At 41.5% G+C, this 144,179-nt stretch overlaps 3 protein-coding genes and 1 pseudogene across 4 annotated transcripts in view; 2 read left to right on the forward strand and 2 right to left on the reverse strand.

Annotated features, from left to right (window-relative positions):
• The first annotated feature begins 17,596 nt into the window (after positions 1 to 17,596).
• FAM120A (family with sequence similarity 120 member A) lies at positions 17,597 to 120,811 on the forward strand. The gene is made up of 18 exons (XM_039879817.1): positions 17,597 to 18,295; positions 35,695 to 35,941; positions 38,973 to 39,055; positions 55,690 to 55,818; positions 56,532 to 56,628; positions 69,566 to 69,663; positions 69,904 to 70,184; positions 80,155 to 80,242; positions 81,407 to 81,634; positions 84,235 to 84,409; positions 94,619 to 94,868; positions 101,569 to 101,683; positions 106,811 to 107,020; positions 108,751 to 108,934; positions 109,520 to 109,657; positions 111,694 to 111,835; positions 112,310 to 112,406; positions 118,905 to 120,811. Exons 1-18 carry the CDS (start codon positions 17,822 to 17,824, stop codon positions 119,214 to 119,216), a joined length of 3,348 nt encoding a protein of 1,115 aa, XP_039735751.1. The 5' UTR covers positions 17,597 to 17,821; the 3' UTR covers positions 119,217 to 120,811.
• LOC120616457 (uncharacterized) lies at positions 28,746 to 28,864 on the reverse strand (annotated as a pseudogene).
• A 7,247-nt stretch (positions 120,812 to 128,058) lies between the features above and the next one.
• On the reverse strand, positions 128,059 to 132,352 carry LOC120616451 (collagen alpha-1(I) chain-like). Of its 2 annotated transcripts, none has more exons than XM_039879818.1 (2): positions 131,751 to 132,352; positions 128,059 to 129,004 (listed from the first exon to the last, which is right to left on the reverse strand). In XM_039879818.1, exons 1-2 carry the CDS (start codon positions 132,237 to 132,239, stop codon positions 128,981 to 128,983), a joined length of 513 nt encoding a protein of 170 aa, XP_039735752.1. In that variant the 5' UTR covers positions 132,240 to 132,352; the 3' UTR covers positions 128,059 to 128,980. The 2 variants fall into 2 exon arrangements, with proteins under 2 accessions (XP_039735752.1, XP_039735754.1); XM_039879820.1 differs by having other exon boundaries at positions 131,781 to 132,344.
• The window catches only part of PHF2 (PHD finger protein 2), a 90,205-nt gene continuing 78,199 nt past the window's right edge, over positions 132,174 to 144,179 (forward strand). Inside the window, 1 exon segment of the mRNA XM_039879816.1 lies at positions 132,174 to 132,335. Coding sequence (XP_039735750.1) covers positions 132,238 to 132,335 — 98 coding nt within the window. The 5' untranslated portion in view covers positions 132,174 to 132,237.

Below are 144,179 nucleotides of genomic sequence, written 5' to 3' on the forward strand. Positions count from 1 at the left end.
TTCTCTCCTTTAACTTTCATCCAACATACATTATATTTGAATGAGTTTCTCTTAAGTAGCAGATAGTTGGGTCATTTTTTAAACTACCCTGCCAATCTTTTCATCGGTATATTTAGACCCTCATATATAATGTAATTATTGATATGTTAAGGTTTAAGTCGTCCATTTATTTTTTGTTTTGTTTGTACAGATTTTTTCTATTTTATTCTCCCTGCCTTCCTATGTGTTATCTGACAATTTTTAGAATTTTATTTTGATTTATCTAAGGTGTTTTTAGTTTATCTCTGTATATTTTCTTTACTGGTTGCTGTAAATATTATATTACATATATGTAAGTTATCACTATCTACTGGTGTCAACATTTTACTTATTAAAGTAAAATGTAGAGGCCTTACTTACTTTTATGTCCCTTTACTCTCCACTATTTATAATATTATTGTCTTAAATATTTCCTCTACATATACTGAAAACTACCATCATCCATGTTATCATTTTTATTTCACCATTATACATACTTTAGAAAACACAAGAGGAGAAGGAATACATATTGTATTTACTCCCAACCCCCATTTTTTATTTTTACTTTTCTTACTTCATTCTTAATGTTCTGTGACTTTCTCTTTTATTATTTCCCTTCTGTTTAGAGAAATTCCTTTAGCTATTCTTTTATGGTAGATCTGCTGCCAACAAATCTTCTTCGTTTTCCTTTGTATGAGAATGCCTTGATTTTCCTTTATTCCTGAAGTACATTGAATTCTGGGTTGACCGTTATTTTGTTTTGCATTTGAAAAATATTTTGTCACTTCCTCTTGGCTTCCATGATTTCTAATGAGAAGTACACTATCATTTTAATTGTTTTTCCCCTATAGGTAAAATGTCATTTCTCTCTCACTGCTTTCAAGATTTTTTTTCTTTTTCCTTTGCTTTTAGAAGTTTGACTACGCTATGTCTTGTCATAGATTTTTTTGGGTTTATCATATTTGAGGTTTGTTCAGCTTCTTCAGTCTGTAGGTTTATGTCATTTGCCAAATTTGTAAAGTTTTCATCTACTATTTATTCTTGTCCTGCTCCTGTCCTACTCAGTTTCTCTTTTCTGGGACTCCAATGATATAAATATTAGATATTTTGTGATGGCCCTACTGGCCCCTGGGGCCCTGTTCTTTTTTGTTATGTAGTCTATTTTCTCTTTATTGGTCATTTTGGGTAATTTCTGTTGTTCTGACCTCAAATTCACTATTCTTTTCTCTCTCTCCTCCATTTTGATATTGTGTCCATCCGGAGGTTCTTTATATATTTCTCTGTTCTAAATTTTTCATTTGGTTCTTCATATTTTCTATTTCTTTGCTGAGATTTCTATTTTTTATTTGTTTTTTAAAATGCTCAAATTATTGAAGCATTTTCATGATGGCTGCTTGATATTCACATCAAATAATTATAATATTTCCGTCATTTTGGTGTTGGCATCTCTTGATTAACTTTTTTCCTGAAAGTTGAGATTTTCCTATGTCTTAGTATAACAAGTAGTATTTGATTGAAACCTGGACATTTTTGAAATTGCATTACAAGATGCTGGGTCTCATTTAAGTCTTCTCTTAGTTGACTTCTTTTGACACTTCTTTGGCAGAGGTGGGGTGGAGCTCTGCCTTTACTTCCACATGGGGTAAAAGTCCAAGTTCCTCTCTCAGCTTCTTTGCTATTAATAGGAATGTATGAGAATCTCAGCTCCACACTAGGTCTCCTCTGATACAACCTTGGCCAGTAGGGGCAGGACTACTTCCTTACTGCTCCTTGCATGGCCTCTACTGACACAGAAGAACAGTGGACTCACTTTCCACATTCTCCACTAGGCCTCTTCTGACTCCATCCCAGCACATGGAGGGTGAGGGTTTCCTCATTATTATTGGGTTGAGGCCAAGTCCAGGCTCCCCATGTAGTCTCATGTGATACCATAGGACAGACCTCAGTACTTCCTGGCAGGGATGAAAATCCTGGCTCTACTTGGGCTGCTCTGAAACCATTTCATAGGGAACTTGGGGATCCTCCTTAATGCCTGACAATGGTGGAAGACTAAGTTCCACTCTCAGCCTTTGCTGGTAGGGTTGGAGTTCAGGCTATCATTTTCACTGTGCCATTTGGCTTGAGTAGAGCAGTTATTGTTTAAAAGTTTTTGATTTTTCTAGGCCTCCCCCTTTCTGGTACTTTGGTTACCAAGAATGTTGCCCTCCACTGAGGATTTTAAAATTTTTTGGTCTATGCCTCTTGGTGTTTCCCTGTTGCCAGATTCCCTAACAAGTCTTGGATTTATGAACAAAAAACTCATGGATCTCACTCCATGTTGTTCTTAGGGTGGGAGGTCCCTAGCCAGTCTGTCTTTTTCTCCAATTTTTTCAGAGGTTTCTTATGCTTTTTCTATTTGTAATATTTGGAAGTTTTAGTTCTACTTAGCAGGAGAAATAAGGAAAAGTACTTTTACTTCATTTTTCTTGAAGTAAATGTCCTAAACCATTTACAGTCAAGGTGATTATGGACATGGTTTGATTTAAGTCTACAATCTTGCTATTTGTTTTCTATCCCATATAGTCTTTCTTTTTATCTCTTTTTTTCTACCTTTGTTTGGATCAAATGAATATTTGTAGGATTCTGTTTAATCTCCTTTGTTGTTTTAGTAGCCATTATTCTTTGTTGTATATTTTAGTGGATGCATTAGGGTTATAATGTGCATCTTTAATTTATCTCAATCTACCTTCAAGTAATATAGTACTACTTCACAAATAGTAGAAGAACCTTACAACAATGTACTTTATTTTTTTTCATTTTCTTTTTTTTTTAATTTTTATTTTTCAATTACAGTTGACATTCATTATTATACTACTTTCAGGTGTGGTTAGGCATTTGTGTAACTTACAAAGAGGTCCTCCCCAAATAGTCTAGTACCCACCTGGTACTATACAGTTACATTACAATATTATTGACTGCATTCCCTACAGTATATCTGGTACTATACATAGTTATATTACTATATTATTGACTACATCCCCTATGCTGCACTTCACACCCCACTGACTACTTTGTAATTACCCATTATACTTCTTAATCTCTTCACTTTTTTTCACCCAGCCCCCCAAATCCCCTTCCATCTGGTAACCATCAGTTTGTTCTTTGTATCTATGAGTCCGTTTCTGTTTTGTTTGTTTATTTTGTTCTTTAGATTCCACATATAAGTCAGATTAAATGGTATTTGTCTTTCTCCATCAGACTTATTTCACTTAGCATGGTACCCTCTAGGTCCATCCATTTATTGCAAATGGTAAGATTTCATTTTTTATGGCTGAGTAATAGTCCATTGTATATATGTACATCTTCTTTATTCAGTCATTATTAATATGCACTTAGGTTGCTTCCATTTCTTGGCTATTATAAATAGTGCTGCAGTGAACTTAGGGATATGTATATCTTTTCAAATTAGTGTTTTGAATTTCTTCAGATACACACCCAGAATTGGAATTGCTGGGTCATAGGTAGTTCTATTTTTAATTTTTTGAGGACCGTCTGAACTGTTTTCCACAGTGGCTATAAGAAATTGCAGTCCCACCAACAGTGCACAAGGGTTCCCTTTTCCCCACATCCTCACCAACATTTATTGTTTTTTGATTTATCGATGATAGCCTTTCTGACAGGTGTGAAGTGATATCTTATTACGGTTTTAATTTGCATTTTTTCTGATGATTAGTGACCTTGAGCATATTTTCATATGTCTATTGGCCATCTGTATGTCCTCTTTGGAGAAATGTCTATTCGGGTCCTTTGTCCATTTTTTAACCGATTGTTTGGAGGTTTTATTTTTTTCAGTGTTGAGTTATATGAATTTTTTATAAATTTTGGGTAATAATCCGCTACCAGATGTATTATTGGCAAATATCTTCTCCTATTCAGTAGGTTGTCTTTTCATTTAGTTGATGGCTACCTTTGCTGTGCCAAAATTTTTTAGTTTGATGTAGTCTCATTTGTTTATTTTTTCATTTCCCTTGCCCAAGGAGATATATCAGAAAAAAAATCTTAACATAACCTGTGGATATGTTTCTTTACATAGCAAAAATAATTCTGAAGATTCAGTTAAGGATCTTGAGATGGGAAGATTATCCTGTGCTATCTGAGTGGACCATATGTAATCACGAGGGTTTTTATAAGAGGGAGACAGGAGGGTCAGAGTCAGAGAGAGGTTATGATGGAAAGAGGAGTAAGAATAATGTGGAGCCATAAGCCAAGAAATGTGGGCAGCTTCTAGAACCTGGAAAAGACAAGGAAACATATTCTCCCCTAGAGCCTCCAGAGGAATGCAGCCCTGATGACCCAGTGTGTAGACTTCTGATCTCAAGAATTATAAAATAATAACTATTGTTTTAAGCAACTAGCTTGTGGGAATTTGCTACAAAAGTGATGTGAAACTAACACATTCCTTATTAAGAATGTGTTTTCAAGCTTCTTCACATGCTTGGTAATTTTTGATTGGATGATAGACATTGAGTATTTTATGTTGGGTGTCACATGTTTTTGTATTCTTATAAATATTCTTGTTTGTTATTAGGCTTAGTTAGGCAGGTCCAGAGCCATGTCTTGCCTAGGGATGATTTTGTTTTATTGTTAAAATACACATAACATAAAACTTGCCATTTTAACCATTTTTAAGTGTACAGTTCAGTAATATTAAATACATTTACATTGTTGTGCAACCATCACCACTATGTATCCCCATAACTCTTCATCTTGCAAAACTGAAATCTTTATCATCTATTAAACAATAACTCTCCATTCTCTCCTCCCCCCCATATACTAGCAACCACCATTATACTTTGTCTCTATGATTTTGACTATTCTAAGTACCTCATATAAGTGAAATCATATAGTATGTCTTTTGTGACTAGCTTATTTCACTTAGCATGATGTTCTCAAGGTTCATCCATGTTGTAGCATATTGCAGAAGTTCCTATCTTGCTAAGGCTAAATAATATTCTATTGTATGTATATGCCACATTTTAGCTATTGTGAATAACACTGCTATGAACATAGGTGTACAAATATCTATTCAAGACCCTGCTTTCAATTCTCTGGGAATATACTCAAAACTGAAATTTTTGGGTCATATGATAATGCTATTTTTAACTTTTTGAGGGAAGTCCATGCTATTATCCATAGTAGCTGCACCATTTTACATTCCCACTAACAGTACACAAGGGTTCCAATTTCTCCATGTCTGCACCAATACTTGCTGATTTCTGTTGTTCTGATAGTAGACATCCTCATGGGTATGAAGTGGTACCTCACTGTAGTGTTTTGAAAACAGGAAGTGAAAGTCCTCCAGTTTTGTTCTTGTTCAGAATTGTTTTTGGTTATTCAGGGTCCCTTGAGATGCCATATGAATTTTAGGATGGGTTTTTTTATTTCTGTAAAAAAAAAAAATCTTTTGAGATTTTGATAGAGGTTGCATTGAAACTGTAGATCACTTTGGGTAATATCGACATTTTAGCAATATTAAGTCTTCCAGTCATGAACATGGGGTGTGTTTCCATTTAGTAATGTCTAATTTATTTTGGCAATGTTTTGTAGCTTTTATTGTACAACTCTTTTATCTCCTTGTTTAAGTTCTAAGTATTTTATTTTTTTATGCTATTGTAAATGGAAATTTTTTTGTAATTTCCACTTCAGACTGTTCATTGTTTTTGTACAGAAATACACCTGAGTTTTGTGTGTTGACTTTGTATACTGCTACTTTGCTGAATTCATTTATTAGCTCTAACAGCTTTTTTGTGTGTGTGGAGTCTTCAGGATTTTCTTTATATAAGATTATACTTGCAAATAGAGATAACTTTATTTGTTCCTTTCTCATTTGAATGCCTTTTCTTTCTTTCTCCTACCTATATCGCTCTGGCTAGAACTTCTAGGAATATGGTGAATATATGTGGTGAAAAGGGGCATCCTTGCCTTCTTCTTCTTAGAGAAAGAGCTTTCAGTTTTTTACCATTGAGTGCTATGTTTATTGTAGATTTTTTAATATATGGCTTTTATTATGTAGAGATAGTTTCTTTCTATTATTTCGTTGTTTTTTTTTTATCATGAAAGGATGTTGGATTATGTCAAATGATTTTTCTGCATCAATTGAGATGATCATGTTTTTTTCCCCCTTCTTTTTGTTGGTTTGGTATATTACATTGATCCACTTTCATATGAACGTTGAACAAATTCTTTGCATTCCAGAAATAAATCCTATTTTATCATGGTGTATAACCCTGCTTTATTCTGTTTGCTATATTTTATTGACAAATTTTCCATCAATATTCATAAGGGATATTGGTCTTAAGTTTTCTTGTAGTGTCTTTATCTGAGTTATGCTGGCCTCAGAGAATGAATTAGAAAGTGTCCTTTCCTCTTCAGTTTTTGGAAAAAGTTTGATAAGTATTGGTATTAGTTCTTTAAATGTTCGGTAGAATTAACCAGTAAAGCCATCACATTAAGTGCTTTTCTTTAGGGGAGATTTTTGATAACTGATTCAGCCTCTTTTCTAGTTATAGGTCTATTTATATTTTCTATCAGTTTATGATTTAGTCTTGGTAAGTTTGGTGTTTCTAGGAATCTGTCCATCTCATCTAAGTTATCCTTTCTTTCTTTTTTTTTTTTTTGGTGTACAGTTATTCATAGTAATCTATAATGCTTTTTATTTCTGCAGAATCAGTATAAAGTCCTTTCATTTCTGATTTTAGTAATTTGAGTCTTCTCTTTTTTATTCTTAATCCAACTAGCTAAATATTTGTCAATTATGATAATCTTTTCAAAGCATCAACTTTTGGTTTCACTGATTTTTCTCTATTGGTTTTCTAATTTCTATTTTTCTCTGCTCTAATCTTTATTACTTTTTTTTTCCTTTTGCAAGTTTTGGGTTTAGTTTGTTCTTCTTTTTGTAGTTCCTTAAATTAAATTAGGTTGTTGACTTGAGATCTTTCTTATTTTTTAATGTCAGCATTTATAGCTATAAAGTTCCCCCTTAGTACCACTTTTGCTGTGTCTCATAAGTTTTAGTGTATTGTGTTTCCATTTTCATTCGTTTGTAAGTATTTTCTAATTTCCCTTGTGACTTCTTCTTTGATCCATTGGTTGCTTAAAAATATGTTGTTTTATTTCAACAATTTTGTGAATTTTCCAGTTTTTCTTATGTTATTGATTTCTAATTTCATCCAGTTGTGGTCAGAGAAGATACCTTGCATATCTATCTTTTAAAATTTATTGAGAATTTATTAACTAACATATGGTCTGTCCTGGAAAATGTCCCATGTTCAACTGAGAAGAATGTGTATGCTATTGTTCTTGGGTGGAGTGTTCTGCACATGTCTGTTAGATATAGTTGGTTCACTGTGTTAAAGCCATTATTTCCTCACTTATCTTCTGTCTGGTTGTCTGTCCATTACTGTGAGTGGCGTATTGAAGACTCCAACTAGTATTGTAGAACTCTGTATTTATTCCTTCAATTCTGTACATTTTTGTTCCACGTATTTTGATGTTCTGTCATTAGTTATGAAAATATTTATAATTGTTATATTTTCTTGCTATGTTGAACCTTTTATTAGTATATAATGCCCTCCTTTATCTCTTTTAAACTTTTGACTCAAAGTCTATTTTGTCTGATATCAGTATAGCCAGTCCTGCTCTCTTTTGGTTACTATTGCAAAGAATGTCTTGTTCCATCCTCTCACTTTTAACTTGTTTGTGTCTTTGGATCTCAAGTGAGTCTTTGTAGACAGACATGCTATATTTGGGTCATGAGTTTTTATCCATCTTGCCAATCTTCATTTTCTGACTGAAGTGTTTAATCCATTTACATTTTAAGTAATCATTGATAAGAAGAGACTTACACCTGTCATCGTGTTGTTTCTAGATGCTCTATAGTTTTTTTCTGTTATTTTCTGCATGCCTGCCTTCTTTTGTTTTTAGTTTGTCTTTGTAGTAAAATGTTTAAATTTATTACTAATTTCTTTTTGTGTATATTCTACAGCTATTTTTTCTTGTGGTTACCATTAAGATTACATTGAACACCCTAAAGTTATAACATTCTAATTTGAATTCATAGCAGTTTAATTTTAGTAACATACAAAAACTCTGCTCCTTTATGGCTCCATTCCTCCCCTTTCAGTTGTCATGTCACAAAGTTACATCTTTATACACTGCATACCCCAAAACAAACTAATACTTCTTTTAAATGCATTAGTCTCCTAAATTATGTAGAAAATAAGATTTGGAGCTACAAGACTATGTTGTAGTAATGTTAGCTTTCACATTAAAAAAATTTTTTTAAATGTGTTAGTCTCTTAAATCACGTGGAAAATAAAATGTACAGTTAAATAATACTAGCTTTAAAATTGCCCATGTGTTTACCTTTATTGAGATCTCTTTTATTGTGTACAGCTTCAAGTTACTCTTGAGTGTCCTTTCATTTCACTTTGCAGAACTCCTTTGAGCAGTTCTTGCAAGGAAGTTTCCAGTGGTAAAAAACTCTTTCAGCTTTTGTTTAGTTGAGAATTTCTTGATTTCTTCTTCACTTTTGAAGGACAGTTTTGCTGGATTTAGGATTCTTGGTTGACAGTTGTTTTCTTTCAGCACTTTGAATATATTTGCTCACTTTCTTCTGGCCTCTAAAATTTTTGATGAGAGATTTTCAGATACTCTTATTGAAGACCTATTTTTGTGATAATGTGCTTCTCTTTTGCTGCTTTCAAGATTCACTCATTGTCTGTCTTTTTTGAAAGTTTGATTATAATGTGTCTCAGTGTGCATCTGAGTTCCTCTTAGGTGGAGTTTGTTGAGCTTCTTGATGTTTATGCCATTCATCAAATTTGGGAAGTTTTCAGCCACTATTTCTTCAAATGTTCTCAGTGTCCCCTTCTCTTTCTCTTCTCCTTCTGGGACTCCCATGATAAGTACGCTGGTATGTTTTATGGTGTCCCACATTTCCCTCAGCTTCCATTCCTTTTCTCCAGTCTTTTTTCTTCTGTCCTCAGCTTGGATAATTTCCATTGTCCTATCTTCAGGTTCATTGATTATTTCATTTTTCTGCTCATATCTGCCTTTGAATTCCTATAGTGGACTTCTCATTTCAATTATTGTACTTTTCTGCTCCAGATTTTGTTGTTGTTGTTGTTGTTGTCATCTATTTCTTTATTGATATTTCCATTTTGTTCACATCTCATTTTCTTGACTTTCTCCACATCTTCCTATATAGTTCTTTGAGCACCTTAAGACAGCTGTTTTAAGGACTTTGATAATGTATCTTCCATTAAGCCTATTTCAGGTACAGATTGTTTTCTTCGACTGAGCTATTCTTTCTTTACTCTTTGTATGTTTTGTGTGATTTTGTTGTTGTTGTTGTTTTTGAACACTGGACATTTGAATCTAATAATATGGTAACTCTGGAAATCAGATTCTCCCCATTCCCCAGGGTTTGCTGTTTTTTCATTATTGGTTTTTATTGTTTTTTTGATTGTTGTAGGCTGTCTCTGTGTCAAGGATCAGCATGAAATGTAAATGTAATATCTTCTTAGGCCTTTTTTGAGCCTGTCCTTGGGCATGTGCAGTCACTTTCTAATTTTCCCCAGATATGCAGTTGTTTTTAAATGTCCTAGTCTTTAATGTCTTACTTTTGAAAGGGGAAAAGAGAATACATGAAGGAAGGCGAAAATAGCACTGGCCCTTTAAGTCTCTTGGAAGTCAGTTCAGCCAGAAGGGGCGGGGCTTCCAACAATAGGGTGGAGGGAAGGGGGAGGTGCATCAACAATGGCTACCTGCCTATCTGTCTGTACCTCTGTAATCAGAAGAGGCAATCAGTGAATGCAGATCTCCAATATTTAGAAGAAAGTGCCCTTTTTGCCCACCCTGAATCCTGCAAGCTGTGTGCAAGCTGCTCCAGGAACACATGTGCAGCTGCCTGCCATATGCCTAGAGGTAGGGATGGGTTGCTGCTACTGCACTAAGAGCTGAAATTGACTAAAATTAACCAGATTTACCACTCAAGCCTTCCCCTGGAACTTGCAAACCTTACACAGACTCCAGAGTTGTAAAATAATTACATCAGACAGATTCTGCCAGTGCCATTGTTGTCTAGGTAGGAAACAGATTCCTGGTGCTTCCAATTCCATCATCTTTCCAGAATCCTTGTCTAGGGTTAATTTTATCTCACTATTGAGGGGAAAAAAACCTTTGTAGTACTCTAGCTGATGACTTTTAAATTATGTGATTTTCCAGTATGTTGAGAACAGTCACTACTTCTGGCCTCGTTGAGTTTCAGGCACTGTGTACTCTCTCATCTTTCTCAATGTTTTTCCCTCTGCCTTGGGTAGCTTGATCACATGCATGCACTAATCAATTCTCAGCTCAATATTTGAGGAGAATTTGCAAACCTCTGGAGTCTTATTTCTGTACAGCATCCCTCTCTCTAGTACTCCGACCTGTGAATCCAAGCCACCTTGCTCTACCTAGATTCCCAGTTTTATCCCCTCAACTTGCAGTTGTAGGGCTCACCTCCTTTGTTTCCCATCTCTTAGGGATTTCACTGTCATTGACTGAGGTACAATGTCTTAAGAACTATTGTTTCACATATCTTGTCTGGATTTGTTGTCGTTGTTGCAAGTGGGAGGTTAATCAGTCCCTGTTACTACATCTTGACTGAAAGTGAAAGGTGCTGAAGCTCCATTTTAAAATTAACTTTTTTCTCATATGATCATTTAGAATATATTCTCTAATCTCCTCATTTATATTAATCAATATCTCTCTTAGTAACACAAATTATATATGTACATATTTTATCTTTTCTTGGTAGACTGTGAGCTTCTGGAAAGTAAGATTTAAATCTGAGTCAGTATATATTTTATGAATATGAAAAACATGAATGCTTAATCAGCACCTACTTAATGTATTAAACTATTAAAAGTTAACCTTATTTTGCATAGGATGTCTAAAGTTGTATGTCATTGGAAATTTCATAGTGTATGTTGATAGCTGTAAAGAGTTCCATGATGTTTCTTATGAGAACCTGTGTGGTAAGATACAGATTTTGGTTTCTTATAGTAGTGAAGTGAATATGTGGTGAGTTAGATAAATGCAAAAAAAAAAAAAAAAAAAAAAAAGACCAATAGATCAAATTAAAATAGGACAGTTCTTTAGATATGTGGCTCAGCTGTGATTCAGTATATGATTAACAGCTTAAGATTTAGAAGGCATGTCTTGATAGTGTCTATATTGTTTAAGGGCAGGGTATAAGAAGGGTCTAACGTATATACTATAAACATATGTCTGTATGGACACTTGACATTCCTTTTCTCTTCCTAAAGGTATTCAGATATCTTTCTCAGAAGTCATATATAGTTTGGTGAGATGGTCAACCTAGGTACTCATTTTCTCATATAAAAACCAAAGCAGCCATATTTTTCTCATGGTGCAGTTGGAGACATCTTACCTAAGTTTGTTCTATTCAACTCCTTTTGCCACGACTCTGAATCTTGAGCAAGTGACCACAGAATAAGGAAAGACTGGAGTTCATTCATGTCCCAAGTCATGCTTTTTTATCTACTAGTGCCTGTCATTCCTTGTTCCCACCCATTTCTAATTTGTTCTCCATCTTTCATAAACTGACTTATGAGTTCCTAATATCCTTGTAATAAATGCCTTTGTGCTTATTTTAGAGAGAGTTGTTTCAGTTGCTTGTGACATAAAAGCCCAAACTGATACAGTATACTATGCTATCTTCCCTGTCCAGGCGTGAAGTTTTACATGGTCTTTTCAATTGACCTATTTAGTTGACTACAAGTCAATGTGAGCAATCTGTGAGAGAGATCTGCTACAATGGTTAACATAGGCTTGAGTTGCACTCAGACCTACCCAGATCTCAGGAAGTCAGTCTTAATGTACACATTGCTGATCAGGCAACAACTTTCATATGGTATCTTGTGTGAGCAAAATATTCTTAAGACTACTGACAAACTGGAGAAGCCTCTGGTAGTATATGTCCTAAGTAATGAGACCTCTACACACTATATGATAGAAATAGTATAGGCTGGAAAATTAAAAATGTAGGGAAGTAGCCTTATTTTATAATTTCTACAAGTAGCTAGCCATCCCTCAGAGAGCTTAATAGATTTTTTGAAGAAAAGGCAATTTACAAACTATAAACTGTACAAATGTGATGTTATATTGTGTTGCTAAGTAACTTATTGGATAAATTACATTAAATGTAATTTAACATGAGGCTAGGCTGATGCAATTGCTCAGCTTTTTCGGAATTAAGATCCTTCAATACAGTAGCCACTAGCCACATGTAGCTATTTAAATTACAATTAAATGAAATAATTTTTTTGACATTCAATATTATTTTATTTATTTATTTATTTATTTTTATGGTGACATTGGTTAACGAAATCCAATAAATTTCAGCTGTACACTTTAATAGTAAGGCATATATATGTTTACACTGTGTTCACCTCCCACAGTTAGATTTCTGTCACCATATATTTGACCCCTTTTACCCCGTCTGTCTTCCCCCTCCCCCATCTCCTACCCTCTGGTAACCTCTAGTCTATAGTCCATGTCCATGAAATTCTGTTAAATGAAATAAAAAATTTAATTCCTCAGTTGTATACATCAAGTACTCAAGAGCCACATTTGCCTAGTGACTACCATATTTGACAGTACAGCTAATTTCCCTCATCAAGAAGTTCTAGGAGACAGTGAGGCTCCTAGACAGTGAGAAAAGTAAATGTTAGGATGAGACTGAGTCTATAATCTTTTCCTTTTAAATGGCATGGAAATTTTTATTTTAAAATATAATGCTTCCCAGTTTATCAAAACTGGAGGTATCTGTCATAAGACGGACTACAGGTAATGTTTCATGATTGTGCTGAAACCCTTTCTCCTGACTGCATTGATGTGGTAGATGGACACTCCATCCCCCAACCTGAGACTGCAGGGAGAGAAGGGTGGGGAGGAGGAAGTGGTGAGCAGGGGGAGGAAAGAGTATTCTAACTTTCAGTTCTTTCCCTGGCTCAGGCTACTGGTCCACCCTGAGGGCATCTGCATTTAAGGCAGAACTTTCTTCCTGCCTTTCAGAGGCACTTGCTTTCTCCTTGTTCTGCAGGCACCCCTGACCTGTTTCCTTTGGCAGCAGAGTCTATGCAGGGAGCCTCAGTTCAGTTTCCAGAGGATGTCTGTGTGCTCCCACTTGTGTCTGAGGACCCAGATCCCCTGGAGGAAGTCAGATTCATGTGTTTCAGCCTGGTCAGGCCTGGGTTCTTTTCATTTTTTGGTGTGGAAGAATTGCTTCTTCCAGAAATATTTTTATGGTTTGCTCAAATGTAATAGACCATTTAATAATATGTCTAATGATTAAATCTTAGAATGGTTTTGTACTTGTAAATGGGAATTCCTGGCTTTAAAAAATAAATTTCTCATTTGATTTGCATCATATTTAAAAATAAAAGTTTACTAAAAAAATAATTTTGAAGATTTCATCAGGCACTATTTAAAGAATAACTATAAAGTTTTTCTACCCAAATACGATAGAATATATGCCCAACTGAATAAGTATTGTCTTTCAAAGCATCCCTGTGAGTGTCCCCTGGCTCCTCAGCAGCTCCCAGTGGTAAAGGTACAAGTCAAGACAGTCTGATGCCTGCGTGTCTTTTGTCAGTAAGGACAGATATGGGGAGGAAGAGGTCTTGGATGCCCAGGAAATGCTGGGAGGGCCTCTGGGCATTCCCACAAGTGGTGGAGAGGGAACACAGACAGTTCTTTACAGACTTCGGAAAGAATAGGCGTGAAAGAGCCCCTAACTGTTTTAAGTAGGGAAGGGAAAAGTACAGTGATCAAGGAGTGCAGCAACCCTTCAGCTGAGATGGTAACCAATTGATTATAGAGAATATTTGCAGCCACTCATTTGGGAGCTTCCTTTATTCTTGAAGAGTCCCAGATATGTGAATTTATAGAAATTTGCTTATACTTTCCCATTGATTTACAGTTTAAAACTATAACTGTATAACTTTTTGAAAAAGAAAATGAATTCACACCCGTGAAGAGAACAGGACTTCTAATCAACATAACTAAAGAAAAGAAGCACTTTCTAATTCCAGAATACCAGTGTGCTCTTCTTGGTAATTTAAGTTGACAGTCAATTAACAGATTAGAGCCTACCTCTAGATAAACAACAAAGTTTCAAATCCCAAGTAGGGATTAATTTGCTCACTTCCAAGGTCACAGATTTCAAGTTTGGCCCCAGCTTGCTGTTCTCCCCAACATATGCTAAGGATAATATGGGTCAGAGCAGTGTCTCTATCACCTTACTTGAAACAATGAAAACTTACCTGAATTGCGGGCGGAGAGAAGCCTCAACTAAGTAAAATATTAATTAAAGGTATCATTCTACTACGAAACATTTTATTTAGTTGAAGAGAATCACATAAATAAGAGTATTTTCCTATTTTGGGCTGTATATAAATTGATCAAATACAAATTGGCTAAAATGAGAGAGCTGAAAATAAGTATTTCTGTTCTTGATTTTCCACACATTGGTAATTTCTGCATACCATGGGCTGGCTTTCTTTGTCTATTAATCATAACTTGTTTCCTGAGATACTTTTTTATAACTTTTGTGAAGCATGAGGCCATGTTCTTTTTAGCATTTTTGTTTATTTTTCACACTTTTTTTCTTGCTTCTATGGCAATCTCTTGATGAAATTTTCTCACATGCTCTAAGTGAACTGTCCAAAGATAAAGTGGTTGGAAATGAAAGTCCTCAACCATTAATTATCAGATGTTGAGAACTCAAGAAAATATTGTAAGTTTTAATTAAATTTTAAATACAAATATTTACATTTACCTTGAAATTTAAAAAATTTAACTTCAACCAATCCTTGAATTTGAACTAAAGATGCAAATTATATAAAGTATTTCTCAGCCAAACATTTTGCCAGCCATTAATAATATTGCTCAAAAAATAAAAGAATTAGTTTTTTAAGGTGAACACAGTTAAGTAAGTAGGCATAAATATTGTTTTACACTTACAAAAATGAATTTTAAAGTTTCAAAAAGTAAAATAACAGGTCCATAATCTCAAGCCTATACAACTATAGTACGTGAAAGTAATAATTACAAAAGCTAATATTTACTGAGCATTTGCTATGTGGTAAGCACACAAATTATCTCATTTAATCCTTAAAACAATCTGGAAGGTAAATACTATTACTGTCCTCATTGTACTGATGATAAAAACCAAGGTTTAAAAAGGTTAATTTTTGCAAGGGAACAGAGGTAGATTGAGACAAATTTATCATCTGACACCAGGACCTTAGTACTCTATACTGCTTTAAGGTAAAAATAAATTATTTCTAGAATTCCAGATACTGGCATTAAAGCATTTAAAACATTAAAACCAAACATGTTTAAAAGAAATAAAAACAGTACATAGCAAAGGTAAATGTATGCAACAAATGCTATAAATTAAACTAAAATGAATGATTAAAACTACTGCTCTTAATCTTGTGAACCCACAGTGGGTTAGAGAAAGAAGATTGGATATTTCTGGGGTGGCTTTAAATGGCTAGTTGTATTTCTATATAACATAACCCTGGCTTCATCACTAATTTTGTGCATGAGTAAGTGGCTTAATTTGCCAGTTTGTTTTTTAAAAATTAAACATATTGAAATACCAAGAGCATTTTATCTATGTATATATCACACTGGCCTGGATTTGAGGTGATATTATAAAAAATTAAAAAATTCAACTTGCGTTTTCACAGAGAAAGAGTATGGGGGCCTCTTGTAGCCTACACCAGCATAGGCTCCACCTGCTCTGCATCTGCTGAGCCCACTCCTCTATAAAGGTTTCTCCAGAAAAAGAACAAATGGGAGGCCTGGAGGTAAGTGAAAAAAAAAAGAAAAAAAAGCCAATTCCAAACTCTTAAGAGTTTTGCGTTTCCAAATGCTTCACTCTGCAAGACATTAATCTGTTCTTATAAACATTTATTGAAGTGTACTACATTCACAGTATTAACCTCACCTTAAAAGCAATTACCGCAGTGCTCTGGGACAGAAGTCATGAAAGAGTTTCCTCCCAGAATGTGTGACCAGAGCAACAAGATTTAAATCTCCTTAGGAGGCGCTGAACAGCCTCAAGAAAGGGAGTTAAGGAAGGTGGGCTTTCACTGTGGAAACGAAATAGAAAGGAAGCACTTCACATGCTGTAACAGACCTGTTTTTAAAGTCTCTTTGGTGATTATCTGACACAGGTTACGTGTATACTCAGACATTATAGTACGTCTGTCACTGCAGGGTCTGGGCCAGGAAATCTGTCGCAGATGCGAAAACAATGATAAAGGGAAGCCTCGGGCTCCTTCAGGCAGTAAAACTACTTTGAGCGGCTTCGGAGTCAGTACAACCTGTAAGGGAACCTTGCTCCCTTAATAGGACGCTCTAATGCTACCCCCCCACCCCGCCCCCGCCCCAGGCCCCTATTTCTCCCAAGAGAGCCATAAATTCAGTGTGTTTGGGCCAATCTGACACCTTTTCAATTTCCCCAGAATTAGGACTTTACTCCTTGTGAATGACTGCAAGTCTGGAGAATATTTCCTAAATTAACCAGATACCATCTCGATTGAGAGAGCAGGTGATCGCTTTCTAAAACTCGGTACCTACACCCAGGGACACAGCGCAGCGACACGATTTCTTTCTCCACCTGAGACAGTGGCGTCTGCTCGCTCCTCCCTTTCAAGTGTACCCCGATTTCCAAGCTCTTGACCAGCCTGCCCGCCCGTTCTTCTGCAGCCATCACGGCCAGAGTAACTAGTCCCGCCTCGGGGTGACCGGCTTCCTCGGGATGATCAGATCACGGGGACAATACTGAGTCTTCTCAGGTTGACCAGAAAACGGACGTGGCCTCCTCCCGGTGACCGAACCTAGGGAGGGACGGGGCCCCCGGGAAGGGACACGGTCTCCTTGGGATGACCGAACCCTGAGGACAGGACAGGCCTTTTGGGGTGGCCAGACCCTGGGGACAGGAAAGAGGTTCCTCGGGGTGACCAGCTCCCGGAGACGGGCCTCTTCAGGATGACCGGATCCGGGAGCTGGACGCAGCTTCCTCAGGGTGAATGGATCCGGGGACAGGAGGGCCTATTTGGGCTGACCGGATCCCTGGGACAGGATGGGGCCTCCTTAGGAGACCGGACCCCGGGGACGGGACGTGGTCCCCTGAAGTGACCGGACCCGAGGAAGGGTTCCTTCAGGTGGCCGGCTCCCGGGTGGGGATGGGACAGGGAGGCCTGACGACCTCCGAAGCCTGGGGACGGGGACACAGCCGCCGCCCCGAGGCGTGTCCGGCATCCTCTTCCCGGAGCCCGGCGGAGCAGCCTCTCCTCCCGGTACTGTCCTTTTCCGCCGGGCCAGCGGATCCCAGTGCCAGGTCTGGGGTCCAGTCCCGCAGGCCGCGGTACCGCCTCTTCCGCCAGCCGCGTACGTCATCTCGCGCCGCCCCGCCCCGCCGCTGCCGCCGCCCGCCCGCGCGAGGCCGCCTCTGCCTGGCCTGGGCCTGGAGCGGCGCACGGCGCAGGTCCCTCCCCGCCATGGCCCTGGGAGGCGGCAGCACATGGCGGCCGCAGCGGCCATGAGCGCGCCCGCGGCCCGCCCCGGCCCCCCCTAGAGCCCGCCGCCGCCCGGCCGCGCCACGGCCCCGCCACCCCCGGCCCCGCCGCCCCCGGCCCCGCCGCCCCGCCGCCCCGCGCCCGCCGCCGCCGCCGCCGCCATGGGCGTGCAGGGCTTCCAGGACTACATCGAGAAGCACTGCCCGAGCGCCGTGGTGCCGGTGGAGCTGCAGAAGCTGGCCCGGGGCAGCCTGGTGGGCGGCGGGCGGCAGCGGCCCCCGCACACGCCGCTGCGCCTGCTGGTGGACGCCGACAACTGCCTGCACCGCCTCTACGGCGGCTTCTACACCGACTGGGTGAGCGGCGGCCAGTGGAACCACATGCTCGGCTACCTGGCAGCGCTGGCCAAGGCCTGCTTCGGCGGCAACATCGAGCTCTTCGTCTTCTTCAACGGCGCGCTCGAGAAGGCGCGGCTGCACGAGTGGGTCAAGCGGCAGGGCAACGAGCGCCAGACGGCGCAGCAGATCGTCAGCCATGTCCAGAACAAGGGCACTCCGCCGCCCAAGGTCTGGTTCCTACCGCCCGTCTGCATGGCGCACTGCATCCGCCTGGCGCTCATCCGCTTCCACGTCAAGGTGCGGTCGGCCAGCGGGCGCGCAGCGGGGGCTGGGGTCAGGAGTCGAGGTCGGGGTCGGGGGTCAGGCTGGGCCAGGCTGTGATCAGGAGGGTTGGGACTGGAGTCTCTTGGACTGGGGTCTGGGAATCCGGGACGGAGCGGACAGAGTCTGGGGATCCGGGAGTAGGGTCGGGACGGGGGTCAGGGGTCGGCAAAGGGTTCAGAGTCAGGGGAAAACAGGGTCAGAGTGTGCTGGGGCCAGGGTCGAAGTGGGCCAGAGTTGCTTGGACCCGGGGTCTGGGCCGCAGTCGCCGCTCTCCCTTCCCCGTTCGCGGGCCGCAAGATGGACGCGCGGCCTGGAGCACGGCCGCCGGCTGCGAGTGCACAGGGGCCCAGGAGTGCCACTGCCCAGGCTGTTCGAGACCCTGATGACCGGCGGGTAGGTGCAGACTAGGCTTGCAGGGTGCAGCGCACCCCACTCTGAGACCCTTGAGTGCTCCCCCACTCTTCGAGGCGGGCTGATAACTAACCTGAACTTGGACGAGGTACCCGTTTTCTAATAGCAGTGCTGGGACTGCAACAGGTTTCCGTGGGAACAGGTGGGCTACGTGGCGACAGGAAGAGGTCCCCAGCCAGTGGGGGTAGGTGGGAAGTGCCTGCTGCTGTCACCACGTCTCAGCTGGGCAATGACCCCTCTAGAATGCAGTGCTGTATCCAGGTTCCCTGCAAGAATGACAGTTTTAGAGAAATCGTCTGATTTTTGTGTGTTAGATTTCAAAGAATCGTATCATTTGACACGATGGAATTTTGTCAGTTCTGTGACATAGAGTCTCTGTGAACAAAGTCTTGGTTTGTATGTGTCTCTCGTGAAAGGAGTAGTTCAGAGTCGGAGAAGAGCTTGTGAATCGTTTCCAGGATTTACTTCTCTCTGTCCAGTGGAGACTCCTCCGCTTTGGGCTGTGCACCCAGGTAATCAGAGCTTCCTTGTGGCTGCTGTCCTGTCCCTTTGGCTGAGGGCGCCTCGCTGAACCTGGGCCATGTAGAGCTTCAGGATCAGCAGTGAGGTCAGAGATAACGTGCAAATCACTGACCCTTGACTTGAAGTTTGATTGCTTATTTTTTCACTGTTTTTGTTTAAAATTTGGAAGGGGGGCTGTGTTGGTTTTCTGGCTCTTGCCACTCTGTCATCCAATTTGTCCTTCCTTTATTTCTGCTTGAAACTGCTTGAAGCCCAAAGTTTGTGAAATTAAAACTCTTCCTGACTGCCCCTACTGTCTGCTCTGAGATGGTGGTGGTTAAGCCTAAAGTGATAGCGGAAGTCCCACCCCGATCCTGTTGCAATTGGTGACAGGATTTCTGAGTCTGCGGGTCGAGGCTGCTGGCAGAGCAGTGATTGGTCTGTGAGCATGGCACAGATGCGGGCGTGCATCCCCTGGGGAAGTTCAGGTGAGAGCCAGCCAGGGGCTGCTGCTGGCATTTTGTGCCTTGGAGCCTGGGAACTCTGACAGGTAAAGCAGTGTGGATTCCCAGAGGTGATCCACCTTCAGAAGATGTCATAAAGAGTGAACAGTTTTATCCTGTTCAGAGATGGAAGCTACTACTGGAAAAACAAGATGAGCTTTCTAGTCAAGTTACTTTCAAAGGAACACTAAATATTAGAATTAGAATCAGTGTATACAGTCAGTATCTTTTGAAAGAACTGAATTCTTTTTCCGTTGTAAATTTTTTTTATATTTATCTTCATGCCACTGTGAATATCTAACTTACCTCCTTCCTATGCGCTCAGAATTTTGACCAATATAAGTGTTTGGAAACTAGATTTAAAATAGATTTAAGATAATTTCTTCTACTTAAATTTCTGGACACAAAATAACTTTGTCTATTATTATTTCACTTTAGATAAACTTCTGAGATAGAATCATAGTATAGTGCTAATTGCACAGTTTAATGTAGTAATGGTTCTATTACCTAGTGGCCACTTCTCTGACAGCCTCACCTTTTTGGAAAATGCCTAAGAAGTTTAGCTACTACAAATTTCTCAGTAGCCAATGGAGATGTCAGGAAGTTTTGGTACAGTGACCTAAAAAGGAAAAAAAAAAAAGCTTTCTCTTTCCTCATTGAAGAATCAAGTTCTATCCCTCATAGATTTCCCTGTCCTTTTCAGATCGAATTCTGATAAACTTAGTTATCTATCTCTAAACTCAGCTTGGAAAAAGTGTGCAAAGGAAAGTCTCCCAGAGGCAGGAGAACCATTAATAGCAAGAAGTGACACTTAGCGAAGGAGAAGATTAAAAAAATAAAAGCTATAAAAAGCAGATGTAATTCTGGGGCTACTTTAGAAAAAGGAAACAACCCTCCCCTAGGGTGGTACAATGTTTATTCTATAAGGATGATTCGAGTCAGAAGAATTTATGTTCAGCCTTCTCTAAGGGAGTAAAGCAGTACATACTGTTTTTAAAAGATGCCCATTAAAATGATTAAGTAAATTAAACCCATGATGACATATCATTACATACCTGTTAGAATGGCTAAAATAAACAACACTGACAAACCAAGTGCTAACAAGAACACCGAGCAGCTAGAATCATCCCATGTGGCTGGTAGGAATGCAAGAGAGTACCACCAGCTTGGAGAACAGCTCAGTGGTTTCTTATTGAGTTGAACATGTATTTACCATATGATCCAGCAGCCGTACCTCTGGATGTTTACCTAATGAAACTTTTGTTCACACAAAAAACATATATGAATGTTAATAGTAGTTTTATTTATAATAGCCCAAATTTGAAACAAGCATAATATCCTTTAATAGGTGAATAGTTAAACTGTGGTATATCTGAACCATGCAATTACACTGAGCAATAAAAAGGAAAGAACTGTTGATACATGCAGCAACTTGGGTGAATCTTTAAGGTTCTTTGTTGAGTGAAAGAAGTGAGGCTCAAAAGGTATTCTATTTATATGACATTCTGGTGAAGATACGACTATAGTGATGGGGACAGATTAGTGTTTGCCTAAGGAGGACAAAGGAGGGTGTGAATATAAAGGGTAGTAGCAGGGGAGCTTTTTGGGGTGATGGAACTGTTCTGTATCCTGATGGTGGCAACATTTTAAGATCATAGAACTATATATTAAAAGTAAAAAAAAATTACTATATGATAATTTTTACTTTTTTGGGGGGAAGAAAGTTAAATCAAAATTGACAAAGGAATTGACATGAACACCTCACTGTAATGTTAGGCATCTAAGTGAGGCGTTTCTTTGATAAAACTCCATTGTCTTATTGGCTGTTAAGCTTCTCTAAACTGGCAGAAAGTTTTAATTTCCTGTAAACTTTGCTTAGAGAAATCTTTTTTGACTTAGAAGAGTATGTCTTCAATAGAATAATAATTGTAATTTTTGGGTATAGTAATAATTCTATTTCTTTAACCATTAGAAATTGGCGTGCACATCACCTAATTTCATTCAGGTCACCAAACTGCTTGGCCTGAACTTGGCTTTTTTCTTCTAGTTACTAGGAGCATTTCCTTTTGTGAGCCTTGAGTCATCATAACCTTTGACACTTAGTGAGATACTGATGTTTATTTTACAATCTTAGTAACATTAAATCCCTGGAGCTTTTCTAAATGTTCCTGTCACAAAACTTGTGGTGACAGTGTGCAAGTTTATAATGAATTTCTTCAGATCTCATTCCGAATCAGTGCTCTGGTGTTTTTACTTAGATCTTACATAAAGCAGTGCTCATGTTTTAAGTCAGTGGAAGAATGTGACGTTTGAATGTGGCCTGAGGTTTTGGGATGATGATCTCCTTCCCTTTGTTCTTCATGGGGGATGGAGACTGACTTGTAGGGTTCCAGGCCTTTGCTAGGTCCTCTCTCAGCTCTGTCTCATTTAGCCCTCAGCATTTTATTACCCCATTTTATATGGGGAAAAACAGGCTTGCCGATTAAGTGACACCCAGGGACAGGTAACCAGTAACCTCTTCTAGAGGGAGGTGCCCTGCCAAAGTCCAAAGTTCAGTTTCATTGTGTAAGAATGCTTTGCGGATGTGCCTACCTACAGTTCACTTTCAGGTCAGATCTGATAACAAAATGCCTCTACTGCTTTTTCCAGTTAGAATAGGAGTGACATAGTTTCTATCCAGGAGACAATGAAAACTAGAAATATACTTTATTCTTAAAGACCTCGAATTGACCAAGGAAAAATTGACCACATTATAATTCAAGCCATTCATCTATTTAAATACTTTTAAAAAATATTTATTTTCTTCCAGCGTACCAGTTTTGTGACTGGCTTATTTCAGTTAGTTTAATGTTTTCAAGGTCCACCCACGTTGTAACGTGTCAGAATTTCCTTCCTTTTTAAGGCTTAATACTTCAGTGTATGGACAGACTACATTTGGTTTACCCATCCATCCCTCTGTGGTGCTTGGGTTGTTTCCCCTTTTGGCTTTTGTGAATAATGAATAATGCTGCTGTGAATATGGGTGTACAAAAATCTTTTTGAGTGCATATGTTCAGTTCTTTTGGGTATAGACCTAGAAGTGTAATTGCTGGGTTATTTGGTAATTCTGTGTTTAATTTTTCAAGGAATCACCATACTGTTCTCCATAGCAGCTACCTGCATATACTTTACATTATACTTTACACGATATATTATTACTATAGAGTTTTAATTTTTAAGGTTAATGTGATCACACAATACATTATTCAGCAACTTGCCCTTTTTAGTATGTAAAAAAAAATATTTCCATGTCTGTACTTACAGTTCTAATTCATTTTAATGTCTGCATAGTGTTCCATAATTTATCAAACCCCTACAGATGTTACACGCACATACTTGGTAGACTCAAGAATGTGCACATTTTAGAAGCCTTACAGGACTATAGAGCTGACATTGCCAGGTCTTCATATTTTTAAGAAAGCTAGAAATCCAGATTTTTATTTGAAATTCTCCCATTTAAAAAATACTGTTTAGGCCAAGCAAAATAGACTCCAGGCTAGATCCAACTCTTGAACCATCAGTTTCTGATTTTAGCAGTGATGGCTAAATCTCTCTCCCCGCACCCCCCCCCCTCTTTTTTTAAGTTTAAAGTTAGACTTATCAAAGCCCACTCGTCTCTTCCCATCTGCCTTGTTGAATTCTTTTTGATTATCAAAGTGCTTCCATTTCATGAGGTTACTGAAAATAGGACTTTACATAAATGTCATAGTTCTCTGGACCTTCTCCAGTATACACTCTTCCTTCTCATAATCCCCAGTATTCTCTCTTTTGAGGTTAATGCTATCCACACATTCATTCAACATCTGGTGATTTCCAGGGCACACATTTACTGTCCTCAAAGACTTGAGCAGCTGGTTTTCGGTACTTAGAGTTCATTCCTACCATATTCTGTCCAACACACATTCTCATCCCTAATTTGGTTTCAGATTCCTCAGCTCAGGTGACTACTATATTTTAATTTTATCTACCCCAGAGTTCGGACCCTATAATCAGTAGAAAAAGTAATACCTACTTTAAGACTTTAAACTCCATGTCCCCTCTGTAGCCTGGCCCTTGACCCTAGTCTTTATTTTCCCTTTTCTTTTCACCATCCTTTCTCCCAGTCTGTTCTAGTTTTAACTGGTTTGAGTCTTGCGGTCAACTACATCAACATTACACTCGCTACCAGCCTAGAGTTGTCCTCGTCATTTCATTATCCCATTTTGCCAGTCCCTACAATGTGTCATGTCAGTTCTAGCCCAGCAGTCTCTGTTATACTCCTCCTCATTTCCAGTACCCCCAACGTATGAACTCACCAAGTTTACCTAAAAGGTCTAACAAGTGCTTTGCAAAACATTGGTGGGTTACCAAATCATTGGATGTTTACTAGCATTTAGAAAAAATGATAAAGAATAAATTGGAACAAAAAGTTGAATGTAAGACATGTATACTAAGGGTAAACACCATTTTGTTAAACTGTCTTTCTGTGGGGAATAATCAGAATTGCCTCTGGATCTTACGGGGCTCCCACACCCAGTGTCTAACCAGTGGACCTTATCCCAAATGGGTTACTCTCTTGCCAATGACTTAAACAAAACCATGAATCCAAACTCCTTATTCAGGCTTTTAGACACCAACCCCTGACCACCAATCTGAACCCATTCCACCCTCCTTCATGTTTCACAATCCCTTTATGTTTTAAATGCTCCCAGCCACACTCCTCACGGGTTCTTCAAGAAATGTCCAACTTTCCAACTTCTGCTTATGTTGCTCCCTTCCCTACTAACTGTAAGCTACTCGAGGCCAGGAACTAATTTTATTCCTTTTGTATCTCTTATATGTTTACTGTAAGCACTCAACTTTTTAATCATATTTTGCTTCGTTCTATTTATATAGCCAGATAAATTTCTTTCAACACTTAAGTCAGTGGCCATTTAGTTTCTTATCATCGATTTTTTATACTCTCTTTTCTGACTGGTTCCCAGGGATGATTCATTCTCCCTTTAGCAAACATTGAAGGCCTTTCATTGGCCAGGCATGAGGAATGACTATAACAGGACAGAACGGACTCTTTCAAGGAGCTTAGTCTAGAAGGGAGAGGGACTCGTTTATGTCATTTTTCCATGTCAACATTTGGAACTTTTATGCCACAGGACATTTTAATCATCGAAGACCAGTGAGTGGTTCTCACTGGGTACTGGTTGCAGCAATATCTAGATACATTTTTAGTGTTCACAGCTAAGTGCGTGCTGACTGCAGGCATGTGCTGGGCAGAGGCCCAGGATGCTGCTGAACGTCCTACAATACATCAGACAGCCCCACAGCAAAGAATTGTCTTTCCCTGGATACCAGTAGTGCCAAAGCTAGGAAATCATTGTGTGAATAAATCAAAGAATTCTAAGCCTTGGGCCTTGAGCCATATAAATGTTTGCAATAGAAATTTGTAAGTATACCAGGAAGAGAAGTAATAAAAAATACAACTTAGTTTTCTAAATTACAATACACACATGTACATATCCCATTGCTAACATGTTTCTAGACCCATACTGCTCTTTGTTTTGTTTTGTACAGTGGGAGTTTATATAATGGAAAGAAACTAATTAGCACGTATTACACATTCCAGCCTTAGTTAGCAATTAACTATAGGAATAAATGCCAAATACCATGTAATATGAAGATGAGGTACTTTATTTAAAAATTTTTTTAATTAAGATATAATTGGCATATAACATTATATTATTTTCAGGTATACAACATAACGATTCGATATTTCTATATATTGTGAAATGATTACCACAATAAGTTAACATCTTTCACCTCACATAGTTGCAAAGTTTTCTTGTGTTGAGAACTTTTAAGATCTCTCTTAATAACTTCGAAATACATAGTACACTATTGTTAACAGTCGCCATGCTATACAGTACATCCCGGATTTATTTATTTTATAACTGGAAATTTGTATCTTTTGAACACTTTCACCCATTTTGCCCACCCCCTACCCTGAAAAGGAGATAACTTTAAAATTTGAAAAGTTAGATTTGTTTTCCAATGGATTTATAGACAATTTTCTAAATAGAACAATTAGATATAAATGAATCATTTCAGATAAATATTCTAAAATTCTCCACAGGTCTCTATATAGCTGGCATCATATTTTATTTTTAATTATGTTTATGTTTTCTGTAGAAAGTAAGCCCTGTGATGACCTTGCCTGTTATCTAGTTTTTAGTACATTACCTGGTGTGTAGCAGGTCTTTAAAATATATGTGATAAATGGATACATAAATCAATTCCAGGCTAACCAGCTACTCAGTCCCCTTGCACAAGGCAGTATTATGGCAGAAAGATGGTAGAAAGTTTAAGTGTTCAAACCCACTCAAGCCAGTTACACACATAAGTAGTTCAACCTGGCCACCTGGCACAGAGGCTTTATCTTTGAATAAGCCCTTTATGCTTCTTAACTTAGGAGCTGTGTTGAAGACATAAAAGGGGTAACTGCTTAGAGAAGTTGGCTGAATTTAGCCATCTCTTCTCCCTTGTTGTACCTAGTTCTATCAAACAGTGTTTCTAGGCATCTTAGTGCCAATAGAGAGTTTAACTTGACACACTGAGTTATCTGCAAAGATGACGGTAAATCTGCAGTAGTTCAGGATCTGTGATCTAGAAATCCTTTTGTGCTCCTGTTACTTGGCATTTCCCACTGTCTTTGGAATAAATTGACTTCTTTGGAAAGACTAAACCTAGAACACTGCTGTTGGTTATTTTGCCGGTTAATGAAGGAAAGTGTATGGAGGGTGTGTTGCTGGAGTGTTGACTTTTTGTAGGCATGCAGTTCATCTCAGGAGCAGGAATGTGATCAGTCCATACTGGAGAGGCCTCACTGCACTTTTTGGATGAGCACAGGCACTGTGGTTTTTCAATCACCTGCACCTATATGAGCCAGAAAATAATTTAAAGAGTTTGCAAGTGTCACAATCTTGAAATAAATTGTATCAATCTGAAATTCATGTTCCTAAATTCTGAAACTTAAATTTTAATGTATTTTAGAATTAGATTTTTAACAAGAATGATATTAAGGTGGCTCCATAGTGTAGTGGTTAGCACGTCTGCTTTACACGCAGAAGGTCCTGGGTTCGCGCCCCAGGTGGAGCCATGAACCATACCCTGGGTGCACCAGGCCCCCTAGGTGTGCCTGGCCCCGGGTGTGCCAGGCCCCTGGTGCACACTGCAAGCGGGAGGGAGGAGATGCCCTGCTTTCAGAGATCCAGTTCTTAAGGGGAAACGGCAACATCCATAGGTCAGGGATGGAAGAGGGGGGTGCAATTAAAAGGGGAAGAATGATATTGCCAGGAGTTAGCTGAGTTACTAGGAAATTAATATAGTAGGCTAAGTAGACATTGAATACAAATAATGTTGGTGTTTCCTTCTACTTTTATCATTTTATATGTTCTTTTAAAGTTTATAAAATTTAGTTTTCATTTCTTTTATGACATCTACTGTCTTATTTATTTTTTTAGCAGAGAGGATAAAAATTTTATTATTGAATAAGTATTGAACCAGACTACAATCACATTACAGGCAATCTGCTAAAGACATTGCAAAGAAAAATATCTCACCCTTTTATATAGCTTGGCAGATACAATCCATTACATGCATACCAATGTCATTATCCAAAGGGAAAATAAAACTTCTGTCTTTGAGAAGTTACATGTTACATCAGGGAGCCAAGTGCCTAGGATTCCTGAGAAGATGGGGAGACTGGGTGCCATGCTTTTCATTATTATAAATTTTTATTTTTTTAATTTATACATAACAAAAATTTTACTATTTTAACCATTATTAGGTATACAGTTAAGTGGAAATGAAGTAAATGCACAGTGTTGTGCAACCATTACCACCATCCATCTCCAGAACTTAAGCATCTTACCAAACTGAAACTCTGTGCTCATTAAAAACTAACTCTCCATTCCTCCTCCCCTAGACCCTGGCACCCATCATTCTACCTTCTGTTTCTAGGAATTCGACAATTCTAGGTCCTTCATATAAGTGGAATCACACAGTGTTTGTCTTTTGTGACTGGCTTGTTTCACTTAGTATAATGTCTTCAAGGTGCATGCATTGGTAGCATGTGTCAGATTTTCCTACCTTTTCAAGGCGAGATAACATTCTGTTGAATGTATAGACTACATTTTTTTTAATCCATTCATCTGTCAATGTATACTTGTGTTACTTCCACCTTTTGGCTATTGTGAATAATATTCCTATGAAAATGGTGTTGCAAAATGGTGTTGTTTGAGCTCCTTCTTTCATTTCTTTTGGGTATATATCCAGAAATGGAATTGCTGGGTCATATAATTCTGTTTAGTTTTTTGAAGAAGCACCACACTATTTTCCATGGCAGCTGCACCATTTTACAGCAATGTGTGAGGGTCTCACTTCTCCACATCCTCAGTACTTGCTTATTTTGTTGTTGTTGTTTTACAGCAGCTATCCTAATAGGTGTGAAAGGGTATCACATTGTGGTTTTGATTTACATTTCTTTTATGATTAATGAAGCTGAGGATCTTGTATCACTCTCTTATTTTAAAAGAAGTTATTTTTCCTTGCTTTTAAGAGCACTGCAACCATTTCTTATAACTTAGCTATGATTTCAGATTTCCTGAGGGGAAGAGATTTTCTTTTACAGACATAGCTAATATAGGTCATAACATTTAAATTGCCCTTTTAAAGTAAGCAACCACAATAAACATTGTATACCAAGTTAGAGATGACTTTTCTTATTTCATGCTTCTGTTGGACTTGACTAGGGAGTGAATAGTCTAAGTTGTACCCACTTAATATCCAGTGAGTACAGTTCAGCTGGATAAAGGTAAAAGCCTGATTTTTTTTCTTAAAAACCAAAGAATTTAGGTCAACTCATATCCTCTTGTGTTCAGGTTGACATATCTTTTATTTTTTATTTTATTTTATTATTTTATTATTTTTTTTAATGCCAACAGCACCTAGTATTCCTAGGTGGTCTCCCATCCAAGTACTAACCAGGCCTGACCCTGCTTAGCTTCTGAGATCTGACGAGGTCAGGCACATGCAGAGTGGCATGACCGTAGACTTGACTTACATCTTTTAAATTTGGTAGCTGGCTGATGTGTCATATTATTCCCTTAGCTCGTATAAAATTATCCTAAAGAAAAACCACATATAGTATTTTTTTTCTTTGTGTCGTAAAATCTATTTATGACAACGGATAGTGTTTCAGGTCCTGCATGAAGAGTATGAAGCAGATCTTTTTTCACATAGCTTACTTAAAAATAAATAGTAGCTGACATTTATTGAGCGCTTTGTATTTATGAATGATTCTGAGCTGTTTACATGTAGTAACTTATTTAATCATCACAGCTACCCTATGAGGCAGGGGAATACTATTATTTTTGCAGATGAAGACATGGAAGTACAGAAAGTATTAAAATAGGCAGTGGAGTTCACCAACCTGGTGCCAGAGACAAAAACCTCATTGTACAAGTGCCTCTTCACTGGAGATTAGGAGTAAGTAACCATCTTACCTTTTTATTCTTATGGGACTGTCCCCATAGCTGCTTAATAAATAATTATTACACTTGCAAAGTAAGCTTGAGGATTTTTAAGTCATTATTCCTTGTAAAAATAAAAGTTTTGATGTATCTGCCTTTTTAATGATGAAACTTAAAACTATTAAGATAAAAAGATTTACCTAGGATTCTGTGGCAAATATATAGTAGCATAAAATTATCTCCAGCTAATGCAAAATACTTCATTGGGACCCAAAATGGGGCATTTTGCCAGCTACTTAAGCTCTTCATTGCTGACTGCTTCCACCATATTTCTTGTGAAAGGATGGGTGGAGATGGGAGGCAAGGTGTTTGGTGGTTCCCGGTCTGGTCGTAATTCTTGCAGCATGTGGCAAGAGCAGTGTTCCATGCTCTGCATGCAGGAGCTATAGGATTTCACCTCCTTGATCTGAAGCTGCATTTTGATACGTTGTGATGGCAGCCACAGCAAAAATAAATTATGGCCTCGTGCCTTTAAATTGATGAGTGGTCTCTGGTTACTAGCCTGAGGTTTTCTGTAAGGAGGCCACACATGATTTTGAGTCTGGCTCCCTCTGTGGGTGGGAGGCTTTACCCACTTCGATTAACACCTGTAAGTAGATAAGCCTCGGGGTTTAATTTTTTAGCTTGCTTTATATTTTTTGAGAGTTCAAATTGAAATAATATTTCCAACATTGTATTTAATAGTTTTACTCACTTCTAAAATTAGAATTAAAAATTAGACAAACCAATTTCACTATGTCGTGCCCAGTTCAAGCTCTAAGAACTGGAAAGCCAAAGAATTGGAGAAACAGAACACAGATCATAGATTAGACATGAGATGGGAAATGGGAGTGAAAGGCATTCAGACCAGAAGAAAAGACACAATGGAAGGAAAAAGAACAGCTGATGCCCTGTCAGACCCTGCTTACCGAAATTTAACCTCTACTTTCCATTTGTATTTTTAATTAAATAATTAAAAATTATTTTTTAATTTTTAAAATTTTGATGCAATCCAGACATTTTTAATTTTGATGCAATCCAGACATTTTTTCTATCTCCACCCAAACTGTGCATCAAGTCTTTTCACCCTAACCAGTCTTTTGCACCCAACTCTTTATCAAGCTCTTTGACTCTTGGTTGTTGGACTTTATTCATTCATTCACAGGTGTATGGTTAACCTAGTCCTATCTGTGGGAGGCCTACCTTTCTCAGTCGGATTGTCCAGGGAGAATTGTGTTTTCTGTAAAAGGCTATCGGAGACATTGCCCATTCATCTAGTGGCCAAAGCTGTCTTTCAGGTGGTGTCTTATAAACTACTGACTTTTTTCTTTTGAAAATAAAGTTCTTTGGAATAATTTTAGGTTTATAGAAAAGTTTGCAAAGATGGTTCAGAGAGTTCTCGAATATTCTTCACTCAGCTTCTATGGATGTTAGCATACCGGGAGCAGGTGTAATTATCAAAATAGAGAAATTAGTGTTGGTGCAGTACCATTAACTACATTATGTAATTCATTCAGATTTCATCCGTTTTCCATCCATATCCTTTTTGGCTTCAGGACCCAATCCCAGGTGCCCTGTTGCCTAAAGATGTCTTGTCTCATAGGTCTCCCCTGTTATGGAATAGTCAGTCTCTGCTTCTCTCCGATGACTTCGACACTTTGGAGGATTTGACACTTTAGAGGTATTTTGTAGGCTGGCCTCCAATTCAGGATAGTCTATGTTTTCTTATGATTTGGGAAGAATGCTACAGAGGTCTTATCACACTGTAGTATGGGGTGCATGATGTCAACAGGACTTGGTTGACTGTGACCCCGGTGACTTGGTGAAGGTGGTATCTTGCCAGGCACTGTTCTATGATGTGACCGTTGTCTCCTTTGCTGGTTTGGTTCTTGGAAGCCATCATTCAGTCCAACCCACATTCAGGGGTTGAGAAGAGGTTTTACATTATTAATTTGAATTCTTTAGGGAAGATTTATATCGTCTTCTCCCTTTATTTCATCATTTGTTTATATCGGTATAGGTTCGTGTATTCATTTTGTACTTTGGTTTATAACTCAATACGTGTAATTTATTTTGTTGCACAAATTGTTCCACCTTTGGCCATTGGGTGTCTTTTAGGTGGGCTCATATATCCCTTTGACACACCCAGCACTGCCTTCCTTTCTGGCACCACAAAGTAAATGCTCTGGGCTCACCTTGAATTTCCCTGTCCCGGCATTGCCGATTTTCCTCAAGGGCCTTGGTCCCTTTTAGTAGAGAAAGTTATTTAGAAACCAGATGTGATTTTGGGTGTTCTCACTTCTGGGGTATTGCTGCTTCTAGGCTCTTGGCTGACAGCTGAGAGACGTACATGTGTAAACTAACCAATGCGTACACACTTACCTCTGATGATTTTTGTGCCTGCCTGTCTGTGTTGTCACTGACATGCCAGTTCTTATGGACTTCTCCATGGCTAATGCAGCACCACAGGGTCATGCTGGACTCTTCCTTTTGCACATTTGTAACCCCGTTCTCTGACAAGGTGACACCAGCTCATCTACCATTCATTTATTCCAATCTTACACACGTGAGTGATCTCAGCATTGCTCACCTGCACTCCTGAGAGAAAGATGACCAGGGAGAGTTCAGTGTCTGTGTGCTGGCTCTGTTCTCAGGCTTCCACTTAAAACATTGTTTTCCAAAGTCACCTCAGGGAGCTCCTTCACCCTGCTTAGTGGGGTTATTTCAGACAGTTTGATATATTTATCAGTCTGTACTCTGTCCTGGCACTCCTGACATCCTGGTGGATTTTTAAGAAATTTGTTTACATTAAAGTTCATTCCCCGAGATGTACAATTGTCTGAGTTTGGACAAAGACAGTCATGATGTGTTCACTACCTAGACTGTTAGCTCTTAACTCTTTCATTCAGGATTTTTGTGGTTTTCTTTTTTTCTCCTGAGTACTGCTGCACCCCACTTCCATTGTTCGTTTGCCTGTTGGGAAGGATTGTATCTCTGTTACTTGTGGTTTTTAATGCCATGTTGCCTTTTCTCATATAAAAACATGAATAATGGATTCTAACGGTAGGGAAGAATATTAGAATTAGAATATTAGAATTACAATTTTACATTCTTAGCTGGGCAAGTTAGGCATCAAGCCAGAACCATAACCTAGACATTTTGGTTCTCCCCATCACTGTCACTCCGTTGCCTGAGATAAGAAAGATAAGCAAGACCAGGGCACAGAGTGCCTTACTTTGCTTTAATTTAGGTTTGAAGTCTGTGCTTATGGATGTGGTTCCTTTATTTTTTGTTTTAGGTAATTAATTCTAGCAGGCAACTATTTAATGTGGGGTGAGCTTTTGGGGAGGATTTAAGGTATTGTTAATCATTGGCAAATTAATGTTGTAGTGAATATTAGTAGTTCATTCACTTTACTTTTTAATGCCAGTCTGAAACCAAATGTTCTGAATGAACAAGGAATTATGTGTCAGGCTACGGAAGGAGATGATTGTGGAGTGCTGCATATTCCACTCTCCAGAGGCAAATGAAGACTCTCTGGAAGTGTCAACTGGATGGTGGCTTCTACTGGACAGAGTATATTTATTCATTTTTATAGGTAGTTTAAAGATTCTTTGAGGGCTCTTGAAATAGGACCCCTATTTCATTTTTTCTTTGCTTACCATGAGCCAAGCACCAGGCTAAACCCTTGATACACAGAAGAGTGAGCTTTGCACCTTGGCATCTGGCAAGAAAAGAGCGTGTGAAAGGCAGGCCATTTATCCCCAGTGTGGTGGCACAGAGTTGGCCAATATAGGCATGGTATATACTAGTGCTGCTTCAATTTTTCATTCAGTTCTTTTCTTTTAAAAAAGTCTTTTATAAGCATAATTGCACCAACCTGATGCAACTATGGTGTTTTTTGCCTTTTCTCTTCCGGTCTTGTTCCACAGACAGTTTTACGTGGCTATATGTATTGGATATTGTATTCTGAAATGGTTTTGTTTAGTATTTTGTTGTAAGCTTTTCTCAAGTTTCTCCACAACAGCATGTAGCTGCTGTATTTACCCTGATCTTTAATGTTAGCTCATTTGTTCCCCACAGGAGCCTACCCTGAAACTTTTTTATGTTCCCAACATTTTTTATTGGGTGTGTTGGTTTCTTAGGCTCTATTTCCTGGAGTAAGATTACTGGGTCAGAGAGCATGACCGTTTTACAACTCTAGAAATATATTGCCTATTGTTTTACAACACAACAGCCCTCCTTAAAACTCTGCCAGGTCAGACTAATCCCTACCTACTCTGCCTCCTTCACCTACAGCTCTCCTCTGGGTCAGCAGGGTGGGGCTCCACACATACCACACTCACCTCTGGGCCTTGCACCTGGCTCTGCCCCATGGAACTGCTTTCTGAGTGATCTCAGCAGGGCTGGCCCCTTCTCTTGCCTCCGGGTGGTTGTGAGGATAATGTGGTAATAATTCCATGAGGCACACTGCTCAGTGGGTGTTCGGGGAAGACGAGCCATGTCATCTCTGAACTGCTCTCAGCCTCAGTTTCCTAGAAGAATGGGTTAGTAAACTGTCTTGTAAAATGTAAATATTGAGTATACAGTACTCATCTCTTGCATTTAATTCTACCTCATCTCTTCCACAGGATGTCTGGTGTATGGAGCAAGTGGCCATGCTGTCTTTTCTAGAACTCCTTGGAGGGGTGGGAGTGAGAGGGTGGTAGCTCACACCCTTTCATTTCAGGGCCTCTTAGGAGACTGTGCAGACTTACTATTAAAGATGTTGGTAAAACAGCCAGGAATTGCTAGTGATTTGAAAATGCTTTAAGATAGTGCTGTAAATATAAAGTTCTACGTAGTGATTTGAGGTGGAGAGCTTGGACTTGGAGGTTATCCTTTCTAGAATGTGAGATGATGGAACCAGCCTATTTTTAACTGTACTTTTGTATTTTAGTGAACGTACAATTTTTTGATTAAGGGATAAAACAACATTTTTCTATTCTAAGAAATAGAACATTAGTTCCCTAATTGCATGTTGTTTTATTTTTTCTTACAAACTAAAATATTTTTGTCAAATATTTATCTAGAGGATACAGAAAATTATTTTTCTTTTAAATATGCATCTTCAGGGTCTGCTTTGCCTGTAAATAAGATTTCATTATAACTAACTTTCCACCAAAATTTGGTGACCACTTCAATTATGAGAGTCAGTGAGAAATGAGAGTAACTCCATAGTGATATCCAGTGACCACTGAACACTCGAACTTAATTTTTAATGTAATTTAATTTTAATTCAGTATAACCACACATTGGACATGTAGTTCTAGAAATTTACATTTAAGGGCACTTAATTTTCACCTTTAGGATTCTATGGAGGGTTAATTTTCCATGGTTAGCTGAATCACTTGATTTAGTTTAAAATTATGTTTTCTGAAATACCTTATTCATTATAGAAACAAAAAAAACCCTGCAGATTTTAGTTGGATGAATGAATTTGATAAACATCAGGAGAGGAATTGATTTTCTTTGACTTTATATATTTTTGGAAAATATTTTCAATGCCTTTTGGTATGTGTTTAGGAACAGAGAGGGTTCGAGGGGCCTTTTACTTTTCCTTAGGCTTTACTTCTTAGTATGTCATGGACACTGCAAGTAGGTGGGGTGACCTTTCGCAGTGAAAGAGCCAGTAGAAGTAAAGAGATTTTGGCTGTAGTTTTCATCACTAAAAAGGCAGTAAATTTAGACCTACTCTCCATGGTGGTCCTGAACCTGGTGCTGTACCACCAGATCTGGTCCTTTGCATAGAATAAACATGTGACAGTTATGTGGGGGTAAATATATTCAGCCTTATTATTATTCCCAAATGCTGAATGCTTCAGGCTATATAGTAAGTAGTGGATGGATACACTTGGCTTTTAATTTTTTAAAAATCCTTCTGATTATTTCACCTATCTGACATAATAGATCTACTTCGAAGACATTATTTTTGTTTCACTGAGTGGCTGGCTTTTCTCTTTCTCCTTCACATTTCTTTATTTTCCTGTTCTGTCTCTTTCTGCTCCCTCTTTTCCTTCAAAATACTGTTTTTTGTTGTTTTGGGGTTTTTTTGTTTTTTGTTTTCTTGGCATTGTATATTTTTAAGCAGGGTGATCTTTGAACTTGATAAGAAATCAAAAATTAATTTGCCATCTGGATAAGATCATATGTTACTGACCAGGAATGATTTCCAATTGGAGCAATGTGCTGCACATTTTATTATGGCACTTTTGACTGGCTCGGGTATTTTCCATATCTGAAGTTTGCAGATTCTGTACAGACAGGTCTGCACATTGAGCTCATGCTGCCATGGTACCTAGCCTCTGACCAAGTGTCCTTTTCACTTGCACAGGTTGCACAGAGCATCGAGGACCATCATCAAGAAGTGATTGGTTTCTGCAGAGAAAACGGCTTCCACGGCTTGGTTGCGTATGACTCTGATTACGCACTGTGTAACATCCCCTACTATTTCAGTGCCCATGCCCTAAAACTGAGCCGGAATGGGAAAAGTCTCACCACAAGCCAATACCTGATGCACGAGGTGGCCAAGCAGCTGGACCTGAACCCAAACCGCTTCCCTATCTTTGCTGCTCTATTAGGTAGGTGGGTGTTGTGAGTACTGCCTCATGTATAAAGAAGTTCTGTACCAGGAACATACTGATATTTTAAGTTTCAGGCCTGGAATGTTTTGGATTATATCTTAAATTTAAAGAACCAGAGAAAGGGTTACTCAGAAGCATTTCTTACTCAGTATTATTTTTGGTGTTGCTGGTAACGTGCTTCTTTTGTTCTGACGTGTTTGTTTATGTATTGTGCTATCCGGGCTGAAAAACTAATTTTATGAATAAATTCACTTAGAGTTTGGGGAAAATAACATTTTTAAACATCATAGATGTTAACACAGCCCCACTATGAAAATTAGACTTTTAAATCTTTAGCATAAATTATGTTTGTTATAGAAGAAAATATGCTGTGAAGTTAACACTGTCATATTTTTCCCCTCATTTTTGGGACACTACTTTAAAAAAAAAGCAACAAAAATAAACTATCTTACCTTATTTACAATGCTTACGCTTTAAGTAAATATATAAACATCTTTAAAAACTCGGAGGAATTCCTTATGTTGAATACCTAGAGAGGATGAAATCTTGTTTTATATTTTATATATATATATATATATATATACACACACATATATACACACACACACACACATATACATATATATACACATATACATATATATATACATATATGTATATGTGTATACATATAAAATATAAAGTATATATATACTTTTTTGCTTAAAAATAACTTTACAATAGTTAATGCATTCATCCATCACTTTATGTCTACATTTTATACTTATTATCTTTCTTTTGTCTTCTGTTAGTACCCCTGTCTTATGCTTGCAGTATGTATGTTTCTATCTACTTTAATGTCTAGCTCTAGTTTGCTGAGAGTTTGTAAGAATTGTGTTCACAACACAAGTGAACATGTTCTAAGGGAGGCCTTCCCATGATTAAAATCTGTGAACTGCAGTGATGGGATGGAGGGCTGTTGGGGACACAGGCTCTTTTTAAAAGGTATGTAGTCTCCAGATAAGTCAGATCACATTGTACCCTCTTAGTTTGTATCCCATGGAGGGTAGCAGCCCGATCTGGTTGTGTTAAGAGGGGAATTATATTATGCGTTATTTTTAGAAATTCCTAGTTATTAGATTTTTATGAACAGTCCAAAAAAGTTGTACACAATTAGAAATTATTGTGAAGAAGACACAGTTTTTCATATCTTATTTGGTGATAGCATTTCAAATTGTATAACTGCCAGTCAATCAACAAAATTCTGATTTCATAAATTGTCTTTGTTTATTTGGATCTAATCTCAAATGTGTGTCTTTAAGTTAGTACTTGGTTGTTTTCTGTCTGTCTTCTTAGGCAACTCTTATAACTTGGGATTTGGAGGATTAAAACTAGTTTTCTAAATATACTTTAATATTTTCAGATATTGAAATATAAAAGTGTATTTCCACTGATGTTAAAAGTGATTGTGTGGATGGTTACATAAAAAGTTTCGCATTTACTTAACTTATACAAAATGACTTGGGTATATTAATTGACTTTTAATGAACTGGAAATTGTATGCTTTTAGACTATGAGTGCCTTAGCTGATTTGAGATGTGGAAGGATTTTTTTTATTTAAGAAACATTGAACACATTTTTTGGGAGATAATGCCAACTTATAACTCTTACAGCTAAATTATTTTATGAAATTTTAAAATAAATGAAAAGCAATCGGTAGTGACATTTTGGATAATTTAGTAATTAAGTTAGGGCTTGGAATTTCTTCAAAAAATTTAGGCAGGGTATAGGTAAACTCTTAATTGGGTGAGCATTCTTATTTTAGATTTCGTTTAAAAGTTTCAGTGTCCTCAAATGAGAAAGGTTATTTTCCTTTTCCTTTTCCTTTTTGTAATAGAAATTTTAGCTATATATGTTGTTTTGTTTTGGAAAAGTTGGGCGGAATATTCATTTAAAGTGTTTTTGACCTGCGTTTTAACGGACTACTACTGATGTTGGAATTGGCTTAATATTTTTTCATAAAGAAGCTTAAAAAGAATCTCGGACACTTCATACTTCACAGTAAGGTTCTGTGCAACCCATGAACAGAGGAAAACAGTGCAGAGCTCGGTGACTAGACAGCTAGGGTGTAGCTCTGCTCTTCTGGACATCACGGCAATTCAGTACTTCTATATCATGTGTTCGTGTGTTTAGAATATTATGATTAGGAATGTTGCAAATGATCTCACCTTGTTTTGCTTTCTGTTAATGACCAATTAATGAATTAGCTGTCTCCGTATGGTTGTGATTAAATTATGATATAAAAATTACAGAATTACTTAGAAAATTACCACCTTTAAATTGCATCGCGATAACTAACATGCTGAAGATTTTAGTATAGCAGGCAGCAAACACCGTGAAAGGAAAGTGTTTCCTCAAAATGTAGCTTCTCAACTCAATACTGTCTCATTTGTTGCACAGCCTGATGAAAGGGGACACAGCTGCATGGCACTACTTGCTTGTGTTGTGGTCTGTTCTTTGTCACAGACCACAGGGTGGTGGTGGAAATTATGGGAGAAGAGTGTTGATCCGTGTCACAAGCAACAGTCATTGTCACATAACCTTACATAGAGAGATTTTATAACTGCAGATTCCACCTTTGCTGTTAAACTAGTTCACAGAGTCCAGTCGTCTGGTGAACCAATAAGAACTTGTATCCAGTTGGCATTATCAAGCTGAGCTTATTCTTGCACTGGGAAGTTGCTTAGGTTGTTACGCAATATACTCAGTGTGAATGCTGTTGGAAGTGTACTGTGAATTCGAGTTGTAGTTGAAGCAGCTGCAAGAAATCTGCCTGCTGCATGCTGCTTCATATTAGAAGATGAAGAAATATTGTTTCTGTGTGGAAGTTTTATGTGGTTTATCAAATGAAGTGGTCCTAAAAAGTGACATTGCAAAATCTAAAAGAAACAAAGGTAATATATGGATTATAACATGCAGTTATAACATTTTAAGTTTCCCTGTGTCACTCATGGTGATGGCTTTTACAGTATGCGTGTTTGCATTCTAGGAAATCACATTCTCCCTGATGAAGACCTGGCTTCCTTTCATTGGAGTTTACTTGGTCCAGAACACCCACTAGCCTCACTTAAGGTACAAATTCATTTTATTTCCAAAATCGTAGTCATTACCTATTGATTTTGCTACTACTTTAATGAATATAAATAATGTTCCTGTATTGTAGAAGGAACTGTGCCACAAAGTTAGCAATGTCTTGCTTTTCCCTAATTTCAGGATCTGTACTGCCTTAAAAAGCAACCTGCCTTATCTTGTTTCCCACACCTATATTTTATGAAAATTATAAACGTCCTTAAAAATTCCCTTAGCGAAATTTTTCATGCTGGTTACCCAGATAGATGGAAATTTTTACAGCTAAAGTTTTTATATATTAGTCTTCTTACTTATAAATATTAATCTCTTAACAGGTAATATAGTCATCTGTTACTTAGATCAATGTTTTAGCATATTTTGATAAATTTTATAACTGTCTTAAGAATTTTCTAAAATTATAAAAGTCTGAGGCTTTAATGCTTTTCAAATGATGGAGTTCATTAGAGTAATGGTCCACTTGTACTGTCTTATTAACACTTAATGTTTATTTTCTTATCTTTCTTCCCTTTCTGTTTGTGAAAGTAATGAAACCTGAGAAGACACACTTCAATTGATCTTCTAAAGTGGGAAGGTTTATGCTTTGACGTGAGCACAATTGTAGAATTGATATGAGCAACTAGGAAGCTTGGAGTTGTACATGTGGGTGGTTTCTTGTGATTTTTCCCAGTTCTCTTTGTTGGGTAAATTGGCTGTGGCCTTCTCTCTACTATTAGTGTTAGGATCACAGTTGCAGTTTGTTAGGCGGGGAATTGGGAAGTTGGGATGTAGACTGGCTTGGCAGCCTGGCCCTTAATTCCTTGTAGTGAAGGAGAGGTTGCACGGAATGGTTTCCAAAGGCACTTTTTCCTGTAAAAGTCTGAGTTCTCTCAGAATTACCTTCCATCTCTAAACTGTTTTAATTGGTGGTTAATTTCATACTGGAGTTTTTGCTTTTTAAATGAGAGCTGAAAGTGCAAGTGGAATGTCTTTCCTGACTCTCATCTTGTTCTTTACCACCCGAGAACCCCCTTTCTGTCCCACCTCTTACTACTATGTCATAATATTTTCATTTTTATTCTAATATTTCTTGGTATGGGGGTTTTCACTGCTGTTCAAAAGTCAGTCTTTCTCTTTTTATTAGAAATGACTTGTTTTCTTTTGCTTTTTTGTCCTTTAAGGAGAAAAGCTTTTTGTTTGCTGTTTTCATTTATGAAGTGCTACACATTTGTAATCTTACTTCTACATTCTTGGTGATCCATTAGCATTTAACAGATTGGGAAAAGTACAGTCTGAAATCAGGTGGCCTTAAAGGTATTTTGCTCATTAGGTTTGTTAAGCTGTATGCTTTTCTAAGTTGAGACAAAACAAAGACTTGTTTCTTACAAGGTTTTTGTAGTTTTGTATAGTGGGGTGAGAGGCTCCCAGGATCCCAGACCATATGCATAATCTAAACTGAGCTGGCTTTGCTTCATGTGTCAGAAATTAGAAGTGAAGAGCTGTTTGAAGAATTTTTGGAAAACTAAATCTGTTGACAGGTCATCAACATCATTGTCCTGTGTTTTCCCTAATTTTTTTGGCAAGAAAAATATTTAACATGTAAAAGGTTAAAATAGAAAATGTCTATCAATATATCCAGTACATTTTGCTGTGAAGGGTTTGTTTTTTAATTCAACTATTTGGAGGTGTTATTCAGATACTTCACCTATGAAAACTTTTTATATCACCACCACCTAAAAATAAGAATAATTTCTTATTCCTATTACTATTATCACATCAACCTAATTAACAATAATTCCCTAATGTCATTTAATTTTTTAAGTTCATATTTGAATTATTCCAGTTATTCCCTAAAAGTCATTTATAGCATTATTTGTTTTTTAAAAAATAAGGATCCAATCAAGTTTTATGCATTACCATCATGTGTATGTTAAATGTTAGCTGGGTGTTTTTATGGTGTAATAGAGAAGCAATCCAAAATAATTTTTCAGTGACTTGATAAGTTGTAGGGTTTTTAGTCATATTATAAAATGCAAGCATATCTGGCTTTGAATTTAAAAATTATAAAACTTTTATGTTTTGACCTTTTATATACATCTTCTGTGAGGAACATCATTTTAGTCATCTTAACATAGATGATGAGAAATTTAATGTGATGATTTTTTTCTCCATGAACATTACTGCTGTATTGTCTGCATCCGATGTGCTCTTTAGTCTCTCCTTTTTCCTGGTTATGAAACTACATCTTTTGAAAATTTGGTTAGTTGTTGCTTATGGAACTTTCTCATGCTTTTTATTAGTCCTTTTTAACACAGTATGTTGTATATATAGCTTTTAAGGATATCTGTTTTTGCATCCCCAAGTTCAAATCTTCTTTAATCTGTTCTTTTTATCCTACTATATTTGTAGCATTTTGCCAAAGTCATATTTACTAGATTATTTTTTCACAAAGGGTTGGTGTTGTACGAACTCATCTAATCAGTTCGGAGCATCCTACCATGGAGTCCTCTCTGCCATCTCCTTTGTATTGGACAAACTACCTTGCAAGTTTTATGTAGGCTTTTCTCCTCCCCAGACCTCCTGCCAGTGTCATTCTCCTGTACACTTATTCTGTCTCTGTATTGCTCTCCTGACACCACTGCCCAATTGTGATGAGTAGGTAGAGGAGACTCCCCAGCCCAGCCCAGCCCAGCCCATCAGTCCAGTCTAGGCCTATCCCACTGTTTGGCCAATTAACATGCTTCTTCCAAAGCTCCCTTGCTTCTGCCTCTTCTCAGAGCTTCATCCGAATCTCAGCCTTTGCACATCTCTCTTTATGATTTAAATATTCTGTAGTGTTTACAACTCTACTGTCCGATCCACTGAGTGTTTAGTCACCACCGTTTACTGGCATTATCTTTCTCTCAGGCATCTGGATACCAGAGCAATCTATCAGGGCACACCAGGAATACTTTGTTTTAAATTTATGTAAATTTTTACCCCAAATATCCCTAACCTTATATTTTTTAATATATTACTGTCTGCCACCAAAAGTCACTGAGTAGTCTTTTTTACAGGTGTCTTTTATGGACAGTGTAGCCTTCGACCTGGGGGAAGAAGAACCCAGGCTGGTTCTGGGAGAGTAGTATGTTAGGGTCCCCAGGAACGTAGAATGGCTATAAGGGTAAGGTTGGGGCACATGGCAGGGCTCGTGATCAGCCTTGGGATGAAGCGCTGGCTCGGAGGAGGTTCTCCCTCTCAGCTTTCCTGATGAGGTATGTGGGTGGCAGCTGTACCTGCTACCCATCATCTAGCCAGTCCATGGTCCTCATACCCACTGTGCTTGGGCCCTGACTGGGTTTCACATCATATTTGGAGCCAGCTTCTAGAGAGAAGAGCAGCATAATTTCAGGTACTTTGAGGTTCTGTGGCATATCTGACATACTGTGCAACCTTACTAGGGTGAGGTAGGCCATCAGATCCTCTCTGGAATTCTTTTTGAAAGTAAGTTGGATATAAATTATACATAAATAGAAAGATGGGCTTCATTTATTCTGTTCTATCTTTTAAAGCATTGTAGGAGGTGGCGGTTTGGTCACTGTGGACCTTTCAAATAAGGAATTCCTGCTTCCACATTAGTGTTAATTGACATTAACTCAATATACTCCCTTCTCAAGAAGTCATCCTATACTTTTATAAGAGCTAAGCAGCACTTTCAAATCCGAGGATGTTTTGTGCTCTAGAGAAAATAATGTTAGGGGCCTGGAAGGTTGAGAGAAATCAAGCATTAACAATATGGATATGAGAGCTACTTAGAATACCAATCCTGGAAGATAACCACTTTTAACAGATTGCTATTTGATTCTCCAATGTTTTTTTAAAATGTACATCCTATTTATCATTAAAATGTCACCATCATCATGCACATTAGCTGCACATTCTTAATGGTCTCTGTGGAACTTTAGTGCACAGATTCACTATACTGGACTCTCAGTTTTTAGGTCATGGAAACCTGTTTTTAGTAAGAAGTTTCATTCTTTGCTCATTTTAAATTTATATGTGGAATCCTTAAATGGAAAACAAAATAGAACTCGCAAGATTTTTACTTGTTTATGTCTTTCCATCAGTGCTTCCTTCCTTGTTCTCAGTTGGTTCTCAAGTGAAGGTGGAAAGTTTGAAATTCCAAGGAATCTGCTGGAATGGTTGGGACTCAAGAATAGCTTTTCTCTCTGTTTTACAGGTTGAGGGTGGGAGGGTTCCCATGTCACATTGCTAGGAAAGGGGCAGTGTTTTGGGAGGGATTTGTGCTTCCTAATTATTACAGGATCGATTTCAGCTCAGCTCCTCCCACGAGAGATTGGGCCTGCCAGCAGAATTCTTCCTGAGTGAGCTGGAATGCATGGCTGTTCAGAAAGAGCAAAACCGAGGTCAGCAAGGGGATACTGAAAAATACAGTGTTTATTAGTGCCCGACTTCCGAAGCCTTGGTGGAGATCAAGGAAACAAAGGGAAGCTTACTAATGGCACTTCTGCTCTCTGTGTGTCTTCCCATGACTTGGAATCTTCTAGTTTTATGATAAATAAGCAGCATATTCTTAGTTTTAAAAATAAGTGCACATTTTCCAGTATATTCTCTCGCCGTGGGTCCAGAACCTCCACACTGTCTGTAACTATTACTTTTTCATCACTAATGACAGGAAGAGATTGCTCCTATTGAAAATGTGGGTCTCGTGGCGTTTTTTCGACCTCATGCCTTGCCCAAGACTTGCCAGTCAGTGGGCTCTGTACACCAAACACTCTGAGGCAGCTCGCCCAGAGACATCACTTCTTGAGACCATACAAATCTGAGACCAGAAGGACATGTGACAGAGTTGAGACTTGCCAGCCAATTACTTCTAAAACTACCATTCTTGGTTAGAAAGCTCTTTTTTCTTTTCTTTTTTTTAGTAACAGCTTTATTGAGATATAATTTACGTACCATAAAATCTACCCCTTTAAAGTATACAATTTAGTGTTTTTAGTTTCACAGAGCTATGCAGCCGTCATCACTATCTAATTATAGAATATTTCATCACCCCAGAAAGAAACTCTGTGCCCATTGGCAATCACTCCCCACTTTTTTCCCTCCCATGCTCTTTGGCAGTCACTAATCTAATTTCTCTCTCTGCCTCTTCTGGACATTTTATATAAGTAGAATTATGTGATCTCTTGTGTTTGGCTTCTTTAGTGAGCATGCTTTCAAGGTTCATCCATGTTGTAACATGTATTAGCACTTCATTCCTTTTTATGGCCAAATAATATTCCACCGTATAGATATACCTACCACAGTTAATCCATCAAGTGATTGGACATTCAGGTTGTTTCCACCTTTTGGCTACTGTGAATATTTGTGTGCAAATCTTTGTGTGGACCATGTTTTCATTTCTTGCAGGTATATACTTAGGACTGGAATTGCTGATTAAGTAGTAACTCTGTGCTTAACTTTTTGAGGAACTACCAGATTGTTTTCCATAGCGGTTACACAGTTTACAATTCCTCCCAGCACTGTGTAAGGACTCTGATTTCTCACCAGCACTTGTTATTGTCTGTTGTTTTGTGTTTAGCCATTCTGGTGGTGTGATGTGGTTTGGTTTGCATGTCTCTGATGACTGGTGATGTTGAGCCTCTTTCCTTTTGCTCACTGGCCATTTATATGTCTTCATTGGATAAGTGTCTATTCAGATCCTTTGTCTATTTTTAAGTCGGGTTGTCTTTTTATTACTGAGTTGTAAAAGTTTTTTTTTAAATATATCATGAATCTATGTATACATGATTTGCACATACTTTCTCTACTTCTGCGGTTGTCTCTACTCTCTTGAGGGGATCCTTTTGATAACTCTTTCAAGACTTAGGCCATTTAAATGGATCGCCTTTTACTGCTCCTAGTCACTCCACTCAGTCACTTTTAAAGCTTTGGTGACCTTATCAGTCTTTCCCCATTGCCTTCCAGAATCCTCTATAAATTCAGTATGCTGGAGCTTGCCCGCAGACGACATGTTCTTTGTCTCTCTTAACTTCAGTGGTCTGCCCTCTACTGTACTATGGACTTCTAGGCCCAGAGTCATGTACTGGGTCTTCTCCCAGAAAAGCTTTGTTTCCTGTCTTAACCTTTATTATCTCTTCTCCCCTCTGCTACTGTTGCCTTCTACCTTTAATAGTCTCACGAGCTGACACTTTGGTTTTTGGCCCTCTGCAGAGCCCTTTGCCCACTTTCTCACAGTTTCTCCTTCTCTAGCCAGCCTGGACCTCCTGGTAGGTCACCTTGAACTGGTTATACCAGTATTACTCTTTCTTGTTCCTTGTTCCTTCTTCCTTCTTATCTGCCCAACAAACCCCTCCACCCTAGATAGGTGCTATAGTAAACATGTCTGCAGCAAACAGCTGAACTGATGGACGCCACTGCAAATTTATGGTCTAAGTTAAAGATGGAGCTTAATAAATGTAGAGGGGTACTGTGTTCATGAATCAAAAGACCATATGAATTTGTTACATCTATTTGTTATATAGATTTACTGCATCTTTACTACATCTTAATCAAAATCCCAGCAAGCTTTTTTTTTGGTAGAAATTGAAAAACTGACTTTAAAATTCCCACAAATTGCAAGGACCTAGAATAGCAACAAAAATGTTGAAAAGGAAGAACAGAATTTTAGGACTTAATGTTACCTAATTTCAAGACTCATTTTAAACTATAATAATCAACTCAATGTGGTACTGACATAAGAGTACTCATGTAAGCTCAGTGAAGTCAAATTGAGTCCAGAAATAAATCGACACATACGTGGTCAGTTATTTTTGCCAGAAATCCCAGGGTAACTAAATGGGGAAAGGATAGTTTTTACAATAATTGCATATCTAAATGTAAAAATAAGAATATAAAAATTAACTCTGAAAGAAAATTAAAGAGAACATCTTTTTGACTTGAGTTAGGCAAAGATTTCTCGTTAAGAGAATGGAAAGCAAGCAACAGAGTGAGAGGAGCCGTTTGCAGAATGTATCTGTGGTTGGGGACTTGTATCCAGAATGTGTAAAGGACAGCACATTAAGAAGATACAACCCAACAAAAACAGATGAGGGAAGGTTTCGAACAGACGTTTTGCAGAATGTTCAATAAGCATACTGAGAGATGCTCTGTGTCATTAGAGAATGCAAGTTAAAGCCACAGATGCACTGTGACCACTAGAATGGGCCAAATGATGAGACTGATGATGCCCCGTGTTGGGAGGTATCAATACTCGCAGCTCTCAGATTGTGCTGGTGGTAAGTAGAATGGTCACTTTGAAAAGAGTCTGGCAGTTCTTAACAAAATTCAGCGTACACCAACCATATAATCCAGCAGGCCTATTCCCGGGCATTTACTCATGAGAAATGAAATCATCTGTTCACACAAGACTTGAACCTGAGTGTCCTAGTAGCTTTATTAATTGTAGCCTCAAATAAACGAAGCCATATGTCTGTCAGCTGATGAGTGGATGAATAAACTGTCAGACAGTCACACTGTGAAATGCCGATAGCGGTGATAGGAACTACCTACTTGTCTTGCACTATGTATGAATTTTAAAAGCATTATCTTAAGTGAAAAGTCAAACAGAAAGGAGATATCTAGAAATGCTTTTAAGTAAAACCCTGGAAAAGGCAGAACTTTAGTGATAGCAGATTAGTGGTTCCCTGGGGCTGGGAATGGAAGGAGCATAAGGAACTACTTGGGATGATGGGAACATAATATTTCATGATTGTGGTGGTGGTCACACTAATGTATGCCTTTGTCAGAACTCGATGAATTGTGTGCTTAAAATTGATGGATTTTCTTGCATGTAAAATATCTCAATAACAATGATTTATAAAATTATGATCTCAGACTTGAACCAGGCTATCAGTGTCAGCAGTTAATCTCTTTACTCCCCTTTTCATCTGTCTTAAAGTTGTTATTCTCTTCAGGTCTCTCTTCAGTTGCACACTGCTTTCTGGCACAGATCTTTTATCCAAGGATAGTGAGACCTTCTTCAGCTTCTCGTTCCCTGTCTGCATTCTTCTTCATCCATACCCATTTTTCCAGCCAGAGACTAGCCTATCCTGACATTCTGGAGCCATTCTGGAACGCACTCAGGGACCCCCTGTGCTCTTCATCATGGCAGCCCCTTTTCTCCTGTGTGGCCAGCCCCCTTTTCTCTGCAGTTGGTCTTCAATTTGTAAATTCAGTCCTGTCTTTTCCACTGAGGGTGGTCTCCTGTAATGTCTCCAACAGCTTAACCCCTGCACTGAATTTGGGCCACTCCAGTGAGCCTTTGTCCAACGCTGCTGATGACTCGGTTAACAGGTTTGAAGAATGGCTTTCAGCCTCCCGGGGCACTTGGGACTGTCAGCTGTCCTGCTCTTCTCTCTCTGCCTTGCTTCCCACACCCTAGCACTGTTCTCTGTCCATCATGTGCCTCATTCCTTCCTTAACTCCCATGTGAGCTGGCTGCTTCTGGTTGTGTGTGTATCACAGGGTCCACCAGTACCTTGCTGTAGCGCTTGTGTTTTCTTTCTGGCACATCTCAACTACCACGTCTGTGTTTCCAGTATACTTCTCCCAGCGAAACCCCTTTCCTCAACTGCAGGGTGCATTCCACTGTTCACCAAGCTTTTCTACGTGGGCGTTCCACCTGTGCCCCAGATTTGCCATTTCTAATTTAGAAAGGTCATTTCTAAATGAATTTATCCTTCTGTGCTTTGTTTCTCAGCTAGTGGTACCATTGTGCCTGCAATCATCCAAGGTTTTAGAATTTGGGGATTATCTTGGATTCTTTCTCTCCCTGCAGTTACTCTCACCTTCCCTGATTTGCTCATCCTCTCCTTCCCAACCACACCAGTGTTGTCCCAGGGGCTGTGTATGGTTTTCTGCTCTTATGCTCATTTTCCGTATTTCTGACATTCAGGCCTGACTTCATACCCATTGACAGTCTTTCTCAGACTCCCTTCTTAGACAGTAGGGGTTTGGGTTTCATGGATCTGTTTTTTGTTTTGTTTTGTTTTGTTTTTTAAGTCGGGAGGACTACTGTACTGTTGCCAACTTTTAATTGTTCTAAATAAGAATATTAGAAGAAAAATAAACTCACCATCTACCATTATTTCCTAGAAAAGGACATTTCAACACTAAAAGATGCATAATTTAGAAGATAAGAGTGCAGTGGCCAAGTGTGCAGTCTGTAGGTTTAGATTATGGCCCAGCTACTCACGTGATTGTCTCCTATGAGTGCCTTAGTAACTAGTTCCTCTGTCAAATGAGAACACTCAGAGTGCACCTCTTGGTGACTTCGTGAGGATTAAATGAAGCGATGCATGCCGAGGGCAGTGTCTGGCACATAACACTCAAAAATAATAGAATATTCCCTCAGGAGAGGAACACAACCACAGGACACTGCAGCCCTAGCTGGATGCAGATACCCCTGCAGGAGGGAGCCCAAGCTCACCCACCTTTCCATCAGGGTCTGCTGATGCTCCTTGCTCAGAAAATGTGATGAGAACTTCTCTTTGCTCAGTTTTATTATGTTAAATACTTTAAATTTTCTGTGAAATACTTCAGTGTATGTGCATAGCGGTTTCTACCTGCAGAGCTATGATTGCATTTAGCACTATTTGTGCTTAATTCCATTTTAGCAGTCTTTTCATAGCTTTATTTAGGTGAATGTATGTAATATTGGTATCATTCATAACTTAAGAGTCTCAAGGGTATAGCCGTCGGTGGTTACCTAACAGCTGTGGTGTTTAAAGGTTTTCCTCACTCTTAACTTCTTAGTAGAAAACACCAAGCCTTGGGGCGTGGTTTTAGAGCTGGAAGAGCTCTTTGCACAGCTTGGTTTGGTCTGACTTTGAGACTGACCTGAGAACCACTGCCACTGGGGATGATGTGGAAGCCTCTTTCTTTCCTTTGCTTTTTGACAACAAGAATGTGAGCTTCCTGAAGTAAGATGCCAGGGAGCTGCTGCACATTCTTGTTTTTTAGCACAGGAGCGAATGTTGACCAAATCAGGTTTCTTATTTCCTTATCTGAAGTTGCTAAGTTTCAGAGTATTTATAATCATCAAACTTTGCTGTTTCTGAGTGACAGTGAAGTGGATCAGGTTCTTCTCCTTCAGCCGTGACATTATGTGAAACTCATGTTTGTATTCATTTGCGTTTAAATGGGCTGCCAAAAGATAGCTTGGGAGTAGCAGCACCAGTAATCTCAAATCATTTTGCATGGCATTTCATTAGCACACAAACTCCATAGGGATTGAGTGACCAAGTGGACTTTAGAGATCAAACCAGATGTACTGCATATAAACATGCAGAAGACTGAGGGTGACTGTAGTATTCATGCTTTGGGATTCTGTACTGTCCTTATTGTCGTCCTATAACTTCGTATTGAGTAGTTAGTCTTTAGATGATAAGAAATTAAACAACCTTAGCACTTGTGGAAATGTACATGATGTACGGATAACATTTATATGAAGTTTGGATGCAGTTAGGAGAGATCATCAAGGGTTTTTTTGTTCTTGTTTTCTTAGTCAGAATTTAGTTCAGACTAATCAAAGTGATAGCAATTTTTTATAATATATAAATACTGCTTATAAAACTTTTTGAAAATGTAGATACTATTACTTAATCCCTGACAGCACACTATAAAGCAAAATAAAATACCAGAGAACTTCGACATACTTAGGAGGTCATAATTAGCAGCAAGAGAATTGTTTTATAACTACAGTACTATTCAAACAAAGCAAACATGAATCTGTTTTTACATTTTGCATGGTTATTTTTAACTTTGCTTCATTCTTTCAAGTATTTGGATTTCTAACATTGTTAAATTTTTAAAGATCTTTTTAAAGAAAATATTTTAAGTCACAAATTATTGTCTACTATGAATTAATATGCTGTAAAATAAAACATAATCCACCTAAATGCACCCATCTTCTCTACTCCAGCATCAGTCTAGACAGCATTTAAAAATGTACTTCATAAATATTTTTACTAAAATCAGATGTCTACGTCACTTACTGTTGGCAGAAAATGATCTGTAATGAATTGTCACGACCTGTGAAGTTACCCTCTACACAGACTTCACCCCTCACACACAGTCTAGTGAGCAAGGATGCAGTTTGCTGTTTCAGGGGCTTCATTTGTGGCTTTGAGTTTCCTGAACATCCGAAGATTTCAAATTTCTGCCAGTATAAAGAAAAAGATTTTAGTGGCCAAAAATCATATACTCTGTATGAGGGAAAATACATAGGATGAGGATTATTTGAGAAATAAGTAATACTTTATAGCTTTTCTCAGGCTACGAGCACTGTTTAGCCTGACATTATATTATATATGCACACACATCTATGACAGAGTTTAATTGGCTTTTAGTTTCTTGGGTGTGTGTGGGGTGGTGGCTAACTTTTGTATTAAGAAACTGTTATTCATCTAAATCATGTGGCAAACCTGATACCGACATTCTTTTCCTAAAGATGCAACACAGATGTTCACAGAGTGACAGGCATAGAACAGTGAGGATAGGTTCAGGCTCCTGTTAGTGCACTAATGTAAGGTTTTAAAGGGGTAAAGAAGTGAAAAAAATTTTGAACAAGAATATCTTTAAAAGAGAGGAAAAGTTTTTTTCAGCACCTGTAGATTTGGAAAATGCTTCTTTGTCTTAAACAAAAACGTTCTGAATGGGGTTTTGAAACCACTTGGAACTGGAACAGGGTCTATAAAATAATGGACCATACACTGTACATTGGTTTGACCTCTTGAAATAAATGGCTAGTTAAAACAAAATCACAGGTCTTCTTGTCTATAGTATGTCCATGCATTATACAACAAAAATGCAATGTCTGGATTTCTCCCAAGTCTATAATAAACCACCACATCTGTTGAATGCATTTCCTTCTGTGAGCCAGCACATGCTGTAGGCATGCAGACCCTGGGCATCTACCGAGGAAGTGATCTTCTCGCCTCTGATGGGACACCTGCCATTTTATTAGAAACATTTCATTTCCATCATGTGAAAGTTAAGACCCTTTCAGATTCTCCTTTCTAGTGGTACATTTTTTAAAGCTTAGGAGAGTTTTAATCAACATATCACCTGAAAGAGAATCTTGGATTTTAATTGAATCCTTTGCCACTGTGGAATGGTGGGTAATTTGAGTTTAAATATAATATAATATGGTAACTACTTTGTGCTATTTAAATGAATTCACGGCCATAGAAAAATATTTGTTTTTTAAAGTATAACCAAGATGAGACAAGATTATAAGTAGTAAAATCCTAGAAAATAGTAAAAATTGTTTGCTTTTTTCAGGGACCCTTCATTATTTTGCTTTTAGGAATGTGAAAGAGATTATCTTTGAGTTTAACACTTTCTTATAATGTAGATGTTTCTTAGGTCCTGCACAGTACTCCTTGAGTTGCTGAAATAATGCATAGGGACTCTAAAGAATCAGAGGTTCTCTCTGCCTCTGGTAGCTGGCACCGGCTGCAGTGCAGACTGCCTGTGGACATCTCTTTGAGAGTCTGTGTGGTGGGGCTTCTGAAGACTCTTTTGAGTTCCTGCAATGTGGGTCTACCCTGTGCTCATACCACTTGGGGTTATTTCTACCCAGCACTGGAGCTGTGGATACATGGCCATACCTTCCTCTTGTTCAGGTGATTAGCACTTGTGTCCCTCTGCTTGGAGACATCTGAGGCCCACACTGCTTGGCTGGGGCAGAAATGTGGCGGTTGTCTGAGCAGGCCTGGGAGAGTGGTCAGCCAGGTGCTTGTAGGCAGATGTTCCCTGGACTTGAGCCCCAATCCAGCCCTGGGACTCCTCAGGGGTTTATAATTAAATACAAAGTAGAAGCTGTGAGGAGTGGCAAACAGAACAGGGGATTGTCATCAGTGGCAAAGAGGGGCACTTGCTGGCTTAGGGATCCTGATTTGACAGAGTGGCAAGGCCGATAGAGGTGGAAGGACAAGCAGCATGGGCCAAATCCTGGGTAGACCTGCCCTCACTGAGTACCTTCCACATCATTCTCTCCTGTCCGCAGCCTGTAGGGGTTAGCACTGTACATTTTTCAGTAGGAAATAGGAAATTGAGAGAAAGATAAAAATTAGGGGAAATATTTCACATGAGGGGATATTTTGTGTGGAGGCAGTTAGCATCAATTTCTACACAAACAGTATCTATTTATTATTTAATTATTCTTCCTGGAAGCAAATGGATAAGTTTACACAATGTCTTGGAGATCTTTTCCAGCTCCAAATTTTTGTTTCTTTACTTGTAAAGCAAGTAACTAACAATTACTGAAATTGCTACAAAACGACATAAAAAGACATAAAAAGGCAGTTGATCGTAAATATTTGTTTTTTAATTAAACAGAATTTACTTTCTATCCTTGGAGATAGAAAATATATATGTTTCCAACTCTAATTTAGATATGTTGCAATTTATTTGACTGTTGGTTTTTCCTAAGTTTAAACTTTTGAGATAAAATAAAAACAAAACTTCTCAAAGAAAAGAAAAGAGAAGAAATGGGACTCTCATTAAAATATTTTGAAGCCCATCTTGAAGCAGCAAATACTTCGTTTATTTGGTTGGTTTGAGTGTTAATTTTGTTTTTATGAATAGACAAGGACAGGTTACTCTAACTCTCCTGTGTAGCTTCTGCTACAATGGGATGAGCCAGATGCTATTCTGGAGTATCTTTGGGAAGCAACATAAAGGTGGTGGCACTTTTTGTGGGTCAACAAGTCTCAATGCGTTTTTTTTTTTTCCAGTTTAAAGAATGTACATAAATACTTTCATGAATGTAGGATGTGTGTAAAGATACAAGGAGTCATATTTAAAGTGGCCAGGATTTTTAGGGTTTTTTTTCTTTCCCCATTTAATTGGTTCTGTTGCCATTCAGTTTCTAATAGGAATGTGTGAAGTCCCCAATATACACCCCATGGCAAGGCTTTAAGAGAAAGTACAAATTAGAAGTTATTAAAAGTGTCAAAAGTTTAATAAATTGGATGTTTGTAAACATATCCATACTTAAATATACCAGGAGTCTTTAACTACTAAATGGAATTCTATGGTAAATCTTTTGGTAAAATTTAGTACCATCTAAGTTTTAGGAATTATTTCATGTGCTCATTCTTCCTAAGTTAAAGCCTCTCATGTCTAGCGAGGCCCTCCATGTGTGCCCTGTGATGCTGCATGCTGTCACTCTGGCTTTCCTGAGATGGGCTGGGGCAGGGCCTCCATGTCACTACCACCAGATTTTGCCCTGAGGATGAGGAAGACAGGAGTTCAGTCTGAGTTAGATTTAGAAGGCTACATTAGGAATGAAGCAGGGAGGATGAGGGGTGGGTAGGTATGAAGAAGTCCAGGCCATGGGGAAGTTATAAAGGATGCAAGTTTATGGTGGTCTTAATTAGCCACTCAGAAGAATTTAGGTGTTCTTTAATTGTAGGATTGTTCACTTCAAGAATATTTTAGCCACAGTGTTGTGGGGGCGAGTAGTGAAGATAGTGAAGGGTATTCACAGGAACAAAAGCAACAAACTGTCATTTTCATTTGAGGTAGGTGGGACAGTAGGCAGCTGCCTAGTCTTTTGTGGTGTCCCGATGTCAGGGAGCACACCCCTAGGAGAGGCAGCTTGTACCACCCCACTAGCTCCCCACCATTGGGGGAAAGCCCTTTTCTTATTTTGGCCTTTTTATATCTAGAAAGTTCTGTTCTTACCATGTCAATTGTCATTTATTTGTTCTGTGTGTAAAATCATTATAAAATGACCAGCCTTTCTAGCATCATGTACTACGTAAATAGGTGATCCTAGGCTTTTAGAATGCTACAACGTGTGGCTAACAAGCCCCCAACTGTAGTTAGAGAGCCTCAGGCACTGCTGTCCCTGTGCCTATCCTCTTATCATGTGCTCACTGAGGTGAAAATGCCGTATTCCAAGCCAAGTGTAGGACACTCATGGTTTCTGTCCTGACTCCCTATTCCTGGGGCTGCCACCAGCTGGCCCTCTACCTGCCCTGCCATGAGAATGGTAAACACTCCGAAGGTGGGGAGTAGACAGAACTTCCATGTCTCTCAGACTGGCTGGAACACTCTGTTCCAGGGTATTCCTCACTGAGGAGCAGGTGTGTGTCAGATTTTTCATTTTTACATGGGGGAATTAGATTTCTAGGAATGTGCTTATGATCCACATCCACAGACCTTGCAGTGGTCCTCAGCAGTTCATCATGTGGGATTTACCTTCCTAGGAGAGGGGAGCAGCTGCTCAGACACAGGAAACATTGTTTCAAGAAAAAACTATTTTTTTTTAAAGGAAATTGAATATACTCTTGTGCATCTGAAAATTTGCATGATAATAACTTAGAAGTGTAAATATCTATTTCTCCAAAGGTTTCTTCCATTCCATTTGCTTAGGGTGAGTTTTTCTAATTTTCTTCTTTTTTTTTCTATATTTTTTTATTCGGTGTCTCAGAACAACAGAAATTAATTATCTTGCAGTTCTAGAGGTCACAAGTCCAAAATGGGTCTCACAGCTGAAATCAATGTGTCAATAAGACCACAGTCCTTCTAGAGGCTCAGGGAGAGTGTTTCCTACCTTTTTTAGTTTCTAAAGGTTGCCACATGCCCTGGCTCGTGGCCTTCCCTCTACTGTGAAAGCCAGCAATGGCTGGTGGAGTCGTTACATTTTGTCTCTGACACCAGCTTTTTGCCTCCTTTTCACATTGGAGGACCCTGCGATGACATGGAGCCCATCTAAATAATTGAGGGTAACAGGCTTGGCCTGAAGTCAGCTGACTGCCTTGGAACATACCACATTCACACGGGTAGTGAGCAGCAGTGCAAAGCTCTGGAGGCACAAGGCCTTTAGATCTTTTTGCCCACTTTTTTATTTGTATGATCTTCATGACTAAATAGGAAATAAAGATGTCATTCATTGCGCTATCATTCAGTTATTTTTTAATTGCTAGAAACAAAGTTATTACCTGATTCATCTTTAAGAACAAGGGTATAACTATAATTGTATCATAAATTAAGACTGTTTTTCCCATATGTTTTTTAGTTTTCATTAAAAAGCCCAAAACTTTTTTAAAAAAAGACTGTTTACTTACCTTTTTCTACTATCAACTATTCTAGGACAATAAAATACTCCTGCACTTTATCCCATGTGTCTTTCGCCAGATATGTCCCTCATCAGGCAGGGATACAAGTTTCCTCCCCCTCAGAGCTGACTTTAGCTTTCTTTAGTGGACTCGGGCATGTGGAACTGGGCCTGGCACAGCCTCTTGCTGGCTAATGTTCAAAGAAAGGAAGTGTCTAGGGCTCAGGCTTCTCCATTCTGTGTGCCAGCTCTTACGGGGAGCAGGATCGCAGGCTTGGATCTGATCGTGGGTAGGTCACAGACTTGGTCTCAGAAGTAATGAAAGGCTGTCAGATGCTCCTTAACCTAACTGGGCTATATTTTCAGCAACTGAAAGGGAGACCTAGGGTTCAAACCTCAGAGCACCAGAATTTTGGGGCCAAGAGCTCACAGATGGGTAATAACTGGACCCTTAAAAGGAAACACCACCTGGAAATTCTGAGCCCTGTGTTTGAAATTAATGTGTTGACACGTGTGCTTGTTTTCTCAGGTCCGGGCCCACCAGCTGGTCTTGCCACCATGTGACGTGGTGATCAAGGCCGTAGCTGACTACGTCCGCAACATCCAGGACACCTCAGACTTGGATGCAATAGCTAAAGATGTTTTCCAGCATTCTCAGGTAGAAATGCAAGCTCCTGGGTAGCAGTTTGCACAGTGCTGTGTGCTGGGTTTGGAAGGGGCTTGAGAGGTACATGCTGGCTGGCCATGTCCAGGAGTGCTTGCCTGGCTGTCAGGTCTTCATGCTGGCGGGGAGGGCTAGGCTAGCATCTCACCTGATTACTCTAGCCTCTCCTCTGGCCTGCACAGAGGAGGGATTGAGAGAGACAAATGATAAGGTCTCTGCTGCTCCTTAAATCTCCATCATAACTTAATAGGATTTCTACTAAGAAGACAGACGTATCGAAGGGGTCAAATGGAACTGTGAATCTCTGACTTATCTTTCCCTTCAGGTGATGGAAAGTAAGGAATTCAAGAGGTCAGGGTTAGTAAAAGAGGTGAAGTTTGTGTGATTTCCTTCTCTGCTCTCTGAGGCTCTAAAACCACGGCCCCACTTGCTGGACATGGAAAGTAAAATCTCTCCTGACAGCACCAGGGACCTGGCCAGGAGAAGTTGAGGACTGCATCCCAGAGCCTAAGTCTCTGATTTTCACTTCAGATTCTGTGTTAACCGTGTTGCTCTATTGATTTTCCTTGAAGATTTTGATGTCATTCTAAACTCTTATCTAGCTTGAAAGGCTACAGATTATTGTTCATGTATTGAGTTATAAAATATGTTGAAACATATGACCAGTGGCATGCTAATTTACAAAGGTTTTCCTACATTTATTTCAGTCTAGAACAGATGACAAAGTTATTCGATTTAAGAGAGCAATTGGATATTATTCAGCGACTAGTAAGCCTGTGGCATTTCACCCACCACACTACTTAGGTAAGTAAATCAAGGCCTCTGTGATGTATGCTGACCATACAATATCTAAAGAGATTTAAATATTCACCTGATAACTTTGTAGGCTGTTTCTGTTGAGATGAGATTTGTGCAGTTATACAAATAACTGTAGCCGAACCTCCTAGACAGACTCAGTAGTAATCCTGGAAAGTATTAAGGATCAAGAGGAAACTTTAGAGACTTATGAAAGTGGAGGAGAAAAGCAGGGCCATGAGGACCAAGGTTGTAGGTGGCGGTGATGCTGAGATTTCTGTGTTTCCAAGGTGTCCTCTTTGCAGAATATGCAAAGGACATAGAAGACCCTCCAGATCTACAAATGCCTTCATAAATTCATGGATGTGTGTCTGTTTTTGTTGCCTTTTTTTTTGCAAAAGGCCAGATTTAACTCAAAGATTTGAAATTGAAGAATAACAACAATTATAAACTGTTCTCCTGAAGCCTGCTTCATAGTGACTGTCTCATGGAAGGTTGGAAAGCACTGACCAAAAGTACTAGCCTCCTTCCAGAGTCAGGATGCCTTTCTTGGAGTCCAGAGCAATAAAACTATGAGAAATTTTGCTGCCAACTATTGTTGTAGTATGCTCACTTCATATGTGAAAATGGCACTCAGAGGAGTTAGACTTTTTACTGGTTTCAGAAAATTAAGCCTAGGGTTGAAAATGTCCCTAATAGTTGTCCTTTACATTCATTCACTTGTTCAAGCACAGTGCCAGCATGTGCTGTGTACATGGTGGGCACAGAGATAAAAGGCAAGTGCTGGCTGTTGATGGCTTTCCTTGTGAGATGGATAACGGACAGTGAGTATGGATGGCCCTGCTGCCACAGGACCAAGGGGAGTGGAGGCAGTGGGTGCAAGCCAAGTCCTTTGTTGCCCCCTCCCCCACTCCCATTGTGATTGTGGTTATCACAGAGACATCCCTATGGAACAGGTGCTTGCTCTTCTGCTGCCCTCCCCCGCTTCAGAGTAGTGTTTAAAAAATGCCATTCCCCATCCCATTTGGAACAAACTCCCAGTTGTTCCCCCTGCTCCCCTGCCATCTGGCTCCTGCTGCCTTCTGCCTCTGCCTCTTGGTCTCTAGGTCCTGGCTTTGTTCCTGCTTGGAGTGTGCTGCAGTGGCTTCTGCCCTTGGGCCTCGGTGCCAGCTCTGGGCCTAGAGCTCTCTCCCTGACTTCCTGTTGGGACATTCCAATTTCCAAGATCCAGGCTTCGCTGTCACTTCTCTGAGGCCTTTTGTGACTGGCTGAGCTGTATCAGTCACCGGGCTACCATCAGGTCACCTCACTTTAATTCTCTGCACATTTCCTCACACCTATCTCCCACTCTTAAGAATGTCAAGTCTGGGGGAGCCAGGACCTCACCTGCCACCTCTCTTGTACCCCGAGTGGGCAGGTATTTGACTGAATGACTTAATCCACAAAATGTTGTTGAATTAAGAGAGTGAAATAATTGGATGTGATTTAGGATTACTCTTGGAAAGTGGGGCAGATGTTGTTGAAAGAAGGGTGACTCAATACCATGTATTACTTCAGTTGAGGCGAGATGTGACGGAGACAGATCATAGCACCTTGGTTTTATTCCTGGCACAGGGGACATCCAGTAGATGCTGTTGAGACAGGTGAGAGACAGGGTTCTGAGACTGGGTATCCTGATTCCTTACCCCCCAGCCACAGGTGTCCTGCTTTATTAAAGTGGGATACTTCCATGAAAGTGAAGAGTAAGTATATGTAAAATGCTTTAATGAATGCTTGTTACACAGCAAGTACTGCCACTGTCATTCTTATAGGAATAATGGCTGGAAAAGGCAGTGAGTAATTAGTGTTGAATGAAGGGTCAGAAAGCCTTAAAGGAGCTCACAGGACATACTTGGCACTTCCTGTATCTTTAAGTGATATCTGGTTCTCCTTTGACAGTCGTGGTTTAAACTATCATTGTTGTGTAGTTGGGACTAGAACACTTATTCAAGAGGAGGGAATTAGTAGGAAAAGGATAGAGAAAGGCACTTTCCTTAACATTTGGCATTGATCTGAGCTGATGAGTTTTAAATTAGGTTTAAGTTTGAGCTTAAAAATGTGTAATGTTCTATAAAGTGCTTTTATGTTTCTCTTAAATCATCAAAAGACATTTCGAGGTAAATATTTTATAAATGAAGTTGACACTCTTGAATTCAGTTTCACTTTCACTCCTCTGTTTTATGGAGAAGAGTGGTATAATTAGTAAAGAATTTGGGGTGTTTAGAGCTACATTTTCAGGCAAGTTAATGTAGGTGATAAGTACCTATAAAGACTCTACAGATCATTTCCTGATGCTTCTGACTCTTGCAGAAATCAGAATTGTACAGCAGAGGACTCATGAAGCACTGGCACAGAATCACAAAGGGCAGGAAGTGTGGGGCAGTGTAGAGTTCAAGATGGCTTGTGTTTGGCCTAGAATTTGGGATGAGATTGGAGAGAGGTTGGGGCAACATTCGAAAGGAAGGTTTATTTCAACTTATATGCATGAGTTGGAGCCAAAAGAAATGGATTCATGTAAAAATCACTTTTTTTTTCCTTATAAGTATAAAGAAGCAAAAATAATCTGGATAGAGTGCTCATTGATTTTGCCTGTACATGCTAATAGAGTCCCAGTGTGGAATTAAGTGAAGAGTGAGGACTGAAATGGAAATTGAGAGTCTAGAAGCAAAATGGACTTGGGAAAATGCTTTCTTGGCATCCCAAATTAGTACCCAAGATATAGTTCCCATAAAAATATTCTTATAAGTAGTAGGCAGGTCATAAGTGGTATTTTCCAACCATAGTCTGTTATATTATTCTATAGAAAAATATCCAGAATTTTGCGCAACTAGTATTGGAGCATAACTTTCTTGTTCATTGGAGCATAATGTCTGTATTAAACATTTTAGAAATTGGAATATGTGTAGAGTTTTGAGAGTATCACTTGGGAATAGAAATGGGAGAGCTGACTCTAACCAGTGTTTTCTAAACCTGGCTGGAATTTTAGGTTCTATCCCAGAACTGTTATACCAGGATCTTAATTGGCTTCAGAATTCTGTACTTGCAAAAGAGAAACCTTCCTGGCTGGGCCCACGTGGATTGACTTTGGGAATGACTGCTTGGTCTTCGTGATTTCCTTCTGAGCCTATGGTCCTCTGTAGCACTGAGAAAACCTCAGATGTTTACAGAGTTATTCAGTGGTTGTGGAATTTACAGAAGGAAACTCACATGCTATAAGGCCTGATCTGCATAGTGTGTGGTCTTTTTCAGGGTGGAAAAAAAGAATGTCTTCCAGTGTATGTTATCTTTGTACTGTGGACTCCCAGAAATGATCTATTCTTAGACAAATTTTAAAATAAATGACAGGTGAGATTCATATTGTTTTTAAAGAATTTACTCTGTCAGAAACACTGTGTTGGAAACTGGGGATCTAGAGATGATTATAATTTTGACATCCTTGCCATTACAGAAGTTAATGTCCATCTCATCTCACCAGAGGACCCCCAGTCTAAATAAAAACACATGCTTATATATGTCAAAATTGAGTTGTCAGCAACATTTGGTTCCCTGGCTAAATGAATCAGTAGTTGTCAAACCATAGCTGTGCTTCAGAATCATTGGCAGAATTTAAATTTAGCAACACAGAAATGCTAGAAGCTACCTGAGGTTTGTGAATGTAAACTTCATAGACACAAAGTCCTGGTATATGTAAAAAGCTGCCCAAATGAAACCAAGGCCCAGGGAGTCTAAAAGAGCATATATGGTGTCTTCCTGGCCTTCCTCAGTGAAGAGTAGATGAACTCCCACAGCAAACCTATTTGAAGGGCCCAAATCTTAAACACTGACACTACCAAATGCTGGCAAGGATATGGAACAACAGGAACTCTCATTCATTGATGGTGGGAATGTAAAATGGCATAAAACTAAACATACTCTCACTATAGGACCCAGTAACCATTCATTCAAAGGAGTTGAAATATATGTCTACACAAGAACCTGCACAAGAATGTTTATAGCAGCATTATTCGTAATTGCCCAAACTTGGAAGACACCAAGATGTCCTTCAGTAGGCAAATGAATTTATAAACTGTGGTGCATCCAAATAATAGAATATTATATAGCACTGAAAAGAAGTGAGCTGTTAAGCCATGAAAGAACATGGAAGAACCTTAAATGCATATTATTACTAAGAAAGGAGCCAGTCTGAAAAGGCCGCATACTGTGTGCTTTCAACTCTGGAAAAGGGAAAACTGTAGAGACAATCAGGCAGGGATTTCTAGGGTTTACAGGTGAGAACAGAATGAACAGGAGGAGCACAGGATTTTTAGGGCAGTGAAACTTTTTTTTTTGGTGATACTATAAATACATGTCTTTATAAATTTATTTGTCCAAATCCTTGGAATGCACAACGCCGAGAGGAGGAATCCTACAGGAATATGAACAGGAAGGTCAGGGAGGACCAGTCTAATTAAACTAATGCTTGATGCAATCAGTGTTTGTCTCTGTTTGATTAAAGTTTGAGAGTGAGGTTTGGAGATAGGGTAGGAATTTTGCAAGGTGACAATAAGAAGGAAGTATAAGCAAAAGTGACAGTGTGTGCAAAGGTCCTGAAGTGAGAAGACAGGGTGTGGAAGAAACAGAAGAATGTGGTTGGAGCACAGGAAGCAGAGAAAATCGTGGTCAGGTGATGCTTGTCTGGCAGGGCGCAGTCTGATTTTAGACTTACTCTTGGAGACCACAAAAGCTCATTGAAGGATTTTTCATTATAAAAATATAAGTTATTTTGAAACTGTCACAATGTATTTGAACAGGAAATGAAACAAATGTTACTAATAGCAGAACCCTCTCCCCATCTTTCCCTGTCACATTCCTCTGCCCTCCAGCACCCTGAATTTTGTATTAATGGTCCTCTTGCTTGTCTTTATTGTGTTTGCACTCTGAGGACTAATTGGAGTGTGGAAGTAGGCGGGCTTCCCTGGAGGGCACATTGTATAGAGAAGTCCCGAGATGGGTGCCTCAGACCAGGGAGAGAAGGTGGAACCACAGGCACAGAGAGCAGTGCAGCTAGAGGAATTGTGGCAAGAACAGTTATCAGCAGAGGTGAAGAGGAGGCTTCTGTGGTACTCACAGCTCCCAAAATAGGCTTTAGCTTTGCAGCTTCTTCTGTGCTGACAGACATGGAAGAGGGCAGGATAGGCGGCCGGCACCAGTCCTCCAAACCCACCTGCAACACTTCATACAGCGTAGTATTTGACATGGGAGGGAGGATTAAATAGGCTTAACCTGTTACAGAGATGATGAAAACTGAGAGGGGAGGGTGATGGTGCCCTTGGTCCCTTGGAGCTGAGAAGTAGGGGGTCTGGTGGCAACCAGGGGAGGCTGCAGGGCAGCAAGACTGCCCAGCAAATAAGAGAATTGTTCAAAGAGGACCATATTGAAAAAGGAGCTATTGCCACTGGGCAAAGAACAGACTATATACAGCAACCACAAAGAAAGGCCTCTGATTCTCTCTAGTACAGGGGTGCCCCACGTCCTGACAGGCCCTTAAGGCTGGCCACATTTTAGCAGACTGGGTTGGAGGATGCCAGTTCACAAAATGCCAAACACTGGTGACCGATGTATAAGGGAACATAAACAACTGCCGTCCTAACTGCAGTGATGGGCCTCTAGATTCAGGGCTAGGGCTCAGAAGGGCTTCTGAGCCATTGGGAAGGAGAGACCAGGGACTGTTGATGGGCTCTCATCTGGGCTCTGGCTTTCCTGGAGGGCATAACTTTTCAGTGACTGAAAAGGTGGATTCCTGTAGCCACGTGGTCTGCACAGCTGGCACTCACCAGATTGTTCATCAGCTGTTGCTGGGCATTCTAGGTCCTCTTAATATAATAGTCTTCTTGAAAATAGGGCTTACCTGCCAACAATATACTTTCCCAGCATGCGAAGCAACAGTTAGGAGAGATCACTCCTGAGTGTGAAGATAGTCTCTGAAGTACATGGTGCCTGCAGGGCTTCCTCAGCTTATAAGTAAGGCTGGTGGGTCTCAGGAAACAGGTTGCCCTGTCAGGACCATGGTGAGACACATCCAGAATTCACAGTGTGATGTGCTCGGAACAGAGGGTGATGGATTACATGTGTGTGCTGGGGTGGGGGCGGGAGGAGTGGAGTACAAGCAAGCAGGAGTGAGAGAGAACATAACTGCCCATGCTGTTCCTGCCTGGGCAGTCAAACTGAGCCGATGCCCTCAGGACCTCATCCTCCTGCCCCGAGCGCTGGTCACATCCAGGCTTTGTGACTAGTGGTACCAACCCTGTACACTGTGCAATAACTTGCCCATTCTCACTCAGTGGTATATCTCTGAGGCTCCCCATCACTTCACATAGGTTTGCCTTTCTGTTTTCAAAACTTGTTTAATATCCCACACTGTGGATGTGCTATCATCTACTTAACCATGTTCCATGGTCATCATCTAGAACATTTTCAGTTTTTTCACTATTGCATTTTTAAAAAAATTTTTGTGACCAGGCATTCAGTATTATACTGTTACTACACTTTACTAATAAGTTTTTGAAATGTAATTTTTAAAAAATTTATGTAATATTTAGTTATAGCTTTGCTTACCCTTTCCACGGTTTCTACTTAATTTTTTTTTTATTATAAAAAGCTTTAAGTGTAACAAAAGAAGATAAAAGATAATATCATGAGCAGTTCTGTGCCCACTGAACAAGTTTAACAAATAATGGTTAACATTCACTTCACATCTTTCTTTAACCCATTTCCCATTGAGAAAAAGTGTTGTTCGCTGCCAGCGTTAGTTTAATTTTACATAAACATACTCTTCGAGGCCGAAGCAAGTCTGACTGGTTTTCAGTGTGAAAATAAAATATAAAAACTGTTGTTGAAGTTATTTCTAAACAGAACTTGTCTCTAATCCTAATTTAACAAATGCATATGGTGATTAGAATTTAATAATTTTTGTGTGGTAATTTTAAAGCATGGAACAACACAGAGCGGAACATCACATTCTGCACAAAAATATCACATTTCTCTCCAGACCTGCTTGCCATCGTTGTTGTTGTGTGAGCAGCAAACTTTGCAGTGACCAGCTGGATTCTGTTTCTTTGATGTTGGTGGTGTGCTCTTGGGGAAATGTCTTGTAGACAGGCGAGGAAGTGTGACATCATCAGAGGACGGGCGACCTCGAAGACGTTGCTGCCCTGGCTTGTGATGCTTTTCCAGCATTCTTTCAGTCAGCGTCACTCTCAGGTTTACATGGCTGATTGTTCAGGATTGTCCTTCTTGAACAGGATGAAGGAGTTCAGCACTGTAATGTTTAGAAGATGGCAAAAAAATTTCTCATACCAAAACTTGTGCCTTTTGTGCTCAGTTGTATAAGAAGTATACACTTGATCAGCTGAGTCCACTGCTCCCATATTCTCGTTATAATACACAATGACACATGGCATCTTAATTTTCTTTCCATTTCTCTTGTCTCCTTCAATCAGTATCATTGTGGAATGTTGACAACATTGTCACCTCCTTGTCATACCATTTCAGTGCCATAAGTTCACAGAATTTGGTTACAGCCATCCCCTTTGCAAACCTTTTTTTTTTTTTTAGATCATTTAGTATCTGTTTTCTGTTCAAATGAGCTGTCCCAACTGCTTCAGTCCTGTTTTGATGGCAAACTTTGAGGATAAGGTTAGGACTGTAATCTGCGAGTTATCTTGTGGAAAATGCTGCCGCAAGAGCCTCTGGCAAGTATTCTCAGGGCAAACAGGAAATGGGCTAAAGAAATACATTAGGCTTTTCTAAAAGTCATGTGTCTTCCCTTAAATAGGCTTTTATATTTTCTTACTTTATAATACAGAATAAATAGTAGTGCTTTGATTTTTAACTAAATGCTGTGTTCTTGTCATTCTGCATTTGCTTTTTTTGAGATGTGTCTGTGTTCATCCTTTTTGATTTTTGTCTTTTTAAAGCCAATGTAAATGGCATTGATGTCATTCCCCAGGATCTGACAACATAGATTCTGCCAAAGAGAAGCACAGACGTTATATTGAATAGAAGGTCCTCTTATTCTTTCTCCTCGATTCCTAAGCAGATCTTCAGATTCTCTCAGTCTGTTCCCCTGACCTTTCATTCAGTTTTTAGTGAGTTTATTTTAGTTGATGTGATATGAAGTGATATAGGCCATCTAGTCTTGTGGCTTTTTGAAAGGTCGTTTTTTTAAAACTTGAAAATTAGTCATTTGGAAGAACTGAAAATACATCCTCTTTTTCAGCTGCTTTCTGTTTTAAAAGTCTGCAAAGTGTGTCTTCCCGAGACTTCATAGCCATCCTCAGGAGGAATGTCAATTGAACTTACCAGTGACTTCCAAATAGAGGCCGTTAGACTGTTCTTTTAGGTTGTGCTTTTCTAAAATCCACAGATGGACAGAAACAGATTTGTCCTGTTTTATCATAGACTTATGAAACCATTTGGTGGCTGAATGAGATATAAATGTCCTTTTCTACTTTCTAGATCTTCACTCAGTCAGTGTAAGCACAATTATTCTTTGCTATTAAACACCTACAATTCAGACTCTGATTTAGTGAACCCAGGAATTGAATAGATTTGAATAAAATTTGGGAGGAATCTGTCACTGCCCAAACTCTTGCTATTCAAGACTCAGGTAGACTTGAGTGATATGTATCTTGTGAGGTCCACACATGCACTACCCAGACTCAGGGACAGAAGAGATTTGGATACAGGGCTGCTCGTATGAGGACCAGGCCCCACTCCTAGCCATGGAATATTCCTGTGCCCACAGTCAGACATCCAGAGCAGCCCTTGTCGTTGTTGACCCACTCTAGTTCTCAGAAAGTTCTTACTTACATTGACCTGGAATGTACTTCTCTACATTTTTTTCCCCCATTGCTTGTAATTCTTTCAAGTGCCACCGAGAATGTCCCTGCTTCTTTATCATCTTATTTTACTCAGACCTGTACTGAGGCTTCTGTTGTGAGGGCTTCTCTCCTGGCCAGTGGCCTAAGGCTCTGCCCGTGAGGCCTGACTGGCACTGCAGCTCCAGGCAGCCATCAGCTGCTCCAGCTCTGTGCCGCTGGGAGTTGATGCTCACTGGAAATCAACAAGATTCTGTCCTTTAAAAGCCAGGGATGACTTCTCTTTCCTCCTGCCTCCCTGCTTCTGCCGTCCTGTCTGATCTTCAGTCTGGCCTGGCCCGCTAAATGGACTTCAGAGGCCATACTGGTCTCCTGTTGATTCCCACTGTGCTGTCCACCCCAGCCTGCCTTCAGAAGCTATTCATCTGGGAAAGGATGGAAACAAATTACATGAAGTTCTCCTTCCTGTAACTTTATGTGTGCCTTAACTTCTATAGAATATTGACGTTGAGTAAATACAGTTCACCCTTGAACAACACGGGGTTGGGGCGCTGACCCCCTATGCTGTTGAATCTGCATATAACTTTTGACTCCCCCAAAACTCAACTGCAGTCATTCCTTGGTATCCGAGCATTGGTTCCAGGACGCCCCTGGATACCAAAATCCACAGATGCTCAAGTCCCTTATATAAAATGTCATGGAACAATGCATCTGTGGACTCTCAACCTCAACAGTATCTCAAATACTCTCAACAGTATTTGAAAATACTGTTTTCCAACCAAAGTTGGTTGAATCTGGGGATGTGAAACCCATGGATACTGTGTATTTTGGGGGCGAGGAGGGACAAAAAGCCCTATATATAAGTGGACCAGCACAGTTCAATCCTGTATTGTTCAAGGGTCAACTGTAAACCATTTCAATGTGGTTAATGTAGTTCATAAATTTTTGCAAGCATGGAAAACTAAAGTTGGTTGGTGGGGAATATATTGATTTATTTGTCTTTGAATCTGAATTTTCAGAGCTATATTTTTTGTGTAACACTTGAAAATCATGCATCAGCACCCATCAGCATTGTAGAATTTTTTAAAAAATACTTTAATATTTGTTTTGTTTAATGCAACATCTCTGCGGTAATATTCCTAGTAGTAGATGAATATTTGTTAATTTGGGTTAGGGCTGACTAGTTCTCAGTATAGCTTCTTGGTTAACACCATTTGTTTTTAAATTCTGTCTTAATTTAGAGAAAAGCTGGACAGCATTATACCTGCATAGTAAGTAATTTGAGGGAGTGGATACAGAAATGGTGTGTCTTGTCTACTACGGTGTACAGCTAACTAGGCACAGCTATAAGGGTTGCAATGAATACTTCTTTTCTCTTTATTTTCAAAAAGGTCTTTAATATTTAAAAAGTAATTTTTGAATTATGAAAATATTTTTTATACGATAATTAAACACTTTTTTCCTCCTGTCTTCTGTATTTAGTCTGTGTGTATTTTTTCTAACCAAAGCCAGCCTCTCTAGTGTTCGTGAAAGGAGAAAGAGAAACTGGCGGTTAGTAAGCTCCATCCACTCCTTGAGCCAGTGTCAATTCTGAGAAAGATATCTTTGTCACATGGAAGACAGACTATGGCTCTGCTTAAGACTTTGTGAACGAGAACTGATTTACAAGAAGTCATGCAGTATGCAGAGATGAGCCCTGGCTTATTAGGCACTTCTGCAGCCTTCAGAGAAATGTAGACAAATTAATTCACTTGTTGGACTAGGTTATGATAGAATAGTAACTAGCTCTGTGGATTCTCAAAGGTTTATTTGAGGTCAGTGATTACAATATGATTTTAGAAAATGTTCTTTCCTTGGGAAGTGTTGCTTTTAAGTTAAAATATAGTTTAGGGTTTTTTGGTTTTAAGGAAAGTGTGCTTTTTAGGACGTGTGTAGCATATAATAGCCCCAAATAGAGTAAACTAAAATACTCATTTTCATTTGTTTGCTGATGCTGCATAATTGACAGCCTTTCGTTTTTATTACTCAGAAGTTAAGTGTGGTAGGTCAGCTACAAGAGATTGCAAACTAGACTTCTTACAGTGATTTAAATAATAATATTAGAGCTTGAATGGATTTCATAATATTCTTTGGCCCCAGTCTGGTCACAATTCAGAATTACCTGAGAAGGGACTTTAACAGTTATATGGTCTTGTATTTTATACTTGGAGGTTGGGATCTTCTAGACTTAGTTTGATCAGGAATGTCTCATTATGTATGTGTGTATGGTGTGAGTGTGTGTATGAGTGTATGGTGAATGTGTGTCTGTGCACGTGTACGCATATGCACATGTGCTGCCAGCCCCATGTGCTATGTGCCAATGTAGTTGTCCCCAGCCTCTGTCCCATAGTCGTCTCTGTTCAGTGGGAGGTGGAAGCTGGGCTGAGCTTTCTCTTCTGTGAGCCAGGGTCACAGGACTAGGGCATGTCTGAACTTGAGCTTGAGGTACCTGGAGATGGGATCTTCCAAGGGATTGTAGCTTCTGAGGCTTGTGAGCCCTAGTGGGTGGGAAGAAGTGAGCACTGACCCAAGCTCCTGCTCTCCTGGACAGGGTGTGCCCTGCTAGCTCTACCAGGACTGGATTGGCTCAGGGGACCCCAGGTTAGGTGTCAGTGGAAGTTTTCTTTCAGAGAATGAGAGGGAGGATTTGGAGTACTTTATTATTTTATTTAGTTAAGTTAAATGTGTTTATCTTGGCAAGTTGGCAGGGGTGGATTGTGTGTTTCTTGCCTGGTGTTGCTCATATTCCATGGTTGAAGAACTACTCTTCTTGGTACAGGACTTTGGCATTCAGATGTGTTTAGGTTTGGGTTTTTTTTTGTTTTTGTTTTTGTTTAAAAAAAAAAAGAAAACCTAAAGAAGAGATTGTGTAGCCATGAGGGCTCCAATGGGGTCTGTTGTGTGTTCTCACAGTGTGTGTTTTCTCTGCATCTTGAGTCACATGGATGGTGCCCAAAGGCCCAGCCTCACGGTGACCTCGCAGGCACCCCACACCTAGTTGTTCAGCAAGTGAACAAAGCCCCGAGGAGTCTCCTTCCTGTTTTCCTGCATTAGTAAATAATTAATTCTGATATTTTTAAGTGGTTTTGACATTAGGCCACACTCATCCCCTGTCACCAATTGTGTGGGTGCATATCACGCTACTGACTTTGCCTTTGTGGCTGACTGCACCTGGCTACCTCTCCTCAGACCAGCAGGGTGACCGAGGGTCCTGGACGTGGAGATGTCTAGGCTGCCGGCTGGGTGACTGCTCTGAGTTACGTCTTAAAGCTGATGCAGAACCCAGTCCTGATGTGTGTGCAGCCGCTTTTTCACACGACTTCCGTGTGCTTCACTGTGACAGCTGGATGATAATGAGCAAATGCTAGTGCACATCAGAGTAGGTTCATAAAGTCATGTTCTGAGAGAATACAGAATCCCACGTTACTGATCCTGTAATACAGGTTAAAATGTGTTACCTGATCATGGTTTTGCTAACAATGAAAAACCAAAAATACAGGGAGCAAAAACCACACTTTTTATATTTAAAAGCTTGTTAGTAGCTAAGAAACTAGTTTGAGTTTAAGTAGAAAAATTCTATTGCTTTACAAATGGAAGGGGAAGTGTTCTGTCCCTCTTCTATTCCTTAGTGCTACTACATACGGTATCAAAGGGACCAGGCTTTGTCAACAGTGAGCAGAGAGACTAGGTAGCCAAGAAGACCTGTGCAGTTAAAGACTGAGACAAACCAGTCATTCTCGGAAACAAAAGCAAAAATACTATTAGAAGTTAACTGAAAATTCTTGAAAGTTAAAATTCTAGCCCCAGTGTATAAAATTGGTCATCATAAAGCTAAGTATTTTTTTAATGTTAAACATGAATTTCTGAAGGTTTCTGAGAAGTGGAACCGATGGTGTGTTGGCACCTGAGAGGCATAGGACAGACGGGACATGTGCTAGCCACTGTGGTGTTTTAGGGAAGTGTCCTCTGCTCAACAGTTGTTTTATTTTCTCTCCATGTTGATGAAACAGCCAGACCAAATCCATTTGGAATGCCTGGGATAGTGCCACCGTATGTCCCCCCCCAGATGCTCAACATTCCACAGACCTCTCTGCAAGCCAAGCCCATGGTAAGGCCTTTTCTTTCCTTCCATGGCTGGTCTGCCCTGCCTTGGGGGGCAGCTGGCCTTGACAGCTGCATATGCATCAAATCTTAATGAACAGTAAAATAATGTTTTAAGCTCTTCAATTGATATGTGAAGCAAGTGCCAGTATTTGTTGAATTAGCCAAGACCAGGAGTACTAACAGGAGCCAGGTCTTGCAGGCAGCTTGTGTGTGTGTGACCTGTGCCCTCTGCCCTCTGTTTCAGGCTCCGCAGGGGCCCAGCCCAGGCACTCCGGGTCAGGGTCCACACCCGTACAGCCTCGCTGAGCCGGCCCTCACTTTGGAAACAAGCGGAAAGAATCTGACTGAGCAGAACAACTATAGTAACATTCCTCATGAAGGAAAACATACTCCACTGTATGAACGGTCCTCCCCGATCAACCCAGCTCCAAGCGGCAGCCCCAATCATGTGGACTCAGCGTACTTTCCTGGTTCTTCTACGTCATCATCTTCAGACAATGATGAAGGCAGTGGAGGAGCTGCGAAGTGAGTGGTGGGTTTCTTATGTAGCTCTTATTCCCTGGGCAAGCCACCTGTTGGCTGGCTGGCTGTTCTCAGAAGTGCAGTTTATTACAGGTAGGTGAAGGTCTCTCTGCACTGGGACTGGGATTCCTCAGACACAGAGGAGAAAGGTGGTTAGACATTGCCACGGGGCTTCCCAGGCTGAAAGTCCATTCATCCGGCCTGTGGCCTTGGCCCGCTCTTATGCTGGAGTGGAGTTTTAGGAAAATTGGTCTGTGTGACTCCCAAACACGGTGAAATTGTCTGCTTAGGTGCTGCTGATTCTTTCTCTCTCTCTCTTTTGCTGTTTCCTCCTGACCCCTACCGTGGAAAGCATTTTTAGTTGGACACTTGTGACGTTTAGTCTCTCGGCTCCTGGATTGGGGGGAACTCTGAATTTCCTCTCCTCCTGAGTTCAACAACTCAAATCCCAATTCAACAGCTCATGGGACTATAACCAAAACCCTAGAAAGCTGCCAGACCCAGCTTGGAGTTCTCCCCAGAGAGGAGTATTTTAAAAATTGTGTGTTCCTAAGGGAATGAATTTTCAAATTTGTAATTCATTAGAATCTGATTGAAGAATTCTTAAATGTGCAGTCTTCCTTCTCTTATTAAATCATATTATGTGTCTAAAACACCTGATTCAAATAAAAGAAAGAAAAAAGGAAAAGAAAGCTTCTTTCTTTTACTTCTACATCTGTATAAATGAGCGCCCAGTGACTCTTCAGCTCACAGAAGTCTGCGAACAGCTGATAGATGTCTCACAACCCCTTCTACCCTGGAATTCTAAGGCACTATGAGTTTTTTTTTTTTAAATCAACTCATATCAGCAAGATTAAGGTATGTGTATAGTACAGATTCCTCTTAATAAGAAACATTCTTTCCAGACTCTGAAATGTAGGTAGCAATAAGACACGAAGTAGAATTATGTGTTTTGTGGCTCAGAGTCCTATGTGGTGATAAGTGTCGGAGCCAGCAGAGGCCTGGCACAGGGAGGTCTGGTGACAACCCTGTTCCTTCAGGTAGAGACTCAGAGATAATGCAAGTTGCCCATCTGATTTGACTCACAAGAGGCTAGTAAGATTGCTTAGGAGCTCCTCCTCCTTCTCTGGTGAAGATTTAGCTCCGCCCTGTTCTCAAAGGTCTGGGTCAGCATTGCCTTTCCTGGAGCTGTCCTCATTTTCAGTTCCTCTCCCACTTCTGAGCTCTGTCACTGGCTTGTCTGCACCCCCAGTTTGGTGGTTTCACTGTGTTTTCTACAAGAGCCTCTGGAAGGTGGATTCTGTGTAGGGTCGGCGTGGGTGTGTCACCCTTCTTGTTGTGTGAAGTGTGGTGTGGATTGAGTTCTATGGCTTAGCAGTGTCTTAATTTCCTTAAATCTGCTTCCTCATATATTATAACAAATGAGAGACAGAAAGGTTAAAATAGAGAGGAAGGAAGAATAGAAGAGGAAATAGGGTGCTTGTACCTGAGGCTTCAGGGTCATAAGCCAGGCAGAATAGGGCCTGGGATCATTCCTGGTCATGGACATCCTTTGCTTGTGGCAAGATGCCAAGAAGGGTGGTGTTCTTGAGTTCAAGGTTAGGATTCTAGCCCGTCAAATGAGTTGTGTGTGTGTACTTGACACTATGTGTAGAACTGAAGGTCATTCTCCTAGGTCAATTCTCTGTGGGAGTAGTAAGTCAGGAGATGGTTACCTTTGGTTTGGATGTGAATTGAGACCCCTGGACCTACAGTATGCTCTCAGGGTGGTCTTGAGGGAAAGAAATCATCCGTCCACTCAGCCAAGCGACACTTGAGCACTTGCTGTCTACCAGCGAGCAAGATGTGGTGTGGGCAGTTTGCAAAGAAGCGAACAGCCCAAGTGGTGAATATATGAAGAAAACACAGGACAAGAGATACTGAAAGTGGGTGCATTTCCAGAGATGTGAGATTTAAGTGGCAGTGGGGACAGAGCTGGACATATATGGGGTGGAAGGAGGGGTGGCCTGACCAGCAGGAGGCCATGTGAGGTGGAAGCTAGATAGCGTAGAGTTTGAACTCTGTTCTCGGATGAAACACCCACAGCATTTGCTTAGGACAGCCCTGGGGCTGGAGAGTTTCTTTGGAAGTGAGTTTGCTCCGATCTGAGTTTCATTGTCCTCAGAATGGACAGGTGTCTAGGTGATGAGGCCATTTAGCTTGGAAATTACCCCACAGTCGGATTCTAGCACCTCTGATCATAACAGCTTCTGATTGACTGTAGATATGTTTGTAGTTACAGTACTTACAGCTTTGACTTGTGCAACAGCAGAGGAGGGAGCCTGCCATTACCCCAGCTGGGTGTGTCCCTCCCTGTCACCTAGTCACCCCTCATCACCCTTCTCTGTTTGATTCTCTCAGGCATTTGCACTCCCTCCACCTTCCCATAGGTGAGTAAATGATACCAGAATGTGGAAGAGTCCACAAAATAAGTGATAATCATTTCCACAACAGAAAATCAATGACTTTTTTTTAAAGGCTGGTGCTGATAGGTGATGAGGACTGTTATAAAAGAGAATTATCTTCCTCCCCATCATAAAAAAAGCTTTCCTACAAATTAAAAAGAAATAAACATACAGTTCACAGAGGGAACACAGATGATCAATAAAATATGAAAAATGTTCTCTCTCTAAGAGAATCTAAGGAATGCAACTTAAAACATAAGATACCCTTTTTTTAACCTATGAAATTGGCAGACATTTGTTCTTAAAGGTGAAGTTCAGTGGGGAAAATGGGTAGAGTTGGTGGGATCTGAGTTCTTGGCTGTCCTGGTAGGCCCTCTGAATTTGTGGTGTCTGAGAGTGTGGGCACTCCTCCTATAAGGTTAGCTTCTTTTGAGCTCAAAAGTGGGTGGGAGGGGTACGTCACAGCCACGTTGGCAAGAGCAGAAATATGTGTGTCCCAACTCAAAGAATGTTCTGTTGTAAAAGGAAATGTACATTTAGGTGTCCTGTGGGATAGCAGTTGTTCAGATGACAGCTGGGTGTGAATGTGCCTCCTGGCTGGTCTTTGGATCCATACACAGGCGCCTTCACTATGTGTATGCATATGTACATGCACGTATGTACACGTGTGTGTGTGCTAGGCAGGCTCTGTCCTGTGCCTATCCCCTTTTTTTACTCCCTTACCTGGCATTTTATCCTCTTCAACTGGGTGTGTTCAAATGTCTTTTCTACTACACTGCTGGAATGGACTTCTGTGTCTGTTGTTGTCTTGAAGTGGACACATGTTCCCGAAGAGTTTGCAGGTCTGTGCCGGACAAGAAGTCTTGGGCTGCGAGAGGCCCCTTGTACACAGATGGGGTGAGTTGCGTGGCCCTTCCAGGACTGAGATGAGCTGCCTGGGTACCACTGCAGCTGTCCTGAGTGTCCCTTCACTTTTTCAGAATCACAGCCTCCTGTTCTTACTGTGATTCTGTGTCTATAAGAGTACTAGCCCAGTGCCTGGGCAGTTATTCCACATCCATGACAATTATTTTGAAGAAAGTAAGAAAAATATGTGGCTTTCTAACTAAACATTTTTTTTCTCTTATTCTTTTTCTTAGAGTATTATCAACATATACTTTTTTCTCTATTCTTGGTTAAAATTAAAAACAAAAACAAAGGCAGTGTTCTTGTTTTTCTTCTCATTTTTCCTGACCTTTGTCAAATCTTTGTAATCCTATTTTGGTTAAGAGTTACAATTGAATCCTTGTGAAGGTTGTATACTATTTTCATTGGCTTTTAGAAATTTGAATCTGATCTGAGGTTGCTAATTTGAAGATTTTAGTTTTATGTTTTACCTTTTTTCTGCTTACCATCTCAATACAAAGTTACAGAGTCGAAACATTAGAAAATACATTATAGGAAATCCCCCCAAGATAAACTGTTTTCAAAAGATTAGTAAATATTCAAACACCTTATTTTCTCTGCATAACTAACATTGATTTTTACCATAATGAGATTTTTTTCTTAGGCACAGCAACTTGCCTTTTCCCTTCCTTATTTATAATTACTCTACTATGTAAGTATGTATTCTGACTTGTGTGTAAATGTAAGTATGTGTACCCTGAATATTTCCTTTTCCATACTTATTCTACTATGTAGGTATGTTTTCTGATTTGTGTATAAATGTAACTGTGTATGTACACTAAATATCACTTAGTGTTTTTGCATGTTGTTACTGACATTTCTAAGTGGATATTTAAGTGCTATTAGGAGAGAAGATGGACTTAATTTTTCTCTACTTTGTTGACTTTATTTGTATAGATTTGTTCCATTTCCTTGTACAGTTACGTACACATTGATTTTGAGATGTCGTGTCATGGTAGCAATCTGTGGCATAAGCTTTGCAGACCTCAACATGATCCCTGTGGGACCACGTCTAGGCTGTGGATGGTCACTGTCAGCACCTGAGGAGGGACTGTTGACCAGCTTGGAGACTTGTTGCTTCCAGGGCCCAGTCCTCCCAGTGTCCCCTGGCTGGTCCTGCCGGGTCCCATTGCCACTTGTACTGTGTGACCTGAAGCTCACTGGGCTCAGTGCACCCAGCATGGGTGGGGGTGTCTCTGGGTTGTTTGCGAGTTAAATTAGCTGATGAGTAACTACAATAAGTGATGGCTGTCACTATTTAAAAAATAACTGCGTGCAATAAAAAACCAGAATATTGATTTTATTTTTTTAAATAGCACTTCTTATTTAATTTTAAAGAAATTTTTCTGTTATAGTTAACATATAATGTTATATTAGTTTCAGTTGTACAACATAGTTATTAGACATTAATATAACTTATGAAGTAATTACCCCGATAAATCTAGTACCCATCTGACAGCATGCATAGTTATTGCAGTATTATTGAGTAATATGACATACCTAACTAATTTCATTTAGTGCCCTTGATCTAGTGTCTCAAGAAATATGCTTTTTTTTTAATGCTTCTTTTTTCCTCTGAGTGGTATTGGTGTTTTTCTTCTACTCTAAGTCTTCTCAGGCTCCCTTTCCAGAGAAACCGTGTGGTTCACAAAGGGAATTACATTTTACCTGCCCTAGGGTACCTGGTCCCAGACAGGCTAAACACAGCTGCAGGTTTTTCCTTTCAGATTGTTACACTATAGTGCCAGACAAATAATGACTTTACATTTATATTTTGACTTTTTGACACAAGGTAAGATTTCTAACATATTCTCATGAAAACAACTGTGAATTACTTGTATGTATTGACAAAAATTAATAATCATTTGTGCCTCTGTGTGTCCTAGCCATCTACTAGCCACGTCCATCTCATCTCACTCAATCTGGTGTCCCTGCACCCTCCCTGGCAAGTGGGAAAGGACAGCTCCACAGCCAGTATGGCATGAGGAGTCCTGCTGAGTGCGAGACAGTCATTCAGGGCCAGTACTTTCTCCACTCCCGGCTTTTTATGAAAAAACCCAAATGTGTGGCGTTAGTTTAATTATGGGCCTGCGGAGACTACCTATAAGGTGTTTGTATGTGTGAATCTTGAGGCTTCCTTTGATAAAGAGCCCAGATCTTCGTGCTCTACAGTAGATGCTACCAGGCCCCTCCGTTAGAACTCTGGTCTGGGTGGGAGTCTGTTGACTAGGAACAGCTGTGAGTCGAGTCCCCATTCCATTCCTGAGTTGGGGAGCAGACAGATGAAAATGTACACATGCTTGTTGAAAGTCAACTTCAATTGGCTTGACCGTATCTGTAACCTTATACACATGCTAGGTATTGCTTCTGTAGATTTGATCTTTTACCTTTCTTTCATGTTTTTTCCTTTCCTTTCGGTTTTATTTAACTTCAGTCTTTCTTTCCTATTGACAAGTAAGTCAGCTGTGGTCAGTGCTGTCTGTCTTTTCTGCTTCATCAAGGCAATCCACACCTGTGGCAGTGGAGTGAGAAGTCACTGTGACTGGTCACTTTTACACTCGGTGTAAATGCACCACAGTCTCTTTCCATCCTGGCAACATGAGCTTGCTGACTAGAAAAATATGCAGGCGAGAATTCAGTAGTTAGGACAATTTGCTATCTTCTACCAGCTTTAGTGCAGAAAAAGCCCCAAGTGTACTGGAATGAGGTTAGGCCTTGCAGCACGTCTCTGAGAATCCACAGAGCCCAGTGATATGGTGCTGGTCTTTCTCCTGCCACTGTTCCTGGCTTGTGAGAATCATTATTTTCTGTTGCTTGCCTGCTGCATCAAGTGTGTCTGTGTAAAATCCATCCTGAGGTTGGCTTTTCCTTGTAACAGTATGTGGTAATGTCTGGAATGGTGGGTTGGGTCTGAATCTGGTCACTGTTGCTGTAGCTGTGAAAGGGGTTCCTTCTCTCTGAGCCTGAATTTTATCAGCAGTGAGTAATGCTTTGGAGTATACAGGCAATTCAACAAAGAGTTCATGCAGGCTTTCTGCCCAGGTCACCCACTTCCCTGTGGCCTGTGTGGGTCTCAGCAGGTCTTCCCAGGACATGGCTGATGAAACGTTGTGTCTATGTAAGTGGTTCCAATTATCATTGTGTGATGTGAGCAGTTGTGTAGGATGAACTATGTGTAGAAATATTCTGAAATGTCTAATCCATCTGTTCTTCAGGGCAAGGTATTTGTCATACTCAAAATTTTGTTTTCTTAAGTTGTAAAGTAATATAGTTGTCCTACTGAAATATTCTGGACTTTAAAAAATTGACTATTGTCAAGATGTTTTTCAGGCGGAATTTTAGATGTTATAGTATGATTATTAGAAGATCATATGAGCATCTAGATTATGACATTATTTTTAGCTTGATAATTTATACAGAACAAAACTAAGATTTATAAATATAAGTTCTATGTGATCTTAGATGGAAGAAGCTTTCTACTTTAGTAGCAAGCCAAGGTCCCCTTCACCATATTGTCCCATGTGCTTGCTAGTAGAGCAAACTCGAGACCCTGGGGCCCGTCACTAGGGTTCTCACGCTTTGAGGGGCTGCAAGTTTAATGAGCATTCCTTTGTTATGATTTATGTTACATAAAAGAGAAGCCAGGTTTATGCCTTCTTTGCCATATACCTCTAGCCTATGCTTACTTGGTTTATTCATACAATAGTTGGGTACCTGCTCAATGGTGGCTGTAAAGTCTTATCTTTACAGAGTTTATAATTAACTATGATAACAGACAATAATTACAAACAAATAGTTACAAAATAATATATACCATGAAGGGACACAGCAATGAAAATAGCAGGGATGGGGGGTGGTCAGGGAAGGCTTCACTAAGGTGACATTGCATCCAAAACCTTCAAGACGAGGCATCACATATAGAAACTTGAGTCTATCATGAAGAGGGAGGAGCAGCATTCCAGTAGAGCGTGAAAGATACTTGTGATCCTTACACCTGACCAAGAACTTATATCCAGAACACATAATGACTTCTTAATAAGTCCTTAAGAAGAATCACTTAGAAAATGTGCAGAATATTTGAACAGGCATACCACAAAAAATGTCACCCATGGAGAGATGCTTATCTTTATTGTTATCAAAGAAGTACACATCAGACCTGCTGAAGTTCATTGCCTTCCCTCCTAAAGGTTAATGAAAATGACTGGAAGTACTAAGTGTGTCAAGGAGGGAGCACCTGGGGTCTCCTGCAGGGCTGGACTATAGTCCCAGCTGTGGGGTTCTCCCACAATGGGATTCATACATCGATGAGTCTGAACCAGCACTGTGTGAGCCAAAACCACCAGACGTGAAAAGTATACAGTTACACCATACATTTATGTGGCGTTCAGAACCAGGTAAAGGCATCTTTGCTGTTAGAAGTTGGAATAATCGTTGTTTGTGAGGAAGTCACTGGAGCAGATCCAGGAGGGGCTCCTAAGTGTCAGCCCTGCATTTCCGGTCACTTACAATAATTACAAATAGCAAAGAAGTGATACATTCCATGAAGTTCCTAGGCACTTATTAAGCTGTTTACTTGTGACTAGTGCATTTTTTGTAGCCATATTAAACTTACATCTTTAAAATTATAATGTTATATCTGTTTATAAAACTCGTAAGTATCCAAGTAATTTGTTCTGAAATTTCACTGAATAAATGCCACTGACCTTTTTATAAAAAAGTAAATATAAATAGAGCAACTCTATACCACCTTCTAGATATTTTCAGAGCTGCTAGCCTTTCCTCTTAGTTTCTTGGAATACTCATTGTGGATGTGTGTGTGTGAAGCTTGTCCACCTTCTCTAATTCACAAGCCATGGCACACTTATTACATAATGGATTTACTGATTCATGTCTTGACTGGTATTTAATCAGTGAATAGCTGAATAGGATTCATTTCCTGAACCTTTCACCCCTTTGGTAGCTGCTCTCCTCTTCAATTTTAAACAGAACTGATCACTATGCTCTTGGAATACTTATATTTTTTTGATGCTTCCTTTTCATCACTAGTGTTTCCTCTAGTTTTGCAAAACTGTAGTCTGAGATCACACACACGAATACCATACTTGGACAGAGTAGTGGTTTCTCTGAGTCCTCACTGAAGACTGGGATCCTAGACAAAGGGTAACGGGGCAGCTGGCTGTTCCCATTTCATGTGGAGGAGTCCTAGGTGTCCCATTCCTGTGACCCACTCCATGACTGGGTTTGAGGAGCTAGATTGAGGCTCTAAGATGTCACAAACATGGACACAGTCCTTGTTTTAAGATGAGACAGGCTTCTGATTTTTTGGGGGGGTGGGCGGATGATAGAACTAAAGTGAAGTCAGTCGGAGATAGGATTAGCGGGTCTTAAAATCTTTCCATGTCACATGAGTCAGTTAGAAAGGCAAGTCAATGAAAAGCTCTCTGCACTATCATGCCTGTGTCCAACACTGCCTTTAGAAGATACTTTTGGCTTGGAGTCCTGCAGGGGAGGAATAAGTGAAGGGTGGATGCCTGGAGCTTTCCTGGCCGTCCCCACAGTGGCATTGTCCTCCTGTCTGTTAGGGGCTGCAGCTCAGGGATAGGGCATGATCCTTGCTCAGGCCCCTCCAGGTTCCCTGCTCCCTCCAGGATAATGCTTGCCTGGGTACTACAGTAAACTTTCTCTTATGCTGTGACCTAAAATGTGCAAATAAACAAAGAATTTATGAAATAATACCATTCATACTGCATTCACTGCATTCTGTCCTGTTCAATTTCATTGTTTAAAAAATGCTGATTAAACCTAGCAAATTGTTTCCCCAGGCTACTAATGGGTTACATCTCACAGTTTTTTCTTTAAATGCTGATGAAATACCTCACTCTGGCATTTTAGATACTCTGTAATCTTCTCCATCTCTTTTTCCCAACCTATTTTTTACTACTCTGCCAAGTAAAGCCATTCCCCAAATAAGATTCAGTTAATTCTCTGTTCTCTGAGCTCACAAATCCATTCCTTCTCCTTGGGCCTGGAAGGTGCCCTCCGTCCCTGAATTGGCCTTGGGCCTCACCCAAGCTTTAGCCCCTTCCCATGCTCTTTCCCATGAGTAGGCTGGAATGCCCTGTGTGTTGTCATTTGGCATAGAATGCCTTTTATTTATTTACAAATTATGTGTAATGTAATTCAGATAACATTTAATCTTCTACTGCCTGATAATTGTCAGTTAAATGTGATTTTCAAAAATCTTGTTTCTCCAAAACAACCGAGCCCCTTAAACGCAAGGCTGCATTTGTGTCTTCTGTACACCCTGGCCCCAGCACATCCTAGACCATCTTTAAGCTGAGTGGTCAGCATGGGCTAGGTGTTCGATGTTTTCTCTTTCACAGTGAATGGTTATCACCTGCTCATCTGAAGTAGGCAGAAGGTGTTCCTGTGTAGGGATCTCTCCGGAGATAGTTTGCTGAGGGGAGGTGAGAACAGTAAAGCACAAAGTATCCTTGAGTCTGTAACATGGGCCATTGTTATCATCGTGAGCGTGTGTGGGAAGTTGTCAACACTAACAGTAGTCATGTTCATTTTATGTTTAGCCATATCAGTGGGAACAAAATTGGCTGGGAGAAGACAGGAAGCCACTCGGAGCCTCAAGCGCGGGGAGACCCAGGAGACCAAACAAAGGTAGTAGGTCCACACCTTTTATTTTCTCAGCTCCTGGCTCTTTTAGCATGTGATGTTACGGATTGTTTGAAAGTAAAGCACTCTCTCTCTAAGCATGTTATGAGTAATACAGACACTGCAGAGGTTGAGAAGTGGAGAGGGGCTCTCAGACATTGGTGAGAGAGGAGGAGGAGAATCATAGACATGAGGGGGTGGGCAAGGGAAGGAGGGACCTCAGGGCCCTGCCACTTCAGCATCCAGCAAAAAACAGCATTATTTCCAACATTTATTGTGCAAATAATAATTGCTCTTGGTAGACAATTCAGACTTAGCTAAAGTTTATGAAGAGTAAACTAAAGAGTTCCCTCTGCTTTCCCTTCTCTGAGTCCCACTACCTTGAGGCCATCCATCACTAAGGTGATCATTGAGTGTCCACTCTCGTTTCTGTTCATGTACCTACATTCCTTATTTTGGCAGTTGATTGTTACAGAATGCATATTTTTCACCTAATGATATACTGAGCACAGATTTCTGTGTCAGTATATATAGATTTGACTCATCACTTTTAATGGAATTAGCTTGTTTTTTTTTTTGTTTTTTTTTTTTTTTTTTGCTTTACTTTTTGATAGTTTCCTCTGTGTAATTAATTTGAGGCTTTATAATGACCAAAGAGAATGTCTGAGTTTGGGTTTGTGTTTACTCCTTAGATACCAGCTGGCAAAGCGCAGGCTTGAAGCAAGCCTAGATTTGAGTCCCAGTCCCACAAGTTACTTTTCCCGTAACTGGACAAATGGCATGCCCTCTCTGAGCATTAGTTTCCTCATCTATGGGGAGGACAATGCCTATGTGGTGTTAGGCAGCATTTTCAAGGAAAGTGGAAACACAGGAATTGGCTACATGAGGATAGCAAGCATAGAAAGCCACTGTCACCCCACCAGGGGCCCCCAAGGAGGAGCCATGGGTAGGGGCACGCAACAGAAGCTGCAGGTCATCCAGGCTCCCACCCCACAATATAGGTAAATGGGCATCCACTCACCACTTCTTCTGTCCAAGTGGGCGTGGGTCAGGAATCCCTTGAACTCAGCGGTAAAGGTGTTCATTGTGTCTCTCTAGACAGGACTCTGTCATGGGTGGACAGATAGTATGACATGAACTCATTTTCCCCTCTTGCCCATTGCTCTGTAGGCAGAAGGTTCGTCCACTGCCTCTTCAGGCAGCCAGCTCGCTGAAGGAAAGGGGAGCCAGATCGGCACTGTCCAGCCAATTCCGTGCCTCCTGTCCATGCCCACCAGGAACCACATGGACATCACCACCCCACCCCTGCCCCCTGTCGCGCCTGAGGTGCTGAGAGTGGCCGAGCACCGGCATAAGAAGGGGCTGATGTACCCATACATCTTTCATGTCCTGACGAAGGTATGAGCAGTGGTCACTCTGGGGTTGTAGCTGCTTGCTACTTTTGGAACTGTTTTTCTGTCTTATAAATTATTTGAAACGAAATTCGTTTTTCCCTCTCTAAACTTTGAGAAAAAATGATGAAAATTTATACTTCTAAATAGGTTAAAAAAAAAAACCTGGAAAAAATCTCACTTTCCCCTTCAATGGAGTTTAAAATATTTTTTAAACTTATAATTAATGACACATCATATTATTTTCTGACTTGTAATTTTATCCTCTCTATTTCTAATTTCAGAATTTCCTACACCACATTTGTACCATAATGTGAGGTTTAATTCCAGTGTCACATACCAGTCTGTCCTAGAAATGCCCCCTTGTTGGGTGGCTTAGAGTGTATTTTAGAGTGCTTCGTGTATTTTAACTTGTTCCACTACTTCATTGAGTACAATTTTTCTAGCACTTATAGCAAAAAATGGAATACAGCATTTGTAACATAATTGTCAGAAAATGCAGTTTATCTTTTTATAGTGTCATAATTTCACGTTATTTGTTTTATTAAATGTATGCTTAAATAGTTACATACTGTGGCATTAATTGGTTTTGAATCTTGGTGTCTTGAATGAGTTATGTGTATTTAAATTTCCTCAATGATTTGTGTCTTTATGTTGGTATTTATTATCATAGGCCCACAGTTTAACAAGTTACTTTGGTGACCAGATTTCCCATGCAGAACTGGTTTATTACTATATATATTTTTAACATTTTTCATCAGTAGCTATACCACCATATATAATCAGACTTTTTTCTATTTTCTGCAATCCATCTGTGGTTTGTAAAATGGAGGCAATGAATGCAAAAGCCACTCCTGTTCCACAGCACCCCCAGCTGGACTTCGACCGTTAACTGACTCACCTGAACACTGCTCACTTTTATAAATTCAAAGATATGAAGAATATGTAGACCAGAACTATTTACTCAGTCCTTTATTTTTAAATTGTAATTGTCTCCAAATCTCATCTGTTATTTTATATAGGTATGCATGAATGGTATCACTTTTCAAATTATGATTATGAGGTAAACATTTTATTTTTCAGGTTCAAAATAAATTATAAGGGTAAGTGAAAAGTTACTGTTGCTGGAAAAGGATTTTGCTAAGTTTAAAGGAATCAAGGTTTTGGGAAGATTTTGCCCTTTTCCAGTGGGGTGGTTGGGAATGTAAAGTCCCCGGGCCGCTGCTATTTCAGCCCTGCCACACTGCGGATCTGATTCGGGTGTTCAGTTAGATAATCTGAGTGCCACAAACTGCTTGTCCTCTTTGTTACTCACTGATTTTAAGGGTGAATATTGATAAAACGACTGTCTTTTCAGATTTTAAAATACCACCTAAAAAAATTAAAAAAAAATTTTTTCAGTGTATTGAGGAAAAGTTTAGACTATAAGGCCTGCCGCTTCCTGTGAGCTAAGCAGCTTTGGTATCAACTTGTCCAGACTGAGACATTCAAAGTGAGATGAAGCTTTGTAGTAATGTAGAGAGTTATCAAAACCTCATCACATTTGAGGTGTAGAGAGTTATCAAAACCTCATCGTATTTGAGGGAGTAAGTACTCCCTAGATGAGAGCATTAATCACATCTAGCTACTAGATTAATGAGTACAAGGGTACTGAGGATAAGCAAAAAGACCAATATTGAAATTAAATTTGTGTGAAGGAAATGGCAAATGTTATGAAATTACTTAAAAATTACATATAGGGATAAGTTTAGTAGACATTGAAAGTCATAAATGTATTTTTATGTTATGAACATACATAAAAAATATTCTTTGCAAAGTCTCTCGAGATGTATCTTGATGCCATAAAATATCCTAAACAGGACCACAGAATTTTTGCAGACAGTCATAGCAGTCATTTAGCTCCTGGCGACATGGTCCTCTGCCACAGTGAAGCCCCTGCCGTGCTGGTCTCAGACCATAAACAGAATGGGGCTCCCTTCGTTTTCTGTCCCTAGTGGCTGTCACGCCCTCTCATTCAGTGAGACATGTCTTTCGAGTTGCTGCACTGGGGTGGAGGCCTGATATATCCCGAAAACTTTACAAATAAACAGTGTTTAAGAGAGTTCTCTTAGCTGGGTCATTTTGTATGGTAATTTTTTATGGAAGAGCTTGGTAAAGAAAATTTGACCATTTTGCATTCAGGATACTTGTTTCTTGGATTTCATATAGGTCATTGGAAATTATGAATTTCATTACATATGACCATCTTGATTCATAAATAAAATTTGCAAGTTCTCAGCATTTTCTAATCTATTTGTTGTCTGATATTATCTGTGTAGGTTGTTCCAAAGACTGTGGGATCATCTATGTGGTTTTCTTTTGTTCTTGGTTCAAGATTAAAAATAAAACAATGTAGATTTTATTTTGACTCTTTGAACATAGGTTTTGAACTACAGCCTGCTAAATGAACTCTCCCTAAACATCTTCATATAAGCAAGTTGTTAAGCAATTGATTTGGAATAGAATTGCAATGTCATTAACTGGAGATAAAACAGTATATTTCTTTGAGTTTATTGTAAATTCAACATGAAAAATGTGCAATATTATTCTGCTTTCTTCCATGCAAAGGGTGAAATCAAAATTGCTGTTTCTATTGAAGATGAAGCCAGCAAAGACCTGCCTCCCGCCGCCCTGCTCTATAGGCCAGTTCGTCAGTATGTTTACGGAGTCCTGTTTAGCTTGGCAGAAAGCAGAAAGAAAACTGAGAGACTTGCTTTTAGAAAGAACAGACTTCCACCAGAATGTATGTACTGTAAAATCCATTGTTTGTTTTCCTGAGTACCTCGTAATCTCTTGTGCATTTTCTAAAGCCTTGGAAGGATTATGTCTGAGATCACCCTGAGTGCCCCACATAAAGAGGTGGACTTCATCTGGGCGCTTAGGAAAGGAGGACAGCCATGGGCTTTCTTCCTCAGTAACATCCCAGTAATGGTAGTTATTCAGTAAAACAATAAAACTGCAGGTTTTATGATGTGCACATGGTCCTGACAATCACCGTTCTGCCATGGTTAGCATGTCCCAGGCACAGTGATGGCAGTGTCTGCTCTCCAGAAGTCAGTGTTCCTGGGAGGTCCCACCAGCTGTCTGCTCGCCTCTTCTGTGTGGCTGTTGTGCTGCTGCACACAGCCCTACTGCTAACAAAGCACGTGTAATGGTTTTCCTCAGAGACCCCAGCTGATCAACTCTGGGGTGAAGAGGGAAGTAGAAAGACAAAAAGTATTGTTAGAAATGCTGGCAATCTTCTAGTGTAATATGGCCAGTGTAATATTTTGGGAAAACTGTGCCTTTCTGTTCAAGGTAATGTTATCTACTAATGTAGGGAATATAAAAGTCACTGTATATTCAGTAGGAGATAGAGAAAAATTTCCTAAAATGTGTAGTCTGAAATAAGAATATTATGAACCATGGAAATTGTAGATTACTATGTCACTATTTACTTTAAGATTACTTACCTTAAGCTTACTTTTTAACTAAGGGCGTGTAGTGACAAATCACCTGCATGGGGGTGGGTTAGTGCAGGCCTGGGAGTTGCGTGAAACTGACCAGCTCAGGGACAAATGTGGGAGTGGGACTGACCTTTGGACCTCTGAACCAGAGAGCTTCCAGCAACGCTAAAAACTCAGTTTAATAGATTCCTAAGTTTTCTGTTTCTGATGACTATAACAAAATTGTGCTTCTGTAAGCCTTTAAAATGAAGCGTCTGTCACTACCCTTGCTTGAGGACAGCTATACTGAGAGTGGCACTAAGCTATTTGTGTGATTGTAGCTGGTAAAGGTGGTGCCAGCCCCGCATCCAGCTGATGCTTTTGCTGCCTAAATCAGAGCTGGAGAGGATATACCATGTGAATACTGAGTGCTTTCAGTGGGTACTATTTTCAGAGGCCCAGTATATTCCTGATGTACATATTCTCTTTCCTTATACTATGTGATTTATTTGCTCAGAAAAAAAGGACCTTTCTTCACACAGAGTTGATCAGTTTTCCCACCCAGGCTGCTCTAGCCTTGTATCTGTGACCCCCTTTTGGTTCTCTGCCAGCGTTGAGCAGCTGAGGCCCCATGACCCCCTTGATTCTCTGCTGGGCCTAGAGTGCTGTGTGCTGCAGGGTTCCGTGCAGCCCCACTTCCTGCCATGTCTTCAATGCCATATGACATTTTGGCTTTCACAGTAAAAGCTAGCCTTTTTGTGTGTGTGTGTGTGTGTGTGTTCCAGAAATGGAGTTTTTTTATGCAGCAGACCCCTCAGTTTTCAGGGAACCCTCATGTGGATCCCAGGACAGCTCCCTTTTACAGTGTTCACAGCTTCATAGAGCAGCCTGAATATTGCTCGCGTGCTCCGTTCATGCCCTCTGCAGTGGGCAGTGTGTAGTGTGTGTCCTTCCCACCTGCTTTGTCCTTGCCCCTTCAGTTTAGGGAGTTCTGTGTTGCAGGTGAACTTCAGGTGCTCTGCAGAAGTAAGAGTCTTGTTCTTTTCTGTTCTGCTGCGAGTCTGCTGTTTTAAAACACTGTGAAACATACAGCTGGCAAATGCAGCGTGTTCACTCCTCACTGGTTATTTTGTACCAGGTGGTGCAGGTGCCCTGCTGGCCTGGGAGAGACTGTCCTATTAGCAGACAGTAGAAAAAGCAGTGGGCAGAGGAGGGTGTTCACTAATGGACTGGCATCCTCTGAGCATAAGCAAGAGAGAGGCATATCTTGCTTGGTGCAGGGCTGAGTGTGCAGACCACGCAGGAGGGCCTGACACTGACTTGCAGAGAGATGCCAGGATCGGCTTACCTGTAGCAGGCCAGCTCCAGCTGGAGCTGGAGGGCATGGGAAATGGGGTGATTGGGGAAGAAGGGAGAAGGTTGGTACAGTCGGTCTGACTCAAATGGATTCTGTAAGGCTCTGAACGGGGTAGGGAGGAGGCACAGGGGGATACAAAAGAAACGGGGAGGAAGGCGCACCAGCATGCCTTGTCAGACATGGCTGAGGTGAATGGGAGAAGGCCTTAGCTTCAGAGAGAATTCGACGGGCATCTCCCTTTCCTTTCCTCCCTGCCGCTGCCCATTCCTCTGACTTCTTTTTAAGGATAGGAGAGGAGTTGTTATTGTTACTTTTGGCCCATGGGAAGTATTGAGTCGGGGGAGAGGAAGTTGAATTTATTAGAGAAATCTGGAGAAGGAGTGGTGTTAGGGTTTGGTGGGAGGGAGGAATGGAGGTAGGGTCTGTATTCACCTTTCTTGGTGAAGGGAAGAACTGGAGTGAAGATATGTTGGTTTGGGAAAGGGAGCAGGCTGTTACTAAGGAAAAGGAACTGGATTTAGGGGTGACACTGGAGTGGGGTGCTCATCCATTGTGGAAGAGGGCCAAAGCCAAGTGTAGTTTAACATTTAATACTTTTTAAATGGTAAGTAGGATCTATGCCTATTACTGCTGTGTACTCCTCTCTTAGAGGAGTGTCCAGCTGGCAATAACTGGTGTAGATACATGGCTTGGAGTGGAGACCCAAAGGATAGCGTATAGAGAATGACACTCATGTGTGTGGGATAGTCCCTGAGGTTCTATGAAAGATCGGCACTAAACACATTGTGGTCTTTTCTCAGATGATCTATGAATATGGGTTTTGATTTTTCTGTAAGCGGGAGCCATTGAAGGCTGGTTAAGAGTGATATTTGTGTTTAGGAAGATGGGTTGGGCAGGGGCTGTCGCTGAACCGAACGAAGCAAAGACAAAACCTCAAAATGGGGAAGAATGGGTGATTCAGATGCCCACTGCCAAGACAAACCTGAATTAGCCCCTAGAGCTTAAACTTACCTGGAGAAAGTTATTATTAAAGTGCTATTATAAATAAAAATTTACCTCTAGATAGAAAGATATGTAAATTTAACCTCTGAGTTTACAAGTTGAGAGACTTTAGTTAGCTTTGTAATTTTGGTAGGTGAGATTTTCATAAGTGGCTTTAGAATCTTGGTCTTTTGGAGAAACATAAAATTGAACTTGTTTCATGCATTGGTTATGTTAATAAGTAGGAAATTGCCTATAGAAAAGGTTTGTATATAGTAATACACGTCTGCTGATGATGTCACTAACTGAAACACCAAGTCTCCACAAGGTTGAATTTCGTCCTCAGAGTATCTTCTGTGATTGTTGAGTCTGAATGCTCTCAATTTGCTCAGACCAAACCTGTGCGAGAAACCAGCATGTGCACTGTGCAACCTGACTTCCTCATTAACAGTGCATTAAAATTAGGATTACTTCCTAGGACTCTTCATTAGATCCCGGCTGGCTTTAAACACTGACTCTGACGATGTCACGTGTTAAGGTGTCCATGCCTAGAACATCTAAGTGATTATACATTTTATATTCTTAAGGAGAAAATATCGTAGCTTCTTGACTATTTAGATGAGATGGGGAAATGGCAATGTTTGGTCTTGGTGAAAAGAGGCTGACCTTAAACTTGGGAGTTCTTAGTTGACAAGATTTGAAAGACAATTGTTGAAATCATGCTTAACTCTTAGAACATATGTAAATGAAATGAAATCAGTGGCACATTGCAGGCAGTTGACAAACCACGTGAAGGTGCACCATGAGGGCCTTAGGATAGGTTTGTTCCCCCAATTCCCGCTGGCTTTGCTGTTCACTTTGGTGGTCTGGTGACCAGCACCACACTACATGGGTTCCAGTGAACCCGCCTACTCAAGTGGGTGATGAATGGGAGGGGTTTGCTCTAACACAGCTCTAGAATGCTATGTAATCAATCAGATGCGTTTTCCTGGTGTCACTTTGACAATCAGAAGTTTCCCAAGAGGGCTTTGTTGTCAGAACTGGTCAAAGGGCATATTGAAGTCTGAAGGGTTGTTTTAAAATATTTAACTCTTACTAGATTTAAGACATGTATCCATTTGGAAATTTAGTCTTTTGATTAGGCATATAATAAATTGATCATAATCTACAGTGAATATTTGTATAATTTACCAAAGTTCCGTTTTTAAAGTAATATGGTTAAAGTAGGTTATCTACGATTAGGTCCTTAAAAAAATTACAGCCTTAGAAAGTCATTGAATTATATGCTGGCAATTTATTTTCTGTTACTCTCTGTCCATTCCTAGGTTCTATGATTTTACTTTTTAAGCAATATTTTAGAATACTTGTTTATGATAGCAGTATGCTACCAAAGTCATTGTTGTGGAATTCCATGTCCCACCAGTGGGGCCAGCAGAAGACTCTTGACCCCGCACAGGTGGTTTTGCCCAGATGTCCTGGTGTGGTGGCAGTGGCGGCTGCTTTGTGGGGAGGTAGGACCAGGGAGCTGTCTCTGTAGCTGCTAAAATAAAGGCTGGACCTGGAGACAGGTACCTGGGTCTCAGCCAGCCCTAGCCTGGGAAGCCTTCGTGTGTGAAATCCAGAGGAGGTGGCTGCTTCTAAGACTTGCTTCTGCCTTGGAGGTGGGTCTGGCTATTGCTGCCTGGGTGGCTCTTCTCCTTGAGGGTACCCCTTAGCCCCTGGGCACTAGGGTGCCTTTCCCTTACCCCTGCTCCTCGGGGTGAATGGGGAGAAGCCAGAAGCAAGGAGACTCAGGTTCTAAAAAGACAGGAGGACACTCGCCTCAGCTATGGATAAGAGTTAAAAATCCAGGAATAAACTTCAGTGATTTGTACATTTTAAAATTACCGTCCACTTAATAAAACTGACCTCTTTTCTATAATGAGTCTCCCTAGTACCTCAAAGTTAAGTACATAAAAGAAACAGGCTTGTAGATGGGATGAATTTATGGAAATAGGAAGCAAGTTTATATACTATGAGTTCTGTTTTTATAAAGGGTTTTTCCCATATTTATTCTTTATTGTTTAAGCTATCAGGAAAATCCAAAAAGAACATTGATTTTTCCTGGTCCAATAGGCTTGAGAAATTTTGTGCCAAATAATTGAGACTGCTATTAAAAACAAATTAATTAAATTTGTTCACTGTAGATTACATTACTTTATAAAAAATACTGTAACATGAGCAGTATTAGTGTGCTGTTTCAATATATATGAAAATTGGTTATCCATAAACATTTTCCCCATGATTTTGTGAAAACTGTTTATATATTAATCTAAATTTCTTTATTCTACAGAGTTTTCTAGGAGTAGCATTAGCAAACTGCCTCTTCCAGAACTTTGAGCAGCCGTGCTCCAGTGATGTAGGAAGGCGGCTTGGTTCCAGGGGCACTCTTGGATTAATATTTACTTGAACTTCTGAGTTTAGAATATACTAGAAATGACATTAATGGGGAAGTAAAGAATAGAATAGCGTTTACTACCTTTCTAGAACGCTGTGTTCTTCTGTGTACCATGTGGCCTACTGAACTTATTTTTGTGGACAGAGGGCTGCCCCTAGCTTTAGATATGAAAGGTTTAAAGGAAACATTCACAGCCTTTTACCTCTGAGAGTCGTGGAGGGTGTGTACACAAATGTGTCAGCATGAGGCAATGGAGAGCCAGCCGGACCCCCGCCTGCGCATGGACTGCTTGGAAGTTAACTGGCAGTTTTCCCATTAGAAGAAAAGAGCAGCCGTCATTGCACTCATGTTTGTTTCTGCCCTGATATGAAGGAACTGGAGTTTTGTTTTTATTTGCGTGGTGTTATTTTTTTTCCATAGCCCTGGGAAAGTTCAGCAAGTAAAAGAATAGCTCCTCCCCAAATACACACATACACGTACACAAGTGTGTGCACACACACAGATACTCCCATGTGTGCACTCATGCACAGACAGACCACAGGTCCAGTTGGCCGCAGTCTTGGAACTCATCAATATCCATCCTTTTCTTCACTTGTAACCATGTCATGCGTGAGCCACAACTCTCACTCCTCAGCACTCAGCAGGCACTGGTGTTGCTCATGATGCCCTGGTACTGAGCTTAGTGATGTACTTCATCATGTGGCACTATAGGCAGCCACTACCAGTCAGCTGGAATTGGCTTACAAAATGAAACATGTTCATTATCGCTGGGCTGGGATGAATCCCAAAGTCACCATTATAATAGATTTCCAAGGTAGAAGATGATTAATGTCTAATGGAAAACATTGAGTTTTTACTGATAGCTTAAGTATAATAGTGTTTTCTGCCCTGAAATTGTATTTGGAAGAAGTATTCTATAAGAAAGTACATTATAGAGTTAGCCTCCGTTAGCAAGAAGACCGATGCCCTGAAGTTGTTCCCAATGTAAAAATTCAGTTTAGTGTTAGGTAAGGAAGATGCTCTAATATTGTCTTTTAGACACAACCTACTTGCCTACTTCCTGCAATTGTCAGTTTTCCTGTCAGTAGAAAAGACAAGATGAATATTGATGGTGACAGAAGATTTATTCATGGCTAGTAGCTGGATCAGCTGACTATTCTTCTGCTTTAACAAGGCAGTATGAACCTGTCTTTCTAGAGTGGTGCCATCGCAGAAGTGGTTTCACAACACAGTGGTCTTGGCTAAGGCCCAGACGTGCGCTCAGGTGGTTCTCGAAATCCAGTTGCCTCATTCCATCCAAATAATCCCTCCATAGTGTTTTTTGCAGAAATGATAAGAGCCTAGATGACTTCCTATTTCCTGGCTCCTTTGCATCTGTTTGTTCCTGTGAGCTGTGTCGCAGAGACTGAGCCCTCCATCCAGGGCAGCAATAATTCAGTAAGAGGCCAGGAGCCAGACGAAGAGGAGGTACTGTATGTGCCAGCGCCCCATGTCGGGGAACTTGTAAGGCAGAGACTGCTGTGTGTCAACCCAAAAATAATGTTCCTTGAAATTTATTAATCTAAAAAACACTAATCTTTAATTAGTTATTCCAATATAATGAGCCACTTGTAACCACATAATGGGTGTAAGGTGCCTTTGTGTTTCCTCATCAGAGTTGTGTTGCAGAGAGGGTCGTTAGTCCTTTTCTTCTTTTTGGTTCCAAGACTGGGGTGTGGGGGAGCAGGGATGCAGAGCAGGCTGGCAAGCGGCCCAGGCCTCAGAATTTAAGGAGACCCTCTCACGTGAGCACATGGTGAGTGGCGCCTGAGCCCTGGGTACCTTACATGCCTCACCTATGTCCCAGCCCTGCCCGATACATAGTAAGTACTCAATAAATATGTTAGGTGATTGGCCGAAGGTTCCTCAGCTATTATGTGGTAGTATATACAGAAGATCTACAAATGTTCAGTTGTTTAAAACAGATACACACATGTTAAAAATAAAGCAAGCTAGGAGCAGCTTTGCTTTTGGAACAAAGCTTTGTTATGGCACATTTTCTCTGATAAAGACATGTATTTCCTAAATTAGATTTGAGCCGTTCTTATCATGAATAGTGCAGCTAGGCAACAAAAATGCTTAGAAGGATAAGAGGAAGCTAATATGTCTGATAACCTTTTTCAGAGCTTCAGTCTCCCCTGCCCTGTGCTCCTAGTGGGCACTGAACTGCATGTCCCTGCTAGGACTGGGCAGTGCTTCACAAGCATCAGCTGGAAGTCCTGGGCACCAGTTTGTAGAGAGGCTCATACAAAACCACTGTGGGCCATGTAGCATCATGCCAGGTAAATTCAGGCACACTTGAGCTCCTTAGAGCCCCAATTAGTGTGGACAGCTGTCTAGGGCAGCTTCAGGGAACCCTCAAGTGGAACAGCCACTTGTGGAGGGACCAGCACCTCTAACCTCCACTTACCTTTGATGTAGGATCTTGGAACTTTATGTACAGGTCTAAGCATTCCAAACTTGAGAATGAAAATCCTCTACCAAAAATTTATTTCTAGAATGAAAACAAAACATAATAAAATGATGGTTAAAAATTAATTGAGAGGCAAGAACAAAGCTGATGAAAGGGAAAGAAATAAATGGATAAAGATGAAGTTAGATTTAATAAGAATGCCTCTCATGAGAAAACAAAGGGGACTTATGATACTATAATCTGTGTTTTTTAAGATGCAGAAACTCATGCTTTCTGTGTGTGTGTGTGTGCACATGCGTATGTTTTTCGAGGGAGTGAGAGAATCTAGAATAGCTAGTTCTACAACCAAAGATAAAATCTAATCAGTTTCTTTAAATAAGTTTTTGCTACCAAAATGAAGATGTTACTTAAGGAAAAAATAGATTTATACATGTGTGTCTTTCTTGACATCAAAATGAAGATTGCGGAATAACCTAATAGAAACATAGCAAGTTAATGACTCATTTTGTAAAACCTTTCTTCACCTGTTTTTCTGGAGCTGACAGCATTAGCCTCTGAGACTGGAGTTGGGGCAAAGAGGGGGAGGGGGCTCAGATGCCACACCCAGGAGGGCCCTGTCGTGCTGATGTCTCCACTTTGGGTATGGGAGCTCTGCAGGGATTGGAGATGCGGGGAGTGGTTAGATTGTGAGTCTGAGGACAGGATGATGGGGGCTTAATGTGTTTGTGTCTGGCATCTGAAAATATTGATGCATGTATTTATATATACATGTGTATCTCTGTTTTGACTTGATGGACTTTAAGCATTTTAAGTGTTTTAAGTTTTAACATTTAAACACGAAGATATTCAATTGTAAGTTAAAAGGATTTTCCCAGTTACAATACAGTAACTCTTTTGTAAGAGGAAGAATTTTCCAGAACTGCACTGACCTGCACCCCTGCTCTGGCAGCTCCTAGGTGGTAGGTTCCTGCAGGAGCGTGACTCCAGGGCTTCTCTTCATCCCGCTCCTTACCTGGCTACTTGGGGTCGAATGTGCCCAGCTTGCTTTCCTGTTGCTCACACAATGTGTGTACCAGCCATCTGACTCCTGGCCTTCTAATCCTGACTTCTGAAGAGATATCTTACCTGATTCTGTTTAGACTTGGGATAGAACTAGAGATGAGCCAGTTAATAATTTAACTTTGTCAAGATTTGAGTTCTTCATTCTCTCAGCTGCCTCAGGTGTTACTTTAGTGAAGAAGAGCCCAGGTTGGGTACTGTTATGGGAAAAATTGAGCTGTGGAAGATCACTTTAGATCATAGCACCGTCCTGGCTTCCCTGCCAGCACTGGCTGCTCACAGGATTCTGCTTCAGTTCTGATATTTGTTACTTATAAATTGTACACCCAATTTTTACCTTTAGATTGTTAAGTACACTTGGTATGAAATTGTAACATACTTCTCTGCAGTATGCCTTGTTTTCATTTTATTCCCCATCATAATTTTTCCTTAATTTATTTGGAAATTATGTGGGGGAAATGTGAATATTTATGTGTTTTAAGAATTTACAGCACTAATAGCGGTAAAACAACTGTGGATAAAACATTGTTTTGTATTGTATCAACTTAGAATATCTTGCTATTTTTTTTGAGGTGAAATGGAGGAGTTTTACACTTTGTCTTCAATCTCGTTAAATAGAATTACTGTGTGCTGGCGTCACCTGGAATTTCTTAACATGGAATATTGCTTTTGCTTGTGCCCTTACTGGGCTTTTGGGTTCTCGCTACATGATGGTTTGCCCTTGCTGATCCTTGAAATAGAGTTTAACATTTTGTTACATTTGTTAAAGTAAGAGGTCCTTAAGTAAAGTGGCAAGTTCTTTCTTAAATCTAATTCGTAAAAGTATCTGTGTAGAAAAAGATTAGCTGTCTAAATTGGATTTTCCATGATAATCATGTAAACTTATGTGAATTATACCAATTATTACTAAGACTATTATTATTAAATGGATTTTAATATTAAAACATTTTGTCTAACATCTTTAATTTTTATACATTAGTTACATGGGCAAATCAAGTCATGATTTGATCGAGAAGAAATTTATAGGTGGCCTGACTGAAAATCTAAATGAGCAATTAAAGTGCATAAAGTAGAGAACAGAGTTCTTAGAAGTGAGGATGATGGCTTGCTAACTCGAGGATATATTGCTACATGAGAGATGACATCTTCAGGGTATAATTACTAGAGCAGGTTTATTTTTGTTAGGCTTAAAGGAGCTGAGACTGGGCATAAATGGTTCTCTTCTGATTTCCTTCCTGTAGTTTCACCAGTGATCATTAAGGAGTGGGCAGCTTACAAAGGGAAGTCTCCGCAAACCCCGGAACTGGTGGAAGCTCTTGCCTTCAGGGAGTGGACCTGCCCCAACCTGAAGAGGCTCTGGCTGGGGAAGGCAGTGGAGGACAAGAACCGCAGGATGAGGGCCTTCCTGGCGTGCATGAGATCGGACACTCCAGCCATGCTCAACCCGGCCAGCGTGCCCACTCATCTCACGGTGCTGTGCTGTGTCCTACGGTAGGTGTGGCACAGCAGCCACAGGTCCTGCACACAGAGACATGTCTGTATGACCTACAGTGTGGGGGGTATTCCAGATGCAGCGTGTTGTTTGTTGAAATTTTTCTACATCTGATTTACGTATATTATAGAAATATAGGCCATGTAAATGCAATGAGGATTTTGAATTGATGCTACATGTTTACAGAATAGGTATATTTGATGAACATGTATGTTATAAAAATATAATTTTAAACAGTTTATTTTTTAAATATTAAAGACTTTTAAGGCTATTGGGGGGATTATGTTATATATTATTTGGGATTGTTCTGTAAGGAAAATATGTCTCTTCTTCCCTCTTTATTTGTTTAATCATGTGTAGATCAGTATGGACTTGTGGTTATGTTTTATTCCTAGCATTATAACCTGATGTATCCTTGTTTATTCGGTTGTTCAGATTGTTTCAGCTTGGGCTTTGGGAGCTTATTCAGTGAGCTCCTGTCTTGTCCCCCCAGCGTGTCCTTGCATTTTTGGTACCACAAGATGCCCAGGCTCATCTGTATCTCCCCTGCCCTACCCTGCAACCTGCCTATAAGGGACCAGCTTCTCCTGGAGAGAGGGCTTGAAAACCCTGGGCACTGTGCTTCTAGGCCCTCTCATTTGGCGGGCTGTGACTGCCTGTGTAAACACCATTGGTGTTTTGGAGTCAGTTTGAGTTGGCATACATACGTGTATCAGATTTATTAGTTTTTGGGTTTTTTATTTTTTTTTTAGACTAATTTCACACTTAGGAAAAAGTTACGAGTACAATACAAAGAGCTTTTTATTATCCCAGATTCTTGAGTGTGATTTTCTAACAAACAAGGACACTTCCTCTATAACCACAATATAGCCATCAGAATCAATCAACATCAATACTTTATTTCTGTCTTTATTTCATAGTCCATTTCAGACCCTCTCTTTGTATTCAGAGGTAAAGTTTTATCGGTTTCCAGAGGGCAGATGCTCGTGGAGGGCATGGCTATACATCTCTCTGCTCCTTGTGGTCCTGTCCAGGCTGTGCATCTACATTCTGACCACTTGGTGAAGGGAGTGTCTGCAGGACTTCTCTAGTGAGGCCACTCTGTTCCCATATTTCATGGGAGGCACTCCGCAACTTTGTGAACATTCAGTGTTTTTATATTAATGTAGACAGCTCTGTCTTCAATGGTTTTTAGTCTCTTGCTACCATCATTTAATTTGATGCTTTATCTCACCTCTTGGGCCAGTTGGGGCCTTGTCTGGCTGGCCTCCTGTCATGTCTCCATCTTTCTATGAGCATTTCTTTGCAGAAATGTTTTGACCTCACCTAGATGCCCCTTTCTCCCTGCAGCCCTGGTTCCTGGTGGTGGGAACAGTGTAGGACACCAGGCCCTCCTAGTGTGTTTACAGTTACACATGTGCCCATAAGCTTCTGGGCTTATACTTCTGGTGCCTCCAACTTGCCTGTCTCAACTCTCTTTCCCTATATGTGTGGCCTCTGACCCTGGCAGACAGCGAGAGCCTGAGGCCCAGCTGCCCTCCAGGCCCTAACCTGCCCAGCCCCCTGTGTCCAGTCCCTCTGGGCTGGTGCCTCATCCTCAGGCTCCTGATGTCTACTAAGTCTCACCTGCTTGACTGAGGACAGGGGACAGAGCTTTAGTCAGGTGTTTATTTCCTGAAGTTTCTTAAATTCATAACAGACTTTAAAGCCAATAACTTACTTAGAAGCCTTTCTTTAATTAAATTGAGGTTGACTAAAATAAGCATAACGTGTTAGTTTCTTATTTTATTTCCATTGATAATTAGCTAGTGAGAAAGACTAGTTCTTTGTTTTGGTTTTTGAATCTTCTGGTTTCCTCTGATGGAATATTCATTTATGGACCTGCTTTTATCAATAAAAACATTATATTAGTCAAAAATTTAAGATTAAGACTTGCAGTATTATAAAATTAATTAGAAGTAATAAATTTAGTTACTTTGTAGTTAATCTCTTCTAAGTTTAAAATGATGCGTGGCCTTTGATTTGTTGGGGCAGCTATCTACCATATGCCTGACCTGAAGAGCCTGTCAACTTAGGCTTATGGGGCAGCCTTGCATTAATGTAGGATGAGTTACTGCTGTTGGGAGCAGGGTGCTCACGTCATTTCATGCCTCTTGGGGTGGTGGTGCCTTCACATCTTGTCTGCTCTTGCATTCAACCACGTGGGGCACTGGACATGTCTCCATCTTTCTATGAGCATTTCTGGACACACTCTTCCTCTTCATGTATATTGGTCCTCGTGGCCCTTCCTGGGCCATTACCCCAGAAACAGCTCCACCTCTTTTAGGCACTGTTCAGATGGCTTTCACAGAGCCTTCCCAGACTTCAGGACTGTCCTGGTCCCTGTTTTTAAGACAGTCTTTATTGTTGAGTTTTGTTTTGTTTCTGTAGTTGTTTATGAAAAAGTACTCATTTTAAACCTTGAAAAGATTAATAAATGTAACTAATAATCTCGGATCTGAGCGAATCTCGTCCTATGCTCATCTTGGTGGTGTCAAGACACTGCAGTGAGTATAGTGCAGGCCCCCATACTCAGGTGGAAGCCAGATAATGTGCTTGATGTGAAGAGACTGTTGTTTGTGGGGTGGGCGCCTGGGGTCAGGGTTTTCCCCACTTGGAAAGATTTAGTTTTAGATCCCAAGGAGAAGCATTGCACTGAGATGAGGTGCAAGGAGTTTTAGATCCCAAGGAGAAGCATTGCACTGAGATGAGGATTGAGAAGAGATGAGGGAGGGACACTCTCATGGGACGAGTCCTGTGGATTTAGGGCTAGAACACTATAAATGTGTTAGTCTGTTTCCACTAAGACAATCCATTCTACCTTCTGTTTTTGAGGCCATGGGAGAGCAGGTGAAGGAAACCTGTATTTGGTCAGTGGGTATGACTTAAGAACATGGGGATTGGCTGAGTAGGAGGTTTGAAGTTTCGGAGTAAAGAATGTGGAGCATGGGACAGAGAGTGGGCAAAGACGAGTAACAGAGTTGGTGTGTGCCTCCGAGAGACCCCGGAGTATGGGCTGTGGGCTGAGGCTGGCAGCCCAGTGGTTGTTCTCTGGAGACATTACAGCCTGGAGACATTACAGCCATGTAACAAGAGAAGGGCTGCCGAGGTCAGGCTGAAGCTAGGGATGGGGGGAATGGACAAATGACAGAGACTGCGTCTTGGACTAGGTGAGGCCCTGCAGCGTGACCCTTAGCCTTGATGACTGGGTTGGGACAATGGTCGGCAATTGCAAGGCCAGGCTGTCATTCACAAAGACTTCTTCTCTGTCTTTGATCATTTTGGGTTTTTCGTCTGTGTAATTTCAAACTTGAAGAAATTGTGAAGTTAATACAAAGCTCATGGTTGTCCTTCATCACATTTTCCACTCATTAAATGTTCTACTGCATTAGCTTTTTCCTCCTCTCTGTGTGTATCCTTGTGTTTGTCCTGAATGCTTCAAATGTAAGTCGTGGATATGATGTCTCTTTACCTACCCCTAAGCTCTTTAATCTGTGTTTCCTAAAAAACAAGGACATTATCAGAATCTAAAAAATAATACTGATACATCTCATGTATAGATCTCACTCACATTTCACCAGTTGTCCCAATAATGTCCTTTATTAGCAACAGAAAATCTTGGCTTGTGCTTGTGTTCAGTTGCCATGTCTCCTCCAGTCTCGACTGCTTCTCCTCTTTCTCTGGGTTGATGCAGAGATGTTTCTGAAAAACGAGTCCTGGTTTGTCTGCACACCTGGGATCTACAGATGCATATAAACAAATAGAAACAGTATTGACACACAGGCGGCAGCCCTTAGCTGCAGTTTGTCAACCTCTGTGGAGGCTGCTTCTCACTCTAGATTTATCCATGTTCCTTCAGGGTGAGATTCCATTTCTGCATTTGGGGCAGGCATACGCCAGCAGGGAGGTGGTGGTCTCCTTGCTGCTTTCGCCAGTGGTGTTAGCATCCATATGTTATTTATGTTCCAGATGTGATGTTTGGACAGCAATCGGGAGGATGGGGGAAGAACAGCAGCCAGATCTCTAGAATTCTTGTAGCAGAGGGCCACCCTCCAAGCAGTGCAAGGCTGAAGCAAGTGTCCAGAACAGAAGAGAGGCAGCCTTTCCCGGGTACAGCCCAGAAAAATAGACAAGATCCAGGAGAGCTCAGATTCTCCTGAGGGGACAGACTAGGTTACGTTCTGGAAGAGCTCAATAAGTAAGATAATAGGATGGAGAGTGTGAGCCCCCAGACAGGACTCAGAGAACCAGCAGAGCCTATTCCAACACCTGAGGAGCACAGCCAGGGTCCAGCACCCATACTCCTAATGGGCAGTGAGAGGAGAACGGGAAAGGGGCATCTACAATATTCTCACACCTCCCTGATAGGAAACTTGAGGCTCAAAGAGAAGGCATGGAAAGGAATGTCTGGGGAAAACAGCGACGTAAAAGAGGCTGAGGACACTGTCAGTGCACAGCTACAAAGTAGCGTGGACAGATGAGATTAACTGGGTGTGCCATTGGCGCCATCCATGTTTATGGTATTGAAGCTGTGTGTTTATGTACATGCATATCTTTATATACATTTCACACACTTTCTGCATCCAGAAAGGCTTTCCTATGACTTACAGTGAGAAAGAGGTAAACAGTAACTTTGTTAAAATGTAATAGGAAGCCACGTAGAGGAAATAGCAGGTATTCGAATCAAAAAGGCTATTTGTTGTTGCAGCTAAACTGAGTGCTAGAGTCTTTGTTGCCAAGAAAACCAGGAAAGATCGTGAGAAAAACAGCCTGTTTCCAAGACAGTTTTTTTTTTTTTCTGATTCATAATTTTTAAAGGAACATCTAGCCAGGGGCTAGGGATAGAGGGAGTTATTGTTTCATGGATTTGCAGAATGAAAAGAGTTGTGAGGATGGATGGTGGGGATGGCTGTACAACACTGAGTGTACTCAATGCCACTGCACTAATGGTAAATTTACTAATGGTAAATTTCATGTCATGTATATTTTACAATTTAAAAAAAATATGAAATAAAAATAAAAGAGATGTATAACATGGATATTTTGGCAAAGAACATTATATATTGAGCATAGTCTTTTCCACAGAAATGTTTTTCATACAACAGTGGGGAGACTTTCTCTGTATTTGCTGTTTCTTGCATCAAGCCCTGATTAAAACTCAGTAAGACCATTGTATTTAAGATTTGTGGCTCTCAAACAATTGCAAAGGGTGTTGTTTTGTCCTTGCAAATATTGACAGTCTAATGAAATAAAGTTTTTACATCATTCTTTTAAATAGATCTGATTGGATCTAAATACCACAGAGATTTAACATCTACTCTTCACTTACCTTGAAATTCATTTCCTTCTTACTAATACTACATAATTTTACCATGACATATGAGTTCTGTGCCTCAATTTCCCCACTCTCAAAGGGGACAGTGATGGTTCCTCATTAGAGTTGCTATGATTACATGAGGACCCAGTGGATATAAATGCTTAGACCAGTGGCTGGCACCTAGCAAGCACCTAAGTTTTTCTGTTCGGGATTTTTATTGAAAATACTTCTTTTAATCAACCGGATGGAACTTCCTCCTTTACCCATTATTCATGTTCCTGTGGATTAATATTAATTATTAAAATAACAAGCTAGGACTTTGCACCTACTCTGATTCTGGCTTTTGTTGACTTAGATTTTAAGTCCTGAGAAAACTTCCAGGTGGAACTGGAAAGAGCTTTGTGATGTATGTCACAATTCTCCAAACTCCTTTTGAACTATCTGCCAAGGATGACATAGGAACCTCTCACCAGAAGTTATTTTTAGTGGTCAGCTGGCAACTTGATTAGATTATTCTTCAATTTTTTTGCTGAATGCAGGGAATTGAGAAGTGTTGGGCTTGAAGAGGACTTAATGACCAGGTTCTTAGTGGTTAATCTCTCATTTTCTCACCCTAAACATTATCTGTGGTTGTGCCTTTGCTTAATGCCCTAGAGTTGTCGCAGGGGCTCTGCACACAGTAAGGTAAGTAAGGGCAAGAAGATTAGTAGAAAAAAAGTAAGTTGGACACCTGGTGGTTCTTAGGCAGAAAGTACGCATGGATATGGTAGATTTAGAAATTGACTTCCTGTCAGCTGCTCAGACCAGGGCCTGTAGACACGCATGCTGAAGGCTGCAGCTTTAGTTCTCATTCTGGGGTACCTTCCTACTTAGTTCCTGTACATTCATCTGCCACTGCCGGAGCCCCTTGTGCAGAGGATTCACATGACACTCGCCCTTCATCAAGGGAGTAATCTGGACCTGGGATCTGCCTAATGGGTATCCTGTCTTGAATTAAAATAAATAAATCATATAAATTTTGTACTTATAATGTGTTTTCAGGACTTAAGCATTTCACAAGAGTGAAGTATTAAAAATCACTGACCAAACTGGTTTGTAGTATGTATAAATTTAGTGTGCTGTTTTTAATGACTCTAATATCAAACATGCTGATCAGCCCAGGTGATGATTCGGTGTTTATTTGTAATTGGCATTATCCAGTGAAAATAGAAAAGCTAAGTAAGAAATCTGTATACACCTCCTTAGCTTGTGTCACCCAGATCTCCTCAGAACCTGAACAGGTTGTGTATGTGACTGGTGACCACTGCATCCTGACTCCAGAACCCCTCTGTCCACCCCTGCAGGTATATGGTTCAGTGGCCCGGAGCACGGATACTGCGTCGTCAGGAGCTGGACGCCTTCCTGGCTCAGGCATTGTCTCCCAAACTCTATGAGCCCGATCAGCTGCAGGAGCTCAAGGTAACTGATGCCTCCTTCTTTGTCCTGGAGCCTTGCTCTGGAGCTCATGGGACAGCTCACCTCACTGGTGCACCACACTAGTAATGCTAAGGATGCAAACTTGAGAGCCTTCAGGGCAAAGGGAATTTCCTTCCCGGCTGTGGAAACAGTCAACTCTACTTTTGTCCGACAAAGATTTTCCCTTGTTTACCAGTGGGTGTTTATTCTTGTTTTTCACATCAGGAAATAAACTTGCCTTTTATTTCAGGTTGGGATCCCAAATCCTGGGAGGGCTTGGTCCTAAGAGTTTCCTAACATCTGGCCAGGATCTTTTTCTTATTTCATTCTGATGTTCCTAATTACAACGTTCGTTTTCTCTAAAAAGTAGTCTTTGTCCTCCTAGTATTGTAAATCCCTTTTAAAAAACCACTTGAAGAATATACCATCATTCCTGTGCCCTTTTAGTTAGCATTTAACATCGTATTCTTTTTAATTTTCCCTTCCAGTGATTCCTTTTTGTTCTTTAATTGTTTTGACAATATTAATTTTCTCCACGTTGTCACCTGATTTTTCAGTGTGCTTATCTTTCCAGTGCACTTTTATTAGTTGCTGTGTTCGCATGGCTGTACTTGCTTTCTAATTTCTACGCTAAATTTTAGAAAGTTCAAGACTTTTGAGAGTTAGCTGAATTAGTAGATCTGCCTTTTCTTTTTAATATATAGGGTTTTGATTTTTTCTTTGCCATCGGTTATTTATTTATTTATTTATTTATTTTACAAAGTTTGATTTGTAATCAGGTACTCTCTTTTGACAAAATCGCCTTCACTTTTAGATCTTTTTGCCATTCTTTACGAAGGCGTTCTTTCCCTGCAGAGGAGTTTTAGGCTTGCTTTATAGATTTTCAGTATTGTGCAGTTGGGGCTCAATAAATTTCCGGTTTCCCCTAAATTATTGAGCTACATTCAGTAATTTGGTATTGAGTGACCATCGACTGTGGGGAGCCCATGTCGTTTATGGTCACCATAGACTTCTGATGACTTTGAAACAAGCTAAATAAGACAACAAAACAGGAGAGTCTACCTCAAATTGTGTTCTTTACTATATAGATTAAGCCTTTCTGTTAGACAGAAATTATTATTTTTTAATGGTTTTGAATTTAAGTTTTTGTACAAGAATATTTGGCCGGGTGTCCCGAGAGGCTGGTACTAAGCTTAGGCTCTCCCTCCCGTGTCCTACAGTGTGGTGCCATCACCACCATCTTCATCACCAGACTGTGCTCAGGGGTGTTGTAAATACTTTTATTAGAGTGTGGTGCCATCCCTCTACCTCTACTTCCTGTTTCTCTTATTTAGATTATTACATCAGTATTGACATCCCAGTTCTGAAAATCAGACCGCCAGGTATCAGGTATGCCCACCAAGCCTTATTCACCATCAAGTTGCTTTTACTCCAAGTTCATCTTTTCTCCCATATCCTTTTCATTTTTGGATCAACACATAGGATATAACTTTTGAGACAGTTACACTCTAAGCTTTCATTTTGGTTCTTTTGAGGTCTTAATACTTTCATGGTTTTCTCCTGATTCTTCATCCAAAGCTAGGTATTTCTAGAGCTATGTTAGGAAGTACAGGTACTTCAGGCCCACCCCGTCCCTTCGGCTCTTCTGGTCTGGAGATCTGTGTCCCCTTCACCAAGGGCAGCCTGCATGCCAGCACTCCATTCATGAACAGCATAGATTCTGAAAGAACCAGAAGGAGAAATAACAGCTTTCCTTGGGTGGAGAGGTAGTTGGATTTTTAAGATTAAAGATCCTCTCAGCTATGAGATCGAGAACTGATAAGAATAATCATTATTTAAATGCTACAAAAATCCCTATGTGGAGCTGAGGAGGGGGGTCTCAAAATTCAATGATAGAAAAGTAAATTTTAAAATTGCTTTTTTCTTTAACCTAAAAGTTGTTTAATATATCAAAAGCAATGACGATACTTTTCTATAAAACACCATTTCAGTATGTAGGATATAGTCAACTCTTGATATTTGGTGTTGTTTTAGGGGCCGTTATCCAGTTTGTGGATTGCCCAGACCCTGTTTTTCTTCTCCCACTTCTATTATGTGCTTTGAGAAAAAAGAGGAAAAGAGAAAGAAAAGACCCAATTCTAATAATTTGGCCTCTGGTTGGCTTTTCTGATGGGAGGTTTGGTGAGAAAAGATGTTGAAACCGTTAGTTAAGATGACTTTATAAGAGTTTCATCTGGGTTGTGCTCTGTCCACCGGCTGTGACCATGAACAGTTGAGTGTTCTGTGTGGCTCCTTGAGGACCTAGGGCAGTGACTGACGCCCCTTCCTCTGGTATATTTTTTATGTGCTTCTAGGTTACCAGCATGAATGTAATTACTGAGGTAGAATCAGCACTGACACTGGAGGAGGGTGGGTAAAGGACGAGGAGAAGAACCTTTGTACAGTTTCAGTATTTGCCCAGTTTTGTTCTCCTTGCTCTTGACATTCCTATAATTGCCTTAATTCTTCTAACAGTTTTACATGCCAAATGCAGAATATAAAAGATGGAAAACGAAGAGCTTTAAAGACAGTCTTAGGGGCTGCAGCCTGTCTGTGGTGCCTATAGGTAAATAGGACAGATCATAGTAAGAATCTGCTGCCCTGTAATTAGAAGTCAGACAAAGTCACCTTACTGGAGTTTGGTTCTTAAGCTAATTGGGCAGAGTTTAAGTTCCATATCTGTATTTCCTATAAAGACAGAAAATTTTGTCAACATTAATCTAGTTGACAAACTTTGAATGATTTATCTTACTTGGTATAAGATAATGAGGTTGGAGTGTAAATATTTCAGCAATTTCTGTTGTCAAGGGTTTAGTTTCTCGTGCTGCCAGTTACCAGTTTTGTGACCTGGAGTGTTCTGTGACTCAGTTTCTCTATCTATAAAATGGATTACTAAGAGCAGTACCTGTATGATATGATTGTTGAAATCTAAATGAGATAATACATGTAAAAATACTTAGAGCAGTGCCTGATACATATTTATTAAAGTTCCTTATAAATATCAGATAGCATTCTTTGTATAATTAACATTTAGGGACAGACATATAAATTGCTATGTAATTTTTAAAAAATCTTCAAATGAGGCAAAATCTACACAGAAATTGAGATTTTATTCTCATTATTTAGATAACTTTTAAGAATTTTTCTTTGTTAAATCAATGGTAATTGTCATTACCAAAATAGACTTGGAAATCACTTTTTAAACCCATAAAAACACAATTCCTTAACAAATGATGAGGCCATTTAAAATAAATAATATGTGTAGGCTTCTCCATTCCTCCTGTCAGCTCACAAGGAGCTTACTCATTCTGAATAGGGTGCTTCTGTGCTCCACACACCGGCTATCCTTTCTTAACCTTAGCTCTCAGAGAACTGTCTGCCCAGAGTGGTTTTGAGCTATATTAGTCAAATAAGGGTTTGTTGTTGATATGACCAATACTACTAGTGACTAAGAAATGACAGCAGCTTCATCTTTCTCCAGAAGGCTACTGCTGGCACCTGTCATAGCTTTGGGTAATGAGCAGACATCTTTAGAGCAGCACAAGCACCATCATCGCCTTTCTCTCAGCCTTGATTTGGACCCAGAGGCTGTGACCAGCAGAAAGAGAGCAGCTAGAGGCTAGGCTGCTGAGCCCCTGCAGAGGGGCCAGGAGGGGGCAGGGTGGGTGTCTGCATAGATAGCCCCCAAGCTGGGTTGAGTGTTGCTGCTGTGCCATGTTCCCAGAGTGTCAGCTTTTAGGGAGGATAAATACCCGTGTTCTGCCTGAAGACTCTCAGAGGAGAAGGCAGGTTTCATTTTCTCTCTGCAGCGCAGAAACAGGAATCAGCTGAATTTGTTTTCTGTTTGACCCTCTCTTTCTCCACTTTCTGCTCATCTAATTCCATCACCTGACCCCACCTGCCCTCAACTGAACATGTTTAGTTCCTCTTTCTAACACTGTATGAGTAAAACAGGAGCCAATGGGGTGGGCCGGGAGGGGTAGACAGATTCTCCAGGTTTAGGATGTTCTGAACTGCATTGACTTAAAATTCAAAACAAAACAAAAAAAGGTTGGAAAATGCAGTGTTAGCTGATAATGGGGATTGACAGCACAAAGCAGAAGATATTTATAAATTCCTCAGTATTTCCACTGGAATGACCTTTTTTCTTTATAATGAAAAGCCAGTTTACCTGCCGCAGTTAGGCATTGCTTAGGTTGATACCCTGAAAAGACTGCATTCTTTAGACACTATCACCTTAGAAAATAAGCATGCCAGGTGGGAAGACAGAAACCAGGACAGCTAAAACTCAGTCCTGGATAATCCACAAACTAGGTCCTTCACAGACAGATAATCAAGAGTTGACTGTATTTTTAAGTTCCTCACCCTGCACATCAGATGCTAGGAGAGAGGGCTGTGTGCACACAGGAGGGCTCCAGCAGAGACCCTGGGATACAGTCTCTAGGTTCTGATAGTCTGCATGGTTCAGATACAATGTTTTTGTTGTTGTGTTCTTTCATTTATAAGCTATCCATTTCTCCTAAAACATTTTGACAGTGTCATTAATAAGTTGCTATCTTAAAACATTAACATATAAAATAATGTAAACATAAAGTACAAGTTTTATAATGAAATTATACCAAGTAATTTTTTAATATAACTACTTGAAAAATGCATAATCTTATTAGAATGTTCCTTTTTACAATCTTTCTGTTAATATACTACCCAGTGTATAGAATCTGAAGTGAAAATTTTATTTCATAAATGAATTGTGGGCTTAATCGCTGAGACTATTAATAATTTGTTACTTTATCATGTGTCAACCTTAAATACAGTATTACTTTAGACTTGTATAACACTTCACAAATTCCAAACTGAAATATTTCAGTATATTTATAAAACAGTCTCTTAAATTTAAATTTGTTAAATAACATAAAAAGTCTTTGTGTTGAGACCAGTGCTAGGTTCTTATACAGTGTTGATTGACATATCTGCTTAGGATGTCTGGTTCAGGGATATCCTGGTTAACCATGGAGAGTTATAGTCAGATATTGTGAGAACTGGGTACTGCAGTACTCTTACTCCATAGAAATCACTCTTTTCCATTTAAAGATTGAGAACCTCGACCCTCGAGGCATTCAGCTGTCAGCTCTCTTCATGAGTGGCGTAGACATGGCCCTGTTTGCAAACGACGCATGTGGCCAGCCTGTGCCCTGGGAACACTGCTGTCCTTGGATGTATTTTGATGGGAAGCTCTTCCAGTCTAAACTCCTCAAAGCAAGCCGGGAAAAGACCCCACTCATCGACCTCTGTGATGGTCAGGTCAGTTTCAGGAACACAGGCTGTTAGGGGTGGGGGAGGAGGGGCTGGCTGCCTCCACCCGGAGGGAATAACACTTACTGGCTAATTGGTCATCTTTCATACGGAATTTATAATGATGCCATGCTACAGGATTCTGTTTTCGATTGGGCCCAGCCCCATGCGTGAGTCAATGTCAGTTCAGTGCCCACATGAGCCAAAGACTAGGTACATACTACACTCTATTCTCATTTTTCACAGTAATTGTGTTCTATAAATTTGCCTCAGACAATGAATTAGCAGATACTGAACCTCTGTTCATAGGGGAAACACAGGGTTAGGTTCCTGTGATCCCGCAGTCACAACATCTTTGTTATCTGATCAAGACATAACCTTGTTTATGTGTGTTTCTGTTTAAAGACATCTTAATAAATATATATTGTTAATTTGCTCACATTGAACTCAGGGCCAGCAGCACTATAACTCAGCCTGAACAAAGCTCATCTAACACATGTATTTTCTCCATAAGGCACATCATAGCCTGGCACTTGGGAACACAGACATTACTTAGCACTGTGCTTGGAGCCATGTCAAAAGCAATTTCACCCACAAAAACCGGAAAAATGTGGCACTAAGTAGATGGCAAACAGGACAATTGTTTACAGTATAAAAGCTGAGGTAAAGGCAGAGTTTCACCCTTTTCAACCTCAGCTGGCAACTCAAACTATCCCCCTGCTCTGCGCATGTCTGCAAATGACCATGAGATCGCCGAGTATTGATTTTATGGTTACAAATACGTTTTAGCAAGTAGGTGAATTAGCAAATGTGGAGCTTATGAATAATGAGGCTCGACTGTGCTTTATAATTCTAATTAAAATTAAAAATAAAGTAGGTTATCAGGTTATTTTGTCCTATTGCATAAAAGAGGCTCGCATTATCTTCAAGCTTTTAAACTTTAGACTAGAAAACATGCAGTCTCTTAAAGACTGATTTACAGAGTAAGCAGATTTTCACATTCTCTGGTTAAAGATTGGTTGTACACAAGACATTCCAGTTGAATGTTTTAAATGTTATGAACTTTGTTCAGGCTGAGTTATAGTGCTGCTGGCCCTGAGTTCAGTGGAATTTGACATACGCAAGTTGTACAACACATGTTTGTAGAGGTTATGATGTTTTCCATGATGTAACTAACGTGAAATGACAGGATGGTCATCTCATGAGCAGCCTCGGAGTCAGGTCAGGTCCTGTCCAGAAGAGAGAGTTTCAGGTTTCCCTTAGGAAGCATCTATCAGTATGTGCCTTATTTCCCTTTCTAAAATGCAGTGAATACCTGCCCTAATACTAAATGAATAGGAAAGTAAACTCTAAAGATGTGAACTAGTAGGCATTATTTACCAAGCAGTACATGAGCGGGAGGAAGGATGGTTGGGAATGTGGTCTGTCTGGACTTAGCCATTGATTTTGAGCCCCAAACCCACAGTTACAATTAATAACTTTTATAGTAAATGTTTCTCACCTGAAGATATGTGCAGATAGTAGGAATTCATGTTTATGAGATCAAGTGGTATCTTAATTTTTTTGCATTTTTGCTTTTGCGGTCATGTTTACATTCTGCAGACAAGTACTGTGGAACAGACTGATGGGTAAATAACTAGACATGGCACAGCAGTCGATTTATCATTTCTATCCTATTTATTCCAATTCAACTGAAACCTTGTGAATCACGTTTTCACATGCCAGTGCTTGACTTGCAGGCCGAGCAAGCTGCCAAGGTAGAAAAGATGCGGCAGAGCATTCTGGAAGGGCTGAACTTCTCCCGGCAGAGCCTTCCGCTCCCCTTCCCGCCGCCCTCGGCACTGCCTTTCTACCCCGCCTCTGTGTACCCTCGGCACTTCGGGCCCGTACCCCCGGCTCAGGGCCGGGGTCGAGGCTTTGCAGGTGAGTGTGTCTACCACTATAGGTAGGGCCTTGTTGCTTTGGGGAGACAGATGTGCACACAGTTTGCAGGCCACTTTAGTGGGCCATATCTTGCCGTGTTGAGATCTTTAATTAACTGTCAAGCTTAGTTACGAAGTTCGTAGCAACAACTCTTAATGTCAGAAGGGAGCAACCTTGATCCCAGAAGAGATTCTAGGAAAGGGAGAGAGGGAGCTGCAAAAGCTGTTGTAGAGATGAGATTTTAAAATTAGTCAGTCTTGCTGAAAATTCTGCTTATGCTTATGATTTAAAATTTTCTCTCATGTGAGGTTGGGGGAGTCCTCTTCCACTAAGGCCACCTCCCGGCCATGATTGAGCCATGGGATAGTGCCTGGTTGCAGGAGGTTCCTTCAAGATTGGGCGAGATGGCATTTCAGTGTTCTGGTGATGACAAGAGGGGCCGGGAGACCCCCTCCCTGGCAGTTGATGGTGTAAGCACAAAAACTGAAGGAGACGGGGATCACTGTGCTCGAAAGTCCTCCGAGGCTCTTTCCTGAACCTGGTTCCTCACGGCTTCTCCCGTCTCTCTCCACCTGGGTCCCACAGGAGTCTGTGGCTTTGGAGGCCCCTATGGGGAAACTGTAGCAACAGGCGCTTACCGTGCCTTCCGCGTGGCGACGGCAGCAGGACACTGTGGAGCCTTCTCAGGCACTGACGGCAGCAGGACTAGCAAGTCGCAGGGCGGTAATTATGCCATGCCTCCTAGAGCTTCTGTCCGCCAGCAGCTTCCTCACTCCTCTGGCTCTTCTTCCTCCTCTACTGTCCTAACTCTAGTACCACATCCTTTCCATGAGGCTCCTGCCCTGGCATTTGTTTCTGTTCCTCTCCCAGCCCCTGACTGTCCTCAGGTCTCTACAGCAGCTTTGCTGTGGCCCATCTCTGTCTTCCAGCAGGGCCATCACATGTCCATACACAGCCTTTCTGTGCATCTGATCTCCTGTGATAGAATGGGCTGCCTAGTAATACTCAGTGATGTGTCTTTCCTACTTTATTTTCTAACTGCTCCCTCTTGGTAAAGAGGATTATGCATATAGAAGATTCTGAGGCCATAGCAAAATTCCTAGCATAAAAGCTTACCACACTTTGTTTCATGGAAACATTTTAAAAGAAACATCTGATATCAGATATATAAATAAATTAGTTTATTTTAAATTCCCATTGCTTCTCCTCTTGTTTGTATTAAGCTTGCAAAGGAGAAAAAAAGCCTTAATAACATTTAGTTTTGAAATAATGTCTTGTTATTTTGCTGTAATTTGAAGCCTGTGATTTGTGGCTTTGTCACAAATCCTGCATTTTGGGACTGCCGATCTAAACCTGGCCATCAAGTCTGCATTACAGGGTTAGGTTATTCAAATATATTTTTAAATAACTTTGAGGATAGGCAAACCTTTCTCTCTTGACCAGCAATGATTTTCCAGCTCAGTTACTTGGGCACTTAAAGAGGCTTGTGAGAGAAATCTGCGTAGCTGTGAGACGCACAGACAAATGCAGCCCCTCTGTGGCCGCAGGAGCATTTCTCCCTTACCCACTGGATTTGCATGCCCCTTTTCTGCCTCCCCTGAGTTCTCTCTGCTGTCTGGCACTGTTCTTCCAGTTCCTGCATCATGTATTGCAAAGTGATACGTGCTCTCTGCTGCATGATCTGCTTTAGCTCCTTGCAGCCCTGGCCTGGAAACTCATGCTGGCCTACAATTGGGATAAAATGATGGGGGTGAGGGGGTTCTAAGGGTGAAATGAGAGAAGGAACTTGCTTTCTAATTTCCCCAAACTGTATCTGGAACTCAGATCTGTGCTGTCCAGTGTAGTAGTCACTTGGCCACATGTGGCCCTTGAGCACCTGAGCAGCGTATGGGGAAAAAATGCAAAATATCTCATTAATAGTTTTTTTATATCTATTATATGTTAAAATAATATTATTTTGGATATATTGAGTTAAATAAAATAGATATTGTTAAAACATTTCATATGTTTCTTTGTACTTTGATAACATGGCTACTAGAAAATGTAAGGCCTGTCATAGATTTTGTTGGACAGCACTGCCTTGGCTGTTGAGTCACCATGGCTGACACCTAGACAGTGGAGAGTTTCTTACAGTCTATTCCATCTTCCTGAGAATGAGATGCTTGAGGTTCTGTTTTGTTTTTATCAGAAGTTTTTGCTATCAGTTAAATATTTGAGAATTTTCTTAGGTAAGTCAGAAAACCTTAGAACATGCAAGCTGCCGGTAATTAGTTAGTGAATACAGTGAATTTGTGACCCAGCATAAGGGAATGCTAATTTAACAGTACAATAAAAAATAACAGGATAGGTTTACTGATTAATTTCCACAGTGTTTGGTTAAGGTAGTAAACTTGGAAGTAAATGCCCAAAGAGAAGATAATATAGTAGAAGGCATGCCATATGCACTAAGGACAATACTTGGTGGAACATATTTCTATTTTGCACACTTTGTAGTTGTAACCTATTTCAGTTGTCATGGGTTCTTTGAATTGCCAACACATTTGTCTTACTTTCAGGTATATATTTAACAACAGTTAAAAACATTAAAATCAAATAATGTGCACATAAATACATAATAAACAAGAAGTCTTCACAAAGTAAGAGAAAGGGCTTCATAAAAAATATAAACCACAACTGAAAAGAAAATGCTTGCCTGTTTCTCTTTGTTATTCTTAGTTCTAGGATTGTAAGCAGGACTTTTTGGTTTATTTTTCATGTAGGAATCCAACCTATACCTTCTCAGGGAGGGAAGCTAGAAATAGCTGGCACCGTGGTTGGCCACTGGGCTGGGAGCAGACGGGGCCGTGGAGGCCGTGGGCCTTTCCCCCTACAAGTTGTTTCTGTCGGAGGACCAGCAAGAGGGTAAGTGCTGAACAATGAAAATGTATTCATATAAATTAAAAAACAGCCTCTCACTTGCTTTTTTCCGTTATGAGTTTACTAGAAACATTTTTATATCATCATTAAATACTCTTTTTCGATATCATTCTTAGTGGTTACATAGGATTGCATTATATATAGCATTGTTATTTAAATAGTTATTTAAATCATTAAGTAATTATCCACACATTATTCAATTAACCATTTTTTAATGTTTAAAACAATAGCAAGTTTGAAGTGCATTAATTTTCAAATTGCATCCACCAGAAATGGACCAAAAAATAAGATTGATTTCTTGGAATAAATCTTTGGTATGACCATGATTTAATCAACTCAGTGCTTCCTATGGCATAAGATTAGATAACTTTAAATCCATTTGCTATTATTTTAAATGCTTTAAATGCTGTCTGTAACAGATTCAGGTCTTTCTGCTTTTGTCCTCTTTTATTCATTCAGGCGTCCAAGAGGAGTTATTTCCACCCCAGTGATCAGAACATTTGGAAGAGGTGGGAGGTACTATGGCAGAGGTTATAAAAACCAGGGTGCGATTCAGGTAATAACACAACATAATGCTGGTGCTGGTTCATTCCTGAATGCCTTGTCTCCTGGGCTAGTGTTTCTGTGCCAGTGCCCAGGGGGGTGTTGAGATGTTTCTGTGGGGCCTCTAACATGATGGTGGCATGTGGTGCTCACCAGCTCTAAGTCCCTCAACTCAAATCAATTCCTTGAGGTTTGTACTCGTGTTCGTAGCTGCTCGTACGAATTTACTGAGAATAATCCAAGGCTGTTAATGGTGTTTATAATATAAAACATTATTTAGGTAAGTAGCATTTAGGCTTTAAAAAGGAAATTGCGATTTCTGGTGCTGGGAAAGAACCTCTATACTTTCCTTCTCCTGGACCATCTTGACTAACACTTCCTGAAAGGATCAGTTCCAGAGGAAACAAGTTATGTGCCTGTCTTTAGGAAAGAACTAGAGTTTTCTCTCTTTTGGATATACCATTTTAGGATCTGGATCCTGATGTATTTCCCCTTGAGAATGATCATTTTAAAATACCAGTCAGTCCTAACACTGTAATATGTCGTCTGACTTCTTGAATTATGATATTTAATCAAAGTATGCAGTTTTTTCGGTGCTGTCCATGTGAACATTAACGGGAGTACACCGTTGCAACTCCTATAATAACCCATATTGGGAAACTTAATTGGCCAAGATAAAATAAAACTGCCTTTACCAGTTTTGAACTACGTCAAACAAGTCAAGTACAGAGGCAGTCCTTCCCTTGAAAGTGGTGTGCAGGCAGCCCTTCTTTGTAGCACAGCATCTGGCAAGGGGGAAGGACTTGGATCAATCTACCCTCCACCCATGCCAATCCCACCCTGACCTTCCTCTACCTTCACAGAGAAGCCATTTTGAACCAAAGGTACTTTTGGCCTCTCAACAGGTTTAGGAGGAGAAGGAGAATGCCAACCTTATTGGAGCTCCAGCCTAGAGCCCGTCTTGTAAAAATGGACTTCGTGGTGTGTTATTGTCATCCTTGGTGGATATGAGGGCCTTTCCTGAGCTGGTAGTAGGAAATGTGTCCTCATGTTGCTTAAATACTTTAATATAAAACATATATACTCAAACTCACACAAAACAAATCTGTAGCTTAATGAGTTATAAGGCAAATACCCACGTGCCATCAATATGTGTTAGATAGCCATACTGAGAGCCCTTCACACTTGATCCCAACGCCTTCTTCTTCTTCCCTCCACCAAAAATAACCAGGACCCAGAATTGACACTATTCTCAGTTATCTCATCCTGCCTGTCGTTTTATCATTCATGTGTGTGTCCCTAGACATGGTAGAGTTTCGTTCATTTTTAGTTTGCTACGTCTTTAGGTCTCCCTCACTTTCTTGTCCTTCACTTTATCTGTTGAAGGACAACTCAGGCATTTTGTGACAGACTTTCGGATCTTGCTGAGTGCACATTCATGGCGTGGTTCTCTGTGTGCCTCTGTTCAAGTCTTTTTTGCACGCTGGTGGCTAGGTCAGGGTACTCCCTCATTCTCGGGTTTGTGGTAAGGCTGGAGTGGAACTGCATGCTTTTGTGTCTACTTGTCTGTTTTTATGTGTTGGACCCACTGGTGCCTCAATGACTAGACTCATTCATTGACTAGGGGTTGTAGAACAAAGATGTTCTCAACCCATCATTTATTTTTCTTCATTTATTGGGGTATTTTTATAGAGATACTTCCCATTGCAACCTATTTAGTGTTCTAGTATTACAGCCCTTACAGGAAAGGCAAGGTCAGTGTGGTGCTGCGGTCACCTTGTCCATCCTAGGCCATTGGACCCTTTGCTGTGACCTTGGGTCCTTAGTAGCTTCCTCTCTAGGGTGTCATCTAGCCCAGCAGACCCACAACACTCTTAGTTTCTTGGTTTCTTTAGCAAGAAATGGCTTTTCAAGACCACAGTGTGAGCACTGATGTGCTCTGAGTGCCATGGTGTCAGTCACTGTTCGTGTTGCCCTGTGTACACAGACACAGCTTCATTTCTTCATACATGAACGTGCACACACACACATACATGCTTATTTTATATGCATTTTTAAAATAGAATCCTCATGAATTCACACTGACGTTTCCAATTTAAACTGAGGACTACGGTGCCTTCATTCGGCCTCTGCATTGTTACTTCTGTACCAAGTTACTGCTGCTGGGCTTTTCCTGTGGAGAGGGGAAGGTATGTGCAAGCATATTGCGTATGCTGTGCGTACACACATATACATGTAGGCTGCTGCTTTTTTCCCCCCCAGTGAAATAACTCAAGAGTTTATATTGACTCTTGATTCATATTTAGGACAGAAGTTTAACTTAACCTTTAACTGTTTATATCTATTCTGTCCTTCCTTCCATCTTGAGAATCTTGGTTCCTAAGAACCCAGGAGGATGATTAACTTAGAATGTCCCATAAATTGTCATTTGCTTCATCCCATGTTGTACACACAGGCGGCTCAAAACAACTCATTGCCATCACCAGCACCATCACTGAGGACAGGGTAAATGTTGGCATATGCTTTTCCTTATTCTCGCATTTTAAAAAAATGGCTGTGCTCTTACTGTCTGCATTGTACAAGCATATGGCAGTGACTAGCATCACCCTCCCTTCAGCCTCATCTGCCCAGGTTCCCTACATCTCTGCATCCCACGCCTCACCAGCCCGTGTGTGCAGGTCCACTTTATCCTTCTGAAGCTCTTTTTTTAGTAGATTCCTCAGAGAGGACTTATGGAAAGAATATTCATTTGAAAACAGTTGTTTTCCTAATATAGGCATAACTCGGAGATATTGCAGGTTCAGTTCCAGACCACCACAATAAAGCAAGTTGTAATCTTTTTGCTGGTAGAGGGTCTTGTCTTCAATTTGTAAAAACGTAACATCTGTGAAGCATTGTAAAGCAAGGTATGTCTGTACTTGAAAGCATTGACTCATATCTGCCCCTCAAGTATGTTATATTGGTGATGTCATTTTCTTCTGTTATAAAGTTTTGCTGTCAAAGACCAATAATAATCTAATTGTCTTTCCCTTTGAAGTCATTTGCTGTTTTGGCCTAAATGCCCAAATTGTTTTTGTTTTTCCCTCAAAGTTTTGTGATACTCCCTGCTTGCTGGTTGCTCTGGTCAGTGTACTCGGTACAGAACACGCTCTTTCCGAAGGCAATTTCAAATCTTGTTTTACATCAGAAAGTTTTCTTGAATTATTAGTTTTTCATTTCTGTTCTTTTTCTTTGCTTGTTTTAATCTCTGGTGTTCCTTTTATGCTAGTCCTTCTGGGTCAGCCTGTAGTGTTTGTCATACCCTCGATTCCTTTTTATATCTTCTTTTAATTTACCTGTTTAAAGTGTATAATTCAATTCAGTCTTTCCTCAAGGTCCTGCAATAGTTACCCAGTAATTCTGGAACATTCATTACCCCAGGAAGAAACCCCTTACTCATGAGCAGTTATTCCCTCTCCCCAGCCCCCCATCCCAACAACCACAGATCTGCTTTTTGTCTTGGTGGACTTGCCCTCTGTACCTTTCTTGTAAATGCACTTCTTCGTTCCTTTTTATTGCCGAGTAATATTCTATTGTGTGGTTGGACCATGCTTTGTTTATCTGTTCATCAGTTGAAGTTAATAGACATTTGGGTTTTTTTTTGTTTTTTGGTTTTTTTTTGTCTGTTTGGCTGTTATGAATAATGCTGCTATGAACATATATGTACAAGTTTGGGTTTTCTCTCCAGTTTGAGATATAATCAATACATGTAATGTTAAATTAGTTTCAGGTATACAACATCATGATTTCAGTATTTGTATATATTACAAAATGATCACCACATTGTCTAGTTAACCTCTGTCACCTCATATAGCTAAAAAAATTTTCTTTTTGTGATGAGAACTTTTAAGATCTACTCTCCTAGCAACCTTCACATACACAGTATTGTTAACAGTAGTTGTGTACAAATTTTTGTGTGGATACATGTTTTTAGTTTTCTTGGGTATATTAGGTAGGAGTAAATTCCTGGACCATGTGGTAATTCAGTTTAACTATTTGAAGAACCAACAAACTTTTCCAGAGTGTCTATACCATTTTCTATTCCCACAAGCAATGTCCAAAGGTTCTGATTCCTTCACATCCTCACCAGTGCTTCTTGGTATATGTCTTTGAGTTTAGCTCTCCTAGTAGGTATAAAGTGGTATCAAATGTAGTTTTGATTTGCATTTACCCTATCTTTGTTTATTTCTGATTTTAAAAATTTTCTTTTCATCTTCAAGTATTATAGTGTTTATCTGGTATGTTTCTTCTAGTTTAGTCTTCATATTTAGAATAATCTTTTCTTTTTATTTTGAATTCTTTCCTAAGTTTTTCACCTCATTTTCTAGCTTTTCTTGGTTTGATCTGTGCTGCTCCTCCACATCCTGTCCTGTCACAGCCCATTTTGAAATCAGAGGAAGCAGTCTTGGTTGTTATGGACATGCCTTTCTGACATATTTCATTGTCTGTAAGGATGTTGTTCAATCCCTTATTTTCCTGTAATGGTGTCATATCTGGTTTCACCATTGGTACTTTCTGGTGCTCATTTTTAGGTGACATCAGTATTCTTGTATTTTGAGAAGGACCGATAATGGAGGGCAGCTTGCCTCTTGGAATTTCTGACCCATCCCTCTTGTCTCATGTTGCCTTCCTGGTGGGGCCAGTTCTAAGAGGATGTGTGCAGAGGAGGCAGTGCTGCCTTGTGCTTGTGGTCAATTGGTGGCGGGGCAGATGCCTCGCAGTGGCAAAGGCTTATGTTAAGAATTGGCTGTAGAGAGATATAAGCTAGCTCTCCTCGTTCCTCTGGCATCTACCATGCATGCCCCCCTTCCCCCTAAAGAGTGACTGTGAGGAGGTTCCCTAACAAACAGGCCCCTTGACGCAGTTCCTGCAGTAGACATCTGTGAGGGGGCTACTCCATCTCCACTGGCAATACCACTGCAGGTGTTAGTTTAGTCCAGCAGGTGGACTTCTTCCTGAGAAAGTGAGAGCTTTGAGGTTTGAAAGCAAGTGCTTGAAATCTTCAGTATTATTTTTCTCCTCTTCTTAGCCTGCTTATACTCTTATTTATCTCAAGGTTCCAAGAAAATAACAGTAGTATAGACTTCTGGAAAAGTTTACATTAGTGTTTGAGCTCTAGGATTGAAAACTAAAATGAGAAAACACTGTGGGGCACTGAGCTCAGAGGGGGAACATTGTAACTGCTGGTGTAGAAGAGGGTGTCCCTAATGCAAGAGTGATGGGCACCTCCAGCCCCACTTTGGGCTAAGCAGATGGCCTTTATTTTCAACCAGGCAAACACCTGCATCATCAGAGTGATGAGGAGTAGAAAGCACTAGATGCATAGCCATCTTGTGTTGAAAAGAGGTGGGATGTGGAGCTGCTTACCTCTTCTGGCCTCAGTTTCCTCATCTAAAAATGACCGTTGGAAGGGAAAGATGATTAAGATTTTCTTCAGTAACAAAGCAGTCTCTAACAGTGATTCTCAGCCCTGGCGATATCACCCTTAGAGGACACTGGCTTTGGTTGATTGTCACAGCTTGGCTGAAAGTGCTACTGGCTTCTATGGGCAGAAGCCACCCTACAATGCACAGGACAACCCATGACAGAAATATGAGGTATAAAATGTCATGATGCCAGGTGAAGAAACCTTTAGTGTAAGATGTAAGCAACTGAAAGGTCTCAGTCTGTCTTTACAGTTCCTTAGAGTGAGGCTTTATCTTTCAGGAAATGTGCTGACTCAGTCTCAGTGTTTATTTTTGCCAGATAATTATTTTTAAATCTGTTAGGAGGAGGGGAAGACACTTTCAGAAGAGACAAGCCACAAACGCGTGTAGGATTATCAGTCAGGCTTGTTTCTTGCTAAGGGTTGCCCAGCAATGACTTTGATTTGCTTCATTTCTCCATTTCCCAGTAGAAACCAATATCGGCTGCCTGTTGCAGGCAGATGTGCCAGTCACTGGTCATGTGGGGAGGTGTGTAGTCTGAAATTTCAGAGTAGACTTATTGAGGGGCATCTGTTACTTTAAATGACTTGCTGCTATACAGAAGGCCTAGATAGGGCTCCTCAACTGGGGCTCTCCCTCATCATCAGGATATTAACTACAGGGAAGTTGACGGGTGGGACCTCGTAGTCACCCTCTAGGGAGATGTGGAGGTATACACGGCAGACACAAGAGGAATGAGAAGGAAAGCCAACTTGTATCTCCTCAGTAGCTGCTTTGTAACTGAAGAAGTACAGTACAAACTGCTGAGACAGGAGAAGCTTCTGCCAGATGAAGGTCAATCAGAAGCAAAGAAAGTATGTTATGGTATAGAGAGTGTATACAGAGTGCAGAATAGAATGTATAGAGAGTACATAATCTGAGGTACACAGCCATGCACGATATTTTGTTCCTGAATCTGCAGCAAATGTTATAAGGCCTCAGTTAGCACCCCCTCTCCCACTTTATCAAAAGCTGCCTTATCACTTGTCATCCTTCATTTTAAACAGGGCAAGCCTCCTTATGCTGCTTCAGCAGAGGAAGTGGCCAAAGAACTGAAGTCAAGATCCGGGGAATCCAAGTCCTCTGCCATGTCTTCAGATGGGTCCCTGGCTGAAAATGGAGCGGTGGCTGAGGAGAAGCCAGCTTCCCAGATGAACGGGAGTGCGGGCGACGCCAGGGCCCCCAGCCACTCGGAAAGTGCCTTGAACAATGACTCTAAGACGTGCAATACAAATCCTCACTTAAATGCACTAAGCACAGACAGTGCTTGCCGTGGAGCCGATGCTCTGGAGGCGGCTGTCTTAAAGCAAGAAGAATAAACTTATTTTTTATAGAGGGTGAAGGATGCTGGAAGGATAAGGATTTAGGAATATCTGGAGAGAAAGAGAGCCTACAGTTATGTACATTTTTTCCTTTCCGTAAGAGAAAAATGAGGACTTTGGAAATTCGGATCCCTCTTTGATATCAGAGATTTAAACAACACATTTTTTAGTTTTAACCAGTTGTAGTCAAAATGCTACAATAAAACAAAAAGAGAGAAAGAAAATGAAGAGCATTTGACTCCCACATTTAAAATGAAGTACACACAAAGTTTAAACTGGTTATGACAAAAGCCTGTAGTTGTGTTTCTTGAACTATAAAGAAAACAAATTTTGGCAGTCTTTAAGTATATATAGCTTAAAATATCATTTTTAGCATTCGGCACCATATGTATGCCATTATCTTTGATTTTGCATTACTGTTCACAAGAAAGCTTTAAGGCTTTGATTTTATGATTATGAAAAAAATAAGGCACAACCACAGTTTTTCTTTCTTACTTAAATTTCATCACTGTTGATGTGGTTCTTTTGCGTTAAAAGAAAAAGTGCAACTATCAAAACTAAAAAATTATAGAGTAATATTGCCGTTCTGATTTTAAATATACAGTACATCATACATACTTTACAAGCAAGTTAAATGGACATAAAGTTGAAATCATAGAAGATGCAAATGACCTTTCAAAATCAACACAATGTGTTCTGAAACTTTTCGTGACTTAATACCATGCATCTGTGATCAATGAACTATGTGGTTTTGAATCGGATGTAGACCATTAGTGCTACTACTTGAGCTAAACTTCTGCATGGTTCATAATTTTAAAAGTGTGTAGTTAATATTATGCATGTTATTGTCCTTTCTTCCATTCTTACCAGTATGTGCCCATTTGCAAAACAAAAATGCTAATAATCAGTAATAGTCCTATAAAAGATGTTAACTCTGTTTAGTCATTGACTGATCTTGCTCTAACCTTAAAATTTTGTGATTATTGACCTCTGTTGCATTTATTCTAAAACCCCCCCAAAATTATCTAGCTGTTTCGAATATCAACATTACCCTGGTGTATTCACTGCTGTATGCATTATTGTTCTTTGTTGCTGTTTTATGCCTTCATATTAGCAAAATATGAAATTCCGTGGAAAAAAAAATCCCTTTGATCTTTAAAAAACAAAAAACAAAAAAAAAAAAACAACCCCCTTTCTGTAGCAGGAAACAAATTGCTTGTTCTTGAGAACTTTCCCATCAAGAATTTAGTAGAAGCAGGTATACTTATATCATTTTGATGTTTTTGTTAATGTTTCCAAACAATGTACTTTGAAATCAGAATCACTTCTTATTCGTTTTCATATAATTCTCCTGATGCTCTTCATCACACATTAGTGATCAGAAACGAGATGTAATTCCCCAATCCCTGCCCGCAAGACCTGAGTAGGATCTTACTGTAAGTTGAAGGGAGTTTTGCCCTAACTCATGGATTGTGCAAGAATGAACTGCTGTTGGGTTTGACTGATTGTAGATGGGTTGTGGTGTGGTGTATTGAAGGCTATTGAATGCAACTTACAATGCTTAATAAAAATCTTTATTCTTTTAGTATAAAGAATGGTGTGGCTTTAAATTCCTTGTAAAAACATAACGTTTACTGAGGTTTTATTCAAATTGAAACAACTACTTGAGCTGGTCAAATAAATAAGATTTAGAAATATTTTGTTCTTTGTAAGTAATTCTAGGTTTCCAGTTCTAAAGGAACATACATAAATGGTTAGTATGAATATTATGCTGATGTCTGAGTTTCATAGTTATCAACAAAAAATTCTCTGATAGAGCAGGCTTAGACATTTTTTTCTAAAAAAGAAATGTAATCTTGATTAAACTACTTTTTAAAAAAATCCATACTTCATTCAGATTTGTTTAGTTTTTACCTGATGTTCCTTTTTGTTTGGGGATCCACCACATTACATTTAGTTGTCATCTCTTCAGACTCTCGGACTGTTTTGAGGAGTGCTGATAAGGTATTTTGTTGAATATTCCTCAGTTGGGATCAGTCTGATGTTTTTCTCATGAGTCAACTGGAGAATATAGTTAATATGACTTATCACTGTTGATTGACCTTGATTATCAGGCTGAGGTTTAGTGCTGTTTAGGTTTCTTCACTGTAAAATTGCCCCACCCTTTTCCATCTGCGCTCTTTGGAAGAGAGTCACTCTGCACTGCCCACACTGTAGGAGTGAGGAGTTATGCTTGAGTATCTAAATTATGTAGTGTTATTGCGCATGGCAGATTTGTCTTTTCCCTCATTTCCCCATACGTTTTTACATCAGTGAGTTCTGAGTGCTTAGCACAGGACAGGGTGGCGGCAGGCTCTGAGTACACTTTACTGGTGGTTTTCTGAGCATCCATTGTAAACCTCTCATGTTCTAACAACCTCAATAGTGCTAAAATAGGAAATGCTACTTTAGGAGCACTGTTCTGGGTGTTTTGGCTCATTTAATCCTCACAGTCCTATCAGGACGACACTATTATAACCACCACTGAGGGAAAATAACTTTTTTTTTTTTTTTTTTACCCTAATCTGACACGGTTAGAAAGCGGTAAAGACAGCTCCAAATCCGTGCTGTTGGACTCGAGTCCACGCAGCTGAAGAGCCGGACCTTTAGGCTGTCCCATCCCCTTGGCTTGGCCCCACTGAGCGTCCCCTGCAGAAACCCGTGTTAGGTCGCTGTTGGCATTGTAGCCGTGGCGTCACCGGTGCAGGGACTGAATGTGCGCGCTCGGCGCCTACCGCGCAGAACCCCGGGCGGGGTGGGGCCCTGGTGGGACCGGGAGGGGAGAGAGAGCGGCCTCGGGCTCCCTGGGGTAAGCAGTTGAGGGAAGACGTGGGGCGGGAGAGGTTGCGCGCTTCCTGCCCCGCGCGGACGACAGGGTCTTACGCGGGACGGACAGGGCCCGTGCGTAAGGCAAGGCGGGGCCTGACGTGGGGCGGGGCCTGTTCACGGGGCGGGGCCTGTTCACGGGGCGGGGCGGGGCGGGGCGGCTCCGTCTGCCTCCCTCTCCACCCCGCGCTGGCGGTGCGCGCGCACCTCCCTGGAGTTCCGCAGTCCCGCTCCTCCTGCGCTGCTGCTCAGGCCAGGCTCGCGGGGTCCGTGGTGGCGTCCTCACCGTCGGCACCCGGAGCTGAATTCTGCTCGCGGAGCGCCAACAGGGCCCTCGGGGACGGTGGCGGCAGCCGGGACTTTTTCCGCACGGTCATCGATCAAGTCATGATTTCCAGAACCCGGTCGCGAAAGACCCTCCTGGACCAGCAAATCCCCGGTCTTGGGCCGCGCGTCCCGGCAGCCCGGAGCTGCGCGCCCCCGCGGGAGTGAGTAGAATTGGAGCGCTCCGGCTCTGCGCGCAGACTCGAAGTGCCCTGCACTCGCACCGCCGCGTCTTTGGGATAGTGGTGACAGGTGATGAGGACCCAGCCCAGCGGGCCGGCTGGACGGCCACCTCGCAGGTGCGAAACTCTTTCAGTCCGGTGTCTCCCACAGGTTTCTCCGTGGCAGGCCGTGCTTCCAGTGCCTGGCCCTGCTCCGGAGGCCAGCAGTGCCGCCCCTGCCGCGACCCCGCACGGCCCTCACATTCTCTGGGCAGACCCACCGCCTGGCGAACAGCCCATGGTTCGGACAGGAGAGGGAGGCACGGACTGGGCAGGAAGCAGAGGAACATCGAGGGCACCACGCGTGACTGCGACACACTGGCCATCCTGCCCACGTCACCAGGATCGCATCCTGAGGAAGGCTAGGGGCCAGCAACCATGCGGGCCAGCCAGGAGTTGGACCGAATTTTGATCTGGTGTTGACCATTTCTTCCTTTTTAAAAAATAACTTATTGATCTCCTTTTCTCCTTTCAAAAATGATGTTTATTGTAAGAACTTTTAAAATTACAGGTAAAAAAAAAAAAAGAAAAATCACCAGTAATTCTTCCATCCCGAGACACCTGTTGTTAGTATTTGCTCTTTATCTTCCCTTTTTCTGTGCAATATATTGATGGGCTTTGTTTTATTCGCAAAAAATAATCAAGCCATCCATACATATTTGGTAACATTTTTTTCCCGCTTAGTATCATTTTGGGCTGTCTCTGCCTGCCATGCTATACTCTACCACAGCCCCACAACCTGCCCGCCCATTGTTCCTGGACGTGGCCTTACTTGTGGCACCCCCAGTATCAGTGGGTCGTTTGTGTCAGGCCCAGCTTTAGGCCTGGAGGTGCTGAGGGCAGCAAGGGCCCTGCCTTTATAGCCTTTTTATTGGGTGGGGGAGTATACATGTGTACAAATAAGACTATTTCAGACAAGATGAGGAAATTAAAATCAGGTGATGGGGTATGTGGCAAGGAAGACCTTTGGGACTAGGGGTGACAAGAATGGTGGTCTGTGCAGAGGGGTGTCACCCTCAGGCCCAGGCCAGACGCAGTGGAGAGAATCTAGGAGTGCGAGGAGAAGCTGCCATTGCAGAGTGAAAGTTCTGGGCATGCTTGAGGCCCTTCCCAGGTTGTGAGTGTTCTCCAGGCAATCAAGGAGGGAGAGACACACACAACAGAAGTGGAAAGGCGATGGTTCTCAAGCTGTTGCCCCACCCCCACCTCCCCCCCCCAGGCTTCCCTTGGGGTGGGCTTCCTGAAAATAGTTCCTGGTTTTCATGTGCTTGGGTTGCTAGTGAGGCTGACATTTCCCTTAAGTTTACTGTGCCCTTAGTTTCTCCATTTTTCCAATTGACAAAGAACTTAAAATGTCCTGACTCTTTTGTGATTCTAAAATCCCAGGCCAAGGCAAGAATTTTAAGAAATAATTCACTATCTGTCCCCTCATCCATATCATCACCTGCAAGGACAAAAGAAGGATACCACCAGTCCTTTCCTGATGTTTGTATTCTCAGAAAGAGCTCTCTTCCAGTCATCTTATTCAACCCTCAATTCTTCTGAGAATGCTTTTCGCCCTCCTTACTTTACTCCTTACTCCCCACTTGGTAGAGTGAACTTTGCAGAAGCCACTTTGCCAGGAGCCGCTTTCGCTCTCCCTGTGTGGGTCCCAGGCTGTGGGATGCAGGGCTTCTCTCTCATCCTGTTAGCCTCCCTAGCACAGCCCGGGCCACAGATGACCCACAGACCTGCAGATGGGGCCAAAGCAGGCTCTGTACTAGGTGCCTCAACATGTGTTGGGGGCTGGACTGTACCCCCAAATTCCTATGTTGGAGTCCTGACTCCAATCTCTCAGAATGGGAACTTATTTGGAAATAGGGTTGTCGCAGGTGTAATTAGGTAATGATGAAGTCATGCTGGAGTGGGATGGGCCCTAATCCAATAGGATTGGCATCCTTATAAAAAGGAGAAATTTGGACACAGACAGATACACAAAAAGGGACAAAATAGCCTTGTGAAGACTGTAATGATGCTGCCACAATCTAAGTTGCTGCTGGAAGCTAAAGAGAGGCCTGGAACAGACCCCTCCTAGCACCTCTGGAAGGAGCGTGGCCCTGCCGGCACCTTGATCTCAGACTTCTGGCCTCCAGAACCTGAGACAACACATTTCTGTTATTCTAAGGCACCCAGTCTGCGGTACCTTGTTAGGCAGCCCCAGGAAGCTGATAGACCCTATGTGCCACCATCCTGGTAAGTGCAGACTGTGCTCTGCCCAGGTGTCTTAATCCACGGGTGGACTGCCACCATTCCAGACTCTTATCTTGGTGTGACTTAGCTCTGGTTGCATGTTTTTCTTTTTCTTGATACCCAGAGGGGTGACCAGAAGTGGCCTGGGCCAACCAGAATGTAAATAGTCCCATCTGTAATGAACCTGGCTGGGTAGCAAGAACTGTGGCCCTGTTTCTGCAACAGGTAGAGGCTGATTTCAGGCTGAGGGGCTCGTCTTCACCTGATATTTGACCAAGTACTCCCAAACCCATGAATCTGGAATCCTCTGCATAGAGATATTCCCAGATCACTGGTTGCTTTATCCACCTGTTGGTCACTTCATGGTGGGTCTACTGGGGCCAGCAGTGTGCTTGCTGCTGGAAGACATCCATGAGCAGAACAGAGATCTCCCTGTGCTGTGGCACTTCGCCAGAGCAGGAAAAGGATAGTCACATGAAAATTCACATAAGAGAAAATAAATCCACATGAAAATGCAACAGCAGTGGTAATTTCTACAAAGTTCTATGAAAGAAAATGCAGAGGAAAGGAGGAACTTCCTATGGGGGGAGGGTAGAGGAAAGTGTGAGAGAGTCTCTTTGAGGAATGACCTGGAGTTCCAGTGGACATTATCCAGGCAGAGCTGGAGTCACTTCAGGGCAGGTGTCTGGGATAGCCTTGGTCAGCTGTGCCTAGCAGGTACCAGCAGCTCATGAAGCAAACAGCTGGAGGCACCCTCAGCAGACCTACCCAGTCCTCATCACACTACGCCCATTCCTGGGATATGTGCATGTCCATTCCTGCAGACCTGACTGACCCCAGTGTAGGCTGTGAGAATGTCATCCTGGTCCCAGTTTGCCTGGACTAGTCCCAGTTGGCCCCTGTTCTGGTATTTTATTAACAACACTCCTTGGATAGTATGGTCACCTGGCTGAGGGGATTTTTGTCTACAAACTCAATGCTTCCAAACACCACAGGGTCATCCTAGAGATAGTCAACATACCTATCAGAAAAATCCAAAAGGCTTCCAAAGTGCCCATGGGTTCTGGATCAGACCAGCTTGGTCCAGTTACCCCAAGTAGGGCTCACTCTTAGAATTATCTTTGCATTCACCAGATGGATTCATCCGTCACAAAAGTATACATCCAGTATTGAACTCGTATCTCCTTTCTGACATCTCCCATCTCCCACCCCCAAGACAGTTATTGGCTGTCTGTCTCCCACTCTGGCATATGAGCTCCTTGGAGTTAGGAAAGTGTCTGCCTTGTTCACTGCTATAAAACCCGCACTAGTTGTGCACCAACACACTGGATTACCTAGATGAAATGGACAAATTCCTAGAAATACACGACCCACCAAAACTGAATCATGAAGAAATAGAACATCTCAATAGACCTATAACTATTAAGAAGATTGAAGCAATAATAAAGTACCCGACAAAGAAAAGCCCAGGACCAGATGGTTTCACTGGTGAATTCTACCACACCTTTAAAGAAAAGTTAACACCAATTCTTCTTAAATGCTTTCTAAAAATTGAAGAGGAGGGAACACTTCCTAACCATGTATTACACTGATACAAAAACCAGACAAAGACTCTAGAAGAAATGAAAACTGCAAAATAATATACCTTACGGACACTGATGCAAAATCCTCAACAAAATACTAGGAAAACAAATTCAACGACATATTAAAAAGATCATACACCATGACCAAATGGGATTTGTTCCTGGAATGCATCCTTTAAATCAATAAAAATCAATCAATGTAATATACCACATTAATAAGATGAAGGGAAAAAATATGAGCATTTTAACTGATGAAGAAAAAGCATTTGACCAAATTCAACACCCTTTCATAAAAAATGTTCAACAAAATAGGAATAGAAAGAAATTTTTTCAACATAGTAAAGGCCATATATGAAAAGCCCTAAGCAAACATCATAATGGTGAAAAAGTTAAAAAAAGCTTTTCCCCTAGGATCAGGAACAAGAGAAAGATGCCTCACTTCTGTCAACACAGCATTGGAAGTTCTAGCAAGAGAAAATGAGCAAGAAAAATAAAAGTTATTCAAAGTAAAAGAAAAGTAAAATTATTTCTGTTTGTAGGTGACATGATCTTATATCATGTAAAATCATCAAGATTTAGGAATGCTAAAGATTCCACAAAAAACTGATAGAACTAATCAACAAATTCAGCAAAGACGTAGGATGCTACATCAGCACACTATAGTCAGTTTCATTTCCACACATTAAAAATGAGCAATCCAAAAAGGAAATTCGGGACATAATGCTATTTCAACACCATCAAATAAATAAAATACCTAGGAATAAACTTGACCAAGGAGACAAAAAGATTTGTACTCTGAAAACTACAAAACATTGCTGTAAGTAGTTAAAGAAGACACAGTAAATGGAAAGAAATCCCATGTTCATGAATCAGAAAACAATATTGGTAAGATGTCAATACTACCCAAAGTCATATACAGATCCAGTGTAAACCCCAACAAAACTCCAATAGCCCTTTTTGCAGAAATGGAGAAATCAATCCTCAAATTCATATAGATTTATAAGCCAAAACAATCTTGAAAAAGAACAAAGCTGGAGGACTCATAACTCCTGATTTCAAAACTTACTACAAAGCTACTGTAATTGAAACAGTGTGGTGCTGGCATATGAATAGACACACGAAAAGAACAGATACACAGAAGCCTAGACACACAGAAGTATGAAATACAGTAGAGCCCAGAAATAAACCCTTGCCCTTGTGGTCAAATGATTTTTGACAGTGGTGTTATGACCATTTGATGGGGGAAAGGACAGTTCTTGGCAAGTGGTGCTGGGAAAACTGGACATCTACATGCAAAAGAACAACAGTAGACCCTTACCTCACACTGTATGCAAGAGTTAATTCAAAGTGGATCAAAGACCTAAACTTAGGAACTGAAACTGTAAAACTCTTAGAAGGAAACATGAGAAAGAAAGAAGATAAACAGATCTTTTCATATGCACATGAAAAGATGCTCAACATCACTAATCATTAGAAAAATATAAATCAAAACCACAATGATCATGGAGTTTCAGTAGAGCCAAAATAAAACTGAAACATCACAATGAAATACTACTTCACACACATTAATCACACACTATAATCAAAAAACAAATATACATATAAAATACCCCAAAATGAGAAAATAATATGTATCTATGAGGATGTGGAGAAATGAGAATGCTTGTGCATTGTTGGTGGGGAATGTAAAAGGGTGCAGGTGCTGTGGGAAATTGTGTTTTCTCAAAAAATTAAAAATAGAATTATCATATGATTCAGCAATTCTACTTCTGGGTGTACGTACATACAAAAGAAGTGAAATCGGGGACTTGAACAGCTATTCGTACACCCATGTTCATAACAGAATAAGTCATTATAGCCAAAATGTGGAAACAACCTGTATCATCGACAATGAATGGCTAACCAAACATGATATATACATACAATGGAATATTATTCAGCCTTAAAAAGGAAGTTCTGACACATGCTACTACATGGATGAACCTTGAGGACATTAGGCTAAGTGAAATAAGCCATTCACAAAAGGACAAAGACTGTGTATGAGGTACCTAGGGTCATCAAATTCACAGTGACAGAGAGTAGGATGGCAGTATCCAGGGACTGGGGAGAGGAGGTAGTAGAGAGTTAGTGTTTAATGAGGACAGAGTTTCAGTTTGGGAAGATGTTCTGAGGATGAACTGGTGATGGTTGCACTACACTGTAAATGTACTTAATGCCACTGAGCTGTACATTTAAAACTGGTTAAAATGGTAAATTTTATAATGTATATTACTATAATTTAAAAAAACAAACAAACCTGTACTAGCATTCAGTGCACATTGTTGAGTGACCAAATAAACACACACTGGAACATGCTGTTTTCCATCAGGTAACAAGGTGAACAAAAGGTCTTGGCCGCAAATGCTCACAGCTAGGTGTGCAGTGCTACAGTGTGCAGTGCTTCATTGGGGTACCAGGGTGAAGGCAGCACCTTGGGAGCCCACCGTCTTATGCCTGCAGGAGGCTAGGCCACTTGGGGTGGGTGGTGAAGTCTTGATGCTCACAGACTCCGGGATGCTGTGCCCTGGGGAAAGAGGTGGACTTGGTGGGTGAGCATTAAGGCAAAGGCAGACCACATGGAGAGGACACCAAGCTTAAGGCAGCAGAGCTCCAGGTATACCTGTGGCCAGAGAGGATGCCTGGACCTCTGAGACCACTGCACCCCTCCTCTCCGGGTCCTTATGAGGAAGTTCCCTTTGCTCTTCTTCCCCTCTCTGTGAGCCCTTGCAAGATCCAGGCCTCTGCTCTCAGGTCACCTCTGCCGAGCACCTACTTTGGGCCCATTTCCCTAGGGCACTGTGGCATCCAGTCCACCAGTACTTGCATATGTGTCGCTGTCTCCCTTTACTGCAGTACCAGCTCCAGAAGACTTGAGACTTCTCAGTGCTCCACAGGGGCTACCAAACAGCTATAGCACTGCTCAGCACAGAGCAGGTGCTCGATACATGCTTAAGTAAATGAATGAGAGGTCGGGAGAATATGGAAAAGGGAAGGCTTTTTGATGAGAGACAACGGGGAAGTCATAAGAAGGAGCCAAAGAGAGGAAGACTTTGGGATCCATGTTGAGATTTATTTTAGTCTGTATTCAGCAGGCAGCCATGCAACAGCTCTGAATAACAGCAAAGTCTCAGTGGACACTTCCAGATGCAGGTAGATTCCCCAAAGTCAGCAATGAATAACTGGGGGTAGGATAACAGGCTCCCAGGATATTTTGTGTGCTCAGGGTACCCTAGGAGAGTGACCAAGGGGAGCAGCATAGGCTCTGGCTCTGAATTTAGTCTGGGCTCCTGGCCTGCTCCCCACTCTCGTCAGCCAACTGACCTCCTTCATGAGGCAGTTAACTGCTTTGAGCCTGTTTTCACTTCTGGAAACGGCACCAATCCTACCTGTCTAAGATGCCTATCTATATACCTATCTCTAAAGTGGCAGCAATAACACCTAAGGTATTAAATGTGAGTGTTGCCTATGTAATCATCACTACCCAGGGGATATGCTAAGTGCTTCACCAGTAGCTGGGTGAGTGTTGGTCCATGTCTGGGAAGAACTAAGTACAGTGCACTGTACCTCTAAGCATTTGATAGATACTGGGTAACTATTATCATTATTTGCAAACAAGAAAATGGAAGTGTCAGAGATGAGGACTGCACCAGAAGGGTCTCCAGACATTTCTGGCTTCAGGGGACCACATGTGGGTGGATGTGGACACTGCTGGTTGGAGTGCTTCAGTGCTGCTGGAGGGGAAGGTAACAGCAATGCCCAGGCAGGCTCTCTGGGCCTCCTTGCGCACTCTGATTTGCGGGCTGAGCACTGTTTATCTGCTTTAATTCACACCAGGGTGTCAACAGTGGACAATGTTTAACAGTTACTCCCTTCCCAGAGCCATACAAAATGTCACCAGGAAAAAGGACTTTGGAGAGGAAGGTGACAGCTGGAACTCAGGTAGGAAGGCCTTAGCTCCAGACCCTGAGCAGCTCACCAAGGTGTGAGGGGGTGGGGAAGGAAGCTTATCCCTCTCCTCCCACTACCCTTCTCCAGCTTCTTATTTTCCCCATTCTCATCTTCCTCATGCTTGTCCCTCCCAGTAAGGCCCTGTCCTGGGCACTCCTGAGGCCGTGGTCAAGGGGTCATCTGTTGGAAGAGGATGGCTGACTATGTGAGGGCAGATTTTCACTCAGAAGTGAGGACTTCAACTAAGCTGCCCACAAGTGGAGCAAATGGTCCTTAGAGTCTGTTGGCGGCAGCTGAGGGCCTGTCAAAGATGCTGCTGTGAGGTGGTCTGGACCAGACTTCCTGTCCCGAGTTTGATATTCTGAGCTTGCAGTGGTCAAGACAGGACAGAGTGAGGAAGCATATACAGAGACAGGTTCCTTATTCCAATTTAGGAGCCCACTCTGTTCCGGCCCCCTGAGATGAGCAAGGGGGCCACAGTACACAGCAGCTGGGAGGGGCAGAGAGGTCTTGCTGTAGGATGGCTTGAGAAAATATCCCTACTAGCTGAGCAGCCCACTCATACACCCCCAAAATCTTGACCAGCCAGGTGAGGCAGGAGAACCACTTTAGGACAAAGGTTGTGGGGGGTGAGTCCCAGAGCAATGCAACAGCACCTTTCTACCCCCTATGCCTCAGCCACCAGCGGGATCAGCAATCTGGGACACAGACAGGCGGTTTGAGGCTGTTGCCCTTCCCGCCCCCTAGATCACCCAGGCCAGGGCGCTCTGACCAGGTTCCTGGGCAGCTCAATTCCAAATAATCGCTCTCTCTTTACAGAGCTGACTGTGCCAGTGCTCCTGGGTCCCCTGAATTCTGTCTTCCTCTAGGGCTGAACATGAAGGAAGTCCGGGGTAGTGTAAGGGGTGTGTGTGTCCCCAGTCAAGAACGAGGGGGTAAGACAGCAGGTAGGGGCGCAGGAAGGAACAGGAGGAACCCCCTGCCATGCTGCTCATCAGAACAAAGTTAATGCCAAGTAGTGTTTTTTCGGCCTTCTGAAGGATAGCATCCTATGGCCTCAGCCCGCACCCGAGGGGTCTCTTATACCCCAAGCCAATCTTTTCACCCCACACCCCGTGAGGGGGCCCCCCACCTGCCTTCCCTTTAGGTCCCGCCCCATGTTCTCCCCGGATCACATCCTCGCCCATCTTCACCCTCAGGGTGTTTCCACGGGCCTTCCTTCTACCCACCCCTCCTCACCTTCCCCGCGGGTCTCCCGGCCCACTTTCTTTTCCGGCGAGTCCACCAGCCCACCTTCTCCCCCGGAGGGGTCCCGGACCCACCTTCTCCCCCGGAAGGGTCCCCAGGCCCACCTTCTCCCCTGCGGGTCCTTGGCCCATCTTCTCCCCAGCAGGTTCCCGGCCCGCCTTCCCCGCGGTCCCCGGCCCGCCTTCCCGCGGCGGGAGCGGCGGCCAGGCCGCGGGCGGAGGCGGCGCCACCCGGGGCGCTGACGTAGAGGCCGCTCGGCGGCCGGGGGTCCCTTCGGTGGGGCCGCGGCTCCCCGCCCGCCCGCCGCCCCCGCGCGTCCATTCCCTTTTGTGTCCCGCGCGCCGGCCCCGCGCACACTCGCGCCCTGCGCCCCCGGGCCGGCGGGCGGCTCCCCGCGGCCTGCGCGCGCCCCGCTTTGTGTGGACGCGCCGCGGGTGCGCGCGGGCTGTCGTGCGCCCCCGGCCCGTCCCCGGCCCCGGCCCGCCCGGCCCCCGCCCGGCCCGGCCCGCCCGGCCCGACCCGGAGCGCAGCGCGGGCGGCGGGCGGGCGGGCGGCGCGAACATGGCGACGGTGCCGGTGTACTGCGTCTGCCGGCTGCCCTACGACGTTACCCGCTTCATGATCGAGTGCGACGCCTGCAAGGACTGGTTCCACGGCAGGTGAGCGCGGCCCGGCCCCGGCCCCGGCCCCGGCCCCGGCCCCGGCCCCGGCCCCGAGCTCGGCCCGGCCCGCGCGCCCCGCAGGCCGGGCCCCGCCGCCCGCCGGCCGCGCGCCCTTTTGTGCCCGGGGCGGGGGCCAGGCCTGCCGGCGCCCCTNGGACCTGCAGAGCTCCCAGGGTGTCCAGGTTGGGGGAGGTGTGAGGTCCTGGAAGGACCTTTTTCTGACTGCCCAGGGGCCCTCTCCACCGGACTGGGGAGGCAAGGCCAGCTCTGAGCTAGACTTGGAGATCGGGTGGCTAGGCAGGGGAAAGGGGCTGAGGGTTGTTGGCCTGAGGGACTGGTGGCATTTGCTGGTTTGGCCCTGGCAGAGGTGTCCTGATGTTTTAAAGGCATCGTTTTGGGCAGGCCTTGTCTTTGTATTTCTTATTTCTTGTCGAAGGTCTTTGATTTGATCCCATACAGATACAGATTATTTGATTAGTGCAGATTCAGTTCCACCTATGTGGAGTGGCCCTGTGGTCTGAAAAGAAGGGGCTGTGCTTTCCCCCAGCCAAGGGGACATATCTCTGCGTCTAATCAAGGATCACGTGCAGAAGTGAGCCCTGAGGCTGGACTGCATCCTGGAGTCTCTACCTGCCTCTCCCCTCCCTCATGCCCTCACAGCCCTGGGTAAATCCACCCACCTCTCTGGGCCACCCTTTTCCTCTGTAACAGGAATGTATGTGACATGTTTCCCAATCTCCAGAAATTCCTAGATGACCTACTCCTCTTTCCAGATCCACCTACTACCTATACCGTTGTTTACTCCAGTTCAATAACTCATCTCACGTCTTAAAATTTTGAATATTCCATAACTTTTTATTTTGAGAGAATTTTAGACTTACCCAAGAGTTACAAAAATGGCAGAGCTTCCCCATTACTCCACCTCCCCTGAGTTAACGTCTCACCAGATCATGCTGTGAGCATGGAAACTGAGGCAGAAATGCTAGGCAGTATGTCAACCAGACTACAGGCCTTGGCAGGTTTATTTCGCCAAGTTTCCTGCTTACTGTTCATTTCCTGTTCCAGGACCCACAGTGCCTTTCACTCTCATGTCTCCTTACTCTCCAGAATATTTATTTTAGAAGGAAACTTTGTATCATTCCCTGAAGTAGAACTTTAGTATACTTGCCATAGACCTGAAAAAATAAACATAAACTGTAGAAGTAACAAATTCTGTCTTGTCCCATCTGTGATCCACTACATTCCTCAGTACACCCATTTTGGGGGAGATTGGAAGGGAGTCTCTGAGGTTACCCATGATCACAGTAACTGACTCTGGGAGGATTCTGGCAATGCACCAGCTGACAACCTGGTTGTAGCAGCTCCTTTCTTGGGGCAGAGCCTGCTCCCAGGATGTGGTCCTCGTGGCACCCTCAGCACCCCTCACTACATTCTCTGGAGAGTCCTCCTCCCTGAGCTAGGCAGTAAGCATGGTCAGCAGGAAGCCAGGAGCCCATGTTCCACTCCGTCTTGACTGCGGCTGGTTACTCTTGGGCTGGGCACCTTGTTAGCCCAGCGGGCTGTCACTAGCACTGATTGGGCTTCACCTGGGAATTGGCTTTTATTAGAAAAGGATGGATTTTACAGCTAGTTGCCTTCTGAGCTGTCTTGTCTATGTGTTTGGTAGAGAAATGTGACATCACATCAGTGATGGTGACCCTTCTCCCCAGTAGGGTGCCACAAAACCACTTGGGCCTAGCACTGGACAGCTTCTTGTGTCTTCCACTAGATCCAGCACGCCCCTACACTCCTGCCTGTGGTGAGGCATCCGGATGCTGTGGTCCGGTTGGTTTAGGGGATGACCCAGCTACCTCACCTTGTCCCCACTCTGATGTAAAGAGTCTCTGTCTCTGGGAAATAAGAATAATTCTGTTAAACATCAGACATCCCAAAGCTTCTTGGCCCTCTTTCAGTCACCTGTTCTATTGAAGTGTTTTGGAAGCAAATCAGTAGAATTGATTTTAAAGAGTTTGAAAATCGAAGTTGCTGGGTAAGTCCTTCAGTGACAGAAGTTTCATTTATTTCTCAGTAAACATTTATGGGGGGTGTGTTCTGTGTGGGGTGCCATACTGGCTGTGGGATTCCTGGGCCAACAAAGCAGATCCCTTGCCTCTTACGGGATTTCTTTTATGTGAGCCAGACTTGTAGATCAAGAGTTTTATGCCAGCCTGGGGAGCCTTGTCAGAGTTGTGAGGAAACATCATGTGGTTTTGCAAACGTGGATGGGAACATCTTTTCGGCAGGAAGGTGGCATCCGGCGCCAGATGAGGAAGCCAGGCTCTTTTCAACAACCTTCATGTCTCAGGTGTGCCCAGTGTCCCACCAGCCTCCCCTTAGAATTGTGTCTCCATCTTTGCACCTCTCCTTCTCTTGCTCCGTCTTGATTCTTAGCTTTTGGCGTGGTGGATAACCTTAACCATGCACTCTGGAATGGGACCTGGCCCTTTAAGGGTGTAAGATCTGTGCTTTAAGCATGTAAGATCTGTCCACTGCTCATCCTTGGAAAAACAAAGTTAAAATTCCAACCAGTAGCTGGCTTTGATCTCAGAACACAAGAACTGAAGTCCTTGTGGTATTTGTCCAGGCAAATGGATAAACCAGCCTTTTATCTTTTTTTAAAAAATGCGGGTCTCCATCTTCTTTACGCTGACCATGGCCAGGATGGGGTGGGTCAGGGCCCACTGCTAAGCATGCTGCACGTTAGTTTCGCATGCCATACAATTAACCATTTTAAAGTGCAAAGTTTATGGCATTCGATACATTCAAAATGTTGTGCAACCATCACCTCTATATAGTTCCCAAACATTTTCATCACCCCAAAAGAAAACCACAAATCTCTTAAACAACAGGTTTCCATTCCTCTTCCTTTAGTCCTGGATTACCATCTATTTTCTGTCTCTATGAATTTATCTATTCTAGACATTTCATATAAAAGGAATCATACAATGTGTAACCTATTGTGTGTGGCTCCTTTCAGTTAACATAATGTTTTTAGGTTTATTCTTGTTGTAGCCTGTATCAGAACTTAATTGATTTTTTATGGCTGAATAATACTCCATTATATGGATAGACCAGAGTTTGTGTATCTATTCATCTGTTGATGGACATTTGGACTTATTCCACCTATGATTATTGTCAATAGTGCTGCTATGAGTATTCGTGTACAAATATTTGTTTGAAGACCTGTTTTCAGTTCTTTTGGGAATTATTGAGTCATGAGGTTATTCAATGTTCACCTTTCCGAGTAACCAACAAACTGTTCTCCATGGTGGCTGCACCATTTTACATTCTTACCACCAGTGTAGGAGCAATCTGATTTCTCCTCATCCTTACCAATGCTTGTTATTTTCTTTTTTTAAAATTATATGCATCCTACTGGGTGTGAGGTGGTATCTCATGGTTTCTATTTGCATTTTCCTACTGGCTGTTGATGTTAAGCATGTTTTCATGTGCTTGTTGTCTGTGTATCTTCTTTGGAGAAATGTCTATTGAAACATATTGCCCATTTTTAAATTGGGTTATTTGTTTTTTTATTTTTGAGTTGCAAGTGTTCTTTATATATTCTGGACACTGGATTTTTATCAGATATATGAGTTGTAAATCTTTTCCCATTTGTGTGTTGTCTTTTCATTTTTATGTAATGCCCATTGATGCACAAAGGTTTTTAATTTTTATGAAGTACAATTTATCTTTTTCTTCTGTTGCTTGTGCTTTTGGTGTAATATCTAAGAATGCATTGCCAAATTCAAGGTCATGAAGATTTACCCCTTTGCTTCTAAAAGTTTTATAATTTTAGCTTTTGTATTTAATTTTTTTATTCATTTTCAGTTAATTTTATATGTAATTTGAGGTAGAGATCCGACTTCATTTGTTTTCATGTGGGTATCCAGTTGTCCCAGTACCATTTATTGAAAAGAATATTCTTTTCCTGTTAAAATATTGATGGCCTTACTTAAAATCATTTGACCATACATATGAGGTCTGGACTGTATTCCATTTCATTGGTCTATATATCTCTTTTATGCCACTACCACACTGTTTTAGTTACTGTAGCTTTGTAGTAAGTTTTGAAATCAGAAAGTATGAGACCTCCAACTTTGTTCTTTCTTCAAATTTTTGTTTTGGCTTTTCAGGACTCTGCAATTCCATATGAATTTGAGGATTGACTTCTCTATTTCTGCAAAAAGGGCTGTTGTGATTTTGACAGAGATTGCATTGAATCTGTAGATCATTTTGGGTCGTATTGATATCTTAACAATATTATAATCTCTGATCCATGAGCACAGGCTATCTTTTAATTTAGATTTAGGTCTTTGATTTCCTTCAGTAATGTTTTATAGTTTTTAGTGTATGACTCTTTCATCCCTTGGTTAAGTTCATTCCTAGATATTTTATTCCTTTGGATGCTATTGTAAGTCGGATCATTTTTGTAATTTCTGTTTTGGATTGTTCATTGCTGGTACTTTTACCGTTTTGTTTTTTTTTTTTTAAATTACCTTTTAACATGTGGTGACTGAATTTCTAGAACCAGACATGTGCAGGGCGCAGGTGTTCATTTATGTGTACACATACTTAACTGCATGCCCACAGATGCTGTGGGACCAGAGTGTCTGCATGCCTGGGGGAAGGGGACTCCTTTCCATTTGAACTATAAGTGTTTGTTAAGCCTTGCCTGTGTCATTCTGGGCTAGTCATTTCCCCTACATGTGTGGAGAGCTCCTTATATTGTGTGGAGATCCCCTATGCAGGGCTCCATCTCCTTTACCCTGACTTTCGAGGAAGCCATAATGGGGCAGGTCTGGGCCCACTGCTAGGTGTGTTGTACATGAGCTCTCTGACCTTCCCACCACCCCTGAAGACTTGGTGGTGATGGGCTTTTCTGATCTGGAGGACGAGCAAACTCAGGTTGGAGAGATCAGCTTGTGGAGATAAAAAGGGCAACATGACGAGTTTGGATGTCAGCGATATGTCTATCCCACAGCTCCTCCACCAGTGCCTCTTTATTGATGAGAGTTATGGGGGGGGGCGGTATCTGAGACCCCAGAAGGCAGGCGGGTCCCAAGGGACCTGAACCTGCAGGATGGGTCAGCACCGCTTCCTGAGCTGAGTAGAGCATGAGAACAGTGAACAAGTGCCTGAGATGGTAGCCTAGGCTGTTGAATGAACGATGCGCCATGTTTCCAAGGAAGCTTTAAGCAGTCTCTGGCTGTGTGCACCCTGGGCTGGGTCCCCCCAAACGGGGTGGCATTTTCTGCTTCACAGGGCCGTGGCCTGGGCACAGATCCTGCCTTTCTGGACAGTGTGAGTATCTGGATGGGCCTTGGAGAGTGCCTTGGTGCCAGGTCTGAGCCTCATCAACACCCATCCCTGGGGTAGCCAGACTCGGCTTGGATCTCTCAACTCACTGTGGCTGGCAATCCTAGACCAACATATATGTGAACTCTGATGCTTGAAGATCTTCTTGTAACTTTGCAACTTTGCGCTTCATTTTACTGTCCCCTTAGAAATCCCATCAAGGCAGAGTGTGGATGCGAATCTCCGGGAAGCTGGGCTGAGCAGGAAGGGCAGTGAGAAAGTGTTTTCTGGAACATGAAATTTTTCCCAGCAGGGCATGGGGCCCTTCCCTGCCCAGGCCCTATCTCACCACCTTCCTGGGCTGACCTGCCTTCAGCTGGAGAGATGACACAGATTTGGTGGTGGGGTTGGGCTCCATTTTCCTGCAGGAGAGACTGAGGCCTAGATTCTGGTGCAGCATGACACTTGGCATCCTGGAAAAATCCAGAAACTGCATCCTGATCCAGTCTGACTCCCAGATGAACAAGGCTGGGAGGGGCAGGTGGGGCTTCCTGAGAACTCCCCAGACCCTGTGTGGAGGGGGATCCTGCAGTACTACATGAAGCAACACAGGGGTGCATGTCGGAGCAGGAGGCGGGTTCTCCCTAAAGCTTCTTCTGCCTATGTTTGTGGAACTCCGAGGATTAGTTGCCATTGGTGCCTGTGGAGTCTCTTTCCCAGAATTTCTAACAGCTCTGGCTAATCTCTCCCCAGCTTTTTTGTATATGCAGCTCATAAAAAGAGAGCTTGTGGTGGTGGTGGTGGTGGTGGGGGTGTGTGGGGTGTTTCCTGCCACTCGTTTGCACCCAGCACCAGGTACTTTCTGTTATCTCCTCCTCTTAGCAGCTCCCTGAAGGCACTGTGGGCACTGCCCCCAGACCTGCTTCGGAGAATCTGGCTGGGAGAGAGCCAGCAGCTGACCCAGGTCACCCATTGATAAGTCATCCCTGGGGCTTTGCCCAGGCCTGGGGTACCTCCCAGCCCCACTTTCCACTCCAGTTGTCGTGAGCAACGAGGACAGTGTTGTGCAGTTCCTGCTAGTGCTTACAGACTGTGCTCACCCTGGACACCAAAGCAGCCAGGACTGCCCTGTCTCAGAAAACCTGGGCATTGCACACAGGCTGCTGTGGGGGTCAGGGGCTTGGCTCCTTGCCCGCCAAGTGAAGGAGCCTATCAGTTCATCTAGTCTAGCACCTCAGGGCAGTGAATGAAGCACTGAGGAAGGCTTGGGGTCCCTGTGCTACTGGGTGACAAATACCAGTGGCCAGCCCCATAGGCAGTATAGGGTATCCTCATGGCTAGGGCAGCTGGATGGTGGCCACAGGTGACCCAGAGTGCACCATGTCGGAGGGATGATGCAGTGGGGATGCCCCTGGACTATAGGCCAGGGATGGGAGTTCCCATTTTATCCTCAAGTTAGTATCTAGGGGCATAACATTCTCTAGTTCACTAAGTTCAGAGGGCTTTGGGCCATGTATGTAGGGGCAGATTGGAAAGAGACCAGCTAGGGGCCAGCTGGGCCCAGGAGTAAGGAATGGGGTCCTAGGGTCCTGGGGATGGAAGTCCTGTCAGTCCACCGAGCTTGCCCCTTGGGAAGGCTGGAGTCGCTGGATACTGCTCCTGCCCTGACCTCCACCTGAGATGCTGCAGGGTGGAAGTAATAGCTGCTGTTTGGCCTCAAGGTTCCCAGGGTCCATGTCATCATGGTGACCCTCTGACCCCAGTCTGGGTGCTTGGGTAGCCAGCCCCAGTCTGGTCCCGGCACTGCCATGGGCTTTGCTTGGGCCCCTGCCTGCCAAAAGCCCTTGCCACCTGTCCACTGTGCAGACATCAGACATTTGTAATTTGGTCCCAGCCCCAGATATGGAGGTGGACGTGTAACGCAGTGGGCTTTGGTGGGACTAGAGTGCACCACGTGGTTCTGCTTCTGCTGGCACTCAGTGCCTGTCTGTGCCTTGGGCTGTGAAGGAACCGAGTGCAGGATTAAAGCTTGGAGGAGGCAGACAGATTTGGGTTCAGTGTGAGAAAAAACTTTTTAATAATTGAAACTAGCCCCAAACTGGGCATATCAGGGGAAATAGTGTGTAGTTAGATCAGGGTTTCTCAGCCCGACTCTGTACATTGGGGCCGGGGAGTCTGATGGCAGAGTGTGCAGCTGCTTCCCTGGCCTCTGCCCACTAATCCAGGAGCACACCCCCCCCAGCCCCCAGCTGTGACAGCAAAAGTGCCCTCATTTGTGACCAGATGTCCCTGGGGAACATAGTCACACCCAGTTGAGGGCAGGAGGCAACTGAACTTGTACAGAACGTGTTTGTGTTCATCAGACAGAAAATGGAGCTTCCGACCCCCCGTCTTATATTTATTTATCGTGTTAAGGAAAACTGCATTTATTCATTTAAAAATAGCAAATTGAATGAATTTGAAAATAGAATATTAGCTAATTTTTTTAAAAAATGAAAGAATATGTAGGGAAAGCTTGTCTTCCCCCGAATTCCAGCTCCAGAGATATCTGTTCATAGAGCACTTGGGTCACACAACCACCCCTCTCCATTTCCTCAGGAACACCAGTGTGCTGGGGACGCTGCTGTGCCTTTGACAGTGGGTCTCACACTCGCTTTGGGATGCATTTTCTCATCTCCTGGTCTTCAGGCTAGGGGCGAGCTTGCTTCTCATCTTGAGCTACTCTAGTTTTGCGCAGGGATCATTCTGGTACATACGGTTACTGGCATGTATGCAAGTGTATTTGTTGGTAAAGTCCACGATGTAAGGTCTTGGGGTGAAAGGTGCCCACAGTTTTTCAGGTTTTAAAATCTTCAGATGTACCAATTTGGTACAAATTGTACCAGTTTTCCTCCATACCAGGCAGCACTGTTTCTGAACTTTTTGATTTTTGTCAATTCAAACAGGAAGGTGAAACATTGTATCTCACTGTAGTTTTAGTGTACAGTCATGTTATACTACATTATGTGTTATTTTTATTATTGTTTCAGCCTGCAGTTGTCTTAATTATTGAGCTCACTCAACTTTTAAGTTCTTTCCTCCCTGCCATTGTAGGATTTTATAAGTGGCCCAGATGCTTTCTAATGAAGACAAAAAGAGCAGGTTAAATCTGAGAGGTAACTGAGAGACAGCCTTCCTCAGATAGGTGATGCGAGTGTCCCTGTCCTTTCCCTCCTCCTGCCCCAGCGGCTCTCCGGGCCCCCTAGACCTCTGGGACTGGCAGAGGCTGAAAGCTTACCTGTTTACTAAATAGCGCCTCTCCCTTTCTTCTGAGTCCTGCTATGAGGTCAGCCTTCATTTTGTTTTCCTCCAAACTTTTTATTTTAGAATTGGTTTAGGTTTACAAAAATATTGCAGATATGGTAGAGTTTGTGCCTGTCTCTAGCTTAGTTTTCCCAATTGTTAACACCTCACATCACCGCTGTACCCTGGTCACAGATAAGGAGCCCTTGCTCCATCGCCATCCATTGCCTTCTCCTGGTTCTCTTACCAGAGGCCTTGTGTGCCCAGCTGTCTGGTCTCCTTGGCCCCCTGCTCTCCTGGTAACTTCTCAGACTCCTTTGTCCTGTGACCCTGACACCAAAGACCCTTCATGGTTTCTGTGCTTTTGAGGAGCCATGTCTCAGACTCGTGCACCCTCCTCCCAGGCACCCTCACACACCCCAGCCCTCATGTGAGCACCTGACTGCTCATGGAGCCTCCTGTGGTCCTCCAAGGAAGCAGCATCACTCAGTAGCCCCTTGGTAGTTCCTGAGGCATGGACACAGGGATGCTCTCCACATGGCCCTGATCATAAGGGCTACCGTTTAGGGTCACAATACTTTTCCCTCTTCACAGTTTCTTCTAGGTCTCCAACTTATATTATGTTAGATTTCAAACTACTCTTTGGAAAAGAAAGATGCAATTAGATTGGCCTTTTGAACCTCCTCTCTGAAAAGCTGATTAAGTGAAGAGTTCGGGCCACTCCAGTCCCTGCCTCACAGGCACATGTTGTGCTGTACACTCTGGCTCCTGCCTTCCATACACACCTTTGGAGCAGGATGTCCCGGGGGCACTTGGTTTAAGCCCCTCTTTCACAAACGAGAAATGGAGGCTGCATACCAGTTTCCTCTCAGTTTCCTGCTGCTCTTTGCAGACCCTGAGGTGTCCCCAGAAAGGATGGACCCTCTTGGTTGGTTCTGTCCGTAGGGTAGGGCCCCTGAGTCCCGAGCAGCACACACTGAGTGTGGAGCCTGTGCCTCCTGTGACTCAGTGAGCAGTGCTTGTGGCCCCACTCCCAGGTCTTCGTCGTGTGGCCTGGCTGCCCCTTCTCAGCTGGGGGGCTGTGGCCAGCTGGACTTGAGGTTCTGGGATCAGGAGGCTACTTGATGCTTATTCGATCAAGGCCTGCCTTCCCTGCAGGCCCATTTGTGGTTTTGGGGGCTTCTTTGTTACCTGGGGACCTGGCCAGCTCTCAAAGGTCCCAAGGCCTGCTCTCTCATTGGAAGCATGGGTCAGGAGCCAGCCCATCACCAGCTTCCCTCAAAGCTGGCCACTGGAGGCCTGAGGTGCTGCAGAGCCAGCTGGCTTGTCTTTTTTCCTCCATGTCTCTCCTGACAGTCTGGGATTCTAGGATTCAGGTCTGTTCTTAAACTCCTGGGGGAACCTTGTGTAGACAGTCACTTTGCTGAGGCTATTGGTCTGGATGCAGGAGGACATACCTGAGTGTCCACTTCTGGATAATGTGCAGTCACTCCCGGCACTGGCCTGTCAGCGTGATGTGAACACACTCCTAGTTAATGAAAGAAAAGACTCTTGGTGAAGTCACCCAGTGACACTTGGCAGTCTGCCCTTCTTACCCACTGCTTGGCAAGAGAATCCTTCCAAGTCTTTCTGGAAATGTCCCATCTGCAGGGTGGAACTTATGGATGAGGCATAATTCTGTGCTGTCTGGTGTCTGTCAGTGAGTGTCCCTTGGATGGACATAAGGCTCTGGTGCTCCCTCTGTGTGAAGTCCATGTGTGCCACATCTTGTCCTCAGATGGCTCTGTGAGCCAAATGGGGATCCTCGATTTAGGGATGGGAATACCAATACTCAGAGCAGCTCAGGAGCCCCAGGTACATGCTGCTAGACTGGAAGTGGTATGGCATAGCCAGTGTCCTTTCACCATTGCTCACTGACCCCCAGCCAGTGCTGGCTGCTGTTGAAGTGTCCCTGGAAGTCCATCTTATGGCATCTTAGCCTCATGGTCCCGGTGCCACAAGGGTCGGGAACCCCTCAGAAGGCACTTGCCGCAGGAGGCCACAGTGCTGACCCTGTTCCAAGTCCCACACCCTGCAGTCATGGCCTCTGGAGCCCTGGGAAGGACCTGGCCAGAGCCTGTCCAGGTTTCCATATCCTAATCTTTGCTTTTCTTGTCCTTTATTGGGAGAAGGTGGGAGGCAAAGAACAGATCACAGAATGTTCCAGTAGGACAGGACCTTGGAGAGCACCAGTCTCTCCCTTCTCCAGATGCAGCAGCAGTGGGGACCCAGCCCACCTTTCTTTCTAGGGCTGCCTCCTAGAGAATTGAAGCATAGAGCTGGTCCCCAGGCCCCACCCCCAAGTACCCTCCATGTTGGTGCCCTCAGGGATGTGGGGGAGCCTATAGATAAGGGCCTCACCTCCCTTGGTCTAGAGTCCATATTACTGTTAATGTGACCTTGGACTGTATTTACTCTCAGGTCAAATTTGTCTTCCCAGTCATCTTGTGAATCTCTCAGGGTTTTTTATCCAGGTGGCAGGCTGTAATTCTCAGAGCTTCCAAACAGAGATATTTGCTCTACGACTGCATACAATTTATTTCCCTAGAAATGGCTGGAATAGGTGCTCCAAAACCTGCTTCTGATTTTTAAAGCAACCATGTCTTTATCTGGAATATCTGTTAAAAATCCACTGGAATAGGTTTAAAAACAGAGAGACATTCTGCACATTCATTTACTGTATCAAGGATTCCAGACTGAGATGATAAAGTTGAAGGGATGATTAAGTAAATTGTAATATACTCACAATAGGAAATTATGCAGTTATTAACAATGATGTTTACAATAAGGTTTTAATAATATGTGAAAAAGTTTATGCTATACCATTAAATGGGAGCAAAAGCAACATTCAGCATTGTCTATATAGTATGATAGTCAATGTTCATTACTTAAAACAGAAAACACAGGAAGGAAAGACGCCAACATGTTAAAAGGTCTAAGAGTATTTTTTTTTTCCTACTGATTTTCTACTTCACTTTCCAGTTTATTCGGAGCATAATATTACTTTTATAATCAGAAATAAAATAATTACAAAAATAATATTGACAATGTAGAAGTCATCCCGCCCAACCTTTCATTTCACAGATTTTGTGGACTGTGGGTTTTATAGACACTAAGGCTTGAGTGTCTCTCCACTTCACAGCTGGGAGCAGGCAGGGGATGTCCACTCCAGGACCCCTGACTCTA

This window comes from Pteropus medius, unplaced genomic scaffold (genome assembly GCF_902729225.1).
Source record: "Pteropus medius unplaced genomic scaffold, Ma_sr-lr_union100, whole genome shotgun sequence".
Classification (NCBI taxonomy): Eukaryota; Metazoa; Chordata; class Mammalia; order Chiroptera; family Pteropodidae; genus Pteropus; species Pteropus medius.

Coding starts and splice junctions, on each gene's coding strand:
- FAM120A (XM_039879817.1), top strand. CDS start 17,822: ATGGGCGTGCAGGGCTTCCAGGACTACATCGAGAAGCACTGCCCGAGC. Junction 55,819..56,531: donor ATGTTTTCCAGCATTCTCAG/GTAGAAATGCAA, acceptor CATTTATTTCAG/TCTAGAACAGATGACAAAGT. Junction 70,185..80,154: donor GGCAGTGGAGGAGCTGCGAA/GTGAGTGGTGGG, acceptor TTTTATGTTTAG/CCATATCAGTGGGAACAAAA.
- LOC120616451 (XM_039879818.1), bottom strand. CDS start 132,239: ATGTTCGCGCCGCCCGCCCGCCCGCCGCCCGCGCTGCGCTCCGGGTCG. Junction 129,005..131,750: donor GGACCCTTCCGGGGGAGAAG/GTGGGTCCGGGA, acceptor CTCTTTCCCCAG/GGCACAGCATCCCGGAGTCT.